General features: G+C 48.3%; 4 protein-coding genes across 10 annotated transcripts; 3 read left to right on the top strand and 1 right to left on the bottom strand.

Moving 5' to 3' along the window:
• Positions 1-208: 208 nt before the first annotated feature.
• Positions 209-7,404, top strand: MMP9 (matrix metallopeptidase 9; the record flags this gene model as incomplete). Its single annotated transcript, XM_080925163.1, has 13 exons — positions 209-349; positions 806-1,038; positions 1,220-1,368; positions 1,622-1,750; positions 1,868-2,041; positions 2,226-2,399; positions 2,762-2,938; positions 3,058-3,213; positions 4,317-4,614; positions 4,727-4,866; positions 5,118-5,268; positions 5,372-5,475; positions 7,292-7,404. 13 exons carry the CDS (start codon positions 209-211, stop codon positions 7,402-7,404), a joined length of 2,139 nt encoding a protein of 712 aa, XP_080781289.1.
• Positions 7,405-11,754: 4,350 nt separating this feature from the next.
• On the top strand, positions 11,755-48,199 carry SLC12A5 (solute carrier family 12 member 5; the record flags this gene model as incomplete). Of its 3 annotated transcripts, none has more annotated exons than XM_080925485.1 (26): positions 11,755-11,875; positions 24,792-24,886; positions 25,197-25,328; positions 25,668-25,814; positions 26,658-26,712; positions 27,212-27,342; positions 29,985-30,226; positions 30,890-31,101; positions 33,017-33,187; positions 33,421-33,519; positions 33,707-33,764; positions 36,858-37,032; positions 37,553-37,671; positions 37,977-38,075; positions 38,994-39,113; positions 39,430-39,534; positions 40,721-40,889; positions 43,020-43,215; positions 44,497-44,666; positions 44,821-44,952; positions 45,692-45,799; positions 46,848-46,970; positions 47,063-47,262; positions 47,582-47,596; positions 47,829-47,962; positions 48,108-48,199. In XM_080925485.1, the coding sequence occupies 26 exons, from the start codon at positions 11,755-11,757 to the stop codon at positions 48,197-48,199; spliced, it is 3,420 nt and encodes a 1,139-aa protein (XP_080781611.1). The 3 variants fall into 3 exon arrangements, with proteins under 3 accessions (XP_080781611.1, XP_080781612.1, XP_080781613.1); XM_080925487.1 differs by lacking the exon at positions 11,755-11,875 and adding an exon at positions 19,362-19,413; XM_080925486.1 differs by lacking the exon at positions 47,582-47,596.
• Positions 48,200-50,914: 2,715 nt separating this feature from the next.
• NCOA5 (nuclear receptor coactivator 5) lies at positions 50,915-83,516 on the bottom strand. Of its 3 annotated transcripts, none has more exons than XM_080925036.1 (8): positions 83,396-83,516; positions 72,918-72,984; positions 63,315-63,641; positions 61,354-61,490; positions 60,054-60,180; positions 54,799-54,998; positions 53,331-53,651; positions 50,915-52,838 (listed from the first exon to the last, which is right to left on the bottom strand). In XM_080925036.1, exons 2-8 carry the CDS (start codon positions 72,953-72,955, stop codon positions 52,249-52,251), a joined length of 1,740 nt encoding a protein of 579 aa, XP_080781162.1. In that variant the 5' UTR covers positions 72,956-72,984; positions 83,396-83,516; the 3' UTR covers positions 50,915-52,248. The 3 variants fall into 3 exon arrangements, with proteins under 3 accessions (XP_080781162.1, XP_080781163.1, XP_080781164.1); XM_080925037.1 differs by lacking the exon at positions 83,396-83,516 and adding an exon at positions 81,224-81,253; XM_080925038.1 differs by having other exon boundaries at positions 52,649-52,838; positions 53,308-53,651.
• Positions 83,517-102,833: 19,317 nt separating this feature from the next.
• CD40 (CD40 molecule) lies at positions 102,834-115,659 on the top strand (the record flags this gene model as incomplete). Of its 3 annotated transcripts, XM_080924955.1 has the most annotated exons (9): positions 102,834-102,884; positions 107,808-107,886; positions 108,186-108,311; positions 108,546-108,692; positions 109,021-109,114; positions 111,788-111,849; positions 114,454-114,540; positions 114,633-114,664; positions 115,468-115,659. In XM_080924955.1, the coding sequence occupies 9 exons, from the start codon at positions 102,834-102,836 to the stop codon at positions 115,657-115,659; spliced, it is 870 nt and encodes a 289-aa protein (XP_080781081.1). The 3 variants fall into 3 exon arrangements, with proteins under 3 accessions (XP_080781081.1, XP_080781082.1, XP_080781083.1); XM_080924956.1 differs by lacking the exon at positions 114,454-114,540; XM_080924957.1 differs by lacking the exons at positions 111,788-111,849; positions 115,468-115,659 and having other exon boundaries at positions 114,633-114,660.
• Between the last annotated feature and the right edge of the window lie 6,237 nt (positions 115,660-121,896).

The following is a 121,896-nucleotide window of genomic DNA, read 5'->3' as shown; positions in this document are numbered from 1 at the left end:
TGTGGGCAGAGCATAAAAGAGTGGGTAGTGTAAGCACTTTCTTTGGGCTGCCCAACACACACACACACACACACACACACACACACACCCCACTCACATCCTGAGTCAGCATACGCCTGGAGGGGAGGGGCGGGGACACTGATTCAGTTTTAGGGCCTCTTTAAAATCTCTGCAAGGGCAGCTTTACCCAGAAGCTGCTGTCCTCACCATGAACCCCTGGAAGCCCCTGCTCCTGGCCCTCCTGGCTCTCAGCTGCAGCTCCGCAGCACCTCACCAGCGCCAGCCGACTTATGTGGTCTTCCCCAGAGACCTGAAAACCTCCAACCTCACGGACACACAGCTGGCCGAGGTAGAGAGATGGTTCAATGGAAAGTTGGGAAGGGCTGGCCGGGAAGATGTCCACTTTCCCGAGGAAGGGGGCCTCAAATATGCTTTCTGGATTTGGGAGCAATGGGCATGTCTGGAGAAATAGAGGTGCCAGGGTTAGGCAGTAGGGGCAAGTAGTCTGGAGGCTCGGAGCAGATTCGGGTTTCCTGCAGAGATAGAACAGGGAAGGCTTCGAGGGCTTGTGACATAGGCGCAGGTTGACAGTGAACAGTTAAACCCTAGGGGTCTGTGGGGTAGGTAGGCATGGCTTATATCATTTGATGTGGGAAGAAGCGATGCTATCCTCAGGATAGGGGAATTCTAGCTGTGCAGTAAGTTCTGGTATCCTGGGCTTAGAGTCCCTAAGCATGTGGTCCAGCGGTCCAGAAGGGAAAGTGCCAGAACGCTGCCATGTCTTTGCCCCTTCCTCTATCCACAGGATTATCTGTACCGCTATGGTTACACTCGGGCAGCCCAGATGATGGGAGGGAAGCAGTCCCTGCGGCCCGCTCTGCTGATGCTTCAGAAGCAGCTGTCCCTGCCCCAGACTGGTGAGCTGGACAGTCAGACACTAAAGGCCATTCGTAGACCACGCTGTGGTGTCCCAGATGTGGGCAATTTCCAAACCTTCCAAAACGACCTCAAGTGGCACCATCATAACATCACATACTGGTGAGATGCTGGGCTATAGAAGAAGCAGGTGCCTGGGTGGGACTCGGAGGCCAATTTGCACCTCCTTTTGGCAACTTCGGAGAGGCGGAGAGGGGGAGAGCCGAGTACTGCTGCCCCGCCCCCTCCCAGTCGTGATCCCTGCGTGCCCCGTCTTTCACCGACGCCATTTTTTCACCTCCAGGATCCAAAACTACTCTGAAGACTTGCCGCGAGACGTGATCGATGACTCCTTTGCGCGCGCCTTCGCGGTGTGGAGTGAGGTGACGCCGCTCACCTTCACCCGCGTGTATGGGCTCGAGGCAGACATTGTCATCCAGTTTGGTGTCGCGGGTGAGAACTCCCGGGCCGGGCAGGTCATGGGAGGGACGACCACGGACAGAATAGAAGGGGCAGCAGATCCGTGCGCTCTTAAGCCGGCTCCACAATTCCTAGTCGCCGCTCCCATAAATGACACTCCCCCTCCCCCGCTCCAGCGAGGTTGGAGCCGCAGCCACCTCCTCTCAAGGCCTGGGGGAGACGCAGTCGCCTTCAGTCTCTTGCCCTAGAAGAGAGCAAAGTGTTGTTGACCGATTTCCTTCTGCAGAGCACGGAGACGGGTATCCCTTCGACGGCAAGGACGGTCTTCTGGCACACGCCTTTCCCCCTGGCTCCGGCATTCAGGGAGATGCCCACTTCGACGACGAAGAGTTGTGGTCGCTGGGCAAAGGCGTCGGTAAGATCCTGAGCTTTCAAGTATCCGCCCCCCACCCTCACCCAGAACCCTGTCCTAACTCCCTCCTCTTACACCGACCCGTGGCCAGCCGTCCTGACGCTAGCCTCTTTTCTACAGTGGTCCCCACTTACTTTGGAAACGCAAATGGTGCCCCGTGTCACTTTCCCTTCACCTTCGAGGGACGCTCCTATTTGGCCTGCACCACGGATGGCCGCAACGACGGCAAGCCTTGGTGCAGCACGACAGCCGACTACGACACAGACCGAAAATTTGGTTTCTGCCCCAGTGAGAGTGAGTCTGCGCTGGGGGGTTGGGGGAGCCGGCCGCCACCTTTAAGGCTCCAGCATCTTCGTTTCCTCTTTGCCATTTAGTGGTGTGGCCAGGCTACTCTCCCTCCCTCTGGGTCCAGTCTCCTCTGTAAATGAGAAGCGTGCTGGGGCCAGGCTTGGAGGTAATACTACCTGGGTCTCCTCAGATCTCTACACTGAGCACGGCAACGGAGACGGCAAACCCTGTGTGTTTCCATTCATCTTTGAGGGCCGCTCCTACTCGGCCTGCACCACTCAAGGTCGCTCGGATGGTTACCGCTGGTGCGCCACCACAGCCAACTATGACCAGGATAAGCTGTACGGCTTCTGTCCTACCCGAGGTACCTCTGCCCCCCCCCCCCCCCCCCCCCGCTAACAGGGTCAGCCTGGCTCTGCCCTCCAGCACGGATCTCCAAAGGTGGCTTTTCCATTCATTCATTTCCTTTCTCTATTTACCATCCACCGTCTGCCTCCACGCCTCCTTTCCTTGACTCCCGATTGGGCAGCCTTTTTTGTTTACCTTTAAGCCTTGGTCTCCTATCCTAGGCTCTGCTCATTAATATTTCCTGGCTTCAGCAGCGCTCTACAGCGCCCCCTAGGCTTCAAAAATAGGCCATCGCATCGAGATTCTCTGGCCCAGCTTAGTTTGGCCCACTCCTGGCACCATATTAGATCCACTCACCAAGATTCTTGTTCTCTTCAGCCGACGTGACCGTAATTGGGGGCAACTCGGCAGGAGAGATGTGCGTCTTCCCTTTCGTCTTCCTGGGCAAGAAGTATTCTACCTGTACCAGCGAGGGCCGCCGTGATGGGCGCCTCTGGTGCGCGACCACATCGAACTTCGACACTGACAAGAAGTGGGGTTTCTGTCCAGACCAAGGTGGGCGGGGTTCTGAGGCTCCTGGAGTGGGGTCTGAATTCTCCTGGCAGTCGTGGTGGAGCAGCCAGGGCTGGGGCCTTGGGCTGATGTTTACATTTCAGGCTCTTTCTATCTTCCAGGGTACAGCCTGTTTCTGGTGGCAGCGCACGAGTTCGGCCACGCGCTGGGCTTAGATCATTCTAAAGTGCCGGAAGCGCTCATGTATCCAATGTATCGCTACCTCGAGGGCTCCCCTCTGCATGAAGATGACATAAAGGGCATCCAGTATCTGTACGGTGAGACTGGGGGGCAGAGATGGAGGAGCAGAGGAGAGGATGTAGAAAGAGGGTCGGGGAGAAATGGAGAAATCTATCTGGGTCAGGGTCTGAGTGAGTGCCCAATAACCACTTGGAGATGGCATTCTAGGCCAGGGTTCGAAAGCCAGTCCAGGGCTGGCTGTGCAGCTTAGTGTTTAGAGTACATGCTGAGTGCTGTAAAGCAGGCATGTCCTGGGTTCGATCCTCAGTAAGAAGGGTCAACCACGTCACCTCATAGATGAGCTTAGGTATGTTGGTTCCCTCCTATATAAAGTGGCGGGTCATAATAGAATGGTTCTCATACGGATTTGATAGGGCTAAATGAAGTAGAATGATACCTGACTTTATTAAGTGATATTTGATTGTTTTGTTTTTGATCATCATTAACCTTAAAAAAAAATGGGGACACTTGCTGGGTAGCATTGCAAGCCTGTGATCCCAGCACTCAGGGGGTTGAGACAAAAGGGTTACCATGAGTTTGAGGCTGGCCTGGGCTACTTAAAGCTCTGACCCAAAAGAACTCCCAATTGATTTGTATTTGTTTGGGTGTTTTGCCTGAATGTATGTGTACCATGTATGTGCAATGCCAGAAGAGGTCAGAAGAGGGCGATAGATCACTTAGAATTGGAGAAGCAAATGAGAGCTGCCATGTGGGTGTTGAGAAATGAATTCAGGTTCTCTGGAAGAGCAGCCAAGTGGTCTTGACCATTGAGCCATGTCTTCAGCCCCCCCCCCCCCCCCCGGGAGCTTTTAAAGGCATAGCAGGCCAAGCATGGCATGGCTGCACTTAGGAAGCAGAGGCAGCTTGCAGCACTGTTTGAAACGGTGGTTACCCAAAAGATTCTCTCCCTGTCTGACTTGGGGAAGGGGGGCAGATTCTGCCTGTTCTGTTCTGAGAACCTAGCCCATATCTTCACAGAGCTCAGTTCTGGATACTTAGGCTTGGTGTATGAGAAGAGGCTTGTTTGTAGCTTCTAGCTAGCTTCAAGGGAAGACTGAAGGCATCGTTGCTGGGCTTGGTAGTAGGTTGGGGCTACAGAAGAATGCTGACTAGTGTGTTTTACCTAGTGTCTTGTTTTTAGGTCCTGGCCCTAAGCCCGGCCCTAAGCCTGACCCAAAGCCTCCAGCCACCACCACAGCGGAACCACAGCCGACAGCTCCTCCTACCATGTGTCCCACTCTACCTCCCATGGCCTATCCCACAGTGGGCCCCACTGTTGGCCCTACAGGCGCCCCCTCACCTGGCCCCACCGATCCCCCTACTGTTGGCTCTTCCGAGGCATCTACAGAGTCTCTGAGTCCAGCAGACAATCCGTGCAATGTGGATACCTTTGATGCTATCGCTGAGATTCAGGGCGCTCTGTATTTCTTCAAGGACGGGTGAGCAGGAGGGGTGTGTGGGTCAGATGGGGCTTGGAGAAGAGCCTGCTTGTGTCTTTCATCAACTTTCTCGGGCCAAGATTCAGGGCCCTGATATTTCCTTCCTTCTCAGTCGGTACTGGAAGTTCCCGAATCACAGAGGAAGCCCATTGCAGGGCCCTTATCTTATTGCCCGCACGTGGTCAGCTCTGCCTGCAAAGCTGGACTCAGCCTTTGAGGATCCGCAGTCCAAGAAGATTTTCTTCTTCTCTGGTTAGTTTGAGCCTCTCTAGCTTATCTATTCCTCGAGTACAGACACCTGGCGTAACCCGTGAAAATGCTACTTCAAAAGTTCGCCAACGCCCGCCTGATGCGATTTGACATTGGGGGGCGGGCGAGTTGAATCTCAATGTCCCTGGATTAGCTCTGATACTAGGCCTCTCTGGCTTCTCCCTCCAGACCTTCGGGAAAGACTGCGCCCCACCTTTGTGTCCACTGACCAATGTGACCCTTCTCTTCCGCAGGCCGCCAAGTGTGGGTGTACACAGGCTCGTCGGTGCTGGGCCCCAGGAGTCTGGATAAGTTGGGTCTAGGTTCAGAGGTTACCCATGTCACCGGGCTTCTCCCGCGTCGTGGCGGGAAGGCTCTGCTGTTCAGCAGGGAGCGTGTCTGGAGGTAAGAGCACTGCGGCCACCAGTAGAGGGAGCCCTAGCGCCACCCGCCCGCAGCCCTGGGGTGGGGAGCGGGAGGGGCTCATCACTAGTCCATCTTCCTGCAGATTCGACTTGAAGTCTCAGAAGGTAGATCCCCAGAGCGTCACTCGCTTGGATAACGAGTTCGCTGGTGTGCCCTGGAACTCACATGACATCTTTCAGTACCAAGGTGAGGACTGCTGATGCTGGCTGGGGAGGGTCCCTTCATGAGAATCCTCCCACACTGGACTCCCTCCTTTAGCAACTGTCCAGTTTCTTAGCAGGAGAGAGCAAGCCCTTGGAGATTGAAGAACATGTTCCAGATAAGAGCCCTGTAGAGAACACCCCAAGTTCACACAGCCTGATCTAAGTCCCGGATTGCTTGCATATCTTTCTCTTTCGGGAACTCCAGCAGAGAACACAGCTCTCCAGAAGGCTCATTCCTGGATTATTAGCCGAGGGCCTATAGTGTGCAGGGCTGCCATTGGTGCCTCTCTCTTGGGGCCTCCATTTCCACATCTGTAAAACAGAGACATTATCTGGAGTTCTGTTAGGCCGACTCTAAGGCTCAAACCTCCCAGATCTATTATTTTTCAGCCATCTCCTTTATACCTTTCTCTTCAGTCATACTAATTATCCAATAGCCTTTAATATAATCTTCAAGAGTGAGTAGGGACTAATAGTGGAGAGCAATGGTTCCGACAGTGATCCCAAACAATACTAAGATAGAAGAACCTCCCGTGGCCCGATCTGTATGTCCAAGTTCTTTTCTAGAAGATTTATTTATTTATTTTATGTATATGAGCACACTGTCACTGTCTTCAGACACCAGAACAGACATCAGATCTCATTACAGATGGTTGTGAGCCACCACGTGGTTGCTGGGATTTGAACTCAGGGCCTCTGGTAGAGCAGCCAGTGCTCTTAACCATTGAGCCATCTCTCCAGCGCAATATGTCAAAGTTCTTATCTCCTCCCCATGCTCTTGACATTCTCTCTACTCCACCTAGAAAGGCTGCTCTTTGAATAGATCGAGGTCCTCCATAGCTTAAGGCCTTCAGGTCAGTTTTTCTCTGTTTGGAAGGCTTCCCACCTGAACTGTCAACAGGCTGCCTCTCTCTCATGCTTCAGATTTCAGGGCCCTCCCTGAACCTCATTTTTAATTTACTTCTTTTTATTTCTTCCTACATCTTAAGATTATGTCTCTGTATATATATATATATATATATATATATATATATATATATATATATATATAGTTTTACTGTATTTCCTCAGGCCTCTCACAGTACTCAGTACATAGTTGGTGCTCAGTAAATATTTGTTGAATGAATGGATGAGTTTGTCCATTGGATGTAGTTGGATAAATTGAGCTTTAAAATAGTAACCATTCGTGAATCTTCCTATTAACTCACAACCTACTGTATGTGGAACACCTACTTTGTGTCAGGTTGGCCAGTTCTTTGGGTGTCAAGGTCTGTGCCCTCCAGCATCTCACGGGCAGGTAGAAGAGATGGAGGTGTCATGTAAAAAGCGCAGAAAGACATAGAAAAGCCAGGAGGTGTGTGTCTTAGTTATGGCTCAATTGCTGTGAAGAGACACGGTGACCATGGCAAACTTAAGAGTTAATGTTTAAGGGAGAAGATTTAATTGGGGCTGGCTTACAATTCAGAGGCTCAGTCTGTTATTTTCATGGTGGGAAACATGGCGGCATACAGGCAGACATGGTGCTGGAGAGGTAGCTGAGAGTTCTACATCAGCAGCAGGCAGAGAGACACACACTGGGCCTGGCTCAAGCATCTGAAACCTCAAAGCCCACCCCCAGTGACACAGGTCCTCCAATAAGGCCACACCCCCCTCCCACCTCCAAAGTGCCATTCCCTATGAGCCTATAGGATTCATTTTCATTCAAAACCACCACAGGGTGCTCTTAAAAATTTTGTTCCTTTTGTCTATGGTAAGGAAGTATAGGATTCAGCTTTCTTGTGTCTTCTTGTTTCCCATAGACAACGCCTATTTCTGCCACGACAAATACTTCTGGCGTGTGAGTTTCTACAATGAGGGGAACCAGGTGGACCACGTGGGCTACGTGACCTATGACCTCCTGCAGTGCCCCTGAACTAGGGCTCCTCTTTTGCTCCAGCGGTGCAGAGCAACCCTCTAGAGACCACCCCTGAGGGGAAGGAACTAGTTTGCCGGATACAAACTGGTAATCTTTTCTAGAGACTAGGAAGGCGCGGAGGTGGGCAGGGCCCCCTCCGCAAGCTGTCATTTCTTGTTGGACTTTTTCTAATAAACATGGATTCCCCCAGTCTTTACCAGTTACTTTAATGAATCAGCTTATCTGCCATCGTATATGCATTTCTGCTGGTCAGAAGACAACTTTGTGGGGCCGGTTCTGACCCTTTATTTTTGTGTGACTTCTGGGGATTGAACTCAGCTGGCTTTTGTGACAAGTACTTCCTCCGCTGAACCACTTTACCGTCTCCAGACCTTTTATTTATTATGTATGTGGCCGTGTTCACATGCATGTATTTAACCTATAGAATGCTTACTGTGCATTGGGCCTTGCGCCAGCCGCTGCATAAATATTAAAGTATTTGGTTACCCCTACTGAAAGGTATTATGTAACTATTTCTCTCTTACATCGGAGGACACCATGGAGCTATCCACTCATCAAACATTTATCAAGAGCATCCCTAGGGAGTCAGACTCTCTACTGGGCATCAGGGACAAGGGAATTTATTGGATGTTGATTCTTCCTTCAAGGGTTGCTCAGGAATTCTCAGTGTCCTGAAAAATCTGCTGAAACCAGACCCCAGACTCCACTCTTGGGAATCCAACTCACTGACAGGGGAAACCCTGTGGTTGCTGGCCACAGCATCGTGTTTAGAGAGCATGTGTGCTAGAGAGGATGAGGGTTCTGTGCATTGTAGTGTAAGTCAGACCATGTCCTCCAGCTGAGATGATCCCTCAGCTAGAACTGATCCAAAAAGGACGACCAAGTGTCTTCCTGAAACAGTGTTTTTTAAATAAATGAATATTTGTTTATTTGTGTGTGTTGTGTTCGTGTGCACGTGTGTGCTGATGCCCCAGGAGGCCAGAAGAGGGCATTGGATCCTTTGGAACTAGAGTGGTAGGCAGTAATGTGTGCTGCCTCATACCAGTGCTGGGAGCCAAATTCTGATCGTCTGGAAGAGCAGCTAGTGCGTTTAAGTTGGAGCTACCCCTCCAGCCAACCATCCCGCCAGACCATCAGCCTGAACACGGACACACCGGATGGGGGTCATAGTGTTCAACACATGAGAACCTAGCAATGGGGATGAGTGCCCAGTGAAGAGAGCCCGACCAGGGTGCATGTGAGGGTGTGCTCTCGGTGAAAGGCTAGAAAGAAGAGGGAGGCTGGTGTGATGTAATCGTGTTCTGCTTGAAGAGTCCAAGCCTGAGCTTGAGAAGTAGCCCAGAGAACCGCCCCCAGGCTTATTTGGGGTGCTCCTCTCCCTGCTGGACTATTTCTAGCTCAGGAATGAGCCATGCCCGTCGAGCACAAGTACTTCTTAACATGCCTTGTTTAAAACCGCTCTGCACCCTGACTCCCCAGAGTTACCACTGTCCTGCTTCTCCACTCCCAGCCCACTCTCAGCAGAACTTCCCCACAAGTGGACCCTGCTCACCTCCACTCCCTTGCTCCAGGCCCCAAACAACTGCTCACCACAGGTTCCGGCCTCACAATGACACCGGTTCACCTGTGACTTCCAGTTGGCACAGTGAACACTCTCTGTCCCCTATCCACACATGGACGGGATAGTTCACCTTGCTTTCTCTCCAGAAATACTTTCCATACCTCCCCTCCTGGATCTTCCCTTCCTCCTGGTAGCCTCTCCTGGTAGCGCACCCTAAGGTTCAGTTCTCAGAGTCCCCTGTGGACGGACACTTGTTCTCCGATCCCAACCAAGCGACCTACACTACATAGCATCTCCATGCAAAAGACTCCAAACTGACATTCCCCAGCTGAACCTCTCCCCTGAGCCCTAGACTCAGGCTCCCCTGACTGCTCTTCTTGACCTAATAGGCTTTCCATCTAAACAGACCCAACCCTTTCCTCCAGCCATCACATGCTGTATGATCATGGACTCACACCTTCACACACAGAGGATGACAACTCTTAGGAGTTCTTTCATGTCACTGTGGCTACTCAGCAAGCATTTTCATCCGCTAAGCCATCTCATTGCCTGCCCTCACTATTTAGATAGTTCTAGAAGGTGTGTTGTACCTTTGTGTCTCTTGAATTCCTTTGTTCAAGGATGTCCCTGTGAGCTTTGTGCATGTTTCGTAAACAGTGGATGGTTTATTCTCAGTACTGTGCCCCATTCCATTTCGAATGCCTGACAACGATCTCTTTTTGTTGCTGATAGACATTTGGGTATATGCTGTCCTGGGATCATTATGATTAATGCTACTGTGACCATTTTTTAGAAAAGTCTTGGTGCAGGAGCAGCTGGAAAGATGGCTCAGAGATTAAAGTACTTGCTGGTCTTGCAGAGGATTACCAGTGCCCAAAATCTGGTGGCTCGCAATTGCCTGTAACTCTTAATTCCAGGGGATCCAACACCCTCTTCTGACTTTTATGGGTACCACACACACACACACACACACACACACACACACACACACACACACACAAGGGTTTGAAAGCAGATGGGCAGCCATTTTTTCTTCTGCCCAAAAACCAGAGTAAAACTGGACCAAAGGGCACCACGTACTTGCCTAGACTTAAGGGATATGACCAAGCATTGAGAGTGACTTTGGCTGTTGTCACCTCATTTCATTGTCATGCTTATCCCAGCTGAGGTCCTGCTGCCTGTGCCTCTGCATGTCTGATGTCTCTACTTCTCTAGACTGGCCACTGTTAATTACCCCTTCGTTACACTCCAGGTATCCACTCCTGACTTCTGCCCACATGTATATGTTCATGTGTGTATGTGTGTGTGTGTACATGCATAAACATGTGTAGATTCAGGCAGAGGCCAGAGGTCATGATGCCTTGGGTATCATCTCCAGGGACTCTCCATCTTGACTTAAGAACATACGACATTTCTTTAGTTGGTTGTGTGTATGTAAATGAGCATCCATGTGCTAACAGCACTGCATGGCAGCTGGTGGACCACTCTTTACTTTATCTATGTGAGTTAGGGATCAAACTCACATTGTCAGACTTGTTGACAAGCGCCTTTCCCTGATGAACCAGCCATCTTGCCACCCTCAGCCCCATCTTGTTTTTGAGACAGGGTCTCTCCTCTCTCTTTCCACCTCTACGCTCTCTCTGAGACCCGGGGCCTAGTTGGGCTGGCTGCCTCTGAGCCCCAGGAATAAGTCATGTCTCTGCATCACCAGCCATAATATCACAGCCTGTGGGCCCCATGCACTTTTCTGAGTAATCTTCCTGTTACTTTAGCTCAGCTGTCAAAGACGTTGATCTTGTTTAACTATAAATTAGACCGCCCTACCCCTCTGCACCACAGCTTCCTGTGCTTTCCTTATTGGATTAGAAACAAATTCAGGGGGCTGGAGAGATGGCTCAGTGGCAAAGAGCACTGACTGCCCTTCCAGAGGTCCTGAGTTCAAATCCCAGCATCCACATAGTGGCTCACAGTCATATGTAATGGGATCCGACACCCTCTCTCGGTGAGTATTAAGACAGCTACAGTGTGTTCATATATAAAATAAATAAATAAAATAAATCTTTAAAATTAAAAAGGACTCAGATTCCTCCTTTAGAAATTATCTTAGGTTTCTATTCCTGTGACAGGAACTCTCTGACTAGAAACAGCCTGGGGAAAGAGACTTTGTTTAATGTCAGCTTACAAGTTGCAATCACAGCCATCTTGAGGGAAGTCAGAGCAAACTCTGGAGGCAAGAACCTGGAGGCAGGCACCTGAAGGCTGGACCTGAAGCAGAGGCCTTGAAGGAACACTACCTGCTGGCTAGCTCCTCCTCGCTTGGTCAACCTGCTCTCATACAGCACCCAGGACCACCCACACAGGGGTGGTGCCACTCACAGTGAGTAGTGCCCTCCCTCATCAGCCAAGAAAATGTCCCACAGGCTTGTCTTACAGACCAATCTGGTGAAGGCATTTTCTCGGTTGAGTTCTTCGATTCTAAACTGACTCTAGTTTGACATCAAACTAGCAAGGATCACCATCAGCTTGTGCTGAGTGAACGAACCAAGATGTTCAGGAGAACCTAGCAGAGGTGAGGAAGTCCTCCGTGAGAAATGACTCACATATGAGTGGGCTCCTCAGGAGCTTCTGGTGAAACTGAGAGTCTGGGGCCATAAGAAGTGGCCAGATTGGGGAGGTTGGGCACAGCGGGCACTAGGACCCGGCGCGGCACGCGGCGGGCGGGGAAGCTCTTGGCGCTCCAGCAGCCAGGCTGCGGCCACTTGTGCGATCCCGCCGCCCCGCGCGCCATGAGCCGCAGGTTCACGGTCACCTCGCTGCCCCCCGCAGCGTCCGCCACCTCCGCTGACCCTGAGTCCCGCCGGCATTCGGTCGCTGACCCCCGCCGGCTCCCGAGGGAAGACGTCAAAGGTAGAGGCCGCGAGGGGGAGGCGGGACAGCTGGGGGCGGGGCGAGAGGGCGGGGCCACTGCAGAGTGGGGCGGGGCCTAGGCTAGACAAGGGGGCTGCAGGGAGCGGACGCGAGTGCTGACCCAAGGACTTGGGGCGCCCCAGCGGGAATAGCGAGGGGGGCGTGACCGGATTCTGGTGGGCGGGACCACAGGGGAGCAAGTAGGGCCAGGAAAAGAGCTGGGGCAGGGGCAAGGGAGGAAGGGGCGAGCTGAAGACTGAGGGCCTGGGTCTGGGTCTGGAGGGGAGTAGGCCCAAGCACTAAGGAGGTGGGGACCTTGAGGAGAGGGAGTGGGGACCAAGGAACGGGGACTATGAGATTGGGGGTGTCCAGAGCTGCGGTGAAGCAGGCCTAGGTCGATTTGGGGAACCAGTCAGAATGAAATGGGCTGGGAGGATCAAAGTAGGGCCAGGGTGGGTGGGTGGGGTCGCTGAAGTAGGAACTACGTTAATGGATCCTTGATGCCCAGAGGATTCTCCAGGCTTCTGCCTCTCTGTAGAGAGTCAGAATGCCTGGGTATCCCCTAAAAGAGACTGCGGACAGGGAAATTAGTTAGAATCATAGGTAGTTAGGTCCAGGAAGGATGTCAAAGAACACAGTCCCAGTCCTTGGGCATTCATGTCCCCCTGAGGAAGAGCTCCTGAAGGGTTGGGAGGAGCTAGCTGAGCTGGAGTTGGGGGTGCTCACTTCAGTGATCTTGTAATGGAAGTCACACACAGCTACACTGGAGAGGGCAAAGGGATCCTTCTGGCTCTCTGAAAAGAAGCGACGTCCTAGTTACAGGAACAATCCCCTCTACAAGGGTCACTTTCAGGGTTTTCCCTCTTCTTAGCTCTGTGCCCTTCTCCTTTGGAAGGAGAGGGAAGAATAGGCTTGGAGCGGCCCCAAGGCCCGGAGGAGAGAGGCTTCCCTGGTCGCTAGGGGTCGCTCATGAGCCGCGGGTGAGCTCGCATTGCCTGGAGCTAACACAAGCCTGTTTTGGGGGGTTTCCTTCAGAAGGTTCCTCAACTGGACAGGTTCCTCAATAACTCCAGGTCTGGACTTCCGCAGGTTCCAGTCAGGTGACCTGACCACCTCACGGATTGTGGACACTCGGGTTTCCTCCCGCTCTCCCTCTTTACTGCGACTCCCCTTGTTTTTCATTAAAAAAAAAATGGCTTATCAAACCTCTCAGAATCAAAATTTTCAACAACACCTTCTCATCACTGTTTTTTCATCAGATCCAATTGTTTCTCATTATTTGTTCACTGGCCTTCAGAGCTGATCCTGAATTCTGTTACATTTCTCTACTGTGGGTCTCCATCCCTCTGGCCTGAGGTTGTAATGTTGCTCACATAGCCAGGGCCACATCCTTCTCTCTGAACTCCCTGCCGCCAGCCCAGTCTAACCATCCCACATTAAGATGCTCATCACTGTCTGATAAAGGCCAAACCCTTTAGTCTGTCATTCAGCTTCTTGGCTTGCATCTGGAATGTCTCATCCTGTTTACCCCCCATCCCCAGCCTGCCCCACTTCCACAAACTAGGAAAACTGGAGTCCATTCTGCAAGTTATAGCTTGTTTCACCTCTTCTGAAATCCTTTTCACGTTCCCTTGCTCCCAGGAAGAGGTAATCATTCCCCTTCAGCCTGTCCACTGGAGCCCATTTCAGTGAATGCTGGTTCAAGCACATTAAAGACAGGGGCCGTGTCTTTTAACCTCTGTGTTCTCAGTTCTGGGCCCAAAGCCTAGCAGTGAGTGACCAGTGCTCATCAGACCAGAGTGTGTGTGGTCTAGTCTCCTCCTCCTCCCCTTTTGCCTCCTCTCCTCCTGTTCCCCAGACCTTGGCCTGGGAATAAGATGTTGAGGACTCATGTCCCAAGGTGATTGCTCAGTTTTTCCATTTTCACCCTCCAAACACCTGCACCATTGAAGTAAAATATAGACCCGGAATTTGACTGTCCAAATTGTATGTGGAAAGTGTATGGGACATCGTGTGCTGGTGGCTGAGGCTGTGTGTGCATGTCTTGATGGGAATATCTCTCAGCAGCCTTCATGTCCTGTCAAGTACTTAGTGAGTGCTTATGTCACACACCCTCCTGCCAGTGTGCATGTGATTTACATGTTGGTGTGTATATTTCCCTGTTTGGATCCATGAGATCATTCAAAAGTTCCCCTTTGTCACGATTTGGGTGACTCTAACTCTCAAACCCTCAGATGACCTCAAGCTCCTCCCTCATGAAGGTCACTGCAGGGAGACTTAGACGAATGCTCCCAGGGGGAGCTTAGCATCTGCTGCTTTTTCCACAGCTGCTTTTGTGTCAGTCTTTAGACATAAGAGTCAGTCAGCCAGTGGCTCAGAGAGATGCTCTCCCCACCTCTGTCTCCAGACCCAAAGGGAGCTGTGACAGCATAAATAAGGCTGGGAGTGGCTATGGGAGACTTTGGCAAACCACATGTGTGTGAGCATCATGTTTTACAGTGGGCCCAGGATATAGAGTTTGCCCCTTGGAGTGTTGCCTGCTGTATGACCTCCAGGGATAAAAAGGGCCCACGAGTGGCAGAGCCTTGAGTGCACCCTGGACTGTAGCCCACATACTTCGGCTGCCTCTTTCGGTCCATGGAAAGGAAGGTTGATGGTGACCTCCTGAGATAGAAGTAGACATGGAACAAATTCTTACATCTCTGAGCCTAGCCCATATCCTTTTACCTATACCCTTTGCCTCAACTTTTCAGGGGGACCCTAGACAATGGAAAGGAATCCTGGGGATAGCCAGGCTCACAGAAATTGGGGTGTGCTTTTATGGAGGTAGAATGGAAACTTTTTGATAGGGGATGAAGCAAAACCATAAAATGGGCTACACATGCTCTGGGTCAGGCGCTATGGTATCATCTCAGACATGCTGCTTTTCCTCCCTGGGCCTCAGTTTACCTGTCTGTAGTAAAAAGTAGAAAGGGTCCTTCCTCCAATAATAGTACTAACACTGAGTTTGTGGCAGTGGTCACACCTATAATCCCAGGAGGCTAAGGCAGTCAGTCCAGCCTTAGTAATAAGGACCCTAGTTCAAAACCAAGCCAACCAAACACTCAAAAAGACAACAACAACAACAAAAATTAGGCGAGAGGTTTGGATGATCTATAATGGTGGGGCCTCCCCAGGACTCAGATCTCACATTTCAGTCTATCTATAAATTGGGAAGAATGATGCTGCTTTGGTGTGTGTGTGTGTGTGTGTGTGTGTGTGTGTGTGTGTATGTGTGTGTGTGTGTGTGTGTGTGTATGTGTGTGTGTGTGTGTGTGTGTGTGTGAGAGAGAGAGAGAGAGAGAGAGAGAGAGAGAGAGAGAGAGAGGTGCTGGATACCTCTGCCCAATTGGTTTCTTCACCTTCAATCAAGACTCAGAACCTTACTGCCCACCTCAGCCCAAGGTGAGCCCTAGGAATCTCCATGACAACAAACTGGTTATGAACAGGGCTGCAGTTGCCATGGTGACAGGTCTCTCTCTCTCTCTCTCTCTCTCTCTCTCTCTCTCTCTCTCTCTCCTTCCTCCCTCCCCCCTCCCTCTCTATTTCACATTCCCCCCTCTCCCCTCCCCTCTTCTCAATGAGCCAGAGCTATCTGCAGGCCCCAGCTTTCCCAGGCAGGGTGAGGGGAGGGCTGAGTTACAGGAGAAGGGGTCCAGATTGGGAAATTGGGAAGATAGGCTGAGTCTGCAGGGGAATAGGGGGCTGTTGGGGTGCTGTTGCCATGGTAACAGGGCTGCAGCCTGTTAATTAAGCCCCCGGTTGCCACGGAGACGGTGGTGGTTGACGTGCTCTGCGGCAAGCCCTATATGTGTGGGGTGTGCTATGCACTGGTCTCAACTCACTACTGGGATCTGGGTCTGGAGGAGAGAGTATGCAGGTAGTAGGAGGAAGAGTGAAGAGAGGCCTCTGGGGGAGCCTTAGCTCTGTGACAGGAAGTGGGTAGGTCATGGGGAATAATAGGAATGGGTAGGGAGGAAGCTGAATGGGGGGAATATTGTGCCTGTGGAAAAAAGATACAGTTGGGTCTTCAGCTTAGTGGTGAGGGCCTGCAAAGAGGTTGGGCGCTGGATTCTAGTCTCCACTTGTAAATTCAGCCTCCCATTCCAGTTTCATTTCTAGACTCCAATTTCATCACAAGTGGTAAGTGGAAAAAAATAATTTATGAAGTCCTTTCTAGCACCCCAGTCCTCCTGCAGAGAGGCAGCTTCACTGAGCTTCTGAGAGACACAAGGTGGGAGGGTGTATGAATTTTAGAGCCTCTGAATTCAAAAATAGGACCCTGCTTGACTGTCCCTTAAGCTGTTTTACCCAGAAGTTTCTCTCTACTGCTCCATCTTCCTAGAGCTTTGGACTTTCCCTTGAATGGGGAGGAAACACTGAGTGGTACTGTCTGGTTCCTGGGCCTCAGCTGAAAGCCACTTCTTATTGGCCAAAGTTGGCTGAGTAGGAGGTGCTTACAATGAGTTTTCTCAAGACCTCACCTCACAGGTGAGGAAGAAGACCCAGCCTCCCTAAGTGGTGTCATTTGGAGAGCTTGGGGTCTTTTTTTGGGACTCTGCCTTTGCTTGGTCTATATGTTCCAGGAAGAATGTCACCCCTGCTTACTTTGCAGTGTTCTGTGTGGCTTGGAACTCATATGTAGACCATGCTAAACTTAAAATTTGTCATGAGAACCCTACCTCCACCTCCTAATAGGTGTGCACCCCTACACACAGCTAGGTAACCCCCAAATACTTTTATGGTGTTGGGGATTGGACTTGGAGTCTTGTAAATAGTAGGCAAGCTCTCTCACGCAGAACTATGGCTTTAATCAAAGACTCACAGAAGACAGGGAGGAATCACTCCTTTATGGATGCAGATGCTCAGGTCCCAAGAGGGGGACTTAGTTTTGTCCAGGAATAAGCAGAATTCTGCAGTAGAGGATAGGCTAGAACCCACATTTTCTACATCCTGGATGGCTCTCCAGGTCAGAGCTCTAGTGAGGACTGGCAGTGAGGTAGTCACTCTGGCCTTCACCTGTTTCCCCTGGGGATCTACATGCCCCATGGATAGGTTTACTCCCTGTGTGACTAGAGATGCATTAGAGCCAGAGATGAAGAAGCATGCCCTAATAGGGACACTCCAAATGGTGATTGCTGGGGGGAAAGTGTTCTCGTCTGCACAGACCTGCTCAAGCAGACATTATACCCTTTTACACTTCTCTACAGAAGAATACAGACTGGTGTGTGTGTGTCAGAGACAGAGCGACAGAGAGAGACAGAGGGAGGGAGGTATGGCTGACTCTGGGACAGCCAAGGGTATCAAATACTTATACCTTTATAAAAATATGTTTGTTACTGTGTATGCGGGTAAATGACTTGCAAGAGTAAGTTTCTCATCTTCAACTGTATGTGAGTCCCAAGCACTGAACTTGGCTTGTGAGGTTTGGTTTGTAAGTGCCTTTATTACTTTCTGCCAAATGTTCCTATCTTGCCTGAATGTTAACTCTTCATGCTAACAGATTATATGTGTGTCCACAAAACCAAAAGGTGTAGGCACCTTGTTGGCACACCCTTCTTTGAGCCCATCGTGGAAGACCCCACAGCGTGGTTGGCAATCTGAAACCATTGACAGATTCCATAGAACCAGCGCGGCTGGCCCTGTCCGAGGTGCTGAAAACGGCTGGAGCAGATAGGCTTTCTGCTCCAACCAAGTGGCCCGGCTCTAGTCCTGCATCTTTCTAACCTGGGCATAAAAAGGGAAAAGCTCAACCCAGACTCAAGCCCTGCTAACTTTTTTTTTTCTTGGAGCAGAGAATCAGAGGCAGCTGGGCACTGTAGATATGATTGTATTCTTATTTCTTTCATTGGAGGCAAGATCAATTTAAAAAGAGGTTCTATTGAGGAGAGACCTAAGTTGGAGTAAATAGAAATAGGTTCTAGACTGAATTCTGCCATTCTTTGTGTGCCTGGGCAGTCATTTCCCCCCTTGGGTGCTTAGTGCTTTTCATTTATGAAATGAAAGCTATGCATTGGGTAAGATGAACAGTTGTTCTGTCTTGCAACTCTCCTGGGATTTTGAGGATCCAAGCTGGGAACCGGGATGACCGTACAGCAATGTCCTCTTCACACTGCTAACATATGTTTAGCTCTCTAAGATGCAAAGGGTCTAAACCTCAAATGTCACTTTCTGAAGTGTCTCCATCATTGGCTCAAATCTGGTCTCTGGGTTGCTAAGGGGTCCCAGGGTAATTGAGCTTCTGGGGCAGGGGGCTGGTTTCAGGAGTGGAGGACAAGAGAGCATGTTTGGTCTGGAAGCCTCAGAAAGCAATCCTGGATTAGAGGATTAGACATTCCCGCCCCAGGAGAAAATCTGGTCCCCAACCGGCAGGTGGCCTCATTCCCCCTTCCCCCACCCTGTTCCTGGCCAGCTTGGGGCCAGCGTACCCTCCCTAGAGGCTGCACCATCTCGGGTGGGAAGAAAGTGCTGCAGGACCTCAGTGCTGCCTGCTCCACACTGCATTTTATCCACAGGTCATTCCATGTCAGAAAGCCCCTGTCTGTGGTATGGATTCCAGGGACTTGTCTTGGGGGTAGGATGCTGAGACTCCAACCAGTCTGAGCACCAAGAGAGAGTTCTCTACAACTCCTCTAGTGGCAGCTGCCGATTTAAAAACAGAATGGGTCTAACAGACCCATTGATCTGAGCCCCCTGGGGCAGCAAAGTGCCTCACTGATGGGGGTCTAGGCCCCATCTTTCTCCTAGGTTCCAAGCTCTAGGACAGCGACCTGGGAAAGGGTCTGGTTCTCCTTCCTCCAGGCCTTACCTCACCAGTTTTGTAGACAGACTCCCTGGGGCCCTTATATTCCACAGCGCCCGCCCCTGCCACGTCAGTCCCCTACATCTTTCCCCCAGGGGTCACCGCGGACCCCTAGTCAGGCAGCCGCTGCGGGGCCGCCTCCCCACGGCCGCGACCTAGTTCCCTGCCGTTATTTTTAGGGCGCGGGATGGCACCTGCCCACGTGCCGGGCCCCGCCTGCGCCGGAGTGGGGGGGCTGCGTCTGCTCTAGGGAAGCGAGGGCCGCGTCCCCCGCAGCACCCCCTCCATACCACCCGCGCAAGCCCCCAGTTTTACCGTGAGGGGGCCACCAGAGCTCTCTGCCCGCCTCTCATCCCCTCTCCTCCCTCCCTCCGGTCCCCCCCCTAAGAAAACCCGCCAGTGGCTCACGCCTCCTGCATACGGGATGAGGTGAGCAGCGCCGCTACTGAGAGGGGGCGCGCGCGGGTGTGAGCGTGTGTCCGTGTGCGAGTGTGTGTGCGCCGGGCGGGCGGGCACTGCAGCTTCTTCCTCCGTGGAGCGGAGAGCGAACGAGAGAGCTCGAGCAAGCGAGCGAGCGGCGAAGGCGGGCAGAGGGGCGCGGGCCAAGCGGCGCAGCCATCCTGAGCCCGGCGCCGCGCAGCCACCATGCTCAACAACCTGACGGACTGCGAGGACGGCGATGGGGGAGCCAACCCGGGTAAGCAATGGTCCGGGGGCGGCGGGGGAGGGGGCAGCGAGGAGGAGAAGGAGGAGGAGGAGAAGAAGGAGGAGGGAAGCTTCGGAGTGGGGGGCCGAACCGGAGCTGCTTCCTGCAGAGAAGAGCCTGGGGCTGACCCGGGCGGCGGATGCCGGAGGCTGCGGGGAGGCAAGCTCCATTGGAATGCGCTAGGCGCTGTCCACGGTTCTGGAATGCGCCGCGCTCCGAGGCAGATTGGGGACCCGGGGTTGGAATGATCCATGGCCTGGGGGCAGACTTGGATTAGCTAAACCCGAGAGGCCGTGGGAAGGGGATGAAATAGCTAGAACAGGGCTGACGTGCTGTTCGACGTGCAGGAGGGAGGCTCCTTCCCCGAGAGGGGACCCGGGCGTCCTGGCGCAGAGCAGGGACCGGCAGCTTCTAGGGGCGCAGTCTGCTGCAGTTCCTCGCTTTGAGTTTTTAGCTAGGTGTGTGTGTATGTGTGTGGGGGGGGGGTGATGGCTCTGGGGTTTAGAGGCATATGATAGCTCTCGTCTGGGCTGCGGTGTCTCCTTAAGGGGACACTTGGTGCAACCAGAACCCCCTCCCCCAAGGTTCCCTGAAGTCCTTATCTCAACCTGAAGCTACCACTTCTGTGAATTTTTCTGGTCTACTTTGCCAATTTCCTCTTCCTCTCGGTTCTCCGTGGGTTCCTATTCAGGACAGGAAGCAAGATCCTATTCTTTGCTCTTTCCCCCTTCTCTTGGTACCCTAGGGCGACAGTGTGGTTTTTAGGGCGGGGCAGGGGGAAGTCTTTCTAGTTAGCTCTCTTAGCTATCCCGGTGACTCCTCAGAAACGGGGTCCTAGTGACTGACTCCCCACCGCTGTGGCGACACTGCGGACTCGCTGCGGTGGGTGCAGAGACTTGCCAGGAACTGAGGGGCTCTGGAGCAAATCCTTGTGATGTTCTGGTTCTCCGTCATCCTTCACTGCCGTTTCACTGCTCCGAGGTCTTGGGGCCAGCCACCCCCTCGAGCTTCCAGGCCCCTCGCCGCCCCCCAGCGGTCTCAGCCATCCATCACGGCTGTCAGCCGCCCCCAGCCCCCACCCTTTAGTGGCGCTGCGTCCCCTGCGCACTAGCGCATCTTCAGTGCCTGCTGTCTGCGCTCAGCGCCTTCAAACGTTCCCCCAGGCATTGCTTGACCCTCTGGACCGAGACTCCCATAGACCTCCCCAGGAGACGATCCAAGATCCCAAAGGCTGAAAGCATGATCTCGCAGACACTAGCAGGTTTGACTCTGAGGTCTTTGATTTTGGATCACAGTCAGGTCCAACTAGAGGCGTGGGAAGGCTGGGGGCACCAGTGTCCCTGATCCTTTGTCCGAGACACCCCCTTCCCATTCTCCCACAGGGCCGAGTCCTATACTGGGGACAGAACTGCTGCTGGCCAGCTCATCCATCTCTCCAGTGACCCTGGGGTCACCTCATCAGACAGAGCTCCCTTGGCTGAAGGGGGAGGGGAGTTGTAAAGTCCAGTTGCGGCAGCTCCAGGCATCTTGAGACAGTGCTCATGAAGCCGAGGGATGGGATGTCACTTCCTCCTGAGATCCCCCTCAACTACCTCCACTCCCCAGAATGGGTTCTGTGGATTTCTCAGCATCTGCTTCCTCCACCGACCTTCACTGTACCTCGGAGCTTCTTTGGGGTCCCCAAAGGCCTAGTAAAGAGGTACATGTGTGCTGGAAGCAGGATTCTGACTAGTGGTTCTTCTTACCAGTCATTAGGCCTCTCTGTTAATTTCTAGATGCCGAGTGTAGCAGGCCCATCTGGAGACTTTCTTTATATAGAGTCCAGTCCTTGGAATTAGAGTGGCCAGAACCTGGGTCAAGTATTCGGTGTCCCAGAGGGGGAAAGTTTACCCTGGATGCTTGATGAAGGTGGTGGAGGCACTGAAGACTTCCTGGGTCTGATCAAAGAAGGACCAAGAGTCCCTAACTCTGAGTCTAGATTTTTAGGACTATATGGAAGGATCTGGGTGTTGACCTCGGGGAAGAGTATGAGGACTCCACTGGGTCAAAGAAGATCCCAAAGATGTTATCCCTGGCACCTAGATTTTCTTTCCCTTGGAGGTCTGATGCCCCCTTTCTCTCCCCAAGTTGCCGTGGGGATTCCCTCCAGGTTCAGCCCCAGGCCCCGAGGGAGGCTTCTAAGCTTGCGCCTGTTTCCTCCGGGCGAGCTCTGGCCTCCGCAGCTTAATTGAAAGCCGATTCAGGCTGAGAGCTCCCAGGGGGCGGGGACGGGGGCGGGGGCGGGGGCGGGGAAAGGCTCAGCTTGGGTCTGGCCAGTCTCTTTCGCGCCTCTAGGCTCTCCCCCATCACCCAGACTCCTGGCTCTAGGGAATTAGGACTAGTTTCCCCTTCGTTGTCCTGTTCCTTTGAGAATGCAGACACTCGCTCCCCATCCCCCTTAACAAGTGAGCCCAGCGTTTCAGGCAGGGGACAAAATCAGTCCTTGGCTGATGGGGACGAGAGCTTGGCGTCTGGCCCGGGCAGCGGATGGAAAGGCGGGACCCAGGACAAGCCTACCAAGCTGCCCCCTCCCCTGCGCTCCCCTCCTGGCCCGGATCGGGCCTTTAGTCTGGCTAAGCGTTGCGCGCCGCGTTACATAAGTGGTTGCGGGCGCGTGGCCGGCTCGGCTCCGCGCAGCGCGGTCGGCCTTCGCTGTCGCCATGGAAACCGGCGCCAGGCCTCCTAGTTACGGGGTCTCCGGCCAGGATGTCCCCCTTCCAGCCCATTGAGCGCCACTTGCTGGGGCTAAGAAGGCAGACTTGAGAGGGGATGCGAAAGACAGAGGGGAGGGGTTTTGCTGATGGTGGTCTGGGATCCAAGAAAGGATGGTTCCAAGAAAGGCACCCAGCCATACAGAGAAGCCCTAAAGTCTTTCAGCTAAAGGAAGGATGTGAGACAAGGAGTCCAAGCTGGATGGGTACCAGATGTGCTAAGAATGTTAGTTGTAATAGGAACAGTAGGTACACCTGTATCACTGCCATGGTGGAATCAGTTGAGTTCCTTACCATTCTGAGTTAGGCCAAGTTAGTATCCCTTTGCCACGGGAGACTGAGAGGCTGGAGACAGAGCCAGAGAGGCTGGTACTGAAGTTTTCCCAGCTCAGACCCTTTCCTGAACACTAGAAATTTTTCTCTTGCACCCCATTAAGTTCTCTAGTCCCCGCTATCCTGTGGTAAGAAAAGAAGGCATATATCTGGTCAACAATTTTTTTAAAAGATTTATTTATTTATTTTCTGTATATGAGCACACTGTAGCAATCTTCAGATATGTCAGAAGAGAGCATAGATCCCATTATAGATGGTTGTGAGCCACCATGTGGTTGCTGGGAATTGAACTCAGGACCTCTGGAAGAACAGTCAGTGCTCTCAACCACTGAGCCATCTCTTCAGCCCCTCTGGTCAACATTTTAAAAGGAGAGGGGGCTCACCTCATTTTTCATTTCTTCTGTTTCTGGTCCCAGACAGATCTTTTCAGATTCTGGAGTCTGAGAGGAAAGCCTTGAAAAATTTTCCTCTAAATACTATTTCCTGAACATCTATTATGGGCTGGCTTCCATAGGGAGGATAGGCCTGTTATTTCTAGCAGCTCACTCCCACCCTGCCACCTTCCTGTGAGAGAAAACAATGGCTGGGGTCTAGTTAGGCAATCGGGCATTTCTGTCCCAATGGGCAAGGTGGAAGTGGGTATTTTATGGACCAGGCATCCCTCCTCCCTCCAATTTTTAGACAGGTCAGGATATATTGGAGATGGTCCCCAGCTGGGTGCCTGAAGGTTCCAGGAGGCAGGGAGGATGCAGAGAGTTGGATGGATAAGGATGACAAGAGATGAGAGCTAGGAGATTCAGAGTCCACGAGGCCTTAGCTTTACTTGGAACTTGGACAATGGTGAATGTCCCTTGTGTCCAGGAAGATGTCTGCTGTTTGACCTTCATCTCTGGTACTGAGGTGGGCTGATGGCTGGAATTACCAAATTATGTCCACTGAAAACACAGATCATTTTGGAGAGAGCTTTCTTTGCATCAACAGTGTTTCTCCTTGGCTTGGCACGTTTTCTTAAACACGTTTGTGTGGCCACCTCTGGCCCTTATAGTGTGATTGCTCCCTCTGGGTGCCCAGGCAGCTTCTGGTGATGGATCACCTTTAGCTAAGTCCAGCCTCTTCCCCACTCCAAACTCCTGTCTTCTACACTTCCATTTCATTAAGCGACAGTATCATCCCAGCCGTTGTTAACCCATGCTAGAAACCCCAGGCATTACCCCAGACTCTTCCCTTACCCTCCCCAAACATCTGGCACACCATGCTTCCGTAATGCTCGAAGCTCCAGTCTTTCCACTGCCCCATGCTGCTGGACCTAGGTCGCTGTCAGCCCTTGCCTGGATTATGGAAAAGCTCCAATTGCTTGCTGTATCTCTCACCTGAAGCCAGAGGCTTGCTGCAAAACACAAGTCAGGTCATGACACTCTTTGGCCTGAAGCTTCAATGACTGCCCATCGTCCTCTGGATGAGGGCCAAGTTCTTCAAGATGGCCTGCCACTTCCTTAAGTCTCACACTGCCTTGACTCATCTTTTCCGAAGCCCCGATACACCCCTTCCTAAAGTCTCTAGCCAGACTGTGCTTTGTTCAGCAGTTTTGACCTGTTCCGTTGGTGCCCACATCTGGGACATCAAACACACTGTTCTGGGTTCTCTCTGCCTGGAACACCTTTCTGCCCCCCAGTCTATCCCTTACTCATCACTCAGTTCTCAGTTGACACGTCACTTCCTTTGGGGAGCCTCCTGTGACCTCTTGGGTTGGGCTGCATGCCCTCCTGCATCCCTGATGTTTGCTTCTTTCACAGACTTTAGCAGCCTGTTTACCATTTCTTCTCCCCTGGCTTTGGCCCTTTGATCCCCCTTCTTCCCGTTTTATTGACACATGGGAGTCTGACAGTGGATGGGATGCCAAGAGGGTATCCTTGGGAGTTGAGGTTGCAAGATTCTCTGCTGTCCTCCCTGGGGTGGGAGGATTCACCCACGTACTAAGACAGGCTCATTTATATCCGAGAAGACAACTCTGGTGACTTTTAGGTGTCAGGGCGGATAGACTAGAACCCTCAGAATAGAACCCTCCCTCAGAAGCAAAGAAGGGCTCACATGTTCACCAGACACTCAGGCCACGCCAGCAGTAAACTGGGTTCTTTATCTATACTGCCAACTAAAATCATGCGAGACGGCAGCACAAGCCCAGTCTCTCCAGTGCATGAGCTGAGGCTCAGAGAGCTAACGCGGTCATGTAAGCAGGGTGCATAAGGCACAGTGACTGGTGTCAGACCCGACTCCTCTCCTTCTCAGGTGACGGCAACCCCAAGGAGAGCAGCCCCTTCATCAACAGCACTGACACAGAGAAGGGGAGAGAGTACGATGGCAGGAACATGGCCCTGTTTGAGGTGGGCTGCTTGGGCTTCGTCACACTGGTTCATCAGTGTTCTGTCTCTCCATCCCTCCCACAGGTCCACTTTCTTCCTCGGCCTCCCTATCCCTCCTTGGCCTCTCCTGGCTTTACCCTCTTGGCTCCCTGTCCCCCTCTTCTGTCTCACTACCTCCTTCTCCTGTGCCCCTGCTCCCTCCTCTTCTGTTCCCATCATCATATCCCAAACTCGGGGGCTTGACCTTTGTCCCAATCTCTTTACATCCAGCTTACTTCAGTTACTACCCTGACCCTCCAGCTTCCTAACACTGACCCGTTCTCCTCCATAGGAGGAGATGGACACCAGCCCCATGGTATCCTCCCTGCTCAGTGGGCTTGCCAACTACACCAACCTGCCTCAGGGAAGTAGAGAGCATGAAGAAGCAGAAAATAATGAGGGTGGAAAAAAGAAGCCGGTGCAGGTGGGGCTTTGGGGGAGAAGGGATGGGAGAGGGAGTGTGGGGGAGGAAAATGCATCTGGATGGAGGGGTGAATGATGGAGAAGCAGGAGAGGGGGTGACTGTACGGGAAGAGGAAGGATGTAAGAGGAGACAAGGCACCCTGAAGGATGCATGAAGGAGGTGAAGGGAGGGGTACTGGAGGTTGGTAGAGAGTAGGGAAAGGGTGTGAGAACCTGGGGGAAGAGTGAAGGGAGGGGAGCTGCAAGAGAGGAGAGGCAGGGAAGGAACAAGGAGAAGGCGTGGGTTAGGTAGTTGGTAATGAGCGGGCAGGGCAGGGACTGATGCTGGCCTCTTTGGCAGGCTCCACGCATGGGCACCTTCATGGGCGTGTACCTCCCGTGCCTGCAGAACATCTTTGGTGTCATCCTCTTTCTGCGGCTCACTTGGGTGGTGGGCATTGCGGGCATCATGGAGTCTTTCTGCATGGTCTTCATGTGCTGCTCCTGTGTGAGTGACCCTCTCCCTCTGCCCGGGGAAGGCAGCTGGGGTTTGGCTGAGGCCTGGGGGTGGGTGGGTGGGTGGGTGGGTGGGAGGTAGGGAAGCATGAGACCTGAGCTTTTTATAGGAGTCACTGAGTTTTGAGAGAAAATTAGGTCTGACTGGTCCTTCCTGAATCTCATAGGCTTCCCTCTGATGACTGTCAATCGGGTTTCACCTGGATCTGCGTGTGTGTGTGTGTATATGCGTGTGATCACACAAGTACTGCCGATCCATTGGTGAAAGTGATACATGCAGAGGAGAAAACAAAATTCAAGTTAACTGCACGAGCTAACATTTTGAAAGTCCCTACTCACAAGAAATGAGATTATGTCTCACAGATAACTTTCCAATTAGATTCTCCTAACCCATACATATTAAAGCAAAAATCCAATATCTGTTGAACACCAAACTTGAGTGAAAGACTCTTGAGTCTTCACACATAACCTTGGGACCACTCTGTGTGTGAAGATGTCAGCGCCGGAGCGATTGTTTTCGTTCTGAGGCTTGAGAAGTGAACTGTGTTTTCTTGGGTCATAAGATACCCAGCGGCCAAACTGTGGTTACCAGGGTTCTCTGACACTAGAGCTCCTCCTATTTGCACTGGGAAATAGGAGGCTTTTTTTTTTTTTTTTTTTTTTTTTTTTTTAAAGAAGGGATTGGCATGAATAGAAATTGGAACAGACCCAGAGAGAAGCTCAGGAGAGGAGAGCCTGTGGGTTTGGCTGGTGGCTGTAGGGTATGTTGGCTTGGCCACCAGCCAGACCACTGCTGCCCCCAGCAGCCACCACTCTGATGGTCTCTTTCCCACAGACGATGCTCACAGCCATTTCCATGAGCGCCATTGCAACCAATGGTGTTGTGCCTGGTATGTGACTGGGCCCTTTGCAGAGTGGGGGAGGGCCAGAGGCCTAATGATTGGCAGGGGATGGGGTGGGGGTGGGGAGAGCAGAGGGCCAGGCTTTGTGGGTCACCGTGACCTAAGACCCAAGACAGTATTGCAGACCAAGAGTGGGGCTATGGTTGTTCGTGGGGTGTAAGGAGTGAGCCACTGGGGTTAGGGAAGGAGGCAGATGCTGGTGTTGGGTAGGGTAATGGCTATTCTCTCCCCCACTCAAGCTGAGACCCTTTTTTCAACCATCCTACTTTCTGAGCCATGACCTCTTTACAGGAGTAATTAGCAACATGGTAATAATTAATGCAGCAAACTCCATGCAGAGTGGTTGGCTGGGTCTACCATAGACTCCTTTCTGGGGCTGCAGCCCAAGGTCTAGAGAAACCTTCTTCTGTCCTCTGTCCCTGATCCCTGATCACTGCAGAGCTGCCCCGGGCCCTCTGACCTCACTGACGCTAGGTTTTCTCTGCAGCTGGTGGCTCCTACTACATGATCTCCAGGTCTCTGGGCCCAGAGTTCGGGGGCGCCGTGGGGCTCTGCTTCTACCTGGGCACTACCTTTGCTGGGGCTATGTACATCCTGGGCACCATCGAGATCCTGCTGGTGAGAGGGGAAGAGGAGGAGGTGTGGGGATCCAGGCTGTCAGCCACTTAAACAGCGTCCCCTGGACACCTGCCCTAGGCCAAGCCACTGCTTAAGGCCAAAGAGAAGTCGGATGTGGTCTGTCTCGAAAGAGTTCCCAGTCTGGTTGGGGAGACAAGATACGATAATTATGTAACACAAACAGCTGTGGTTTATCAGGCACCCACTGAGTTCTCAGCATAGCTCCAAGTGCTTTACAGTCATTATCTCGAATCCTTAGAGGTTTAAGTATTATGATGGCATTTTTACAAATGACAAGTTCCAAAAGGCAGATAAAGCTAGCTCAAGGTCACCCATGCTGGCAAAGGTGGATTTGCAAGCGCTAAAATAACAGCTGCAAATAACGCAGCCCGAAGCATTCTAGGGACTGTGCAAAGCACTCTTCGGATATTAGTTGCAGAGTCCTAATGGATGGTTCTTAGATCGCAAAAGAACCACGAGGGACCCATGTAGAGAGATCTGTTAGGAGTAGTGTCTGCTTGTGGGGGGTGGGGAGGGTTTGTGACTAGGTGTCTGTGTTGTTAGAAGGCCTCCTGTTCTTTCTGTTTGGGTGGCTGTGCATGAGGTTTAAGTAACTTAGTTGGAAGACCTCTTGCCTAGCATGCTTGGAGCCTTGGCTTTGCTTCTCAGCACCATATAAACTCTCTATACTTGGAAGGTGGAGGCAGGAGGATAAGTTTGAGATTGTTGTCAGCTACATAGTGAGTCTAAAGCCTGTCAGGGCTACAAGAGACCCCATCCCAAATGAAAAGAAAAGAGAAGAAGGCATAGAGTTAACATTTTTCAACTCCCTTGCCCTCTGCAAGTCCTAAGTTTTTCAGGCTATTGGGTTTTGTTTGTTTGTTTCTCTCCCCGCCTTCCCATGAACCTTTCATGCATTAGAATACACCCATTTTACAGATGAAGGGGGTAAGGTCAGAGAGTCTCAGGAACTGCATCCCTCTGGCTTTCACGGTCTGTGCTTGTCAATGGTTTCCCATGGTATTGGGAAGCCAGAACTAAAGGAGCAGAGCTTTTGGTGTGGGGGTAGGAGAGAAGAACTCAGAGACAGTGGTGCATAAGTGGGTGTTCTGGCGAGAGCATCATTGTAGACCTCTGTGACATAAGGCATTTCCAAATGCACTATCAGTTTTCCCATTGCCTGTCACTGGAACAATATCAGAGTAAAAGATAAAACTGATCCAGTGGCAATCAGAAGCATTTTAGTATCTGTAGCTCACACGTCTGTCTTTCTGTTTGAAAAATTTCTGCATTTGTAAAATATAACTCCACCTATAAATATTTTCTTAAGAACCCACACACTCCATTTATTTATAAATAAAAAGTAACTTATACAAATATAAGCATTTTAAGTTTATGTAGACATTTTAGAAAATAGGAATATGTAAAGTCACATTTTAAAAGCTTCTTTTCTTTCTTTTTCTTTTTTTTTTTTTCTTTTTTTTTCTTTTTGGAGGCAGGGTTTTTCTGTGTAGCCCTGGCTCTCCTGTAACTCATTCTATAGACCAGGATAGTCTCAAACTCAGAGATCCATCTGCCTCTGCCTCCCGAGTGCTGGAATTAAAAGTGCACCACCACACCCAGCTTTTTGTTGTTGTTTTTTAAATTTATTTATTCTATGTATTTGAGTACACTGTAGCTGTCAGACACACCAGAAGAGAGAGGACATTGGATCCCATTACAGATGGTTGTGAGCTACTATGTGGTTGCTGGGAATTGAACTTAGGACCTTTGGAACAGCAGTCAGTGCTCTTAACTGTTAAGCCATCTCTCCACCCTGCTTTTTGCTTTTTTAAAGATGGGGTCTCTTTATAGTCCAGGCTTGTTTGGTACTGGTGATCCTCCTGCCTCAGCCTCCTGAGTGCTCAGATTACACACATGTCTAGTACCAGTGATATTTGGACATCCTACAAAGACACCCACAATCCTACTCACACAAATGAGTAAATATTTCCACGTGTGTAAATCTACAGAAATGATCATAAGATATGTGCTTTTTTTTTTTTTTTTAACTTGAGCTCATTTACCCAATACACTACAGATAATTTTTAAACTCGTGAGTGAGGTCTTGCTGTGTAGCTTAGGCTGGTTTCAAATTCTCCTGCCTCAGGCTTCCACTATAGGTCTGTAGAGCTGTGCCTGCCATGGACAGGTTTTGAATCAGTCCATTTAAATTCATGCCTTTCCTGGTTTGATACCAGGGATGGAACCCAGGGTCTTAAATGTACTTTCCATCACCGAACCATCCCAAAGTACTGTGCCATCTTTTAAAGCAGCTCTGTGTTTAGCTAGAGTCATAAGGATTTATTTACCTCTCCTCTAGGAATGGACGCCTATTTTTCTACCTTTGCATCACAAATAATAAAAGTAGTAACTGTAATTAATAGTTATAGTACATAATGTCAGTGAAGAACCTTTCCCGGCATCTTTGAGCGGCACTTTCACGGACTGCATCATAGATCTTGTAAGAGAGCCCACTGCATCTTTAGCCAGGGACCTGTTAATGGATGCCATTTCCCACTTTGGAGACCATTTCCCTGGGGTGAGTCTTGGTTGGCTTTTCCTGGGTCGTCTGTCTAACGTCCTTTGCCCCTTTTCTACAGGCTTACCTGTTCCCGGCGATGGCCATCTTCAAAGCAGAAGATGCCAGCGGGGAGGCAGCTGCCATGTTGAACAATATGCGGGTGTATGGCACCTGTGTGCTCACCTGCATGGCCACCGTAGTCTTTGTGGGTGTCAAGTATGTCAATAAGTTCGCCCTGGTCTTCCTGGGTTGCGTCATCCTCTCCATCCTGGCCATCTATGCAGGGGTCATCAAGTCTGCCTTCGACCCACCCAATTTCCCGTGAGTGCTGTCTTTCTGAGTCTGCAGTATTGTGGCCCTCACTGGTCCAGCTCAGGCTGGCATAGGAGAGCCTCTGCCTTCTCTTCACCTCTCAGAACTAGAGTTGGTGGATTGAGAGCAAACATCCCCCAGAAGGGTGAACGTTTTCTGTTGAGGGGAGCTTATTCAGGGTGGGATAACATTTTTGGAGGTGGAAGGAAGTTCTCTTGAGTGTCTCAACTGCTTGCTGGGGGAGGACTTAGGCTTCTAAAGGAGTATGCTCTGTGTGGTAGGGAGCCTTCTGGAAGGGCCAATCTTTTGGAATAGACAGTCTTGGTCTCTAACACATTCGCAAGGCTGGGAAAGAACCCAGAAGAGGCAGAGCCCAGGGTTCAGGTCCCATTTGGTTCCTCCTGTAGTATGGAGTCCCTTTTATCTCCGTAGCCAAGAGGACAGACACCGAGGCTGCTGTCCGCGGTGCTGAACAGCATACTCGCTCTCCATCTGCATGCTAGAATTACTTGGGGACCTGTAGAGAAACTCTGATGGCTATGGCCTAGACAGACTCAGAATCTCTGGATGTGGGACCCTGAAATCTGTATCTTTAAAGCTCTCAGTGGCTCTCCTGTGAAACCAGGGAGAGGTCTTGTTCATCCCAGCCTCCTTTCTCTCTTCTCTCCCTAGGATCTGCCTCCTGGGGAACCGCACGCTGTCTCGCCATGGCTTTGATGTCTGTGCCAAGCTGGCTTGGGAAGGAAATGAGACAGTGACCACACGGCTCTGGGGCCTTTTCTGTTCCTCCCGCCTTCTCAATGCCACCTGTGATGAGTACTTCACCCGAAACAATGTCACAGAGATCCAGGGCATTCCTGGTGCTGCAAGTGGCCTCATCAAAGGTCTGAGGGAAAGGGGCTGGTGTTATCTAGGGAGTGCTGCGGGGATCATAGGTTCAGGTCAGGATCATGGTCAGGATTAGGGGTATCCCTTGGGGTTCAGTTCAATTAAGTCAGCTTTAATTGAACATCTTGTACAGGCTATGTTTTGTCTTAAAAACTATGGAGAGGTAGAGGCAAAAGTGTGGAATTCACTTCACTGTTATTAAGAGAGAAAGCCTGTGTAATAAGTATTCTCTACCCACGAAGTACTCAACACTGTGCTAACACACTGGGCCCATGGTGCACACAAGTCTCAGTGCTTGGCCTTGGGGATTTTAGTGACAGATAGTGTGCTACTAAATAAACTACGATCCATATAGATGTGTATTCAGTGACCAGAGAGCTATGAGGACACAGCATCTGTATTTATCAGGTGACAAAAACAGGGCTTCCCACACTTGCCATAACTCGTCAGTTATGTAGGGGAATAAGGGGATTACAAAGAAAAAACAGCCTGCCTAATGTGTGTGACCACAAGATTCATAGCATGTCCTCTGACCTCAAATCATCCAGTGTGGCAGGCCCCAGAAGCCATGCTGAGGAGTTATATCCTGAAGGCAATGTGGGTGCAGGAGAGGCAGTGGGGTGCAGGAGAGGCAGTGGGGTACAGGAGGAGGTCAGTGTTTTGCGTTTGGAACAGAGATGACTGGACTGAGAGTCAGTAATGGTGAAAGTGGGAATGGGGTAGGGGCTCGGCTAGAGCTGCTCTTCTGCCCTGGAGGCGTTTGATCATGTCTGGACACACATACAAATAAACACACTCTTCTTTTCTTTTGCTTGTGTATATGTATGTGTGTACACGCATGTCACATGTACACCTGGAGGTCATAAGACAACTTGCTGGGATCTGTTCTCTCCTACCATGTGGGTTTTTGTGGTTGAACCCAGATTATCAGGCTTGGCAGCAAGTTGAGCTTTACTCACTGAGCCGTCTTGCTGGTCCCTGGAGATATTTTGGTCATCAAAACTAGGGGCATTGACAGAGCAGTGATGGCTCATGCCTTTAATCTCAGCACTCTTCAGGTAGAGGAAGGCAGATCTCTTTGTGGCCAGCCTGGACTACAGAATGAGTTCCAGGACAGCCAAGGATACATAGGGAAACCCCATCTCAAAAAAACAAAAACCAAAAAAAAAAAAAAAAAAAGCTAACAAAAAAACCAGAGGAGTTGGATAGATGTCTCAGAGATTAAGACAATTTGCTGCCTTCTGGTCTCTACAGGCACCAGGCACACATGCAGAGCGTAGACGTGCACACAGACAAAACACCCATGCCCACAGAAGATGAGACAAACCGAGGGATGCTTCTAATGCTTAGTGTGTGGACCCCAGGCTTCTGCCTAACACCCTATAGTGCTGTCCGATGGTTCTCCAGAGCAGTCACTTATGCTACCCACCACTGGTGCACGGTGGTGGAGCCCGGGGATGGGAAGAAGAGACGTGTTAGTGAGTGGTCACAGACAGAAGTCGGGAAGCTTCGGAGCAGAAAAGGGAACAAACAGACGGAGCTGAGAGTGATACCAGGGTGTTTGAATTGATTAATGCCAGTGCCATTATCAAGATGAGAGATGCAAGAGCCATCTGGGGCTTGAGAGCCGATTAGGTCACCTGGGGACATGTGGAAGATAGTCTTATAGATGATCCTCTGTGTCTGTCCCACTAGATTGGACGCTGTAAGGGCAGAGGCTCAGTCCCATTCAGCTTTGAAATTTGTGTTCACACCCTGGTGCAAAGCAGGAGCTTGGGAAATGGCGGGGTGTCTAAGGCCAGGGGCAGGAGTGAGGGTTGGATGGTCTGATTTTCTGCTCCCCACTCCTCCTGGTCCGAGCTCTGGTCTCCAGCTTCTGGTCGTCTCCCTGAGTACCTCGTCTTCCTACAGAGAACCTGTGGAGTTCCTACCTGACCAAAGGGGTGATTGTCGAGAGGCGTGGGATGCCCTCCGTGGGCCTAGCAGATGGTACCCCCATTGACATGGACCACCCCTATGTCTTCAGTGATATGACCTCCTACTTCACCCTGCTTGTTGGCATCTACTTCCCCTCAGTCACAGGTGAATGGGAGCTTAGAGAGAGAGAGGCCTCTGCCTGGGGGTAGGTGGAAGGGAGAGAGTCAGAGCCAAGACTAGTGGTTCTTAGTTTGATAACCCTGCCACCTAAGCAGGAAATGATCAGTCAGGTGAAGGAACCTCAAAAGAGGTAGCACATGAGTCGGCATGGCAGGGTGAGGCACTGGGCCTTTCCCCAGTGGCCCTGGGTACTATCTGAACTGCTCTCCTGCCTACAGGGATCATGGCTGGCTCAAACCGGTCTGGAGACCTGAGGGATGCCCAGAAGTCTATTCCTACTGGAACTATCCTGGCCATTGCTACCACCTCTGCTGTCTGTATCCTACACTGCTGATCTGTGTCTACCGTGCGTGTGTGCTTGCATGTGTGAGCCATTGCAGGAGTGTGCATGTGTGTGTGCGTGCGTGCGTGCGATATTGCAGGAGGCACTGCAGATCTCTGGTGGTTCAGGATGGGGGTGGGGGCACCACCATGTTAAGGATTCTCCTTCACCTTCTGCCATAGATATCAGCTCGGTCGTTTTGTTCGGAGCCTGCATCGAGGGGGTTGTCCTACGGGACAAGTAAGGAAAGGAACTGGTTGTCCTGAGGGAGGGGGTGGGCTCAGGAGGAACTAGACCTGGGGGGGAAGGCTGGGACCTGAGCAAGGGGCCATGGGCTGGAGACCCCTCATTTTTCTCATTAAATATTTTCTCTTTCTTGCCACTGAAGCTCTAAAAAAGTCCCCTTAGAAAGATGTCACCTTTGGTTTGGGACAATGATACATTTATTTAAGATCTTTTTAAGATTCATCCATTCACCGAATACTCCTGTGCATTGTTTTCTATCTTGAAGGTATTGAGGGAAGCAACGAGTAAAACAGGTTTTGTTTTTGTTTTTGTTTTTGTTTTGTTCTGAAGGAGTCCCATGGGGGTAATGACCACACTTAGAAACATACTTAAATGCATAAAGAGAACCCAGGGCTACAGAGAGCACACAGGGGCGGGGCGGAGCCGCCACAGTGTGACGTGGTCAGACCATTTGCATACATTACTGCTGTCTTAGGGCAGTTTGGATTCTTTGTCTCCCTTCTTCAGAGACCTCCCATGAGATTGCCTGGGGTCCAGCAGTTCCTTCACTTCAGCTCTTTTGTCTAGCATCAGAAGGACTTCTGCAGAGGCTCCTTTGAAAAGGAGCTGGAAGGGTTTTTTGTTTTTTTTTTGTTTTGTTTTGTTTTGTTTTTTGTTGTTGTTGTCTGTTTTTTTTCTTTTAACATTGTAATTTGTTTGTCACTGACCACAGATCAAAAGCATTTGGCTAAAACTCAGCTAGTGTAGATTTTTCTTGGTCATTGTCTCCTAAACAATGCAGCATACATAACATCTGGGCCCAGAGCACTTCCAGTGTGTTCCGGGTTGTAAGTCACCAGATGTGAATCTGAGTTTTCGGAAGAGTGTATGCCTGCCAGGGGATACTGTGCCATCTACTGAAGAAGGAGCACCACGGAGCCTGGCATTTGGGGGGTAAGGGTAGTGGTCCCTGCCCCCTGTGGATACTGCTTCAGTCTTCCCACTTTTTTTTTTTTAATTTTATTTATTGTTGGGCTGTGGTGGCATACACCTTTAATCCCAGCACAGAACCAGGGAGATCTCTGTGAGTTTGAGGCCAGCCTGGTCTACAGAGTGAGTTCTAGGCTAGCCAGGGCCACATAAGAAAACCTGTCTCAAAAACCAATAAATAAATAAATAAATAAATAAATAAATAAATACATGCTTTATTGCTAAGCATGGTGGGGCATGCCTTTAATCCCGGCAGGAAGGCAGACCTCTGTGAGTTCAGTGCTATGTAGAGAGGCCCTGTCTCAACTAACCACACCCCCCAAATTTTATTTCTTTATTTATTATCAGTACATATGTATGTTGGAGGGCTGTGTGCATGTGTGTGCAGACACATGTGTGCCATGTACATATGGGGTGTCAGAAGACAACTTTCAAGAGCCGGTTCTCTCCCTCCACCATAGATTCTAGGGATTAAGCCCAGGTCTGAAAATTCCACATCTGTTATTTTAGAGTAGTTTGACCTCCATGCATCTCATTTAATCATGGACCTGTCATGAGACTGCCAAGGGTCCCGCAGGCCCTTGGTCTGCAGCTCTCCACCTGGTGTTGGAAGTGCCCCAGCAATGTCCCTATGAGCACACCTGGGGAACAGGACCTCTTAGCCACTGAGGCAGCAGTCCCCCTTCTCTCTCCCTTCTCTTCCTTTCCCTTCCCCTACTTACTTTCCTTTCTTTCACCCTTCAAAAAAATATTTGTCTTCATTGTATGTGTATGAGTGTTTACCTGCATGTATGATGTATGTCTGTGCACCACGTACATGCCTGGTGTTCATAGAGACCGAGAGTGAGTTGCTGCATCCTCTGGATCTGGGGTTACAGGAAGTTTGTGAGCCACCATGTGGGTGCTGGGAACTGAACCCAGGTCCTCTTAGCAGCCAGTGCTCCTAACAGATGCTTCATCCATTCTGCCCACCCCCCTTCTCTGGAAGTAGGGTCCTGCTCTGCTACCCAGGCTGCCCTGGGATTCCTGACTCAAAGGTTCTGCATCAGCCTCACAGGTGGCTGGCACTTTGGGTAGTTGCCACCACGTCCCTTCCATTTTGAGACAGTGCCATGAATGCAAAATTCTTTCCCTTGGTTTTGTTGTTTTTTATTCTTTTTCTTCACTCAGGGTTTCCCTGGGTAGCCTTGGCTGTCTTGGAACTCATTCTGTAGACCAGGCTGGCCTCGAACTCAGACCCACCTGCCTCTGCCTCCTGAGTGCTGGGATTAAAGGTGTGCACCACCATGCCTGGCCTTAATTTTCTTCTTCTTCTTTTTTAAACATTACTTTATTGTATAGATGTGCATGTATGTATGTATATGTATGTACATGCTCATGTTTGTGCCGTAGTACATGTGTGGAGGTCAGAAGACAACTTCTGGGAGTCAGTTCTCTAGTTAGTTTTGCCTTCTACCAAACGGGTGGGTCAGGGCATACAGCCAGGGTCCTTCCCTCCTAAGCCATCTTGCAGGCTCCTCCCCCCCTTTTAAAAATATTTTATTTATATGAGTACACTGTAGCTATCTTCAGACACACCAGAAGAGGGCATCAGATCTCATTACAGATGTTGTGAGCCACCATGTGGTTGCTGGGATTTGAACTCAGGACCTCTGGAAGATCAGTCAGCGCTCTAACCACTGAGCAATCTCTTTTGTTCTTAAACCACCAAACACACAATGAAACCAGAGCTTCCATTCCTCAAGTGGAGATGCTGCAGTCCTATAGAGCCCAAGGGACTAGCTCAAGACCATCATGTTAGCAACTGTTTATCAAAATCACCACCACACCATGTTCTGGGCACAGTTTTCACATTCTGTCTCCTGTTCTCTCTGTATTTGCATGAGGTAGGTTCGTGGAGATCCTCAGCTTATGGCAGAGGAGGGTTAGTGATGTGCTCAGGGTTACACAGTCAGGCAGTACTGAGGAGACTTGGCTTTGTCTCTCCTTTGACCCTTGTGAAGCCTAATCCTGTGGTCAGCACCCTGTTGGGCATGCCATCTGTCTGGGGTGACCTACTCTGAAATCCAGATGGCATTGTTCACCCAGTGTCTCTGTGCCCTTCCTGTCTCTTTCCAGGTTTGGGGAAGCTGTGAATGGCAACCTGGTGGTGGGCACCCTGGCCTGGCCTTCTCCCTGGGTCATTGTCATAGGCTCTTTCTTCTCTACCTGTGGGGCTGGACTACAGAGCCTCACAGGCGCCCCACGCCTGCTGCAGGCCATCTCCCGGGATGGCATAGTGCCCTTCCTGCAGGTCAGTGTGACAGAGCCATCCCATACGAAAGATCAGTCATCTGGGCCCCTGTCCAGGATACACTGAACCAGGGCATCACCATTCCTGAGCTCCCTCCTGTGCACTGCCCCAGAGCTACACTGAAAAAGAAGGGACTTTATTTGGACCCGTGATCAGTACCATCTATAAACACTGTCTGCTCCTAGGAGAAAAACAGACAGCTCTTCTCCATCCAAGGGGCCAGTCGGGGATTCAGAGAGAAAATGCTCTTTATCTCCCTTGTGGTCCTTAAGAAAAAAAGTCTATAGAGCATACAGACACAACTCTCCTGCCCCCCAGGAGCCTGGTTCCCTCTGGAGGTCACTTCAGTGTTACTGTATCAAGATGTCATTGAGGGTGGGTGGGGCAGAGAGAGCCTGCTGTTCCCTTGAGTTCCCTAGATGACACAGACCACAGCCATCTCTTCGTAGCCCCTTATTGGTTATAAGAGTCCTGTCTCTACTCCCCCAGTTCCCAAGGCTGATGGCTGTTCTGTTCCTAGGTCTTTGGCCATGGCAAAGCCAATGGGGAGCCAACCTGGGCGCTGCTGCTGACTGCCTGTATCTGTGAGATCGGCATCCTCATCGCCTCCCTGGATGAGGTCGCCCCTATCCTTTCCATGTGCGTACCAGGTCTGGACCCCACCTGTCGGTCTCATGAGGCTCTTCCTGCGTCTCCCCTACCCCCGACCTTAACAACCCCAAGAAGTTCCACTGTGGTCATAGAAGCCTGTCCTCTGCCGAGCAGGTTCACCTTCACACGCATCAGGGTGTGCTGTGAGGTCCAGCCTTTCCACATGACTTGACCCTCTCTCTTGTTTCCCTACCTCTCTCCCCTCAATGTCTGTCCTGTTCTCTCTTCCAGCCTTGGTTTCTCTTTCTGCGCCCCCACGCATCCATTTCACCTGAGGTCTTTTTGCATCACAGGTTTTTCCTGATGTGTTACATGTTTGTGAACTTGGCTTGTGCCGTGCAGACATTGCTGCGGACGCCCAACTGGAGGCCACGTTTTCGATACTACCACTGGTGGGTGCCCCTCCCCCTCTCCCTTCCCACAGAACCATGTCTTACCAATCCTTAGCCCCACTTCGGATCCAAGGTCATTGTCCTCTCCTCTCCAGCTTTTGTATCCAGTTAACTCTAGAAAGGTCATAGAGAGGGTCATCTGGTTACAAGCAGTAATGTGACAGAAAATAGCCTCAGTGACCTGCCTCATAATGCTCAACCTCTTCTTACAATGTGACATGAAGGTTAGAGCCCACCAGACTCAAATTCACAGGCTGACACTCCACTTGCTGGCTCCGGGAGCTTGGGCTGGTGATGGAGCCTCTTGGAGCCAGGTTTCCGGAGGTGGGCACAATATAGTCACACTCCCTCTTAGGTTACTAGGAAGCACATTGGCCCCAAATACAGGGAGGACTCAGTCCTTGAGGGGGCCACAGACCTCCTTGACATGTCACTCTGTGGCTTTCTTTTGTGATGAAAAGGACTCTGCACAAAAAAAAAAAAAAAAAAAAAAATCTGAGTTCATAACAGGTGACTAGCCCATGGATGGGCTGAAGGCTACATGACTTCAGTCTTAGGACCATTCTTGTGGCTGGCCTCCTTCTGGAAGGTCCTGTTTCCAGTGTGTCCATGGACCTCTGTCTCAGACACCACATGAACCCACGTACCTGAGGCTGACTGGCAGGCAGGGTCTAAGGGACAGAGTTGGGGCAGTGAGTGATTTGAGAGTTGGTAGGGGCATGTATCAGTGTTCTGTCTATGGCTACTTATTTAGAAAGCCCCATGCCTGCATGGTGCTCAGGGTGACAACAGGGTTGGAGTTAGGACTGTATGACCATGTCTTACCTAGGTCTTGCCTGCCACCCTACTATTGCAGTCTAAGCCAGTGCCACCATCAGCCCTGGCAGGGCTCAGGGCCAGCCTCTCTTTATTTTCCAGGACTCTCTCCTTCCTGGGCATGAGCCTCTGCCTGGCCCTCATGTTCATTTGCTCCTGGTATTATGCGCTGGTGGCTATGCTTATTGCCGGGCTCATCTATAAGTACATCGAGTACCGGGGGTAGGTGCCGGAAGACGCCAGAAAAGGTTGAGGGTGGGCAGGGTGAGGGATGAGTGGGTGGTGGTCTGGGGTTGAAATACAGGGATGGGGTGATGGTTGTATGGGCTAGATCTGGACATGAGGCCAAGGCTTGGGAACCAGAAGAGAGAATCTAGATTTAGGGGTGATTTCAAAGGGACGATTACGGCTTGACCAAATCAGGAAGCCAGAGTGGTGGGAGAAAGATGGCTGTGCCCTGGGACTGCCAGTTCTGTGAGATGTCTTTCTCTGCTGCTCCTGGTTTTCTGGACTCATGTGATCTCTTCCTGGTCCCCAGGGCAGAGAAGGAGTGGGGGGATGGAATCCGAGGCCTCTCTCTCAGTGCCGCTCGCTATGCTCTCTTGCGCCTGGAGGAAGGACCTCCACATACGAAGAACTGGAGGTAGGCAGTAAGGGGTACCTGAACTAAAGGGTTCAGTGTAGGGATGGCAAAGGAACAGGGACCAGATTTATCCCTGTGACTTTGTTTGGCTGAGTGATACCTCCCCCATCCTGACCCTGACCCCACCTCGCCTGATCCCTCCTTCTACAACACTGTGGTGAACTGAGATCCAGACATTTGTTCTCCAAATCTATTCACTGCAGCCGCCCGACCATGTGTTCGTCTATTTGATCATCCCATTCCTTGTGAAACTCACATTGCATGGCAAACTCCCTTCCTAGCTCTGGGTGTGCTGCCAGCTCCACAGATCTGCGAGGATGCGTGGAGAAGAGAGAGAGAGAGAGAGAGAGAGAGAGAGAGAGAGAGAGAGAGAGAGAGAGAGAGAGAGAGAGGTAGATAGATATCCTTTCTGTGGCATTAATCTCTACTTTGAGGGTAGGGTCTCCCAGGAGTCTCCAGGCCCTAGGGCTTCTAGGATCTTCCCCTTCTGCCTCTCAGGTAACATACTTTCTAAGTGGCTAGTGCACATACCCAGCTCAGCATCTGTCTCCCTGGTTCCATTAAGGGTCAGGCTGAAAATCTGAATTATAGGCATGCTACTAGCCTGGGGTTCCCAGATGCTGCCCTTGGCACTGTCTGTAGGTTCCCAAGTGAACTGACAGCACAGGGCCCAGCCTAGAGTAGGTACTCGGTCAGCACCTTGAAAGTGATACGGAGTTGGAGGGACGTGAAGCTGAAGGCATAGAGGAGTGGTGGGTACATGACTGGATGGATGCAGGGTTAAGCATGTGCACAAAGAGGAGTCTATCTGGGTGAATAGATGGATGTGTGAATGGATGTGTGGGTGGGCAACTGAGTGAATAATGCCTGGTAGGTAAATTCATCTGGGTACTGCAGGATGACTGCAAGATTAAATGGACGAGTGGGTGGCTGAATGGATGGATAGATGAATGGGGTGGATGGAGAGATCGGTGGGTGGGTGGGTGGATGTATGGAGTGGTATGGAAGACGGCTGGAGGGCTTGCTGCTCACGGAAGTGGTTGCTGCTGCCCCGGAAGGTTATGGTTGACGGGGCCCAGGTGCGGGGGCATAGAAGATGCATGGGTAAATGGGTATCTGTCTTGTGGTGGGAGGATGGGTGGTAGAGAGGTGGTAGGTGGGTCATGTGGACCTGCACCCTCTTCAGGCCCCAACTACTGGTGCTGGTGCGTGTAGACCAGGATCAGAACGTGGTGCACCCGCAGCTGCTCTCCTTGACCTCCCAGCTCAAGGCAGGGAAGGGCCTGACCATTGTGGGCTCCGTCCTTGAGGGCACCTTTCTGGACAACCATCCTCAGGCTCAGCGGGCAGAGGAGGTGAGGAGAGGCTGGGTAGGGTGGGGAAGCCAGGGTCTGAAGGGAGCTGGTGTTTGCCCTTACCCCCACCCCCTCCTCTGTTCTTGCCTTCAGTGTGCCTTTGGGATCACAGGGCACTCGGAAGTTTGTCTTCTCCTTAGAAGATAAGCCTGAGGGTCAGAGAGTGAGCTAGTAGTGCCTTACCCCACAGGAGCTGGGGATATGACGCAGTGGATGAAGTACTTATTTGCTATAAAAGGACCCGATCTCAGGTCCCTAGCAACCATAGAAAAGCCAGGCCCTGGGGGAGAGCTTCTGTAACTCTAACACTGAGGGGCACAGGGTGGAGACAAGAGGATCCTGGGAGCTCATTGGTTAGCAAGGTTAGCCAATCGTGAGCTCTATGTTTAATGAGTGACTCAAAAAAGTATGGAGGCCAGTTAAAGGGAGACAGCTAATGTTGACCTCAGGCCTCATGAACATCTGTGCATATGCGCACACACAATTCAGCCTACAAAACCAATGGCTAATAGAGGCAGAAGGGCCCATTTTATGGATAAGGAAACTGAGGCTTAGAGACCAGGTTACCTAAAGTCAGAGACTACTCATCTTGCTGGAGGGGGAAATCTTCTAAGGTGCTTTCAGATTCAAGGATCTGCTGGCCACAGTGGTGCACACACTTAAATTTCAGCCTTTTCGAGGCAGAGGTGGATGGCTCTCTGTGAGTTTGAGGCCAACCTGATCTACACAACAAGTTCCAGGTCAGCCTGGGCTACACAGAGAGACCTGTCTCAAAAATAAATAAATAAATAAATAAAAAGAAACAAAAGTAAAAACAAAAACAAATTCAAAGACCTAGTAGGAGGAACCCAAGGCCCAGAGAGAAACAGCAGCTTTCTGAAGTCACAAGGCTGGCTGGAAGTCTAGCCAGGATTTGCACATGCCTCTGGCTCTGGGTCACCTGCTTTTGTTACATCCACAAAGGAGCATACAGAGCCACTGTGAATGGGGCATGCACTGTAGAAGTGTCTAGAACCCAGTGGGTAGAAGAGGAAGTGGGCTCTACCCAAGATTCAGGCCTGTCTCCTCTCAAGGTTGTAATTGGGAATAGAGAGAGAGAAGGGGCCTAAGGGAGGTGAGGTGGAGTGGGGAGGGGCACCCCTAATGGCTTGTGACAGTTGCTGTTTCTGCCTCACTGAGCCGTTCACACAAATCTATCAAGACTTAGAGCTGGAGGCCCCAACTCGTCAGGACAACTCAACATGGATTGGCCGAGAGCATGCTGGGTACCAGGCACTAGGCTAGGGGTAGGGCAGAGCAAGAGACCAAATGCTAGCCACAGGCCACGGCCGCACCCGGGAGGCTCCAGCCCCATTAGGCACCGTTGAGAGCTGCGCTGGGTTAATGACAACAGCAATAAGACACATTAGGGCTATGATACAGGGCAGTGTCCTGAGCGTCATTCTCCGGATTCCTGAGTAGGTCTGCCCCACCATGGGAGATAGGAGTAGAGGTTAGATGACTCGCCTGAAGCCACAGCCAGAAGGTGGCAGAGATGGAAATTAGCCTCTGTGTGTTTGACACCAGGGCAGTGGTTGAGGGCAGAGCGGTTGAAATCAGCCTCCTGGCTTGTCAAATTCTCACACTGGCAGCCTGTCCTTAGGTGAGACTTTCTTTCTCTGAGCCTCAATTTCCTCATGGATAAGATGGGAGTCACGAGAACCCTTCCCTCCGTGTGGATTAAGTGTGCACCGAGAATGCTTATCGTTATTTTTGCTAAATAATTATGGGTGGCCAAACAGGTTCCTGGCTTAACCGTGGTCTAGGAGGGTGCTGTCTGGGGAGGGTGGCCTCCGAGTGAAGGGAGTCAGGTTTTAATGGATCATGGAGGTGGAGGGTGTGGCGAGCAGAGGGCGAGTCAGAGCAGTCAGGAGGCTGAGCGGCTGAGGAGCAGGAACACGGATGGGGCACCTGGTTGGGTCCTAGAGTTGGATAAGATCAAAGCTGAGGTTCAGGAGGATGGGATAGATGCGGAGAGGGACAGAAGAAGAGAGGGAGGGACGAACAGATGGGAGGGAGTCTGTGAGCCCCAGCCCCAGCCCAGGGTGTCTGAGACTGGACTATCGACACATACTCCCCGCTCCCCCACAGTCTATCAGACGCCTGATGGAGGCGGAGAAGGTGAAGGGCTTCTGCCAGGTAGTGATTTCCTCCAATCTCCGTGATGGTGTGTCCCACCTGATCCAGTCTGGGGGCCTTGGGGGCCTGCAACACAACACCGTTCTGGTGGGCTGGCCTCGCAACTGGCGGCAGAAGGAGGATCATCAGACGTGGAGGAACTTCATCGGTACTGATAGGGTGGGCTCAGGGGTGAAGGGCTGGCTCTGGGATGCTTTGCTTCTGAGGGTTTCCTGCGCATAGTGTATGTGTGGCTCAGCACACACACAGCAGTTCTGCGTCAAGCCCCGGGAGGAGGGCAGGGCCGGACAAGGCAGAGCGAGGGCTGCAGCTTCACAGTCACTGAGGTCAGGGTCCATGTCTTCTTGGCTCTGGTCTGTCCTAGATGTGTCCAGCCAACATGTATAGAACGCGTCTTGTGTACCAAGTAACTTGAGGCTTTCTCTAATGCTCTCGGATCTGTGAGCACTAGGTACTGCCATCTGCATGCTGGTGTGAGACAGAGACAGAGACAGAGACATAGAGACGGAAGAATTTGCCTGGGTCACATAGCTGGGAAGTCTTGTTTGAAACAGCCAGAGGCTCCCCTGTTAACTCTAAACAGTTCTGACTTTTTTAAAAAAAGATTTATTTATTTAGTATATATGAGTACACTGTCGCTGTCTTCAGACACACCAGGAGAGGGCATCGGATCCCATTACAGGTGGTTGCTGAGAATTGAACTCAGGACCTCTGGAAGAGCAGTCAGTGCTCTAACCACTGAACCATCTCTCCAGCCCCATTTCTGACTCTTTTTAAGGATTCAGTGAGGCCACACATGGTGGGTTCTTGATTATCAAAAGAGGCATAGGCTGGGGAGGGGCTCGGTCGGTAAAGTGCTTTACCATGAAAGCATGAAGACCCAAGTTTGAGCCTGGAACCCCAATATTGGGGGTCAGAGACGGGAGACTCCCTGGGATTCAGCTGCCAGCCAGTCTAGCCTGCTCTGTGAGCTCTAAATCAGTCAGGGGAGATAAGAGCCATGTCAGGAACAAACAAACACCCCCAACAAGGTGGACAGCTCTCGAGGAACAGGAAGGGTGCCTGAGATTGACATCTGCCCTCCATATACAACTACATGTGTACCCACACAAATACCCCTCACTCACACACACACACACACACACACACACACACACACACACACAGAGGGGGAGGGGGGAGAGAAGAACAGGGAACATTATTGCCATTTAACCACTTAACAGGTGGGAAAACTGAGCCCAGGATAGAGAGATTGAAGATTTAATAGTTAAATAGCCAGATGAGGCTCAGGTAGTGCTGGTACTCTGATAACGAGTTCAAGGTCAAGGTCAGATGGGGGGTGCTGGGTGCCAGGAGACCTCGTGGCTCTGCCTGAGCATTGGGAGAACTGGTCACTGTTGCCCTCTGGTCTTATTTTGGTCTTTCCAAGAACTGGTCCGGGAAACTACAGCTGGCCACCTCGCCCTGCTGGTCACCAAGAATGTTTCCATGTTCCCCGGGAACCCTGAGCGCTTCTCTGAGGGCAGCATTGACGTGTGGTGGATCGTACATGATGGAGGGATGCTTATGCTGTTGCCCTTCCTGCTGCGTCACCACAAGGTGGGTGTGCCTGGCTGTCTGTGGTGCCGGGAGGGTACGTGTATATGCGGGTGAGGAATCGACGAGTCACGCTGACAGGTGAAGGGTGAGGGGGGATTTTGCTTCGGTTCGTCTCAGCCTCTGGCTGGACCTTTCTGGCCTTTGATCCTTGCAGGTCTGGAGGAAATGCAAAATGCGGATCTTCACTGTGGCCCAGATGGATGATAACAGCATTCAGATGAAGAAAGACCTGACCACATTTCTGTACCACTTACGCATTACGGCAGAGGTGGAGGTGGTGGAGATGGTAGGTCCCTAGGAGCCCCTGAAGTTCTTGAAGTCCCAGCTTGGCCTCTTTCCTTTTGGTTGTGGCACTAATCAGGAGCACTCGGTAGCCATCAGTGGACAGCGGCAAGTCGCCTTCCCCCGTGAACGTGTCTTAGCCTCTTAAGTACTCACCCGAAGGTTCAACCAGCCCTCTCCCACAAGAGTAGCCACCCTGTTGAAGAGTGCTCGTTCTGTGACACATGAGTCGGAACTCTCATGGTCTCCAATGATGTTTTCATCCCCAACTAGAACAGAAAGGTTTGGTGACTGACCACACAACACAGTGAGTGGCAGAGGCAGGATTCAAACCCAGGCGGGCCACTGCACAGTCTGTTCCCCATGGGAACACTGTCCCACTCCTGTCTCTCCACCTCCTCAGCGTATCCATGTTCATGAACCTACACGTGTCCGTTCACTTAGCCCCCCATTCACCCGGGCATGTGTGCATTCATTTCTTGTTCTCTCCTCCTTCATTTGCTCAGGTGATTAATTAACTAATCAACGGACTCATCACTTCACAATTAACACCCTTGGTTCCGGGTGGGGTGCACGGGGAGCCAGCCGCCTGTGCTCCCAGGCCCTGGTTTGGTCCCTTGCCTCCTACAACCTTGGTACAAGGACATGTGATAGGGAAGCTGCAGGCTGGTGGCAGGGAGGGTTCCGGCCTCCCCACCTTGGCCTTCCTTAGTTCCAAGCCGCTGCCTTCTCCTTGCCCGTAGCATGAGAGCGACATCTCAGCATACACCTATGAGAAGACTCTGGTAATGGAGCAACGCTCTCAGATCCTCAAACAAATGCACCTCACCAAGAACGAGAGGGAACGGGAGGTAAGGGCGCCCTGGCCTGGCTCTCAGTGCCACAAGCTACAGGCCTGCACAGGTGTGGGAGGTTCTGGGCTGCTATCCCTGGCCATCGGGAACGGTGTATTCACCTTAGCCCTACCCCTACCCCCTGTCACCTCCCTAATGCTTGGCTCTCCTGCTGTGGGGCTACATGTAGCTGTTGCCTCTTTCCAGCCCCCTCACAGGGACGTTGGCATCGAGACAGACTTTTGCCTCTGTAGGGGACTTCTAGGCCCGAGGGAGAATAGTGGATGCTAAATATGTATGGATGACAAGTTCTCAGGGGGTGTGTGCTGCCAGTGTGGGAGACAAGGGTTCATGTAACAGACTCGCAGAGTGGGTAACAGATGGGTATTTAAAGACTTGGATGTTGGGTAGGAGGCAGGGGCGAGCCTCCTAGGGGGTGAGTGAAGGGCTCTCAGGAGAGGTGGTGCTGAGCACCCCATGGGGTAAGGTCTCTTCAGTTTCAATCACTGTACAGATAAAAAGACCCACCCCAGGGAGTGGAGTCCCTGGAGAAAGTGAGGGATGATACCCAGGGCCGTGGACAGAACTCCTGGAAGCCGCTGCTGGGGAGGGTCCCATAGGCAAAGGCAAAGAGCTGTGGTTTATGAGTCTCTCACTCAGGTGGGGAGAATCTGCTTTTCAGAATGTGGCTGATAGGAGTTCAGGGAAATGAGAGATGGGCCCTTGAAGGATAGGGGTGTCACCCAGGGTGATAGCAGAAGTGATGAGAAATGCTGTGTGCTGGGACCAGCCAGAGTGACGTGGGGACATGGTGCTAGGTTCAAGCTTGCTGTGCCAGGTGTTAGACTGCTGGTTGCCGACGGCAGGAAGGTCTGGGCTCTGGAGACCAGAGGCCAGGTCAGCAATGCAATAGGTGTTTGGTCGTGAGGCACTCCACTATTTTTACAACGCGTGCCACTCAGGAATGTGTGTAACCTGGATAAGCACCAGCTGTAGTAATGGCTCTTGGCAGGGCGTGGGTGGTGACCCCTCAGCAGAGCTGGCACCAACCTATGTCACTCCCTAGATCCAGAGCATCACAGATGAATCTCGGGGCTCCATTCGGAGGAAGAATCCAGCCAACACTCGGCTCCGCCTCAATGTTCCCGAAGAGACAGCTTGTGACAATGAGGAGAAGCCAGAGGAAGAGGTGAGTGGCTGGGATGGTTTGGCTCTGGCTAGTGGCAGCAGAACCTTTGGCCACCAAAAGTGTCACCTGCTGAACCATCATCCCTACCTCAGGTGCAGCTGATCCATGACCAGAGTGCTCCCAGCTGCCCTAGCAGCTCACCGTCTCCAGGGGAGGAGCCTGAGGGGGAGGGGGAGACAGACCCAGAGAAGGTGCATCTTACCTGGACCAAGGATAAGTCAGTTGCAGAGAAGAATAAAGGCCCCAGTCCCGTCTCCTCCGAGGGCATCAAGGACTTCTTCAGCATGAAGCCGTACGGGCCTGGGGCTGCATCTGGGGGTAGGGTGGGCCTAAAGGTGTTTAATATGGCAGAATACATGGGCAGGAGGGTCCCAATCTGGCAGTTTGACGACCAAAGGCAGAACTTGCCTTGGTTTTCCCCAGTTCAAGACTTACAGGACTGGGCTTGATCGTTAAGGGTCAGGACCCACTCCCAAGTGCAGGCGTTGAAAAGGTGAAGGCGGTGGGGGGCAACGCTTATCCTGGGCAGATGGTGGCTGGCTCAGCGGGGTGCTTCTTTTCCTGACCCCTCTTTTTCTTTCTCTCTTTGCTTCTCTTTGTGTTTCCTGAAGGGAGTGGGAAAACTTGTAAGTGCGCCACCATTTCCATCACTTCTCCTAGGTTTCTAGGGTCCCTACTCCACGGAACTCTCAAAGGGTGTCCCTGGTCACTGTCCTGCTTGGAGAGTTCTGGGGTTGGGGGCGGTCCCGAGCTGGCAAGCACCAGGCCCGAGCAGACCGACTCAGGCTGGGAGGGCGACCAGACCTAACTCTTCCTGGCCTGGGCTAACATCCTCACTTCCTCTCCTTTCTTCTGCAGGAACCAGTCCAACGTGCGGCGCATGCACACAGCTGTGCGGCTGAACGAGGTCATTGTGAATAAATCCCGGGATGCCAAGCTGGTTTTGCTCAACATGCCCGGGCCTCCCCGCAACCGCAACGGTGATGAAAACTGTATCCTGGATTTAAGTTAAGGGGAAGGAGAGGGACGGCACCGTACGTGGGTCCTCTAGCCTGGGATGGAAACTCTAGAACAGGATTCTAGGACAGGGACTCGGGCTGAGAGAAGGCGCAGGCTGTCTCCTTGACCAGCTCTCAGACATGGAGTTCCTGGAGGTCCTCACTGAGCAACTGGACCGGGTGATGCTAGTCCGCGGTGGCGGCCGAGAGGTCATCACCATCTACTCCTGAAGGCCAGGACCTGCCACTCCGGCCCGAGCGCGCCCGGCCCGCGGCCCCGGAGCCCTCGCCGCGCCTCCCCGCCGCTGTCACCGTTTACATAAGACCCTGTTGCCCGTGCCCTGGCCCCTTTCCCTCCCGCTGCCTGCAGCCCGGAGGCCTTGCCCGTCGGGGCTGACCCGGAGGGAGGCCCGTGGACCCCTTTTTTGAGCCCGGCCCCGCCCCGCCGGAGCAGACGTTGCAATAATGGTGGCGAGGCGGCGTGGAGAGGAGCGGAACCGTGGTCCCGGGCCGGCAGCCTCGAGCCCGTCCCTCCCCACGCCCCGCCGCGCTCCCCGGGACCCTGGTCGCCGAGCCCGGGCACTGCTCGGCCTCGCTATACATAGTGTACAGGAGACATCGCGTGTATTTTTAATGTCCCCATATTTCTGTAACTAGAAACGCAACGGACTCCGCCACGGCCGCGCTCTCCCCGCTGCGGGCGCCCAGGAAGGTGGAAGCCCGAGGAGCCAGGTTTCCCTGAGCTCGCGGGCTGAGAGCCGAGTGCTTTAAGGCCGGCGCTCTCCTTTCCCTTTCCTGTCCACGGCCTGGGCTTCCCTCTCTTTCCTCCAGTTCTTGGCGAACGCAGGTGAGACGTCGGCCGGCTTCGGTGGATGCGAGCTTCCCAGCGACCAGGAGGAGGAGGGGTTGCCCCTCCACGGGGAGAAACTGAGGCCCGCGCCCACCGCGGAAGCCCTGCCCGGTGCCTTCGTGGAGGAGCAGGCGTCTCTCCTGTTGGCTTGCCGCCTGCTCCCTCTGTCCCGTGGCTCCTCGCCAAAGACTGAATTCGTGGAGCTGGAGGGCACACCCTCCCCAGTTTCCTTCCTGGGACAGGTGAGGGGCCAATGTCAGTCAAGGGGCGGACTCACCAGGAGGTGAGGACCAGCCTCTTGGTGCCCGTTCTGCAACTCCTGCCTGGGAACCCAGCCGCCTAGTTGTTCTGGGGCTGAGCTTTGCTGCCTAGCAGCAGGTCCTTAGCTACTGTCTCTCCAGATACCAGGACCTGGAGTAGGGATGGAGTCATATTGGCTCAGCTGTTTCTGGCGCTTCTCTGCCCCCCAAACCCCAACCCAAGTAGGACACAAGGCCTTTAGCTTTCCTAACTTATCCTTGGCGCTTCCGCTCCATCAGCCCCACCTGTGGGGAGGTGCCCTCAGCCCCTCAGAGAGGCATTTGGCTGGTTCCCTTCCCCAGGGCACGTGACTAAGAGGACAGGCACTGCATGCTCCTTTAAACGCCCTCTGGGACTGGGTACAGTGCCTCCAGCCCCAGGGCCCTGGCCTGCGCACCTAGATAAACATCATTCCCCCAGGGCCAGGGCCACTAGCTGACCTCACCACCTTTTTCCTTGATCCCAAGGCAGAAAGAGCTGCAGCTGGTGTCATCTAGACAGGCTCAGGTGTGGCCAGAGGCAGGGCTGGAGAGCCACTGCCCTGTTGCTTGGCCCAAGACCCCTCTGAGATTGGATGGGGATTGGGTTATTCTTCCAGGCAGTGGCCATCAAGTTGGAAGTGTAGTACCCAGGACCCCTCATCCTTCTAGACTGCCCTCCCTTGCTGTGGTTTTTGCCTTTTGGGGCAAGAGAGGGGCTGGGCAGTATCAACACCAATTAGGGAACCAAAGTTGCACTACCTGGGCCCAGACTCTGGTTGGCAAGAGCAAAGTTTCCGTTGATGAAAACAAACAGCCCACAACAAAACCCCCAGTTTTCTGTGCTCCATGTGCAATATTTGTTATGAACCTTGTGTCGTTCAAGTCACCTTTATAATCACTGTAGCTAGATGTTTCATGTCCATCCAGGTGACTTTTACTGAGTGCAATATTTCAATAGCCTGGTAGTGAGAAGAGTGTTGCTTTTGTTTCAGCCGACCTATGTGCAGGGCAATGCAATGCAGTCCAAAACACTTGTAAATAGGAGAGGTTGCAAGCCAAATCAAGAGTATTTATCGTTATTACTATTATTATTAGGCCTGCCTTTAATTTTAGTGTTTCGGTATTTCGCATCCTGCCTCGGTATATTGATCTTGTGTTCTTTGTGCCAATATGCAAAGGAGAGGGCCCGTTCTTTCCTTTACTGTTGAATGCTCCCATTTAATGCTTTAAGGCTTTTACTGTGTTCATTTTTTAGATACCTGTCTGCACACAATGCAATAAAAATAATTTTATTACACCCCTGACAGCCTGAGGGCCAAGGTTTAGATACTTCAGAAGGAAGTAAAATTCACTGCCAGCACCTGAAGCTTTGGTTTTTTGAGACAGAGTTTCACGGAGCACAGGTTGGGCTGGAACCTGACCAGTTAGATATTAGGTGGGAAACACTCCCTTTCACTCATAGAACTGAACACATCAGCTTTAGGGCCCTGTGCCTGAGCCAGGAGGTGCTTCCTAGGTGTCAAGTCACATGGCACCCTCTAGTAGGCAGAGTCTCTTCTCTGGAGGAGGCTCGGGACAGTCATGATGACTGTATTAAAGGCTCTTCAAGGTCTCCCATGTTCTGACTACAGATTAGTCCAAACTCCTGCATAATGGGTGGGAACAGGCATGAAGGCAAGGAGGAATGAAAACCATCGCCCATCAAGGCTCCTCACAACGGCCTCCTTCCTTGTAACATGTCTTGGACACACCTGCGATCCACTGTCTCTCTAGCAGCAGCACAGAGGATGACAATTCGCTGTAGGGATTACTGTCAACACTTCTCAGTAGGCGGGCAGCACATGGAAGCTTAGGCTGCATACAGATTCTGATCTTGGGGAAAGTGCTCAGCAGAGGTGCTGCAGACACCCCAAGAAAGATTGGCACAGGTCTGGCTTTTTCATTTTAATTAAAAAGTAATTATTTCATTTTATCAACAACACAAGAGTTCCAAAGAGGGGGGAAAACCCACCGTGTAACACAAACAGATCAGAACATAAACTGCTGCCATTTGGGGACTTACTTGGCTTTTGGAACTAGTTTGCTCAGCCTCTGGCAGGGACTCAACTGGAGGAACCATTCTTGCTGCCCAGCCAGGCCTGATTCTCCCCCAGACTTGATCCCTAGGGTTCTAATGAGCAGTCTTTCCCAAAGGAAAAGATTCTTCTTCCTTTGGCTCCATTCAGGGCAGCAGCCAGAACCCTTCTCTAAGTATCACCCTGTCTCAAAAGTTACAAATGTTGTTCTCTATGAGAATATATCCAACTACCACAGTCTAACATCAAATGGTCCCTGTCTTCCACTCATCAGCAAACAGAATAAGAGTTTGGATGAAAATAAAAAGGCTGGGGCTCAGACTAAATCACTGACAACACAGTCCAGCTCCAGAGCCTGCAGCCCCCCAAGTGCTGACTGTATGAGGTACAGCAGAGAGAAAGCTATTGGCTAATGCTATGGAGAGCAATGGGTCCCAGAGTCACAGTTCATGTCAAAGTGCTGAGAGAGCTGCTCAGTTGTCTAGAGACCCTCCAAGAAAATGGAAAACTATGAAACCAAACCAACTTTAAGGGACCACTCTGATGCAGGCACAAGAGTCCTCTCTTCTCTGGCTGCCACGTGGCACTTACAGTCCAGAGAAAACACTCTTGAGTCCTTGGAGTCCCATTCTCTGATGGACAATGACGACACTGCCTGCCAAGGTCACCTGGCTTCACTGTGAGGCAGGAGCCCAGCTCTGGCTGATGTGGAAGTCGGAACTAAGGCTGTGACCACTGACTCCAGAAATGGTGTTCCCAACAGGGCAGCTGGGCTTGGCTTCTTCCTTTTTTCCTCCAAATCTGTCAGGCAGGTGCCAGAGCAATCCCAGACAGAAGCTGAGCCTAAATCCCAGAATCCTTATCTCTACCCAAACAAAAGATCCAGCCCGGAACGCAGTCTAAGTTCTGATTCTGTTAGGTGATAAGCAACAGCCGCAGGAAGGAGTGGTGAGAAAAACAGGATATTTGATGTTGGTCTGGAAAATGTGACAGACACTTCCAAACAACTCTACTTAGGATGAAGTGGAAGGGGCCAGGAAAAGGGGGAACTAGGGACAGTGGACCAGTGTAGCCTCAGTAATGCCTCTGGTAAGATCCCATGGGGGCCTGTGGCCGCCCTACCTGTGCTGCAGTTTGGCTAACCAGGTGAGAAAGGGCAGGGCCACTCTGAATCAGGGTGTCCAGAGCCTTCTGTACACTTGGATTGTCAAAGTTAATACCTGTGGAAGATACAGGCCTCTGGCTAGCCATGTTGCTGGCAGGTGCCAGGCGACTGGGAGGCTGACCAAAGAGCCCTTGGGAAGGAGCCCCAGGCCTAGGGCCCATGTTCCGAGCAGACCCTGCCTGTCCCACAATGTTTGGAGGCTGATTTCCTGAGGCCTGTGGTCTTTGCTGAGGCTGGCTGTTTGCTGCTGTGGAAAAATTCTGGTTCTGGGAGCTTCCTGTAGCCACTGAGGGGGATGAAGAGCTGCTGTTGGCTGAAACCGAACCACTGTTGAAGAGGCTGAGGATTTTGGCCTGAAGCTCTTGCTGGGAGGTGGGGGGTGCGGCTGGAGTGGGTGTAGCAGAAGGGAGCACTTGGCCGCTCTGAAGCGGTTGGGAACTTGGTTGTGTCTTCAGCGAGGAACCCGAGGCCGCCCCGAGTGGCTGGCGGGAAATCGGGCCTGGAAGACAGAAGAGGAAGGCATCTGGTTGAGAGTGCCCCCTATGGGCAGGAGGCCTAGCAGCCACAGGAAGAACAGCAATCATACATCACAACAATCATACAGTACAGACAATAACATCAAATTACAAAGGGGCCATTGCAGGATGTGGACTGTTGCACAGAAAGCAGCCCAATGCCCAACAAAAGTGCTTAAACAAAACAAAATAAAACCTAAATAAATAAACAAGGGGCATCCATTATGGCTCCCAGGATACCAACAATACTAGATTAAGCCCCAACAGCCCAACTCTAGGGAGCAGGGCTCAGCAGTGAATCAAGATCATCATTAACAGCATCATCATCAGCGTGCATGGATTGTGGGAGAAGCCAAAGGATGGCTCATTTCCCTTGCCCACCCCAGAGAACCCCGGGCATGCCACCCTCCCAACAGAGCACAGGATGAGAGAAATGCAGAGTGAGAACTTCACCTCGGCCCTGCCACGTAGCTCACCAGGCAGAGAGTCGGCGCTGCTCCTCAGGAGCCGCTCCTTCCGCTCGCGCAGGTAGTTGATGATCTTGTCCGTCTCCTCAGCAGTGAGGTATCTGTTGTCTGCCAGGAGGTTGATGAGGCTCTGGATAGCTGGAGGGTGCCCTCCACGACCTCCCTCTTCAGGGCCTCCACGATCTCTTTCCTGGAGGATGGCGTCATTAGCCATCTTGGCTGCCTGTCGGGCAATCTCCTCACGTTCCTTTTCTCGACAGTCATTCTTGTAGCGCTCATAATTTCTGGCCACCAGCACCATGGCATCTGCCTGGGGCATGTTGCGATGCTCTATAGGAGGGAATGACACACCAGTCATTTTCTCCTGTGACAGATCCAAGTGCCCACTGCTGCGCTTTGCCAAGCCTTTCTCAGTCTCAAAGCAGAGAAACACTGCAGTGCCAAGAAGTCTTGAACCTAGAGTGAGGTGGGCTGAGGGACAGAGCAGTGCTCTTGAGTGTGGGACACACCTTCCTACAAAGCTATTTCCTCAGAGGATCACAGACCTGTGGTAAAAACCAAAGGAACACGAGGGCCTCCCACAGAGTCAAATAGGCCATGTGGGGAGCAGCCAGGCAGCCTCCACACAGCAGCAGAAGGCTGCAGAGTCTTGTGTGAAGCCTCACTCCCTGCTGTGCTCAGGGCAGAGTCACTACAGCCTTTTAATTCATCAGTTCAAAAGTCATGGATTAAGATTAAGTTGTAACCCTAAATAACCACCTCTTCTCAATGGGGCAACAGTCTTATAGAGTACTGAGGATACTTGGAACCTTACATAAACATCTACACACAAGCTAAAGGCAGTTCCTCAGAAACAAATAATTTACCATACCCTGTGACTATGGGTGGAAGAGCCAGGTCAACAGAGATCACAAGCAGGTAGAAAAGGGGAAGTTAGGCTTAAGAACCACAGACAGGGCACAGATGGCAGAGTCTCAGTGTTTGGGTTCAGTGCACTACAAGTTCCCTCCTCAAGCAGATCAGAGCCTCTCCTGTTCGTATAAGCCCTCTACTTGCTTTTCTAGCACATTGACAGCCTGTCTGTGAGAGTCCCATCCCTGGGAGCTGCATTTCAGGCAGCAGATGCCTAAGTCAGACCTTACTGAGAGCCAGGTATGTGCAGGTCTTTCCAAGAATCCCTTCAGTGATGTCCCACTGGTAGCTTGAGATGGAACAGTACTGACACATGGAAATTGTGACCACTACTAATCAGCCTGCCTCCCCACCATAGCTGGCTGTTGACAGGTTGCCAGCAGGTCTAGAACAGTATCAGAGAACACCAAGAAAAAGATGAAAGTCTTTTCCACAGCAAAGGAAGGGCTGCCACATTGGAACTGAAACATGTCAGTCATTCCTCAAAACCCACTTCTCATGAGCAGGGCACAGAATCTTTGCTGGCGACTACCTCTGGGAATTTGGACTACTTAGGCCTCTGTACCTTGTGGAGTTCCAAACATGATGTTGACTGTGCAGGAACGGTGAATCTGATGCTGCTGGGTGATGACAATGGCAAAGGGAGACCCTCCCCTGCTGACGTCCTCCAGCGCTTGTGAGAGGGATACCTCTGTGTTGAGGAAAATCAGGTCCACAACCATGCCCAGGTCTCGTACCTTCCTCCCCACAGACTCAGCATAATCTCTATGAGAACAAACAGGATCCAGGTGAGCACTCCCTAGCCACAGCTCAATCTGTAAACTTTTGGACCTTAGCCAGCTGTGTCTCCTAAAAACTCAGACTTAAGCCCACATAGTACTATCTTCAGGTTTCTAGGATAATTTTAACTTGTGCTATGAGCACACAAGAAGTTGCCAGTAGGACAGTACTTAACCTGCCTCCTCCACATCTCATTACCTGTTAAAGCTGACTCTGACTGGACACTGTTTCTATTCAGAAGCCTTACAGTGTTGCTCCCAAAGAGCCCGTTTAGACCTTGGAAAGGTCAGCATTTTGTTCCCTAGTAATTTGGAAAGCAAACAAGCCCTGAGGAGAGTGCTTCCTACTGAGTTTAGCTTAACAAGCTGTTACCAGAGGACCATTTAATAGTTACAGTATGAAGTAACTGGACACTAGAAAAAGCATCACTGGCTTCACATCGCTGCCAGAATTATCAGTCTTTCTTAAAAGGAAGAAACTGTAGCTTCATCTTCTCTTGCATGCCATCCAGATGTTTAACACTGCCCAACTCCCACTCACAGAAAAGACATATCAGAAGGCGTGAAGGGGGTACTGAGCATGTATATCAGTGCGTCTTCCATGTGTGATGTGGTCACTCCAAAGGGTACTTGCCACAACAGTGCTGGCACTGTCAGCAGTGCGATCACACTCAACAACAGGGAGTCTGAGCATCCTCTAGGGCCTGCTAGACTGTATCCAGGGAGCTTCCCAATTGAAGTCACAGGATAGAGCGCAGCTCCAGATGCTATATAGCCAGGTCCTCCAGATTCGCCTGTCAGCCTCTGCCTGCTTCCTGCCCTAAGCTCTCAATAATGGAATGGTCAGTTAGATCTCCATGGGGTCTTTTGCTGTCTTCTAGCCCCCAAGGCCGAGTTGTCTATCAGGTGTTAAACATTTAAGATTCTTTCCATATTTGCTATCTGCCCATAAGTGCTACTCATAGCAGCATAATGATGTTATCAAGAGATCTGATATAACCACCTCTGACCTTTTTTCTAACATATCTTTCAAAAATTTGCTAAGTGTTCAATCCTAGTCTTCTCTTCCTGTTTATCTATCTTCTCAAAGTTCCAAGCAGTCTTTGGTAACTGACACATCTTCCCCTCAAAATCCTTCAGCTATGGGACACAGTGCTCATCTATAATCTCAGTCATACAGATCACTTCTGAGCCACTGCTTGATGACGGTGCACAGGGATCCCCTGTGAGAACACAAATATTTCTAGTTTTCTTCACTCTGATCTTTGGAAGAAACAACTGTGTAGTGTCATAAAAAGTGTGAAGGCATCTGACGTGGAGGGTCTTCATCTACTCTGACTTACTGGTTTTCAAAATTGCTCATAAAACGTTTTGTAGTTCTCTTTATTCTCTACCCGTTTATTACATTTAAAAGGTTTCTTTTTATGTGGCCTGCCTGCGTCTGTCCGTCCGTCCGTCTATCTGTGTACCCTGTACCTTCCTGTACCCCAGGAGACCAGAAGAGTGTACTGGATCTTCTAGGACTGTAGTCAGAGAAGGTTGTCAGCCCCCATGTAGTGCTGAGAATTGAACACAGCTCCTCTGGAAGAGCAGTCAGTGAGTAGTCTTAACTGCTGAGCTCTCCTTCCAATTCTGACAGTTTAATGAACAAAACGTTCTAAGCCTCTTTTTGACTAAATTATTTCTGATAGCTTTCCAAACTTTGTTTTGATGCAACATTTCACAGGCAATATTTAAAAGAGGGAGATTCTTGGAATCCACAATGGTGCTACTGTGCTACTGAGGGGCTAACTTGCTGTTATGTGGCCCGTTGTTCTTTCCAATTGCTGGTCAAGTACCTAAGGAGAGGAATACTCTAACATCACCAGGATTTCTGCCCCAAATAGGCTTTGTTGTCAAATTCTTCTCTGGGTTTTTTTTTTTTTTGAAAAAGGGTTTCTCTGTGTAGCCCTGGCTGTTTTGGAACTCACTCGGTTGACCAGGCTGACCCCAAAGTCAGAGATCTGCCTGCCTTTGCCTGGATGGTCAGCATTTACCAGTGTACTTCTCTACCATCCTCTTCTGCCTCTTCAGTGGAACCATCAGTGTGAATTATGGGTCCTATCAGACTGTCTTCCTTCTTCTTTCCTTCCTTGCCCTTCAGTCTCATCACTGCTGATGTTCACACTCCTTTCATCAGGAAGAGCGTAATGAGATAAGCCAAAAACTCAATCTATTTCAATCTATTCACAACTTTATTTGTCTTTCCTCTAAGCACCTAGGTTCAGTCTTTCTGATGCAGTAGAACTTTTGTCCTGTGACCCATAGGTGCCCTGTCAATCCTATATGCCAAGAGTCTACGCTTAGTGGCCATATTGTTCATCAATATGTTTGACTATTGGATAAAAACCAACCCTAGACTGGGCAATTTGAAGGGCCTGCACTAGCCTGCATAAAAACTCTAGTCCTAGACTTGGAATAAAGCCAAGGTCCCTGATGGAGAAATTGAGTAATGTGAAGCTTCTTCCTAGGGTCTAGTTTACCAGGATCTGTTAACCTTTCATATCTGATGTTCAGAGCACCTGATGAATTTGTTTGAATAAAGAGTATTAATGATTAATAACACTGATTGGACAGTTTCTACCTAGAAGGTCAAAGTCTCAACTGCTTTCTCCTTCATCAGTAGGGCTTCCTTAGTTATACTGGCTACACATACTACATAGGCTCTGCACTGTAGCAGTTTTAGGATTCTAAAATGTGTCTGTGTCTCAAGATAGGATCTCACTACTTAGCCCAGGCTCCTCCTAAACTTGAAGTAATTCTCCTACCCCTGCCCTAAAGTGCTGAGACTATGGGCCTCACCACAACTGGCTGATACCTTTCTTCTGACGCTCCAGTTTATCACCAAGTGCTTTCTAGGACCTGCTGTACTCTTCAACCCTTGAGGAGACTGTATTAGAACACAATGTACTTTGATGGGATTTGGATTCTAGCTCTAGCAAAGCTGTTGTGGTGCTTTGAATGCTTGGCTAAAAGTGGTGCTATTTGGAGGTGTGGTCTTGAGGTCTAGTGTTCAAGCTCCACCCAGTGTGGAAGAGAACCTGCTCCTGGCTGCCTCCAGAAGACAGTTTCCTCTTGGCTGCATTCAGATCAAGATGTAGAACTCTTGCCTCCTCTAGCACCAAGTCTACCTGCATGCTGCCATGCTTTCCATCATGATGATAATAGACTAAACCTCTGAAACTGTAAGCCAGCCTCAATTAATGTTGTCCTTTATCAAAGTTGCCTTTGTCATGGTGTCTGTTCACAGCAGTAAAACTCTAAGAAGAGAAGCTACGAGTAAGTCCTTTAACCTTACCAAACTCACTTTTTTTTTTCTCTTAGAGCCAGTTAGTTACACAGGAACGTGACTTAGTTCCTGTCATTTGATTTTGGGTCCAATTTAAATTAAACATCTTGTTCTTCCTCTCACAGAACTATTATCTATGTATTTTTGTCACCTTCCTCACCAGCCCATGAAATCTACAGGCAGAAAAGGCTGAGGTGTTTGCTTATTACTACTGTAGTCCTAGTACCTAGCCATTCTCTCTCATGCACACACGCACAGACTCCTACCCCTAACTACAGTGAAGATTACAAATTGTTTATGTAAAGCATCCACCGGGCAGTATGGGGTAGGTGCTTAGGAAATGATGACTGCTTATTTAGCATCTAGAAAAGGTAAGGCAGCCCAACGCCTGTGCACTCTTGCCTGCTGGCTGGTATCTGAACAGATTTCCTAGCCACTGCACCTTTAAAATAAGCTTCTGTAACTGTAAATGGCTAGAAAATATACAGATTACTCACTACACGAGAAACAACACAGCTCCAGCCAAATGTGAAATCTTAGCAGAGAGGTATTAGAACTCTGACTTGGTTAATGTGGTCACCTAACACTTCTGTAAGGCCAAGCTTCCTGAAGTCCTACAGGATTCATGGTTGCTTGTTGTGGAAGTAGGTGGGGGAGATCTATTGGTTTTCTTGACTAGAAGATACTTCCATTCTTATTCTCAGTTCCCATGGTTCTGCAAGGCTAATCATATCTCTAAATATATGGCATATAAGACAGCCCTAGTAAATCACTGTATTCTGGGCCCCAGTCCAAAGTGACAGTATCAGGCCGAGAGTTAAGAGTAAGCTAGCTTAGTGTCAGGAAAAATCTAAAATGTCCAGTAGAACCCTGGGAGGATGGCTGCAGAGTCAGCATACTAGCTGAGTAAGCATTAGGATTCAAGTTTGGATTGTAGCACCACATAAAGCTGGGTGTGATCTAGCACATCTGTAATTCCAGAGACAGAGACAGGAGAACTGTTGGTGTTTTACGGCTGATAACTTAGCAGAGTAACAGCAGTTCTAGGTTTGGAAAGAGGCCTTTTCTATTTTCTTTTTTTGAGACAGAGTTTCTCTGTAAAGCCCTGTTTTGCAGTCTTGGAGCTCACTCTGTAGCTCAGGCTGCCCTTGAACTTACAGAGATCTTCTTGTCTCTGCCTCCTGAGTGCTGGGATAAAGACATGTGTCATCACTGCCTGACTAAGAAGTCCTTTTTCAACAGAACAAAGCAAGAAGGAGAGCTTATGCCGCCATTTGGCTTTTGTAGACACACACACACACACACACACACACACACACACACAGACAGAGAGAATATGAATATATCAGGGGAAAGAAGCTCTGTCTTTAGTAGGTTTACTAAGCTAAGAATATACATGTCTAAAAGTCAGTGCCACTCTGACTCTTCAAGTAGAAAAACACAGCCAGAAAGAGGGCAGAAGCAAGGAACACAGCAACGAGACACTGACAGGGAGCATGTCTTACTCACAGTTGGACTTTAGAGGAGATCATGTTTGAACTTCCCATTTAAGCAAACTAAAACAAGCACTTTATGTTGGGTTTTCTGTCACTGAGGAAAAAGCTCTAGCTCATGCTAAGGTGATAACAGAGAAAGCCAGCAAGGTCAGTGCATGGAGCTGCTGAGCACTGAACCCTATTCCATACCAAGGAGAAACAAGCACTGGCTTCTTACTTAGTCTGTTTGTTGACCACAATAACAGAGCAATCCACAGGCCTCTCAGCATCAAAACGCCGCTGGATCTCTTCAAAATACCGACGATAAAGTTCCTCTCTACGTCGTTCCTCACGTTTCAAACGCTCTGCAAGACACCAGCAGGGAAAACTTAAATAAAGACTATCCTTCCATAATGCAGTAAGATATTCTGAATCAATCTTAATCATGTCTACTATTTTCTCTTTTTTAAAAAAGATATATTTTTTAGACTTATTATGTATACAGTGTTCTGCCTTCGTGTATGCCTGATCTCATTATAGATGGTTATGAACCACCATGTGGTTGCTAGGAATTGAACTCAGGACCTCTGGAGGAGCAGTTAGTGCTCTTAATCTCTGAGCCATCCCTACAGCCCAACTATTTTCTACTCTCTTAAATCCATCAAGATAAAACCTTGGGTGACAAGCCACAGCCACTATAATGCTTTATATAATCCTACTACTAAACCGACCAAGAAAGGAAGCTAGCTATTTATGTTTTTAAAAGGTGGATCAGCCAGTGTGGTGACTCATGCCTGTATAATTCCAGCACTTAGAAGACTGAGGCTGGAGGACTGCTGAGTTCCAGTCTGCCTAGGTTCCACAGTGACCTCAGATTAGCGAGGGCTACTCATGTTTAAAAAAAAAAAAAAAAAATTGGACAAGATGATACATGCCAGGGAGATGGAGCCAGGTCTTGGTTAAAGCAACAGTAAACCAGCCGCTGTCTATCTTTCTGTGTACCTTACCTGATACTGGACACTGCCATTCTTTTCAGTTCTGTAATGGTTCTAAAAAAAAAATTTGTCTGGACTTTTTTGAAACAAACAAACCAAAGTGCGAATTTTATAATACCCAGTATTAGTCAAATGGGCAAGAGTAGATGAGATTCCTCCCATTTCTAACTGGCCAGTACAAAACAGTCTGAAAATCTCTGCAGAGTTGAGAAACTTAGGGAGAAGCTGTTAGGTAAGAATGATAAAGACACAGAAACCCCTACTTCGTGTGTGTGGTCAGTTACCTGCAAAATAAGGAAAAATGCAGGGAAGTCTCAGCACCTTTACTTGCAACCTTCTGCTCATTTCTCGATATTACAATTTCCTATTTCCTGTAGTATGATTAAACTACATGACAATGCCAATTTGCATTGAAAAACAACATTAACATCTGTGGACTGCCTGGCTGGGTCACTGAACTCTTTATAGAGGTGCTGGTGTCCACAAATCTTTGGTGATCACCCCCCCCCCCCCCGTAATGGGAACACACTGCTGTGACTTCACCTTTTGCACGAGACTGACTCTCTGGGCCAGGAGGGCCTCGTCCATCAAAGCTGTCTCTGTACCGGTCAAAGTAAGAGTCATCCTTTCTCCGGCAATAGTCATCCACCCTCAGATACCGGTCATAAGAGCCTTCTCTCCTGAAATTTTAAGGATAATTTCTCAAGTTACAACTGTCCTATCCTGCAAAAATCAGACCCAGAGAATGCTTCAAAACTCAAGTCCCTCCAGGGCAGTCACAGAAATCGACACACAGGTTTATATGCAGGATGTGTTTCATCTCTGGGACTGTGACTAAGTTAACTCACCTCACAAAATGACAAGGACTTCAGATGAAAAGAGGTGGTATACAGATAGCACTTGAGCAAATAGAAAATGGTTGTTGGAGAAACCATTTTATACCTTTTCCATCTCTCTTCCCTATGCTTTTAAAAAACTGCTGTAAAATATGTATTGATAATTTGTCATTAATATTATTTTTTAGGCAGGGTCTCATGTGGCCTTGAACTTGCTCTATGGTTAAGGCTGCCTTTGAACCCCCAGACTCCTGCCTCATTTCCCTGTGCTGTGACCGCAAGTGTGTGTCACCATCACCTGCACTATAAGCCCAATGCCATGTAGCTGTCATCACCACCCATTTCCAGTTGTTAGATAACCTCAAACAGAAGTCTACATCATTTGCCTGCTTTCCCCAGCCCCTGACAATCTGTATTTCTTGACTTTATGGATCTGTCTATTCCAAGAATTTCAAATAAGTGGAATCATGCGGTGGCTAGTTTTTTTGTGTCTGGCTTATTTTATATAGCACAGTATTTCCAGTATTCACCCCTGTCTTAACATCTATCAGCATTTCATAAACTTATGACTGAATAGCCTTCCATCATTTGCTGATGGGTATTTGGCTTGTTTTTGCCTGTGGTTTATATGGCTAGTGCTGCTATGCACACTCATACATACACTTTATTTGAATCCTCCTCAACTCTTTAACACTGTGTATGTGGTGTCTGTACTGAGTGTACAGAGACCAAAAGTTGGTGTTGTATGCCTTCCTTGATCACTCTTGTTATTCTTTGAAAAAATGTCTCTCACTGAACAAACCTGGAGCTCATCTATTTGTCAAAGATGGTTGGCCAAGAACTTCAGGGATCCACTTGTCTCTACCACCTTAGTGCTGAGGCTACAGATGCACACAGCATGCTTGGCTTGTTTGTGGGTACTGGAAATTAGCATTTTGGTCCTCAAGTTTGTACAGTAGATACCTGACTGGAAGAACCATCTCCTTTGCCTTCCGTTCTTGAACTTTTGAAGAACTCCTGAACCATTTCCCACAGTGATTTGAACTGGTCTTCTTGCCTCATCTCCCTGTGCTAGGATTGCAGATGTGCCATGAAACCAGCTAACCATCCAAGTATATACCACTGTACATAGCCTGTTAGTAATTGTTTTCTGTCTTTCCTGAAAGTCACTAGACATATCCTAGCAGGCCTGAAACGAATTCTCATGTGGTTTTCATCTGCACCTGCCCGAAGATTCATGATATGGGACATCTTTCATGAATTTGCTGACTACCTGCATATCTTTGGTTCTTGCATGGCCAATCTAATTTATGCTCCACTTCTGCTTTCATTTGTACAGAGGAGTCTTTCACAACAGTTATATCCAGATACCTTTTTGGTTTGTTGAGACAGGATTTTTCTCTGTAGCCCTGGTTGTTTTTGAACTCAGAGATGTGCCTGCCTCTGCCTCCCAAGTACTGGGATTAAAGGTGTGTCCTACCATAGCCCTGCTCCAGATGCTTTTAATAAGCACAATACACCAGTTATTCATCAGCAAACTTACTAAGCACTACTTGATAGGCACAGGAAATATAAGGTTACTTATGTAGAGTTCTCAGTAAGTGCATCCAAATACACCTAAGATTGGCCTCTAACAAAACAGCGGACAGGCTCTCTCTCTGGACATACCTGTACAAAGGGTCTCTGGAGTCTCTTATATCTCTGTATCTGTCATACACGGGATCTCGATGATCTCGAAAATCTCTAGAGTCTCTTAGATCACGAAAGTCCCGAAAATCTCTCAGGTCCCGGGCTTCACGTACACTTCTGCTGTCTCTGTGATCCCGAATGTCCCTGCTGTCTCTGCGGTCCCGCAACTCTCGAGGGTCTCGAATGTCTCTGCTATCCCGGGCATCCCGGCCATTTCTGCCATCCCTGGGTTCTCTCCTTGGACTTCCTCGAATTGGAGAGCGATCACGCCTTGTATCTCGACTATCTCCAAAGCTATAGGGATCCCTGTAGGAGTTAGTAAAAGCACACTAAGACAAAGAAATTTCGGGAGGCTAACCCTTCAGCTCTGTATAAAAGAACGCCACCTCCCTCTAAGTATTTTTCTCTAAAGTACAGCACTCAAACTACATATTTTAGGACAATCACCTATCTTGTTAGACCTAAAAGGTTCTAGAACCTCAAAGGGTTTCAGTATCAAAGGACGTATGCATGAACAAAAGCTATGATCTGAGTAGTTTAGTTATCAGGCTTTGGGCATAACTCAGCTTCTTAAACAAGCCGAGTTATATCCTCAGTTACAACAGGTTTTCAAAGGGAAAGCACTTTCCTCAAAAGTCTATTTTATTCCATTACCAGTGTATGAAAAAGGCTTTATGGGTCAGAACTACTGGGACTCTGTAAGGGCCAAGGCTCATAAAGGAAAAGCCAATCATTTAGCTCTTTATGGGAGAAAGTGCCACCCTCCGAGTCTTTCCTCTCCAGTACTTCAGCAGGGAAAGTGGGACCCCATCTGTTACCCTGCTCAGACACAATCTCATACAAAGGAATCAAAGAAAGAACTTTTAAAGTATAGAAAAACCACTTAAATCATCTAGCAGGATGTTCAAATCAAGGGGAGAAAAACAAACAAAATCTAGTTCATAAAGTTAACAATTCTGAAATAACCAGCTTGAGTATTGCTACTGGTAGCAGTTTCTTCCACTCTAATCTAAGGGTTTACATGGAATCCTGCCAGTTGCTTTCTGTACAAGGTTTTGAGTTTTATATTAAATATTCAAAGTCAACAATGTGCTTGCATAGCTCTAACTCAATATCTTTCATGAGATATTTCACTCACTAGAAACTGATTTCAGACACACTTAAAATGACAACCGTCCCAGTCTAACTGAGGCAACCACCTGCAGTTTTCACTTATTCCAGTTGCCAGTGGTTAAGTTCTTAAGTTAGCTTTGACTCATCTTCCCCATCCCTGCTAAGTCTCCTGGATCTTTCCTGTGTAGTTCCTGCGAATACATCACTTCAATGTAAGCTCATTTCTGTGTTGACATCAAATCAATTTTGATTTCAATTCATTCAATACACACCTAATGCCCATCTCTACCCATCATCTCTTGGCTATCCAGGAGCCGGAGGCAGCCTAACAAATGGGGCCTGTAAATTCTAGGCATTTTTTCCTCACCCCTTTTGCTCCCAAGTAACAACAGGGTGTTTGTACACCCATTGTAGCCTGTTTTAGCTTCTGAATAAATGACACAGAGACCTATTTATTAACAAGCTGTAGGCACTATGCTGGGCAGATACTCATCTATTCTAATTTCTATGGCAGCTGTCTTCCTAGTCACATGGTCTTTTACCTAAAATCTGAGGTAAATACCTTGCTCTGGCTTGCTCTATTCCATGTGTCCTCCTGGCAAATCCTCCTGGTCCTTCTCTCCTCTCTTTTCAGACCCCTGACTGGGATCATAAGTCCCATTCTATTCTCAGCTGTCTAGCTCTAGGCTGAACCAGCTCTTTATTAACCCATCAGAGGTAAAGGAAAAAAAAGTTTTACATATCACCAAGACAAGAGATGATCCAATATTCAAGAAGACAATGCCAAAGTCTGAACTGTGCAACCAGATCTCTGGGCAGAAACCAGCATCTGAACACACAGTGAACAAAATCATCACCCAACAGGATCCTTTATCACTATTTCCTCCTTATTTCTTGGTTTAACCTAAGTAACTTTTATGGCTTATTCACAAACATACTTGTCTCCATACTTTTGCTCATGTGCTTTCTCTCTTTCTTCTATGATCCAAGTGTACTCAACCTTCACAGGAAAGCCCACATCATTTTGGAGATACTTCCTCAAGTCTTCCAAGTAAGTGCTTTCTCCCTAAAACCCTCCATGTCTGTCCCTCACCTTCATCTGGCACTTATCTTTGTACAATGTCTTATGTCTGAGCCACTTTCAGGATTACCTTCTCCATAAAACCTACCCTAAACTTTAGATCTTCCCTAACAAACAGGCCCCTTCCCTAGCTTTCCACCTCAGTAAATGACACAGCTGACAGTCACTCAAGCCAGAAAGCTGGACACCATCATTCACACTCCCAACTATGTTCATATGACATTAGTTTTCTTTTGGAAAACTGGTGTTTTCTGCCCAGTTTACCTTCACTAGTACCACTCAATACTAACTGTAGACCTTGCCTCCAAACTAGAGCAAGAACTTTCTAGGATGTCCTTTCTGCTCTTATCTAGTCTTTGTCTAGAAAGGTGGCTCTTGAGGGAACATTTTTGTAGTAAAAGCTTTAAAAATACTTTCCCACAGTATTTAAATTCAATTAAAACAAAACAAAAACAAACAAACAAAAAAAAAAAACTCGACCACAGCCAAGAAGGGCCCAAATGAGTTTTGACCTCCTTATATTCTCTAGGCCTGCTGCTCTTTTTCCCTACTTCACCACTCTTGTCATATGAGCCTTTCACCTACAACCAGAATCTTTCCCGATCCTTTTGTGTAGCAGGAGTGGACCCATATTCCTTTTTAAGGTTTCAGTATAAAAATAGCCCCTATTCCCTGATTCTCTTTAGATTTTTTTCAGATATTTGAGACAGGGTCCCAGCCTAGGTTCATGATCCTCATGAATGCTGGGATTACAGATGTATGCCAACATACCTGACTGATTTTATTAGTTTAAAAGTTTTGCCAAGTATGGCAGCACGCATCTGAAACTCTAGCACTCAGAAGGCTAAGGTGCAAAAATTGTTATGACTTTGTGGCTCCTAGTACATACAACTGTATGTACAGAGCAGCTACACAGTGAAGGCTACGAAGTGAGACCATGCCTCATAAGGGCAAAAATTACTTTCTGCTTCTAAATTTCAAGGTTTCAATGTTTGGGCCAGTACTACGGTTAATCTCAAAAGTATCATGCATGTTAAAAGTGGGTGCTCTACCAATGAGCTGCACCAACTACTCCATACTTTGTTGGGAGGGGTGTGTTCCTACACATACTATTACTTCACTTAGCAAACTGTCCTGAGGCAACAGCCAAACAGTGCACATTTTCATTGAAACTGAACTACATGCACAATAGTGTTAAGACTGTATCAATGAATGGCTATCTGGATGTAAATATGCTTTATGTAGTTTTACCAACAAAAAATTTTCACAGCAAAATGTTCTGAGAGCACAGCCTCTCCTTAGGCAGTGAATGGTGGTATTTGTTTACATAGATTCCTTATCAACAGAAAGTTGTCTTGAATGCTGTGTCTCTAGGATTCAGTAGTTTAGGAAATGTTGAAAAATTCAGCTACTTTACTGAACTCTAAACCTTTAGAGAGCATTTATCAGTGTGACTGGCCTGGGAGAAAGCCTCATTTTCCCTTCAACCTCATAGCTACAACAAAAGCAATTTAAATGCAATTTTGCTTCTAAACATCCTTTTTTTTTTCTTTTTTGAGATGAGGGACTTGTTAGTTAGTTAGGCTAGTCTCAAATTCTAGGTTCAAGAGAGAACTTTGTGCCTCAGCTATGGCTACTCTGGCTCTCTACTTTAAGGTTCATCAGGTACTCTTTAATCTGTGGGCATAACTATACAGTAGCCAGATGTTTGAGTGCCAACCATTCTTACCAGAAGCATGCGCAGACTAAGACTGCCCAAGTTCCCCTACTGTATCACAGAGTCCTCCTGCTACATGGAACATCTGCTGCAGTATGAAATATGGGCAAACAGTCAGGGTACAATAGAAAGTGACAAACACCAAGTATTTTTTAGATTATTAATGGCTGGCAGATAGACCTGCCTTGGGAAGTGATTAGAAGTAGTCATTAGAAATGGAACAAATTTCAATCAATCAGGGCTGATGTATCATGAGCCTGATCAGCCACAAACCACACAAGGCCTTAGGCTAGGAGACTGTGAATAAGCATGTCACAGCATGTCAGCTGCAGCTTTATGACAATTATAAATGTCCCATCTGGTGCTTGTCATCGCTGTTTTTATTTTTTGATGCTCCTACATGCTAAGCAAGAACTGCCACCCATCTACATCTCCAGCCCAGCAGTTCTTGTTCTTCCTATTCCATCAAGGCGTCTTACCTGGTAGAGTATGCCTTTGCAGGTTGACCATAACAACCCTGTTTTCACAGCCTAGCTCCAGACTGTATGGCACAACCCTCTTATCCATTCCTAAAGGAGGCCCATGGGCAGCAAAACTAATAATTCTCTTCTGGATCAAAGTACAGAAAGGGCAACATTCACAAAGGAGAATGGATGGAAGCAAAGGCATGTGGTGGTAAAGATAGTAATTACCAAAAACAAAAAGGCAAAACATTTTCCTTCCTCCAAATGAACAATATGGTAGACTGCTGTTCTCCTGGAGACAAAAACAAAACAAAACAAAAAAACCCTTTTAGAGTCACTGTAGGACCCAAACAACAAAGTTCTCAAAGCAACTGCACTCCTGTTTCTCATCCCACTATCTTTTTCAAAACAAAACCACAGTTAATAAAAGGATAGTGCTGTGCCCAGCATCCAAATGTAGAAGAGGACAAGCCTCCTAGAAGAGCTTGACCTCATATGATAAGTAGGTTACAAGCAAGTTTCTGGAACACAAGAAGTTCACAGGATCACTGCAGGGTACCCAGATGTATTTTACAAAGGAAAGCCAAATCAGTATAGAGTCACGTACCACACCATTAGACACCAAGAAGGAACAGAACACAACAGTTTAACACTAGCACCGAAGGCCAGAGGGAAGCACATGGTCAGCAGACAATTTTGCTCCACATTCTTGATCTATTCACAGCGAGGGAAAAGGAGAGGCTAATTCTCTCTCTCTCTCTCTCTTTTTTCTTTAAAGAGAATCAAACCACCAGGGGACATTTTAGAGGTAAGGTGGGGTGGTTGAGGGGAAAACCATGGATTAGTAGGCAGTGACACGCTTCTGGTTGACAGGCTTCCTCTGCTGAGGACTAAAGGAGCTTGGAGGGCACTGGGCATTTGAAAGCAAGACAGATGGCTTAAGAGCCTGAGACGGACTTGTGCCGTTTTTCAGCAATCTTGAAATGTTAGATCCAGGACAGTGTTCCTTGGCTTTGACTGTACAGAAGGTTCAGCGGAAAAGCCCTATCTTCCTTCTTTTGTGTCACTCACTCCGTCTTTCCCGTGTCCACTGCAGTATTGTCCTTGAGAAGGTCAACCTTCATTTGACCCTGAGAAAAATTCTTCATCAGCTCTTCAAATTCCCATCACAGATTTTGTCCACGAACACCACTCTCTAAATGGCTAGATGTGGTGTGAGATAAAGGGCTTGGAGAACTCTACCAACGCAGGTAGGAGATGGTACAATGACGGACACTTCACAGATAAGAGGTCTAGAAGTGCTCGAGCTCCTCTGCTGTAGACATGGCACTTCTTGAGAGCTAATGACTTTCTTTGGGTGTAAGACAAGAGGTAAATCATAGCCCAGCATCTTCCATTGTGAGGCCTCTGAAAACTGGGGAAATCTCATACCACAGGAACAAGCAGTTATTGAAGGAATAAAAGCCACATGGATAGGGCGAAAGCATCCCAGGTTACACAGGACTTCTATCCAGAGCCAGTTTATTTCTGATAAGCTAATCTCCAAGTGGCTTTCACCAGAGAGGTACTGTGTTCAACATCCTTCGAAGTTATAAGGAGGAAAATCCTCTGAAGATCTTCTGGTGTGGTCAAAGTAATTCTCTGTTTTCTTTAGGTCAAAGGTTTAGGAAACAGTACTTGGAAGCTAAATTGGCACAAGAGTGTGCTCTAAGATTTGGTTTTCAAAGTAGACTGAAAATGGTAACTTCAAAAATCTGGGACATGAGAATTCTCAGTCACTGGAAGTAGACCAATGCCCGCTTACCAGCTATGAACAACCTGACTGAGTAAGCAGTGTACTAAATTGGTCTAAGGAAGCAGCCCAAGGTTGTACACTAAGGATCCTGAGTACGAATCCCTTATGCAGATATCATGATGGGCCAGGCAGTATCAGAATCATTCATACCTTGATAGCTAGTCATTACGGAGGCACATTACTGAACAGAGAGCAAACCCAGCAGAACTGTAGTCTTCTGAAGAAGTAATAATCCTGTGAAAACTCCCCAAGATAGGTGTTTTGACACTCAGGGCTAAAGTCCAGCAAAACAAGTGTTATGAAGTCTTGCCAGCACATCTAAAAACATTTTTTATTTAAAAGTAGACAATATAACAACATAAAGGTGGCTGAAAAGAAATGTCTAGTCATCGGTGTCAAGCCTTACTCCCAGAACAGTGCAACCCTGTGCTGGGAAACACAGAAAGATAAGGCCTCCCAGTGAAAGCAATTCAATTGCTGACTGAAATTACTCCAAGGTTTTGACTGAATGCATGTGCCCCAGGAACTGATAGTCCAGAAATCACTGCCCTTTCAGATTAATCTGCCCTGCATTCCAGTGCTGTTCTTCTGTTATGTCCAGAAAATTAGGCACAGGTAGGGTACTAACCACAACAGCACTGCTTTATTTCAGTATGTTTACCTTGTCTTGATCCATTTGTTTTGGTTTTTAAAGGTAAAAATTTGGGCTTCTTTATTCAGGCTTTAGGTGGTGCTCAGAACAAATTTTACCAAATATGAGCATCCTGTTTTCTCCTGAAACAAGCAAGCATAAACATATAGAACTTGATCATGATAAATAACATGCCAAGGAACCCAGTTATACATCACAAGAAAAACTGTTAACTTACTGCTGAAGCAATCTCAGTTTGAAGCTTAGTTCTGAGGTATATCAAGGTGACGGCATGTTTGTTTATCTGGTAGGGAGATTATTTGAAGGGCTCTCTCTAATGCTGTTCATGTTTGTTTGCTTGTGGGAAACTACTGTTAAAAAGGAAAAAAATATTATTCCTTCCTGCCGTGGTTTCAATAAGAATGGCCCCACAGGCACGTATACTTGAATGCTTAGTCACTAAGGGGTTATGACATATTTCAAAGGACTGTAAGGATTAGAAGATGTGGCCTTGCTGGAGGAAGCGTGTCACTGGGGATGGGCTTTGATGTTTCAAAAGCCCATGCCATGCCCAGAGTCTCTCAGCCTGTGGACTAGGATGTAGCTTCAGTGTTATGTGTACTGCCATGCTCCTTGCCATGATAACAAATTAGAACGTCCCCGCCCCCCCAATTAAACGCTTTCTTTCATAAGAGTTGCCCTGGCCATGGTGTCTCTTCATAGCAATAGAAAAGAGAATAAGATACTTCCCTTCTACATGACATTAATGGAGCCACATTTTAGGCTGGGATGAAGGTAACCACTTTAATTTAGTGTCCATGCAATGGTTATATTGGATTCCAAAATAGTGAGCTGATTCTTCCAAAAGCTATAATGTAGAATATTAATGATCAACTAGAAATGTGAGAAGCATCTGGCTAAATATCATTATTAGGATGATATAAAATGCCCTTTCAATTCATAACAAAAACAAACATGGCTATTCTATAAAGTGTGCGTGTGTGTGTGTGTGTGTGTGTGTGTGTGCGCGCGCGCGCATACATGTGTATGTTCTTTTCACTTCCAGTCTGTAAAAACATAGCTAATAATCATCCAGAGATCACAAGCATTACAGGGGGAGAATTTTTCTAGTACAATGTCTTTATAGTTATAAATCCATACTCTTTTTAATCATATCTGAGACAAATACACACTAGAATTTTTTGGAAACTGGACACATCTCCTCTTTCAAGTCATTAGCAATTACAACTGTGATCAGAAACCTCACAATTCCGACCATTATAGGCAAATACTTGACTACCCCATTGTATGTTATTGAGAAAGTGAGTTAGAACAGAGATGGGAATGCCTTAAGTCTGTATCAGTTAGGTGCAGCCTGATGGAAGCAGACATTACATGGAAACTTTTTAAGTTTTAAGAATTTGTGTCCTTCAGGCTACTGACAGACACCTTTAAGTCAACCAAAATAGTATTTACCTGCAAGCCACAATCATTTTTCTTTACTTTTTTATTTTGAGACAAGCTCTAGTATATCCTAGGCTAGTCTTGGACCCACAAATATCTGATAATAATGACCTTGAACTTCTTTTTGCCTCTAATTCTCAGATGCTCAGATTATGGGATGTATCACCACACAGTTTATGTGGAACAGAGGATTGAACAAATTCTTAAAACTTACATAGTCAGATACATTCCCAGCTCTCAGGGCCAGTAAAGATGTACAGTAAGGTTTGTTTGGACAACTAAGCTTAGTTCATGTGGGCTATGTAGTTTCGTTTTAAAATGTCATTTCTGCTCCCTCCCTCTGGAGGGGTGCCACGGCGCACAGATGTGGAAGTTATCGGATAACTATGGGAGTCAGTTCTCTCCTTCCACTGTGTTGATCCTAGGTATCCCACTCAAGCTACAGGGTTGGTGCCAAGTTCCTATTCCCTATGAGCCATTCCTTATTGTGGTTGTAGCTTCTGTGAAAATCTGACATTTTACCTAGGAGCACAGGCAAAATTCAGAGTGCAAAAGGGAGCTTTTGAGCTGCATCAGATACAAACTACATCCCATCAGTTGCACCCCACATGTGCACTGCTATGGAACCACAAAGTGTGCATACAATCTCAGCGGGACACTAGCAAAATTCTCCTTTGTATCTTGAGAGTACACATCAAAGCTATGACTTTCTTGTCTATATTGGAAGGAAAACCATATTAGGAAAATGCCTTCTGCGTTCAGGGAAGCTCAGAAAAAGGAAGACTTTTGAGAAGTGAAGTGTTTTGCCCTTTTTATTTCCCTTTAAACATTTAACCCAAACATGCGAGCACACGAGGTCTGCAGCACAGGCACAGCAGCAATCTCTCAAGCAGCTCTTTCCGAAAACCTGGGTTAACATCTGGACCGGCAGCAATTTGCAATGAAGATTCAAATCTCTGCTGCCTGCTGCAGAGCAACATGGCAGGTACACACCAACTTGACCCTGGGGCCCTCCTCCTGCTCTGAAGAATCCCAGTGACACGTGAGCTGGGGAAAGACAGAGGTTTATCCTCTTCCAATTGCCTGCAACTCATGCTGCAAGCTGAACTTGCTGGTTTTGTCACCGAAAACACAAAGCTTCCTCTGTATCTCCTGATGTATGATTTAAAAAGTAGCAAGGCCCTTCAGACAAGGTTCTTGTTTGCTTGAGCTTTTCTGATTTGTTGGGGGGAGAAAAGACCCTTGATGTGTGAAGTTGGGCTTAACTCCCCAGAGCCCAGCTCTCCCAAGGTAACTCACTGCTTCAGGGTACTTTACCTTCGTGTGGGGCTGGGTCTTGATGGAGCCGTATTCATATTTCTTCTTTCCGCTGCCTTATTAATATCTGAAAAGAATAATCAACCCATCTGTTCAATGCTATGGAACAAAAACAAGATCATCAGCACATTTTAAATGAAAGCAACAACCAAAAGGAAAAAAGAAAAGAAAAAAAAAGAAAAGAAAAGAAAAAAGAAAGAAAGAAAGAGAGAAAGAACCAAAACCTACAATGGTAACCAGATGGTACAAGGAAATCCATTTAGAGACATACTGGTACTTGGGCAGTTTTATTATTAAGTTAAGACAGTACAGTGCCATGACTTACAGATAAAGATGACCCTTTATTTTTTACCTAAAACATAATTTAAATCTGATAATATCAATATCTCAATACCCTGCCAAACCCCAAACCTAACATTTCCCTGTCCAAGGGAGGCAGAGGTGGTTGTCAATTGTATTTTTTTTTCCTGGAAGGAAAGATAAGTGCAATTTGGGAGGAAAAAAAAGCAAGGTGGTAAATAACTTATCTAGTTTATAAAGAAGCTAGTACTAATGGCCTTAAACATCACTATTCAATAAAGCAAAACCTTTTAAAACATACTTTGGGTTACTTTCCACTGAATGGAAATCTTCCAGAATGAGATATGGGAAAGAAACTAATTTTTAAAATCAAAGAATATGATCTGTTCACATCTATAAGCTAAGGTCGGCATGAGCATTTTGCATATGGGCTGTTAGAAACTGTTCCTAACTTTCATGGAGATAGGACTTGTATGTGCTACAGACTGAGTAAGATTGATGGCGGCACCACCATCTCTAAGAGCTTAGAGAAAGGCCAATGACCATGCGCAGTTAAAGCCTGCTTTTTTCAAAACAAAACAGACTCACTCTTCAAAGCCTGGAGTGAGTAATGAAACACCATATTCTAACAGATAATTGAGTACTTAAAGAAACATACCAATCTATGTCTCAACACCTGATCTTCTCAGAAAACAAATGATGGGTTAGAATCTGCAAACTCCTGCAGACGACACACACTGCTTCCTGCTGCAGTACGGCTTCATTCCTTCCATTTGTCCATTCAGGCAGTTAACAGTCACAGTTAATGACTCAAAATGCTATTAAACACTCACTTAATAGAATGTTTTAAAATAGTAATTATATATTTTTAAAAATCCCAGCCGTTTCTTATCATGTGCAAGTCTACAGCTCTATGAAAAGCTGACAATGGTCTGGAATCAAGCTTCACTTACTCTGTCACCTGTCATTTTAAAATTCTCATTCAAGTGAAGAAAATCTGTAATTCCACTTTAAATAAGTCTCTATATTATAAGAAAACTGAAGAGAATATGAATCTACATAGGCAGACAAACTTAATTCTGCCCAAATCATTCCTTACCTTCAGGATATATTTCTTTCTTTTTAATTTTTTTGGTTTTTCCAGACAGGACACTCGGGACTAGACTGCCCTGGAACTCAGATCTACCTGTCTCTGCTTCCCAAAAGCTGGGATTAAAGTAATGTGCTACCACATCCACCTCTAGATATATTTTCTATGTAAGATTTAATTAGTAATAGCTGGCTAGAATTTGATAGTGCAGACGGAACTTTTGTAATTTACAGTTCTTTAAGTTCACAAATATCCAAATCATACGTTATATGACAGGTATCATAGTGAATAACATTTTTTATAAAAAGTGTGTAGGCATGTGTGAGGAATAGACAACTTTTGGGACCAGTTCTTTACGCAGGTTCAAGGATTGTGCTCAGGTTGTCAGGCTTGGCAAGCAAATATCTTTACCCACTGAGCATCTTTCCAATTCTTACATTTTTGATGTATAATTGTGAAGAACAAGTTCGTCTCTGCAAGTGCTTCCTGACCTAGCTTGCTCACTGCACACTTTAAGTACAGGACAGCTAGGATTTCGAGTAACTATAATAAATACTGTTAACTAGTTACATAGTTTTCATACTATCACTCGGATACACCTGGTATGTGCATATAAATGGTGCTGTTTGTTTGTAGCACAAGCTCTGAACTCAAGATCTTCCTGCCTGATAACCTGGAGTGCTGGGATCTTTTTAGGTGCCATGTTGCACCCTGTGGTACTACATTGACTGGTAAGTTTCTGTCAAATTTATGCTTTCCGTCTGCATATGCCAGGATATTACATTGTATCCAGTCTGTGAGTGCTGCCTATATAGGAATTAGGAGATCAAAGTGGTTAAATATTATGAAAATTTGAGGCAACAATGGTTCCAGATAGGGAGATATTTTATGTTCAACTTGTCAAAAAACAATTTTGCAATTGAAATGTTATTTAAAGAACACTAAGTATATAATGTTATATGTGCTTGTTATAGATATATGTTATAGATATGCATCTATTCACGTTGCATACTACAAAGCAATGACATATGTGGATGTTGTGGCTTATGCTTCCTCTACAAAAGAGACAACAAAAAAAGAAAATTCTTAAACTCTTGAAATTTTTTTCCCTTTCTTTCTTCCTTGAGACAGACTAGCCCCAAACTGAAGACAATCCTCCTGTCTCAGTCTTCCAAGTAATGGGATTAAAGGTGTGAACTACCATGCCCAGTTTTGTCTATTCTGGGGTGTTAGCTAGCCTAGGTGTCTGTCTGTCACCGAGGTGGATCCTTAACATAAATTACTTCTTTATGTTAGAGGCCAACACCCCTTTCATGTGGCATGCCAAATGTTTGGCCTTTCACCTTCATTTTAGAATGACTTAATCTTTCAGCTTGGCTGACATATAGAGACAATGAAATGGAATTTTCTGGCTAAGAATCTCATCCAGGCCTGCCCATGTAGGCTTGAGAGGTTTTCAGACCTTGGTGAAAATATCATCACAAACATTGTTATTAAGTCCTCCACAATCCTACCACACACAGAACTTTTGGAGACCTAAACTCCTGTTGTTGGAGGCAGAGGTTTAGGGAGTTCCTCCTTGGAAATGCATATGCAGTTAGCAGTAGAGGAGCTTTTGTATTAATCACATTATTTTCTTCCTGACTCATTAGAGAGGTAGGTAAATAACACTGAGAAATAGAAATGACATTAATCTAAAGGAGAAGAAAAAGGACAGCAAGAGTCAGCACTCTTTGGGGACATGAAATGGAGAATTATTATTGGATAGAAGTTAATCAGCAGCGGAGCAGCTGCAACTTGGGAGTTTCCTGAACAACAGGTGGAATATCTCTTTTGACTAGAAAAGGGAAAGATATGATTTATCTATTCCTATGACGTGTTGTTGTCTTGGTCAAACACCTTTATAAAACCCAAAGTTAGTCTTTCAATCTTCTCCACTTCTGCTTGGATGCTACTTTGTACAGTTTAATATTTTTTATCAGCAAAATGAGTGCCAATCGGTATCACCATAGTCAGAGGAGATATATATAACCTTGACTGGGACATCTGTGATTTACAAGCAGTCTTCTGAAAGCTTCAAGTTAAAAGCACTTCTCATTAAGATTTTTAAGTCAAAAAACCAACAACAACTGAAGGGATTTACAGTGAAAGGAAAAAAACTGGGTAAATAATCAAGAAAACATGTTACACAGAAGTAGTAGAACCATTTTAAACTATGAAATATCATAGTGAAGAATTCTCAAAGAGTGTATAGTTTCCAATTTACAGTTTTACTTCAAACTAATATGCCACGCAAGGCGGTACAGGGGCCCTTAAATATGCATACTAACATTCATAGTACCACTGTTTTGACAACACACACGCACACATACACACACTGACAGCAAACCATTATAAAACCAAATACCCTACGTTCTACCCTGACATCCCTAGGCACATGAACATTCATGCTCATGTGTGTACTATTTATACACACATCACAAAAGGCAAATCTGAAACTCAGATCCAAGTCACCAACACAAAATGCTTAAGTATCAGCCTAAGCTGCCCCAACAGGGACATGTTTTTCATTTAGAACATATTTACTTGGACTGATCATAGCCCTGGGGAACCTGTAAAGGGGCCAGTACACTGGACACCCAATGTTTGAATGCCTCACAGATACTCAATGAATTATGAAATACTACTTCTATCAATTTCTACTCTTCAGACAAACATTATTTTTGTTTTGGCCTCTAGTTCCAACTCTCCTGCCTCAGCCTCCTAAATACTGAGATCAAAGGACTCAACCCCCCCCCCCCCGAAAAAAAAAACCCAAAACAAAACCAACCAAAAAAACTGTAAAACATTAATCTCCTGTTCTTTTAATTGTGAGATTGTGTGTATGTGTGTGTATTTGAGAAACAGAAAGACAGAGAAAGAAAGATAGAGACAAAGAGTGCACATGAGCATCCTTGGGCACACTGAGGATTGAACCCATAACCTTGTGCAGGGTAGGCAATACTCTTAATACTGAACTCTTGTCATCGCCCCCACCCCTTTGAGCTTAACTTTTAAATTTATTCTATTTTCTGGAGCTCAATTGAAAAACAAAAAACAACCCACAGGAAAGTGCAGCTCTTACTCAAAGAAGCTTCTTTTTGTAGCAGGTGAGCATTACAGAGAGCCACAAATTTGTCAAAATGCACAGAATATGGGACTGGGGGATACCCAACCCCAATTGATACATTTAAAACATAATCCCTATAACTAAAGCTCAGGGAACATCTTGGAAGAGGAGATGACACATTCTGTGAGACAGTGTCCTGCAGACATGTTAGCAAAGAAGCACTCGTGAAAATTCAACAATACTACTGCTTAAACAATATTTGCATAATGACAACACAAGTTCACATGCTAATATAGATGGGGGAATTTCACAAGGCCTAGATGAAGAGCTATAGATAACAAATGGCTGCTTAGAGAAACATGACACTTTTTTTCAGAGAGAAGCCCCAATAGGTTATCCAATTCCAAGTGGTCTGCCCTATACACAGGTACACAGGAGCAACACTAAACAGACTCAGTAGTTACATACATCCTGTAATGGTTTATATATGCTTGGCCTAGGAAGTGGCACATTAGGAGGAGTGGTTGTGTTGGAGTAGATGTGTCACTGTGGGCGTGAGCTTTAATATCCTTGTCCTAGCTGCCTAGAAGCCAGTCTTCCCTGCCTTCAAAACAAAATGTGGAAAACTCTCAGCTCCTCCTACACCATGCCTACCTTGATAATGAACCTCTGAACCTGCCCCAATTAAATGCTGACTTTGTAAGAGTTGCCTTGGTCATGGTTGTATGTTCACAGCAGTAAAACCCTAAGACACAGACACAGACACACACACACACACACACACACACACACACACACACACACACACACACACAGAGTATAGACTAGCCAAGTTATCATTCATTACTTTAAATATTTACTTATTCCTAATTGCATTTTTTTCTCCTTGTTCATCATCTCTCCAATCTACAGCCTGCAGTAACCATCATTTTCTCCTGTGAGGTAGCTTTTGATTCCACACAAATATGGTCAGCAAGCTCTTGTTTATCTGTGCCTAGCAATTCCCCTTTCTTCTGGCCCAGATCTGAGCAGTAGTCCTACTTAAAAAATTAAATCAAATCCCTTGATTTCTCTGTGTCTGTGTTTGCTGTGCAGCATTCTTTAGAGACCACTGACTTAACAGTAAAAGAAAAGAGGTAGAGAAAATTTCAAAAGATTATGATTTTTACTTTTAATAGAATATAAAATAATCTAATGGTCAAGATATCAGCCACTGAGCTTCTTTTTAGCCAGGCTTCTAGAACCTTAATAGCCATCAGTCTGTTGGTTTAGTTCAGTATTCACAAAGAAAATTGACAACCATTCTTCAATTTCTTAACATTTTTTAAAAACTACAGAAAAAAAAAATCCATCAGCTTAGTTTTTATTTCAGTGTTTCTGGTTGAACAAAGGGCCTTGAGCCCTCTAGGCAAGAGCTCCAGCACCAGCTTCCCCCAAGTCACTCTTCCTAAGTGGACACGCGAGCAGGTGCGAATTCATTCAGTCAGACGGAAAATTCTCACAACTTTTTCATCTTATAAAATGGAAACTCTATGTCCATGAAGGAAGACCTTCCCATTCCTTCTCTCGTATATGTATGTTCCCATAGTTTTACGTATATATATTCATTCCCTATATCATATTGCTTTCTTTAATGATGATGTGTCAGTACCTCCTGGAAAGTTCATTAAAAATTAGATTCCTAGGCTGTCTTAAGTTTTCAGAATCTGAATGCCAGGACCAGTGTTCTATAGTTTAACTAATTCTCATGAGACTGTCAACACATATTTTGGAAGTACTCGTCTATCATCTATATATTCCTCTAGCTTACACAATACAATAATACATGGTTAGGTTTCCCATTTATAAGTCTCCTGAACCCTGTTCAAATAGAAATGATAAACACCAGCCGTCACAGCCAGGATGACTAACTGATAGTGACAGCTGCTGGCTCATGCTTGTACTTGTCTTCAAAAATTCTTAATTATACAAATGGTTTCAGCAGCAGTGGCACACATCCTTAATTGCAGAACTAAGGGGGCAGAAGCAGGAGAATCTTGGTGAGTTCAAGGCCAGCCTGCTGTACAAGGTGAATTCCAGAATAGCCAGGGCTACACGGAGAAATCCTGTTTGGAAAGTCAAAACAAAATGATATCCACTTAATAACTGTTTAAACTAGATTCTTCTTGGCTTTTTGGCTAAATTGTAGTGTAGTCTAAACTAGAAAGAATATGGACATTTAGAATGCCTGTGGACCTTTTGATTCCTCACATCAGAAGAATGCCTTTCCTAGCAAGGAATGTCTACCAAGATCACAGTGTCTATTTGGTAACTTCAGATTTACTCCACTATAATTTAATGATGTGGATGTGAAAATCCGTATGTGGCCATTTTTATTCTTTCCCAAAAGTTGCATTTAGATAGTAGAACAAAATGTACCAAAGAGGACCCCAGGAACAAAACAATACTCATAGCTCTGGCTTGCAGAATTAAAAGTTCGCACTTCATTACCAGAGAACTGGATAACATGCTTCAAAAACAACAAACTCAGTTTGTTGTTGGAATTTCCAACCCCAATAAACTGATATAAAAACACACAATTCAATTCCCAATAAACCGATAAAAAAACACACAATTCAATTATTATATGCTACAAGCCTAGATTGGGCAGATCTAACACTATCCTAACTATTCCTGAGCTATAAGGCCCCTTGCTACTTGCAATTTCTCCCGGTCAACTCGTTCTCTCTCCCTCCCTCCCCCTCCCTCTTCTAACTACCCAATCACAGTCTTTATTGACCAGTTCAAATCGGGTGAAGGTTCCCGTGAAATCACCTGAGTACTTGATGGACTAATCTCAGAGGCAACCCCTCTGGGAAGCAGAATTAACATCAGAATACAAACAGCATCTGGAGAACACACAACACAGTATATTAAAGGAAAGCCACTGGCTGCACTCTCTCTAGGATGGGGACCAGTGAGCTCATAGCTGTGTAGTTACTAACTTTAGCCTCTGGAAACCAGCGCTGATGGTCCTATTTCTTCTGGACATCACTGTGTGGTTACTTTTTAGTTTTCAGGAATTGTGTGTTTCCATGTTTTAGCTATTGTCACAACATTTTCTTTCTGACAGTTGATGTTTGTAGGTTATTTCTAGTTGAACAGGGTTTAGGGAGAGTTCTAAATAAAGGGCCTAACTGTATGTTATACTGTGTAAGCTAGAAGAATAATGGGCTATTGGAACCTTGGTACTGCTTTAGACAGTAGCCTTACCCTTACCTTTCATTAAAAGGTCTATCAATGAGAGTAAGAGAAGATTATCTCCCATTGGGCACTGCTCTCTTAGCTATCTGACAGTTTAACTCTGTTTATGCAGAATAGTCTAGCCAATGGTATATGCTGTTCTTTTTATATATAGAACAAATCTTTTAGCACACACAAAAAACATGTCAGTGATCTTTAAAAGTATTAACCTCAAAGACACATGGTAATCATTCGTAAAACACAGGAAGCAATGCAGCAAAAGAATTCTTTGGGGGGGACATTTGACTGGAAGAGTCCATGGGAAGACAGAGGGAAAGTTATGAGATTGCTGTCGTCTCTGGGACATATTTGCATGATGTTAGCATACAGAGAAGGCTCAGAACTCTTGTACTATGGATAACACACAACACACTACCTACTTTTTCCTTTGAAATCTTTTATCTTTAACAATAATATCTTGAACATGTCTTAGTATATGATGTTGGGCAAGAAATTTTAAAATTTACTGAGCTCTCATTTCTACACAAAGCTTCATAACACATGTAATAACAGTAGTGCACCCACCTTACAAAGCAACTTGCAGGAACAAAAGAGTGTTTACCATGTGTACTTTTAGCTGTGGATTTCCCTCTGCAACGAAGCACCAAAGGTGAGTTTACAAACAGACGTTTTTTCATGTGGGGAGTCAAAACTTGAAGAAAACCGAAGGGCACATTCCAAAAGTTTCCTTTTTGTAAAAGCTTTTCCATTCTTAAACACACAGGTGAATTAAGTTCTCACAGTGCAGCAAGCTTATAAAGGCACTGCCATCTGCAGGCCACACGGATTGCCTGTGATTGTTATTTACAATAAGGTTTCAGAGCAAACCATTGTTTATTTTTAGCATGGAGCACTGGTAGATGAGGCTCCACTTGCTGACTTTCTGAAATGGGACTCCCCGAATAAAATACAATTCACCTTATTTCTTTGTATAGGATTTTGGCTTAGAAGTTTGGGACAAGGAATGATCTTATGTTTAGTTCTACTCTGTTTTCATACTGAGATCAGTCCCCCAAAATACAGACTTCTTGTCATATAGCCCTTGGTAGAGGGGTATCTGGAATGGCCCAACTTGGCTTTTCTGAGTTTCCTTTTAGAAAATAAAGTAAACCCACTTTCACACTTTATAAAAAGTGAATTTATAATCAGATAGCGAATAGTACATGGAACAGCTGATATCTAGAAAAAGACCTTCCATTTAGTCTTGAAATGTGGTCGTTTTGCTAGCATATTATTCAAGGGAGGGCTGTCTCCTACGTTTAGGTAGAGACTAACGCATGTCTGGGGGCTCAAAAAGTACATGAAAGCTGAAAGATCAGCTAAATGGAAGAGGCAAACCAAAAGGAAGGAAGGCATGCAAGCTAACCATTAGTCAAGAGGTCTCCAATCCCCACAAGGCAAAAGTAGGGCCTTGTTCCAAAATGTTGATACAAAGTTGCTTTTCACACAGACGGACACAGACAAGAATAAGCACACTGTTGTCAAAAGCCCCATTAAGGTTTGCAGAAACATTCTTTTATGAAACTTTCAAGGTGGCTACCATACCACAATACTGTAAGAAAGGGAGGAGACACACCCAGGGCATCTGAGGGATGGTTCTTGCAGCTCCTGGACTAGCGCTTCTAAAGGGCAACCTTTTACAATGAGAAAGCTCAGAATATTAATCATTGCGCCGAAGATCCCGGGACATTTCAATGGAATCTGAAATGCCGCAGGGGGGGAAATTCCATATATAGTGAAAGACATAACAATTAACCCCGTACTCCTATAGCAGCGGTTTCCAAAGCCTGGAGCGCATAACTTCAGGAGGAACAAGGACACAGTGTTTATTTTAATAGACAGGTATTTATTTTTTTTAATGAGCGTTAGAGAAATAACTGGCTTTCCATTATACCGTTTAGGGTCCAAATTTCCGCCTTAAACAAATGCATTTAAGGGGGAGGGAGGGTCAGAGTCAGTTTAAAGAAAAACATTTAACATTTGGTATCTAGCACAGATGTAGGCGGACTGTAAAGGTGCAGCGCGAGGGACGAAAGCTGTGGAGACGTGGTCCTAAGCAAAGCCCCTGACCCGCTACCGGGGTGCGAGAAGGGCCCATGACAGGACCCTGGGAAGCTAGTAGGTTCGGGCGCTGTGTCAGTGCGAACCTCCGGCACGATTTCTCTCGCCCGGTTCTCGGGGCCCAGGGTCCGCGGTCGTATAAAGGGCCAGATGTCACACAAGTTGACATCTCCAAGAATGCGCCCCGGGCGACAGCGCTCCCTTGGCTGCTTGGCGTCAGGACACCGCCGCCGAGACCAGTATCCTGAACCCCGGTTCGAATCCCTCTTGTGCCACTGACTCACAGGGCTCCCACTACCCCTGCCGCCAAACCCCCAGGCGAGCGAATTCACAGAGCGCGGGGCGTGCTCGATTCTACAAAGAAGCCTCAGCAGCTACGACCGAGACGGGCTACGGTGCCCACCTCAGCGCACAGTCGCTCGCCTACTGGGCCCGCCAGACTCGGGTCAGGGCCGGACCGGAGCCGGAGGCAGCCGCGCCCCGCCTCAGGGCATGCGCAGCCTCGCGCGCACCCGGAGAGCAGGCCGCGGCCGCGCGTCGAACGGGCCCTCCCGCCTCAGTGTCCTCCCTACCCCCCCAACCGCCTGCCCATCAGTACAACGCTTCGGCGGACGGCCACGGCTTCCCGGCACTCACCGCTACCAGCGCGGCCGCCTCCCCGTCGCCTCAGGCCAGCCGCTGCCGCCTCGGCCTCAGCCCACCTGCCCGCCGCAGGACAAAGGCGCCACCAACCGACTAGCGCGGGCACGAGGCAATGGCGGCCGGGGCGGAGTGTGGAAGTGGGGGCAGAGGGCGCGCACGCAGCGGCGGCCGCGGTAGTGTCGTAAAGAGCGTGCGGATTTACGGCAGAGATGAGTTGAGGCTTCCATCTCCTTGGCGACGGGGGCGAGGTGGTTCTAGGGAGGCAGTTGAGAACGCCAGCGGTTGCCTAGTAACGGGGTCTCTGTTGAGGACCAGCTCCATGCTTGTGCCTCGCAAAGGACTTCAGTCTGGCCTTTCTCTTTTCCAGAGCCCTTTTTCTCACTCATAACCGTGCAACTAGAGCATTTAAGTCCCCTCGTACTTTCAGCCCTGTAAACTTAAAGCCCTGAACGGCCAAGCAGCTGTAGATGGAAAATACACAAACCTGATCATAAGGAACAAAGAGAGCAGAGAGGTGAAGAAAAAACTGTATTTAAATTTGCATATAAATAGGTTGTGTATCCTGTGAGTAGCCTAAGTTGTCTTAAAGGTTCCTAGAGATATAGTTGCAGGGTTTTCTTGAGGTATTTCTTTGAGGAATATTCACGGTAAAAAGTTGCCTACAACGTGACTGTCAACCATGAAGCATATAAAAATGTTGTGGTCCCCCTACCCCCATTTAATCTAGAATTTGTCACAGGGACTGGAATTAGCTCACACAGGTGTAAATGCTCTCTATGAATCAGTTATGGCTACATAAATAGCCTCACATTCAGGGAACTCCTCAAATGCCATGAGGCCTTGTCTTCCTCCTCCTGACTAATACAGGTCAACTAAAATGGTGACTGGAGTTTGAACACTGTGAGAAGCCCAGTTTCTTTGAACATCGGATCCTATATTCAACCTGTTCATTGACTCACTGTTTCTTGTACATTTGCTACAAAGACCTCAAAAGTTGGCTTTGGAGGGGAAGGTGCATGCTGTCTAGTCTGATGATCTGAGTTCAATGTGTGTGCACGCACCGGCACTCTCGAGCGCACACACACACACACATTAAAAAACAAAAGCCATCTGGCATGTCACTATGCATCTTAAATAACAATGCTCAGGAGACAGAAGCAGGGAGACCACTATTCATTCAAAGCCAGCCTATACATAAGGAATTGCAAGCCAGCAAAGGAGACCCTGCCTCAAAACTTTTCTTTTTAGTCCTAAAATCATTCTTTAAAAGGCTCTGTGACTTGATTATATACCTACGTGCCAGGCACCATCTTAGCAAATAGAGATCCTTCTGTGTTCTCTTGGAGAGGAGAGGCTGGCAGGAAGAACGCAGGTTAAAAAGAAATCGCAATCGAGTGTATATCTGCATTCTGAGGTACCCACTCTTAGGCTGCAGCTGGAACTTTACACACAGGAGAAACAGCTATAAAAACTATTATAAGAATGTATGTGATTAGAGATCAAGAGAGAAAAATCTGTCAAATAGTCCACAGATACTTATCCTTTCTTCTCTAAAATAGGTCTAAGGTATGGGCTGCAGAAATGGCCCAGCGGTTAAGAGCATTTGGTGTTCTTGCAGAGGACCTAGGCTGTGTTCCCAGCACCTAAATGTTACCTCATGACTGCCTTTAACTCCAGTTCCAAAATATCCTTTGCTGGCTTCTTGCCTATGCAAACAGCAGGCATGAATGTGGTGCGCACATACATAACATTTAGGCAATATACTCATACACATAAAAATAAATATTTACAATACATCCTAAATTACAAAAATTTAAAAAGATTCATGTCAATTAGTTTATTATTGTCTTCACTATAGTTTCTATCGCTGTGAGGAGGCAGCATGACCACAGCTACTCTTCTGAGGAACATTATCATTGTGGTAGGAAGCATACAGCACACAGGCAGACATGGTGCGGAAGAGGAAGCTGGGAGTTCTACAAGTGGATCGGGTAGGCAAGCAGGAGGAAGAGACACACATCCTAAGAGTGCCACTTCAGATGAGCAAAGGGGGCCATTTTCTTTCAAACCGCCACAGCTGTTAAGTAAAAGTATGAGTGTGGGGCAGTTGGCAGAATGCTTGCTCACCACAGAGGAAGTGTGGAAGTGTGGAAGTGTGTCCCCAGCACTGCATAAACTGGTGTGGTCTTGCAAGCCCATATTCCCAGCTCCCAATAGGTGAAAAGAGATCAGAAGTTCACGGTCATCCTCCTCTACACAGAGAGCTGGAGGCCAGCCCAGGAGACACAAGCTAAAGGCGAATTTAGATTTGACTGATTTTAGAGATGGTGTCTGGTCACACCCCGGCATCAGTGTGTCTTTGTACTACTGTGGTAGTCAGACCATTGATGGTGAAAGATGCCCATGTCCTCATTCCTGGGACCTGTGAATCTGTGTCTACACAGTAATAAGGATCATGCCATTGGTTTTGCAGGAACTATCCCTGGGTTGTCTGGGTAGGCTCCTATACTTGCACAGGTTTTTATAAAGGGAGGTAGGAATCTCAGAGCCCCCGAAGGAGACACACTACAGAAGCAGAGGAGAGACAGGGAGAGGGCAGAAAAGAGAGATAGAAGGAGATGGGGAGGAGACAAGGAGAAGGAAGTGTGATAGCGTAGATGTGGAATGTACCTCATGAGTCGTGTGTATGAAGACTTGACCTCCAGATAGTGGTGCTGTGTGGAGAAGTTATGGCAACTTTTGGGAGTAAGGGGCTAGCTGGAGGCGAGGAACGATCCCTGGAACCTTCAAGTTCTGATGCACCAAAATTTGAGAAGCAGAAACCTCACACTCCTAGTGTCATGCATGCATTCTCTGCCATGATTGGCTGGGAATCCCTATACCTGTGAGCACAATAAATTCTTCCCCCAGCAGGTGCTTATCTTGGGCATTTGCTGGGGGTAGGAGGAGAAGGAGAGGTACTCAGCTTCTAGAAGGTACAAGAGACAGAGATAGATGTTCCCACAAACCCTATTGGAAGAAACACAGCTTTTCTGACTTTTTTTTTAACTTTAAACTTTGTTTGTAGAAAACATGATTTTTCTGTAAGTCTTAACATGACTTCCTTCTTGCCCTTTAATAATTAAACTTTTAATTCAAATGGATTTTGACAAGCCATAGGTCAGCATAGTTAGATTCCCTCTTTCCTTAAGCTAGTTAACACCAAATAATGCTGCAAGTAATTTTTGTGTGTTCATTTTTCTTTTGTTGGGGAGTTTGAGAAAGGGTTTCTTTGTGCAGCCTTGGCTGTCCTGGAACTAGCTCTGTAGGCCAGGTTGACCTTGAACTCATAGAGCTCTGCCTGCTTCCGGCTCCAGGGAGCTGTGATTAAAGATGTACACTACCACTGCCCAGTTTCAGAACACTCGATTGGCCTTGAAGTCACCCTGGAGCTGAGGATAGTTTTAAATTCCTGATCCTTCTACCTCCTAGGTGTCAGGACTATGGATGTGCCCCACCAGGCCTTGCTCACCCCAAACCATTTTTGCTTGTCTTCTTTACCATATCTGTTCTATAAAGAGGATTAAGTTCAGGGCTGTCTGCTGTTGCAGTAATGTCTCCTCTTTTGCTGTTACACCCGATGGAATGTGTTTAGTCTGTCTGCAGAGCTGTGTGAAGTGTGCTTGTGAAACACTCCAAAAGAATTGCCTTTAAGGAGAGTATATGCTACGGAAATGACCAAGTTAGTCCTCTCAGTGCCCTGCCATCAGAAGTTCTCAAAAGATCCAGCTCCTTGGTTGTCTCTGTGCTGGGACGCGTAAAGAGACCACAATCAGACAGAGAGGCAAAGGATAACAGTGGCAAGACCGGGCAGTAAGCCAGCGGTTCCTTCTTTCTGTGAGATTCTGATTCAGGGACCCTGAGGTAGAATCTGAGAATACCTTCCTGTGTGTGTGTACCTGTGTGTGCATGTATGTACAAGGCCGTGCTTTTGTGTGTGGGGAGTATGTGTTGTGTATGCATATATGTGCATGTGTGGACAATCCCATGCTCGGGGGGTATGTGTGGTGTATGCACGTATGTACATTGCTTGTATGTAATAAGCCCATGCTTGTGTGTGTGGCCAGAGGTCAACGTTGAGTATCTTCTTCTATCATTGTCTACCTTGGGTTGTTTTGGTTTGGTTTGGTTTTGATACAGGTATCTCTATGAAGTTGGAACTCATCAGTTAGCTAGGCCGGCTGATCGTGGAGTCCCAGGGACTCTCTTGTCTGTCTCCATGTGCTTGGAATCATGGGTGTGTATTGCCATGTCTAGGGTTCTGTGTGAAGGTTGGAGATTTGAACTCAATTCTCATGCTCATCAGTAAAGACTTTAAACACTAAGCCTCCTTGTCCCCACTCCCTTTTATTTTGAGACAGGGTCTCCCTACATACTCTAAGCCTCGAGCCAATGATCCTGCCTCAGCCTCCCAAGTGGTAGAATTACAGGTGCGAACTGTCATTCTCCACAAGTATCTGTATTTTAATTTAAAAAGCTCTCCCATGTTGGCAAGTTCCTGGGCTGGGTAATTAAAATTGCAAAGACAACACACCAAAGAGCCATTCAGCACATGTCACCATCCCTCGGGGTCCTTTGTAGATAACCCAAGCTCATTATGTTAAATGTCCCTTCTGAAGCTTCCAACTAGATAACAGGCTGGCTCAGTTCAGCTGGAATCTGAAGATGAATGTTCCAGGTTTAACCCCGTGGAAAAGGCACCATTTCCTTCTCATTCGTGGTTTCTGGGAATCGGGAAGGGCTGGCCCAGCAGTTCTAGCTCAGAGACAGAGGCTACCGGAGCAACTGTGGGTTGGCCAGCTCTCTTTCCTCACATAGCCCCTGGGTCCATGTCTGTTCTCCACACGCTTAGGCTTCATGGCACCCTAGGGTGCTCTTACTATTTACCTAGCTTGCTTGGAGCTGAGGGCTCCAAGAGAGCTGCTGAAAGAACCGGAACCAGAGCCAGGCAGGAGCTACACTGAGTTCTGTGACAGAGCTTGACAAATCACACACACCTGGCCAGCTTCAAGTAAGGAAGGTAGAAACATTGCCTCCGAATAGGAGGGAAGAGAAGACCCCACTCTGAGAAGAGCCCATGGAATGGGGGAAGAGCTGTGGCTATCTTTGAAAACCCCATCTGCACAGTGGAATCATTCCCCAACCCCACAGCTACTGCCCTTGAGCCTTTCCCTCGCATCTCTCTCGGATCTCTCCATATCTCTGTGCATCTTGTGCATCACCTAGTCTATGCCTTTTGCATTCCTGGTTTGGTCCACTCCATATATATATATATATGTGTGTGTGTGTGTGTGTGTGTGTGTGTATGTGTGTGTGTGTGTGTGCATATGTCTATGTATATATACTCAATATATATTTTACATAAACAAAATTTATATATAATTTTATTTATTATATTTTGAGACAGGGTCTCATTATGTGCCTCTGGCTGGCCTGGAACTTGCTATATAGATTCAGGTGGCCTTGAACGTAGAGACCTGTGTGTCTCTGCTGGCATTAAAAGTGTGCACCGCCACACCAACTGGGATAATTTTGCAAGAGGAATATGTCCTCATTGATCTAGGATGAACATAGTCTCCTTGACACCAGTCCCCTTTCTCCCTTCATGATTACTAAGGCCACTGTTCTCCAAGCTTTTAATTTGCAACCACAGTGGTCTTGTCAGGACTAATACATGCCACGTTCTTTGTACCTCAAGGTCTTTATATCTCTCACTTTATTCTCCCAGCCCATTGCTTCTTCTTTCTCCATCTTTCCTTCCTCCCTAAAGGCTTCAGGTCTCACACTCTGTATAGCAAGGCAGTGTGACCGGGTAGCTAGGAGAACAGACGGTGACTTAGTACCTGGGTTCAGTCCTTAGTCCTGTTTTCTACTCTCGGCCTTGGGTACAATCCCCTAACCTCTTTATATTTAAAATAGGCAAAACACTTAGCAGTGTGTCCAACGCATAATATCCAGGGGGTACTTGGCAGCCTGTTACTTCGAGTTGCCACCTAATCTGTGACTTGGGGCCCACTGCTGAGGGCAGAGAGGTGCTAAATATAAAGCAAGTACCTTTGGCCTGAGGTTCATGAAGTTGAATGTCTTCACTGACCGGAAGAAAACCTTTCTCTTGATTTTGAATCACCGCTTCATTTCCAACAGAGCTCAGACATATCTATTTCACTGTGCAACTAGAGATTGAAGCTACTAGGGCTTTTGACATGCTTGGCAAGTGCTCTGCTATGAGCTGCCTCCTCAGCTCTCTTTTGACTTCTGACTCTGAGACAGAGTCTCACTAAATTGCCCACGCTGTCTTTGAACTCACTCTGCAGCTGACTTTGAATTTTTTGACTCCCCTGCCTCAGCCTCTTGAGTGAGTAGCAGGGATAACAGCCTGTGTGGCTAGACCACAGACGTCTTTCTTACATGACTGTTCACACTTGTCCTTTGATGGAGGTCCTGTCGCTAGATCTGTTATTTAATTAATGAGCAAGCACAGAGCACTAGACCATATGCTTATTAATATAATTTGATGATTGTCTGTCTATAGGATTGCTTTTCTTCACGGCACTATTATGGTGTGCCGTTTGAACCCACTTGGAGAAATCAGAGACTCAGAGTCAATTAAAATTCAGATGAAATGAATTCTATTCTTACCGCTACCAGAAGGACAGCAGCCTTAGAGCCACGGCCGCATGGAAGAGGGTTCAGGTGGAGTTTGATCGGACATCAGAAAGGCATGTGTTACAACTATCCGTGGAATCCACCGCTGGGCAGGAAAACCCATTTGACTTCCCCAGTTGTTTCTTTCTTTCCTGCTATATAGTAATAAAGGACCAGTTCAATTTCTTTCCCACTGCAATAAGCCGGTTTTACAGAAGCACCTCAGGGCCCCGCCATTCCATTCTCACCTCACCTGCGAGCCATCAGGATCCCCTCAGCATTCCAGAGCCAAAGGTCAATGGCTGTAAGAGATAAATGCCCGGCTCCGTACTGAGTCTCTTCAGTCAGTCCTTCAGTCAGCCCAGGAACCTGTGTGAATTATCACACAGGCCTGAGCTCTAGTGACTGGGAAAAAGCAGTTCATTTCTGGGCAGGGAAAGACAGGAAAGGGCTGGCTGTCATATCCCCACAGTGTCTTATTCCTTGGGAAATATATGACGTCTCCAGACAGCCAGAGGAGGGCACAGCACACAAACGCTCAGAGACAAAGCTAGTCACCGTCGGTGACGTCTCGGGTTATGTGAAAGACTGAGGGTGCTCTTTGAGACAGGAACTTTGCCGAGCGCTTTATACATACCCTTACTCTTTAAATGCCTAAAACAGAGATTGCTAACCCACTTTCTGGATGAGAACGTTGAGTCTCAGAGGAGCAGATGATCACACAAGGGCATAAGATAGTCTACTTGTGGTGGGATCTTTGCTCTTAATATGTCCCATATAAACAGCGGTTCTTCCTTCCATTTTACAGATGGGTAAACTGAGACTCAAAAGATATGAATTCATTCTGTTCCCTCTCACGGGCATCGTTAAGAGTTACAGTCAAGATTCAAACCCATGTCATCGAGACTTCAAAGCCCTCTTTGGCATTTTTTTTATGAGAGCACCATGGAAATGCAGTCTGGGGAAGTGGATGGTTGGCCGTGTGTATGGCTCCAGCAAGTGAGGCTGTACCATCCCTCAGGATCAGATGGTTTGGAAAGAAATAACGACTTTTCTTGTTCCTGTTGTGGAGTCACAGGCCAGCTCTGGGAACAAGCTAGGAACACGGTAGCGCTAGATTTGAAATACACACTAGCGTAAGAAGAACTCCATTAGCCCCCATTGTTTAGACAGAAGAGTCAAAAGTAGGAAGCAGGAGATAAAAGAGCTCACGAGCAAGGAGTTCTCTGTTGGGCTCCCGCTGAAACAGAAAGAAGCAGCTAGATTTCGCAACCATTAGTGATGAACCACACAAGATGAAAGTCGTCTCGTGACCTGTGTGTGTAATGAGATGAAGATGAAGTAATGTGATGTTTTATAACGATAGAGGATCTGAGGAGCTGGGAATTATCTCAGCATGAATACTATGAGGAAGCCGAACAATGGGACCGTCTGGAAGCAATTCTCTATTCAGCCGTATTTATAGCGGCTTTCAGCTTCTCCTTCAGTTCAGAGGTCACCGGGGCGCTTGTCTCACCTTGCCGAGTGTATGAAAATACAGCGCGCTTGTCACAGTCCCGACTGCTTCCTTCCATGGAACCTGTCACATACAAAGGAGAGCAAGGCAGAGCAGAGAATAAATAGCTCTGGTTGAAAGAGAAGAGAGGGAGCAGGGGGAAGAAAAGAGCTAAGAGGCTGGCCTACCACTGCCCAACTAGCCTGAAGCTGTTATATAAGGTGGTACCTGCTGGCTATCTGTGGCTGCTTACCCTGGCTGGGATGCCCCCGTAGGTAAAGCACATGCCTGAAATGCGCAGGACCCTTACTTCAACCCCCAAAACACACATGTAAAAGCTGGCTGTGGTAGCACACAGACTGCCCTGGGGAGGCAGAGACAGGCCAGTCTCTGGGGCTGGCTGGCCAATCGGCTTAGCCTATTTGGTGAGCTCTAGGCCAGTGAGAGACTGTCCCAATGAAGGTAGATTGGTTCCTGAGGGTGACATCAAAAGCTGTCCTCTGTCCTCTATAGGGAGATTCGAGCACACACACACACAAACACACCAAACACACACACTCACATGTTCTCGTACAAAGACATCCATTTGCTCAATTGTAGTGTCTACATTCAAGTGTTCACCAGGCACCCATAGCTACCATATTGGGTGGCACAGATATGGAATGTGTCTGTCATTGCAGATGGGCCAAACCACTAATATACCTAGGAATATTCAAACCTCGAGACTACAGAAACCCTAAGGCTTCAAAATCCCTGGACCCTAGAGAGCTTGATAGAGTCTTCTGACATGAATATAAGAATGCTGCCTGCCCAGGGACCATGGGGGAGCAATCCGAACCCTCTGAAATGGATACTTACTATCAATGGTTTATACCATTTGTGTTAGCTATTGCAAGTATGCGATCCAGCCTGTCCCATAACCGTGCAGGCTTACTCTCACTTCACAGAGGAGAAGCTGAAGTTAGGGCGGGGCGACAGAGTAGCGCTGTGCTCTTGGACTCACAGTCTGAAAGGTCAGAGGTCACAGTGATGACTGTAGCTCCACTGTCACCTGCTGCTTGTTTCCTCACCGCTCGTTGAAGAATCTTAGCAGCTGCCTCTCCAAATGGCAAGTGAGCCAGAGCCCCGAGCTCTCCCGGGGATGTAGGAGGTGGTCGTGTAACGGTCTCTTCTGGATCGGAGCATTCCATCCTGCAGGGAAGCTCCTTAAGAACTCAAAATAGCTGGGTGTGGCACCACATGCCTTTAATCCCAGCACTTGGGAGGCAGAGGCAGGCAGGGCTCTGTGAATCTGAGGCCAGCCTGGTCTACAAAGGGTGTCCAGGACAGGCAGGGCTTGTTACAAAGAGAAACCCTGTGGAAACAAGAACAAAACCAAAAACAACCAAAAAGCCGTCAGGAAGTCCCTGAAACTGACCAGAGTCACTAGGTTCTTCCCTACCAAAATAACCAATATAGGCCAAGTCCTTCTCAAAGTGAAGCTGAACTGCTAAGAAAAAGACTCTCTAGAGGGGGAAAGCTATAAAGAAGACGCAGACCAAAATGGCCGCCTGGAAAAAGCAGAGACCAGCTGAGCTGCCTGGAAGAGGTTTAGACCAACTGAGGCACCTGGAAAGGAAACTCCAACCCGTTGAGCTGCTTGCAGGCTCTATAGCGTGCTCCAGGTTCCCAGCTTTGTGAGCTTATCACCAGTGCTGGCATGGGCTTTATTGACACAGGAGTTATTTCTGCTCCTGTGAGTAACCCCTCCCCATATTCCTGTAAATAATCCCAATAAAACTGACGGTTCACCAAGTTGGACTTCAGTGTATCTGCAATTTGGTTTGTTGTTGGGTGCATTAGACATGTGGGTTGTGTCTTCCTGAGAAAAGTTTTGTCACTCGGTAGAGATGACAGCCAGAAAGCACCGATGGAGCCCTAGGCAAGTGGAAGTACTTCCGGGCCTTGAACTCACAGACAGCCACCTGCCTCTGCTTCTGGAAGGTTGAGACTAAAGATGTGTACAGCTACACCTGGCAGCCGGAAACTTTTTAAATGTCCAATTTCCCATTTTTCCCCTTGCAAAGCATTTTGAGAAATACTTGTTTGCATTTTGTATACACAGCAGGTTCTTCCTAGAAATCTGTTCTACAGATAACAGAATACAAGTGCCCAAGCATGCATAATCAAGTGGCCTGTGCTGCGCCGTGCCCGCTGGAGGGTTGGCAGCCTGGGTTCTAGCCCATAACAGAGCAGCTGAACCAGCGGTGACAAGTTCACTACCCAGAGCACTACAGAACTATTTCAACAGGAGCTGCAGATCTGTGTCTCCTGACTTGGAACAGTTTCTGTGGTGTGTTATTTAGTGGGAAATGGCTTCGGAAAATGATAGGTTCCTTTTCTTAGGAAATGAACTAGCACGTTCTTTACGGTGTGGAATGATACCTAATGAGATGTCATGAGGCGGGGGAGAGTAACGGTAGATTAAGGAAGAGAGCTGTGGGCTAGAGAAGGCTTCAGGAACACAGGCCGTTCCCTCTTGTAGAAGACCCGAGTTTGGTTCCCAGGAGGTCAGTGTGCTTGTAGCCACCTGTCACTCCAGCCACAGGGCATGCAGGGCCCTCTTCTGGTCCTCACGTGCACTACACTCATGACTGCATAACATATACAGACCCATGAGTAAAAAATACAATGGTACTGCACAGCACACCTTTAATCCCAGCACTCGGGAGGCAGAGGCAGGTGGGTCTCCGAGTTTAGGGTCCGCCTGGTTTACAGAGCAAGCCAGGGCTACACAGAGAAAACCATGATGATAATGATGGTGGTGGTGGTGATGATGGTGGTGATGACGATGATGATATAAAGCTTAAAGGTTGAGGGCACTGACTTCTTTTACAGAGGACCTGGGTTCAATTCTCAGCACCCACATGGCGCTCACAACTGTCTGTAACATCAGTTTCAGAAGATCTGACGCCTTCCCACAGATATACATGCAGGCAAAACACCAATGCACATAAAATAAACATAAACAAATTATATAATAATACTATAAAAACAAATCTTATAAAAGGAAAAGTAGCATGGGAATAATGTTCACAGCATACTACTGTAGGAAAATATAAAGCAGGGACTGTATGCATCCCCTGAGCTCTAAAGATCCCAGCAGGCTGGGACTAACATGTGACTATAAATGTACAAATGAAAGCATTGATTTAATTTCAGGACAAGACAATGCATTTTTTTTGGTTTGCAATATTTCATATCCACATGAAGTACCTGTTTAGCTTAATATCTTTGGTGAGGTTCTTCAGGGACACTAGAGAATCCGAGATACATGACTCCGAGCCAGAGGAGGAAGAGGTAGCTCGGTGGGGAAAGTGTTCAACGTGCAACTCTGGACACTCCGAAGCCACATAAAAACCTTGACGTGGGGTGTGTGTCTAGAACCGCAGAACGGCGTGTTCTTCAGTACAAACATTACTGTATAAAAAGACTCAGATCTGGGCTGGAGGGATGGCTCAGTGGTTAAGAGCACCGGCTGCTCCCCAGCACTGCAGCCATAGGCACACACTACGTCATTTTTGTTGTGGTTCGTTTTGTCTCTTTGATTGTTTTGATACAGAGCCCAGCTACGTGTCCCTGGCTGGCCTGGAACTCACAGAGATCCACTTGTTTCTGCTTCCCCAGTCATAGGGTTAGTCGGGAATCTGAACTCATGTTCTCCTGCAGGGAGTAAGTATGTCACCGGCTGATCCATCTTTCCAGCCAAATGTCAGGCTTTTATATCCTGGACTCCTTGTGACCTCCTGTGACGCACTCGTTTCTGTTGCTTCACTGAGGGAAGGGATTCAATATGGGTGTGAAGAGCAGGAGGTGACGGCATAGGACTCTCTTGGGGACTGACCAGAGCAGGAATGACTGAAAGGACTTCTTTACAGTCTGACTCCTGGGCTTCTAGCTGAGTCTGGTTTTCCAGCCTCTTGCTCAGCCCCTTTCCAAAAACATTATCTTCTATCTATGTTGATGAGTTTTGTCTTTTACATGAAGACAGTGTGGGGAGCGGGAGGGGGCTGGGTAGTAGAAGGAACTCCCTTTTAGATGAGGGTCTCAAAATAGGCCTCCCTAGGAGACACACCATCTGTCTTAGACCCAGCTAGGGAAGAGGAGGCTGATGGGTAGAGTCAGGATACAGATAAAGCTCTAAGCTAGGGACAAAGAAAGCATGACACCTGGAGGTCCTTAGTGAGTGGGCATCAGAGGAGGAGGCTCCCAGAAGCCAGGGTGCAGAAGACCTGGAGATCACAGCAGGAAATCTGAGTCACATCTTCTACCACCAAATCCATCCATCGTGGCAGACACCACAGTCCGAGAAAGCTGAGGTCCATGTCGGGGGAGGGGGTCAGAACCAGCCAGGCCAACAAGTCATTTTAACCAGATCCTGATGACATTTGGTCAGAGCACCCTTCTGCTTTGTTGATGCTCGGGTTTTCCAGATTTCTCATTGTGTTCTTTCTTTGGTGCCTTAGTTCCTCCTGACAAATCCCAGTTCAGCACTGGTGAGTTATAGGGAAATGTGTGGGAATTCCAGCCAGAGAGCTCAGTTATCTAGTGGGGATGGCCGCCCATGTGGGTAGGTGCTGATGGATTCCTTTAGTCTCAACAGCCTTTGCTCAATGCTCATAAAGTACTTTGCATTTACTCAGCAAGTACCTAATCAGCACTCTTTTCTGGCACTGGCCTGTGGTCCAGAGAAAAACAAATGGTTATGCTGGCTAGGTTTTTGTTTTGTTTTGTTTTTAAGATTTATTTACCTATTTTATGTATAGGAGTACACTGTAGCTGTCTTCAGACACCAGATAAGGGCTTCAGATCCCATTACAGATGGTTGTGAGCCACCATGTGGTTGCTGGGAATTGAACTCAGGACTCCAGGAAGAGCAGTCAGTGCTCTTAACCGCTGAGCCATCTCTCCAGCTGTTGTTGTTGTTTTAAATGTCAACTGGACACAAGCTAAAGTCATCTGAAAGGAGGGAACTTTGATTAGGAAAATGCTTCCTTAGGTGGAGCTGTAGACAAGCATGTAGGCCATTTGATTGATGGGAGAAGGACCCAGCCCACTGTGGGTGGTGCCATCCCTGCAATGGTGGTCTTGGGTTCTACAAGAAAGCAGGCAGACAGAGCAAGCCAGTGAGCAGCCCCCCATGACAGCCTCTGCATCAGCTCCCACCTCCTGATTCTTGCCCTGTTCCAGTTCCTGTCCTGGCTTCCTTCGACGATGGACAAGTGCTGTGGAGGTGTGAACCGAATAAATCTTTTCCTCTCTAACGTGCTTTTCTGGTCATGAAGTTTCATCAGAGCAATAGAAACCCTAACTAAGGTAATGACTAAGACACTGATCCCCTTCTCTCTAGCAATCAAGTCAGATGGGAGGAATAGCATGACAAAGGTTATGGAGTTCTGTGAGGAATCAGCAGGAAAATCTACCAGGTTCTTCGTTGTGGGGAGCTAGATCTCCCAACAGGTTTTACTAACACAGGCAGAGCTGACTCCACACCCACTAGCCACAACCATACCCACTTTAATTAATAATCCTGGGGAGGGCGAGGCCTTTGGTTTTATTGAGTACAGCAGGGTACACAGTAGAAGGGAAAGGAACGGTTAGGGGCTGTGGAGATTGGGGGTGACTGTAGGAAGTGGTGTGGGATGCTGTCTCCCCTGAGGTCTTCCTGGCAGTGGACAGTGCCAATCTGAGCAGAGAGAATTGGACAGAGCAGACATGTCGGAGCAGCTGCCCTGGAAGCAAATGCTCCTGGGAGCCACAGTAGCCTAGCCCCAGGGCTTTTCTGAGCTTTCATCTAAGCAGCCTGACTTGTGGGTGAAGAGGGTCCCACTGCAGTCTCCAGGTGGCAGAAGAGAGGAATGTTAGAATCTAAGCCGGATGGCCCGTCAGAGAACCATCCGGAAGGAAAACCATGAAAGTCATTCATGGCCCCCTCGGGAAACCAACACTTGGCCACCTCTGTCAAGGAGGGTCAACCAGCAGGGAGAGAGCGCTTTGCAGAGGCGTGACACCCCATCAGGGATATCTGGCTTCTCCTGCCTCTTCCTTCTCATGAGCTAAGGCTCATCTCCCAACCAGTCCTTTCTGCTTGCCTGCTTTGTATTTCTAGCTGACAAGATTCTTTCTGGCTCAAGTCAATCCTTGGCTGAGCGAGGAAGATGAAATGAGATTTAAATTGAGTTTGAGAATAAAGCATCAGAGGATAGAGGTTTAACAACACAGAGAGATCCAAAAGTAATGCAATCTGCCCAAAATGTCATTAAGGGACAGAAAAAGGAAACAGCTGAGCATGGCTGGAGGGAGAGATTAGGGTGAACGCTTCATTATTGTGCCCCCGCAGAGTCGAGCTGCCTCAACACACTGGGTCCACAAATAAACAGAATAATTGAAGTACATTGGGGTTGGGGCTGACTCGAAGAGAGAGCTTAGGGAGGTGAGTGTGTTCGCCCTAGTAGGCTGTGGTGGGGAGGAGTTCCCAGAGGAGGTGCACTGAACCCCAGCACTGAAAAATGAGGTGACAGGAGGTAAGGGGATGGCATTGTCAGGTGGAGGTGACAGCATGTGACATCTGGGAATGAGCTGGGATGTGAAGTGGAAGGCTGGTTAGAGATGCCCACTTGGGAGCCCAGGGCTGTGATGGTTCCAGGGAGTCACTGCAAACTGTGAAGACCAGGCTGGCCTCAAACTCACAGAAATTCACCTGCTTCTGCTTCTTGAGTGCTGGGATCAAAGGCATGGACCATTATAGCTAATGTTCTTTTTATTTTTCTTAAATAAAACTTTATTGTAATGAGCTTGCAAATAAAAAAAAATCATCATGTAGTAAGAATAGTTGGAATAGCCATTCTGAAGCTGTGGACCTTCAAATTGGATTTTATACTTTTACTGTCATACACACACACACACACACACACACACACACACACACACGCACGCACGCAAGATTTCTCTGTGTAGCCTTGGTTGTCCTGGAACTCAAAACTGAACCAGGCTGGCTTCAAAGTCAGAAATATGCCTGTCTCTACCTCCCAAGTGCTGGGATTAAAGGCATGTGCCACCATCTCCTGCCCTATTGATTTTTATGAACTTATCTACCACAAAACACCCTTGATAAATATATGACAGAATTAAAACCTGAGAAACAATTAGCTGTATATCATTTTTCATCAAACATACTCACAATACACACATATATACGTACATACACACATACATATGCACATACACACAGACACACACGCAAATGTACATGTAAGTAGAGTACAATATGTAGGAAAAGGAACAGGAAACAGTACACATTAAGTGATGTGGAGAGACAAGATGCACGCTAAAGTAGATCTGGGCCTTTGGATACCAGATGCTGTGGACTCTGACCTCCAGGCCTGCTCCTCAGCCAGGCACCTGCCCCCCTGATTCTCACAGAGGACCTGAGAATCCAGGATCACTGCTCTTACCAGCCTCCCTTGCCCTGCCTCTCTTGCTGGACCCTTCCCTCGCCACGAAGCTGACAATTACCCACCCCCCCCCAAAAAAAAGCATGTCACTACTCGCTTTCTCTGCGTTTTCCTCTCAGCCCCCTTCTCTTCCCTGGGCCTCGCCACGAGCAGAGCGTCTCCTAGGGATGTGTGTGAACTGAGATATCTTCCCTTTATCTTGTCTGGCCTGCACCCCATGGGGCAACCGAAGGCTACTATTTATTCTTTCCCACATTAATTTAAGATGCTTTAATTGCTGCTATGATATGTTTTATGTAATATAATTAATGTTTTAATTCTGTTGAACTGGCTTTCCCCAGGCAGTTTTGTGAAGGGCCCAATTTAAAAATCAAATAAATAAGGAATAAGCAAAAGCTGGTGTTATCTAGAAACACTTCCTCCACACTCCACATCCCTTACCCCTGCTTCTAGGAATGGAAAACCAGACGTCCCTAGGGGATACAAAAAAGGGGACAAAGACAGCTTCAGTTTCTTTTCATCCTGGATGTCTTTGTGTGGCTTTAATGGAGACTCCTGGGTCCTCATCCTGGATGTCTTTGGGTGGCTTTAATGGAGACCCCTGGGTCCTGATTTGAGTGTTTTTGGCCTTTTTGCATGCGGCCATCATCCTTTCTACCTAGGAGGGCACGGTAGCTTGAGGTCAGTACTGAGACCACCAGGGTTATGTCTGTCTTGTCATCTTCTTTGTGACGGGGTGAGGATCGACAGCTTATTCACATAGTCATTGTAAGGCTCTGAGTTAGGGCAGTGGCAGAGATGGCAGGACAGGGGGACCCCGGAGCAAGAAGCAGGCAGTATAGTGGAACTTGAACCCCCAGGCATGCTCCTCAGTCAATCTTCTGGCCCCATGCACCTCACAAAGGCACCTTCTTCTGAGATCTTAAGTAGGGAGTGAAGATAAAAAAGCTAATATTGTGTCTTCATAGCAAAGGCTCTGGGATGGTTGGGTTGAGAATGGAACCCTTAGGCTCCTGTGTTTGGACATTTGTTTCAATTAGTGGAACTGTTCTGGAAGATTAGAAGGTGTGGCCTTCTTGGAGGAGATGTGTTACTAGGAGTGGGCTTTGAGGTTTCAAAGGGTCATGCTAGGACCAGTCTCCCTCCACCCCCTCCTGCAGCCTGTGGCTCAGGATGTAAAGTTCTCAGTTACTGCTCCAGCGGCCCCAATTAAATGCTTTCTTTGCAAGAGTTACTTTGGTCATGGTGTCTTCATAGAAAATGAACAGTATGTAAGACAGGCCTCAAGCCTGGGTTAATGTAGCATGCCTCCCTTCCCCGGCTTCCTTTTTCTTTGCAGCCTGGTTTCTCAGCTTGGATGTTCAGTTTGGAGAATCCCAAGCGTCATCTGGCTTAAGTTCCTGGGAAGGGACTAAGATGGGGATTGCCACTCAAGTGAACTCAGAGCTTGGACAAGAACTCAAGCCATTCTAACTACAGAGCAGATCTGAACCCTGGTTCAAAAATGGTGGTTGACATGTCTATAAAAAGGAAAAGATGATGTCCCGGGTTTCGGCACCAATATTAGTTAAAAGATGAAGAGAGTACAGGGGATATGGCCCATGGAGGTGCAGTGAGGCCTGGTAGTAAGGGGGATGCCTCTGGGGGACCCATGTTGGGAATCCCTTCCCCCAAGGGACCAGCCACACAATGGTATAGTACAGAATAGTTTATTCAGGTATGGTGGGAGTTAAGAGGGTGGTAGAGACAGAGGGGGGGAAGGAGGAGAAGGAGGAGGTGGAGGAGAAGGAGGAGGAGGGGGAGGAGGAGGAGGAGAAGAAAAAGAAGAAGAAGAGAGAGAAGTAGAGAAGAGGCCGGCCATGAGCATGTGGAGAGAGAGAGGGAGGAAATGGAATAGGAGAGGAGGGGCAAGGGCAAGAGAAAGAGGAGGGGGCAAGCAGCCCCTTTTACAGTGCCAGGTAACTGGGACGGAACATACCTGGTTATTGCCAGGTAATTGTGGGGTGGGGTTTATAGAATCCCAACATTCCCCTGCTTTGGTTTAATTAAAAAAGAAAAATTAGAGGTGATGGTGGAGCAGGAATAAGGTCGTTGTGATTTCTGACTACTTCATGCTTGTTTTGAAGCAACATTTCTAGAGAATCTAGAAAAGTGGGAGTGGGGATGTTTGTCCAGTCTTAGAGTTGCCTGTTTCCTTGTTGTCCAGGGTCTGTGGACCCATCTGAGAATAGGTCAGAAGGAACGCTTCCAAAGAAGCGTCTGTGTCTGAGAGAGAAGGCTGAAGCCTCCGAGGTTGCTTCTCTGGAGCTGTTCTAGATGTAATGAGCGCCTGGACTTGCTGGAACATATGCATACACACACACACACACACACACACACACACACACACACACACATTATAGGTAGAGATTAGGTACATTTGGAAGAAAGAAAACGTTTTTACAGGAGCGATCCTAATGCAGCCGTTCCTCCCCTTTTCTTATCATAAAAAGAAGGAAAAGGGGAGAGGGAGGCCGAAGATGAAAGGGGAATGGAGCACCGATTCTCTTATTAGTTTGGGGTGTGTGTGGGGGGGGGGTAAAGACAGTACTTAGGAAGCCTAACAACCTAAGTTTGATCTAGGATCCCATATGGTGGAGGGAGACAACTAACTCCCCTAAGATGTTCTTTGACCCTCCCCCATACACTCCAAGAGGGGAGAGGGGATGAGGAGGAGGAAGAGATGAGGAGGGGAAGGGGAAGGAGGAGGAAGAGATGAGAAGAAAGGGTAAGGAGAAGAGAAGGAGGAGAAGGAGGAGAAGGAGGAGAAGGAGGAGAAGGAGGAGAAGGAGGAGAAGGAGGAGAAGGAGGAGAAGGAGGAGAAGGAGGAGAAGGAGGAGAAGGAGGAGAAGGAGGAGAAGGAGGAGAAGGAGGATAAATAGAAATGATGAATAGTGGGTAGTCCTGGGGAGACACCCAGGGAAAAGTTTCTGCCATACAACCATGAAGACCAGAGTTCAGATCCTTGTCCCCTCCCCCCAAAGTTAATGGAAAATAGGGAGTGCCCCTAGTCTTCTAACATTTCTCAAGGGGCCTTTGATTCCATACGAAAGGCGTGTTCATAAAAGCCTGTGCCCGGACTCGGGATTGAGCTGGGACAGATAGAGGTCGGTGGAGGCCCATGAGTGGCACGCATGAATGAGAGCTAGGATGCTGCCCTTCTCAAGAAAGAGAAACTGAGTAGGGAACTCATTTCCCTGAATCGCCTCCCGGCCCTTCAGCTGTGGTCTTTCCTGTTTTCTGAGTTTGCGGTGATGCTGGGGACTTCCTTAGACCTCTCTGGAGATGCTTTCAGTTCTGCAGAGATTCCCGGGGGGGGGGGGGGTGCTGGGGGGTGGGGAACCAAGAGTGATCCTGTGGCGCTCCTCAGTCCCTATAGGAATCCTTCTCTTCTCTGCTGCCTTGCAATCTGGAGAGTCCTTAGCCCCCGCTATAGGTGGCTTTTGAGATCCTGGCGGGAGGGGATGTAGAAAAAAGAGCTCCTTTTGGGACCATGCCTTCTTCCTCCACCTTGGTGCCCATCCCTTAGACTCCCGTGGGTTAATCAGACTCCAGGGAAGGTCCTGGGGAAATCCCTGCTCAGTGACTAGCCAAAGGCCCACCGCTACTGGTTCCCGGAGACCCCACCCCCTTCCTGGGCGGGACTCCTAGCAAGGACTTTGGAGTGACTTGTGGCCTTTTCGGGACCCCTGTGATCTGGCTGCTCTGATCTCACCCTGCAATGGTGCCTTTGCCTCGGCTGTGCTCGCTCTGGGGCTGCTTGTTGACAGCGGTGAGTGGCTTCTGTTCTAACCTCCAAGGGGCTTTGAGAGTGAGAGATGGAAAGAGACGGCAAGACTTCGAAGATGATAAATCTTCCTAGTTGATTTGGGAAAGGCGGGAAGCGGTGAATAGGGTGGGCAAGATATCTCGGATCTTGACTAAAACAAACAAACAAACAAACAAACAAACAAACAAAAACCGAGGTGAGCTGCCCCTCTTTCCTTCCAGAAGGTTCTGTTCTGCATAACCCACAGAGGGAGCTTAGGGAGGGCATTCCTACACAGCGGTGCCTGGACAGCTTTATCTGATCCGAGCCTGGGTTCGGGAGCTGGCCACAGAGACTGGAAAGGGTTAGCAGTCAGGAACGCCTGGCTAGAGGAAGGGGCGGGTCTGGCCCGGTTCCTGTCACTTTGCTATTGTGGACAGATGTGTACCACCAGTGGCCATCCTCTCCTTGCCAGCTGGGGCCACTTTTGTCTAGGGAATCTCGTGGGAACAAGGCCCCAGGTACTTTTTTGGTAAGATGTAATTTACTTACTACCACACCTGAATCATGGCCAAGCCAACCTAGAGAAACCCCCAAGTTTGTGCCTCTGCCTCTTGAACTTAAGATGGTACAGGAGACACCCGGAGGATGAGGAAGGAGAGGATGAGGAGGGAGAGGAGGAGGAGGGAGGAAGAGAAGAAGAAATAGTTTTAGAACCCGAGAAAGTTTGAAGAGAACAAACGAGGTTTCTCCAGGCACGAGAAGAGCTCATACCCAGTCAAGCACATCTCCGGGACTTTCAGAAGCCAGCACCCGCTTCACTTTTGGGTTAAATGTATTTCTGCAGTTCCTCATTCTGGAGTCTGGGAATCCCCTGACTACCTGAGTCTCATCCCCTCTCCTCTGGCGAGGCCCTTTCAAGCACGGTAGATTCTTTTGGGTTGGAGACAGGGACTTAGGTATTTCAGGGACTTTGAACTGTCTTGTGCAGGAAGGTGTCATGTTTCAGAACTGACTTTCTGCAGCTGGGACAGTCAGTGCCCAAGCACACAACCGTCAATCCTCCAATGTCACCTACCCCGGGTTGACCTCAAAGTGGTGATCTAGTTGAGGAGGATTTTTAATTTTTTTTTCTTTTTGTTCATGCATGGTTTGTATGTTTGCATGCATTTGTGTGGGGACACATGTGCGCTTGCCTGTGGTGGCCTGAAGTTCATATCACGAGTCATTCTTGGACACTCTCCCACCTTACACATCAAGACAGGGTCTCAATCAAACGCAGAGCTCCCCATATGACAAGTCTCACTAGTCAGCTTGCTTTGGGCATCCCCTACTTCTGCCTTCCGAAGCTGGGGTTATGGGGTAGCCACTACAAGGGTCTGGTGTTAGCACGTGTTTCTGGAGATCTGAATTCTGGCCCACACATTTATATGGCAAGCACCTTAAGAGCTCAGCCACCTCTCCTGTCCTTGAATCTCTGATCCTCCCTAGTGCTGGGACTACAGGTATGCACCACCATGCCTAGTTTTATGTGGCGTTTAACCTAGGCCTTCGTGTACGCTAGGCAGTCACTGCACCAACTGAGCTATATCCCCAACCAAAAAGTGCAGATTCTGACATGTGACTTGCCAAGGATCACGGTGGAGGTCAGTCACAGGAGAGGAACAGATGTGAGAGAGCTGCTTTACTAGCTTTTATTTTTACCCTAAGCCAGTGATTCTCAACCTGTGAGTTGCGACCTGGTGAGGGGTGAGGTCCAAACGACCCTTTTACAGAGGTGTCTAAGACCATCAGAAAACACTGATATTTACACTATAATTCAGAACAGTAACAAAATAACAAGTACGAAGTATCAACAAAAATGATTTCATGGTTGGGGGTCACCACCACATGAGGAGCTGTAAAGGGCCACAGTGTCAGCGTAGTGGAGAATCACTGCTTTAAGCAATATCTTTTAGGGAGATAGGACACAGGAAAAGGATGGAGTGTGAGAGAAGTGGATGAGGGCCCTTGGGAGGGATGGGGGAAGAAACAGGTGTGATGAAGGCTCGTCTGGACCACCCGAGAGCAAAGTCTGCCCTTGTAAGCCCCAATCTGGGCTTCAGGGAAGGATGCTCTTTACTGAGGCCTTCCTGCACCTGGGGCTGTGAACGAGACTGCATTTGGTTTCTCCCGATGTCTCGCTTACACAGATGACCAAAATGAGGCTCAGAAAGGGGAGGAGTTTTACCCAAAGTCTCTGATATGGATAGGAAACTGGCTGCCTGACTTCTGAGCCTGCCGCTCACATGGGAAGGGGTCTCCAAGCTGTGGCCCTGAGACCTTTTATGGAGGAAAGACCAATGCTTTGGGGGTTGGAAACGGCGGCTGACAAGCCCTCAGAGGGAAGATATCTTTTTCAAAGATGCTATTGAGGATGTCCGATGTTCTAGAAGGAGGATGGGAAGTCTCGGGGAGTGCCACTTGGGGATGGTGCCGTTGGGGGCAGGTGCTCTCAGACACATTTTATTAAGTGATTTGCTCAGATACCCAGGTTGAGGGAGAGCTCAATTTCCTGGATTCTGGACAGCCAGACAGTTACCAGGTTACAGGCCACCCAGGCAAACACCCATGTGTGCTGATTAAAGCTGCCATTTTTTCTGAGCCCTACCTTGGTAGGCTGGCAGGCCACGCACCTGTGTCCGTCCTCTCACAAGCTCACAGTCCAACCTTCAGGGCAGGATCTATAATCCCATTTTAAAGGTGAGAACACAAGGCTAGAGGGGATGAAAGTGCACACTGGCTGCTACGTTCAGTTCTTAGTAGCCACATTAACTGGTACATAAATACTACAAAAATAAAAATAAATCTCTTAAAAAATTATTTTGTGTGTGTGTGTGTGTGTGTGTATGCACTGTCACTGTATTCAGACACACCAGAAGAAGGCATCAGATCCCATTACAGATTGTTGTGAGCCACCATGTAGTTGCTGGGAATTGAACTCAGGACCTCTGGAAGAACAGTTAGTGCTCTTAACCACTGAGCCATCTCTGTTTGTATTTTTCTTTCTTTTTTTTTTTTAAGATTTATTTATTTATTTAATATAAGTACACTGTAGCTGTCTTCAGACACACCAGAAGAGGGCATCAGATCCCATTACAGATGGTTGTGAGCCACCATGTAGTTGCTGGGATTTGAACTCATGACCTCTGCAAGAGCAGTCGGTGCTCTTCACCAATGAGCCATCTCTCCAGCCCTGTTTGTATTTTTCAAGACAAGGTTTCTCTTGGTAGCCCCGGCTGTCCTAGAACTTGCTCTGTAGACCAGGCTGGCCTCAAACTTAGAGATCTGCCTGCCTCTGCCTCTGCCTCCTGAGCTCTGAGATTAAAGGTGTGTGCCACCACTGCCCAGCAGACTATTTCTGGAAGTGTTACAGCTCCGTTCTAGAAAAAAGTTTTCTCCCTCTTAGGAGAAATCCTGAGGGGCTTCCCTGTGGAGGTGTTATAGCTCTGAAGGAAAATGCATCTTGGCAGCCAAAGGCCAAAGACTATCACAAAGTCACATTGCACAACAAACTTCATACAAGAGATTTATTGGGGGAGAAACAAGAGAGTGGTTGCCTCTTCTCAGGGGAGAAATAGCTGAGAACTTAGTAGCAGGCAGGCTTATGTAGGCTTTCCTGGGGGAGGAGTTCTCCAGGGTGGGTATTGGTGAGATTTCATGCTCAGGGATTGGTAGAGTTTCATACTTTTTTTTTTTTCTTTAAGCTAGGAAGTGTACTCAGACCTTTCCTCCTACAGTTTCCTTGTTCTTGTTCTTTTAAAAAAATTGTTTTGTTTTTATTTCATGTGAATTGGTGTTTTGCCTGCATGTTTGTCTGTGTGAGGGTGTCAGATCCCCCTGGATCTGGAGCTGCCATGTGGATGCTGGGAATTGAACCTGGGTCCTCTAAAAGAGAGACCAGTGCTCTTAACCATTGAGCCATCCCTCCAGCTCCTACCAGTCCTTTCCTTATTCATTTAAAAATTACATTTATGTATTCACTTATGTTTTATGTATGTATGTATGTATGTATTTATTTGTGTGTGTGTACATGTGTATGCACGCATGCACACTCACACACACACACACACACACACACACACACACACAGGTTAGCTGCTAACTTGCGAGAGTTGGTTCTCTCCTGCTATTATGTGGTTTCTGGGGATTGAACTCCGGAGCAAGTCTCTGGAGCTGGATCATAGCTAATGCCTTTTTTTATTTTGAGACAGGTTTTCTCTGTGTAGCTTTGGCTGTCCGGGAACTCCCTCTGTAGCCAAGGCGTAAAAGTAAGATCAAGAGCAGACAGAGTGAAGAACAGCAAGTAAAGTTGAGGCTTAGAAACCCTGTGATGAATCTGCTGAGTGTATTTTTAGGGTTTCTTTTAATTTATAGGAAGTGATACCGGCTGTTCTCTTGAGGCAAGAGTAGATTTACAGTTAAAAGAAGTGTGTTTAAATTAGCGAGAAAAAGCAGCTCATAGCATGGGTGGTGCCCGGATGTTGTAGAAACAAATGTTGAGAGTTGAATCCCGTCCCTGTGGGATCCTGTTCAGCATTGGCCTCTGTAGAGTGATTCTCAGCCTTCTGGTGGTGGGAAGCTGGAGACAGAAACCGGGAGAGGGACTGAGGCCAGCTTGAGCCAGCAGCCTTGGGACTCTGGAGGAAGAAATGAAGCTCTTCCCTTCCTGCTGGGTCTTTGAGAGCACGGAAGAGTCAAGTGCATCCGTTCGGATTAGAGGGTTCTGCGTTCTTGCTTTGTGAGATGGCAGACTCCATTTGACAGCAGATTAAAACACCAAGTAGATCTCATACAGTGGGGCTCTCCTTTCTGCTTTGGATTTCCACATCTGTTGCAGCCTGTGTCTTGGCCAACTTTCAGCATGTCTGACAAAGATCCCTTCCCGCTGCCCACTTCTGTTTTTAGGTCCATCTAGGACAGTGTCTTATGTGCAGTGACAAACAGTACCTCTACAATGACCAGTGCTGTGATTTGTGCCAGCCAGGTGAGATGCTAGCACTCCTGCCCCCTACAGAGACCTTTTCCCTCTTGCTTTGCTGGAGGATGCAGATCCCATATATGGACTGTGAACTCAAGTCAAAAATGACCCATGTCCCCTCCCCCATTCCTTGATGCCAGAGTGCCCCTAGTTGTCCTGTTTCTTCCATACTCCTTACTCATTGAGGGTCTGAGATGTCCATTTTCAAGCTCCACCCCCCTGCCCCTCTGCCTTGGCTCACCAGGTTGTGACACAGTCTGAGTCCCAGGATTGGCCCAACCTCCTCATATCCTCTTGTTTTTCAGGATATAGACTGACGAGCCACTGCACAGCTCTCGAGAAGACCCATTGCCACCCATGTGACTCAGGCGAATTCTTAGCCCACTGGAACAGGGAGATCCGCTGTCACCAGCATAGACACTGTGAACTCAGTGCGTGGGGCTGCCTGGGAAGGGGTACTTGAGGACCAGGTTGATATTCTTAATGCTGACATCCCTCTGATGTTAGTGCCTAGGGTCTGTCCTGGTGAGTTGGAGTCAGGGTTCAAGGAGTTAGTTGACATCTGTACTAGGGAGAGGAAGAAAAGCAGCAGACGGTATGAGGGGTGAGGTCCTTGCTGTGTGGCCCAGTGGGTTTTCCCATTCTTCCTTCTCATCTCCACTCAGATCAAGGGCTTCGGGTTAAGAAGGAGGGTACCACAGTTTCAGACACCGTTTGTACCTGTGAGGAAGGTCATCACTGCACCAGCAAGGATTGTGAGACATGCGCTCAGCACACACCCTGTGGCCCTGGCTTTGGAGTTGTGCAGAAGGGTAAGTGTCCTGCCTGGGGAAACGGCTCTGTGGGTGAGAGAGAAGAGCTGGCTGTGGGCAGTGGGCCTGTGGCCTTTGGAAGCTGAGGGCAAAGAAATTCCCACCGGGGCTGGCAGTTTTCCTCCAGTTAACAGGACAAACGCTTTCGGATCCCGACCTTAGCTCCGAGCAGCTTCCTGCTGGGTTGCGGCCTTCAGGGGCTGCCCTGTGCCAGGGCAAGGGGCTGAGGGCAGGTGCTTTTTCCTGCCCTGTTTGTCTGCTGGCTCCCTTGGGACTCAGACACTGTGACCCAGGTGTTTGCTGATGCGTCCTCCCACAATCCTCCCAGCCACGGAGACCACTGACACCGTCTGTCAACCCTGCTCAGTCGGCTTCTTCTCCAACGAGTCATCCCTTGTTGAAAAGTGTCGTCCTTGGACAAGGTATAAGGTTTACCTCCTTCTAGCCTGCTTTTGCTTAGTTAATAGAGCCTGTTGATCTCCATTATCTTCTAGAAGTCTCTCTTTTTAAGGCATCGTGACACCCCTTTCTCTCCTTTTTAGTTCACTCTCTTGGTGTGTGTGTGTATGCATGTGTGTGTCCATGTGTTTGAGTGTGTAAGCATGTGTATATATGCATGCGTGTGTGTGTGTGTGCATACATGTGTGTGTGTGTGTGCATGTGTGCATGTGTCAGCTATCAACTTGGTGTGTTGCTCCTCAGGTATGGTCCACCATTTTTTTTAAAAAAGAGAGTCCCAGCACTGGGCTTACAACTACTTGCCACCAAGCCTGGTTTTTGTTTGTTTTTTGTTGTGGGTTCTAGGGCTGGATCTCAGGTTCACAGTACCAGCCTGAGTGAGTTATCAGTGTCCCCAGCCCTTCTGGACTCTTATTTGTGTTTGCCAGGCTTTGTCTGTGTCTCTAACCACTTTTTCCCACCTCTCCTTGGTTGTCTTCTCTACACCTGTGGCTCCATCTGCCCCTGGATCTGTTGTTTGGTCCCCAGATAGTCAAACCCCATTGCTGATTCTAACGGTTCAGCAGCACCTCAAACTCTGTACATGCAGAATGGGCCCCTAGCCAAGCCCTGAGCCCTAAGTGACAGGCAGGTTCTGGCTCCAGGAGGTCACACGGTGAGCTGCCCGCCCGTGCCTTCACCTCCAGTCAGGCCTGTCACATCTGGCATGAATGCCTTGGGGACCCACCTCCTTCTGCTCCAGAGCGGTCAGGTCAGTTTGTGCCTCCTCACTGTGGTGTGCTGACGGCTCTGTCTCCTCGTAGGCTCCCTGCCCTTGGTGTCTCCCCCGGCTGCTTCTGCACCATGTTGCCATTGTGAGCTTCCATAGCTCCTTTCGGATCACAACGCTTCGTGATTTAAAACACACCGTGGTTCTCTACCGCCTTTGGGAGAAAGCCCAGATTTGCTGGAATGGGCTAGGCCTTCCAGTACATTTTCTGTCTCTTTCCTCGCACCTTGCGTCCTGAACTCACACCCCTGGGCACACTGTTTACTCTTGCTTCAACGTCTCCTGTTCAGGAGAAAACTTAAATACATGCTCCATTCCTTTTTTTTTTTTTTCTTTTTCTTTTTTTTTAACGTTTCACATTTAATTTTTTTTTAAATGGGCAAACCTCAGGCTGTTTCCTTATTACTCCTTCAGAGAGAGAGACAGAGAGACAGAGACACAGAGAGAGAGACAAAAACAAAGACAGAGACAAACAGAAGAGACAGGGGGAGGAGGAGAGGGAGAGACAGAGGGATAGAGACAGAGGGATAGAGAGAGAGAGAGGAACAGCCCCTCTGCCCAGCCACACACACACACACACACACACACACACACACACACACACACATCCAAACACACACACACACACCCACACATACACACCCACACCCACACCCCCCCACACCCACACACACACCCACACACACACACCCACACACACCCACACACACACCCACACACACACACCCACACACACACACCCACACACACACATACACACACACTCACACACACACTGGTCTCTCCTGTGTTTGGAATAGTGCCTGCTTTTGGCTCACACTCACTGCCCTCACTGGTGGGTTTTGCCTGGAGTCAAATGTACAGCTGCCACACTGCCCCACTTGGCTGGTGAATGCTGCTGTTTCCCCTTTTATACCCCTTTGGGGCCCTTCTGATCTTCCCTGGGGATCCCCAACTCTGCCTCAGTATGTGTGAGACCCTCGGCTTCTTATCGGGAACTGGGATACCCTACTCTCAGGAGGTTTCAGTAGATCTGTAAACCACTGAGTTCCTTTCTCACACACGCCTAGAGCACATGCTTTCTCGGAAACCTTTCTTCCACCATATTCGGTTTTCCCTTTGCCACCTTACATCTCCACTCCTGTCCTGCCTCTGGCTGCCTACTCTGCTGCGACATCTCCTCCAGGAGCTGCCTGGGAGCAGGTCCTCTTACCAGTTAGGTCGTCTGGCTAAGTGCCCAGAGCTGCCCACCACCTGTCACCACGTGACTTCCCTCCTGTCATACTGTTCCTTCTTAGCTGGGTCCAAGTTTCTCATCCTTCAATGCCTTGTGATCTCCCTTTCATGGAGAAGTCTTCCTAGAAGGCCCTAAAACCAGAGCTTCTTAGTGGGGAGCAGTTTTGCTCTCTGTGGGGCATTGGGCACATCTGGTCGTCCTTCAGATGCTGTACTTGGTGAGGGGGCTGTTTTTGGCATTTAGGTAGTGGAGGCAAAGGTGCTGTTAAAGTCTATGAAATGTGGGACATTTCCCAGAACAAAATACCTGCAGGTGCCAAGGTTGAGAAGCCCCACTTACGACCAAACTCATCGCCTTCCATTCCTGCCTTCTTACCATCTACACTCTTAGCTACCCCCATTTCAATATGGCTGTAACCTTTCCTTTCTATGGGCTTCTGTTCTTCCCTTTCTCCTAATGACTGGCTTGGGATGCTGCGCTCTAAGTCTACTGCTCAGTGAACAAGGACTTGCCGCTTGCTGGGTGATTTTTTCTGGGCTTGGAAGTCTTATGGTGGGGCCCCTCCCATCTTCCCTTCTCTGCATGTGTGTGTGCATGCACATACATGTGTAAACATGTGTCTTTGTGCAGATGTGAGGAAAAGAGACTGATAGTCCTAAGGGAAGGAACAAGTCAGACTGATACCGTCTGTGGTAAGTCCAGGGGAGAATGGGTCCTTGCCAAGTGTTTGGGAAGCAAGGAACTGGGGAGAGACTGAGGCACACAGGAACACTGACTGGGGTAGGAGTGAGAGCAAGAGGCAGTTTGGGGTATAGTACCTTAGTTCCTGGCTTGGGAGCTGAATGAGTCATATCCCTTGTCTAAGCCTCAGTTTCTTCAACTGTGAAATGGGTTGACAGCAGCTCCTTCCTCCCTTACTTGGGTAGTGTAAGTGCCTGGCATTGGATTTTGCAGTGTGGAAACTGCTGCCCCTTGCTTGAGGTTTAGGTATACTAGGACAGCATACCTGTTAACCTCAGCTTGGATGCTAGGATGGGAAGTTCCCCCAGCCCCCATGAGTCACAAACCCAGATAACAACAAAGACCAGGATATCACTGAATGAGAAAAAACAGAGAAGGATAAGAGAGCTGGTGAGGGCTGGAGAGATGGCTCAGTGGTTAAGAGCACTAACTGCTCTTCCAGTGGTCCTGAGTTCAAATCCCAGCAACCACATGGTGGCTCACAACCATCTGTGATGGGATCTGGTGCTCTTTTCTGATGTGTCTGAAGGCAGCTACAGTGTATGCCTAAAATAAATAAATCTTTGAGAGAGAGAGAGAGAGAGAGAGAGAGAGAGAGAGAGAGAGAGAGAGAGAGCTGGTGAACAGGCCTGTCAGTGCAGCCTCAGCGCAGCCACTTGGAAAGCTGAGGCAAGAACATTGCAGGTTCAAGGCCAGCCTGGGCAGCTTAGGAAGACACTGTTTCAACATAGAAAGTCTCATTATAAAAAGAGGGCTGTGAAATGGCTCACTAGGTTAGCCTCTTGCCCGATGGCCCAGCTTCCATCCCCAGAGTCCACGTAAAGGTGGGAGGAGAGAACCAGCTCCTAAAAGTTGACCTCTGACCTCTGCATGTACAGCACAGCCCACGCATGCGCACACATCTTGTACACGCACACACACAATAATAACAAATACATGTTCGAATCTGTTTCTAGGGCTGGAGAGTGGCACTTGCTGCTCTTACAGGGTTCCTGGGTTCAGTTCCCAGCACACACATCAGTGTACAACTGTCCAGGACTCCAGCTCCAGGGGATCTGATATTTTGATTGGCACTAGGCACTCCCATGTATATAGCTAGGCACTTTCAGACATACACAGATGAAAACAGGTACAAATGAAAAAAACCAAAAAAGTAAGACGAGAGCTAGGGCTGAGGCTCAGTGGTGAGCAGTTGTCCAGCATGTGTGAGGTCCTGGGTTAGAACCCCATGCTTGTCCAGCGTGTGAAGTCCAGGTCCCCCCTCCCCACCTCCACCACAAAGTAAAGAGAAAATAAAAGTGTAGTCTCTTTGCTTTTTCTCAAAATGGCCTTTTTTTTTCTCGGAAAGGCGTGACTGGGATGGAGTGTGAAAAGTACTTGGGTTCATGTGTGACATTTAAGAAGACATCAAGAAGGGACAGTAAACAAGAGAAAACAACATTTTGAGATGATGCTAGAAAAAAATAGAAACACATTTAAAAACAAAGGAAAAAAAAACAAAAACCCTGTGATGGATAACACAGACAATGTTTAAGTTAAGCAGAAGCTGACCTTGCCAGATGCATGACCTGCCTACTTTCTCCATCCCAACCTTGGCCCTGGTTCCAATACAAAGCCAGGTAGCCACCTGTATGGGCCTGTGTTTGCCTCCTGATCTATGAGCTGGGTGTGGTGGTACAAACGTCAGAACCCCAAGTTCAAGGCCAGCCTGACCACTTAGACCTTGTCTCAAAGAGGACTCACCTTTAGGACTGTGTGTGTTTGCCCCCCTTGCCTCTGAGACCACCTGCCCTTTGGTCTTTTCATTTGTCACTTAGAATAGAGTGAAGACACAAGGGACACTTTATTTCTCTCTGCCACACTTTTGTAGCAGATATGATAATCCCACTGCTGAAGCTGCACAGCATAGGGAGCGGGAGGGGAAACAGGCAGGCAGGCTGCCCCTTCACCACACAGCTCACAAAAGCCAGATGGGAAGTTGGCTCACTGGGGGCTTATGGTCCCAACTGTAATTTCCCAGGGCTAGAGAGACAGCTCGCAGGGTAGGAATGTTTACCGTACAAGCATGAGCTAGGCATGGCCATACCACATGTGACTGTGACCTTGATACTATGTGTGTAGGGGTGGGGGATGGCACTAGATAGAGAATTGTAATTTGTTGCCTCATAGACTAGGTCCAGGCGCACTGAGAGACTGTCTCAGCAGAAGGCGGAATATAATGGAGCAGGACACCTGCATCCTTCTCTGGCCTCTGAATGTGTGCACAGGTGCACACACCTGAACATACACCGGGTCCACATACACCATACGTCCTCCCCCAAAAGATGGACTCTCTCAATTTACAAACATTGGCAAATACCATAAGGCATTTAAAAAGTTCCCTAGTGGCCATATTACCCACAATGCTTCTGCCTGAAAGCTCTGATATCAGAGGTCTGAATTCTGGGAGGATATAGCTGCTTTGGGCTGCACCCGCCAGTGGGAGCACCCGCCAGTGGGAGCACCTGCCAGTGGGAGCACCTGCCAGTGGGGTCCACTCAAGTCTGTCTCTCCAGATTTCCTGCCCCGGATACGAGCCCTGCTGGTCATTCCTGTCCTGTTGGCCATCTTCATCACCATCTTGGCAGTCTTTCTCTATATCAGTGAGTGCTCAGGAGGGGAAAGTAAGGGAGGACTCAGCCCCGCAGAACCTGACTCCACCTTCTAATGTCCTACCCCTTCTTCTTCTCACTAGGAAAGGTGGTCAAGAAACCAAAGGATAATGAGGTAAGCCATCCCTGAGGGAGAGAAGCTGGAAAGAGTGACTGGGGGGCAGGTAGAGAGGCTCGTGGTGTAGGCAGACAGACTACTACTCGCTGAGCAAAGAGCTTGTAGCGGATCCCTGAATGTGGATCCATTGAAGAAGGTTTCTTACCCCAGTGCGGGCGGGGACAGTGGACGCACAGATTTCTGGAGCTTGCTAGCCAGCGATGGGCTACTCCAAGTTCCAAGAGAAACCCTGACTCGGAAATAAAGGTTGGGAGTGCAAGAAGACACAGGATGTTGACCTCTGGCCTCCAATAGTACATACATGGGTGTGTGGATTCTACCCCATGCACAGATGCCCAGTACCCCTCCCACCACGAATGAACAAACAGGTTCAGGGTCTGTTCCTGAAACATGTAGGGTGACAGTGACTGTCATCCCCACCCAGCCCCGCTTCCGGTCTTCATCCCTTCCTCCTACCCAATCACTTCCCCTTAGGGCGGAGCCGGCCCAGTAATCCTGATTGCGCTGTTCTTCAGCTTTGAATGCAGGGGAATTCCCGCCTTCAGAGGCCAGTAGGTGGAACCAGAGGGGCAGCTCCTCCTTCTGCTGCTGGGCAGTGGCTCTGGAAATTTCCTGCCAAATTTCATGTGTCCAGCAGGGGGCAGGAGGCATCTAAGAAATCAGCTTTGATACCCGCCCCCCCCTCCCCAGACATTTTCCCACCCCAGTGAAAGGGATTTGGAGGAGGGATTCTTCTCAGAGGCAGGATGGCTCTGTGGCTAGAGGTGACCGACCTTGGATCTCATACCTTGGCTCCCCAGACCTTACGCCCTGTGGCTGGAAAGCAAGATCCTGTGGAGATAGAAGATGATCCTGGTCACAACACGGCTGCTCCAGTGCAGGAGACGTTGCATGGGTGTCAGCCTGTTGCACAGGAAGATGGGAAAGAGAGTCGAATCTCAGTGCAGGAGCGGCAGGTGACAGGCAGCATGGCCTTGAGGCCCCTGGTCTGAGCTCCGGAACTGCTTTGGAGGCGATGGTTCTGGAGCAAGGGCCTGGCTCTGACAACGGCTTACATTTGAATTTTTTGAGAGGAGCCAAGACAGAGCCCAGTGCAGTTTAACTTTTGTGCCTGTCCCTGTTCGTGTCATCCCTCAACTTGCTTTCTAAAGACGGAGAAAAAGCTTGGGTGTCAGGGGTCTGCAGTGATATCTACAGAGTGCAGCAGTGCAGGCCCAGAGATGGGCTTTCACTGTAAGGAGTCATGGACACAGGAGTCCAGGACTTGTGGCTTGTGCTACTAGAAGGCACCGGATTGCCCCTCAGCATGGGACTGGCTAAATAAATCTACATGTAATTATACAATGGCGGCTCAGAAACACTAGCGGGTGGGGCAGAAAACAGGAAGTGGAATGATGGGTAGAGAAATAGATTTTAAAAAAGCACAGTCCAGGGCTGGAGAGATGGTTCAGCAGATAAGAGCACGGACTGTTCTTCCAGAGGTCCTGAGTTCAGATCCCAGCAACCACTAGGTGACTCACAACCATCTCTGTAAGGGATCCGATGCCCTCTTCTGGTGTGTCTGAAGACAGCAGCAGTGTGCTCATGTAAATGAAGTAAATAAATAAATCTTTAAAAAATAAAAATAAAAACACATCTCAAGGCAAGTAAGATGGCTTTTGTGGGTAAAGGAGCTTGCCGCCCAAACCTAATTATCTTTTTTTTTTTTTTTTTTTTTTTTTTTGATCCCTGGGACTACATGGTAAAAGGAGAGAACCAAATCCAGAGGATTGTCATTCGACCTCCATGTGTGCTCTGTGGTGCATAGGCCCATGTGTGTGCATGTGTGTATGTGCACATATCCTAAGATGGATGTGGTAGTATATTGTAGAAATAATTTAGTCACGACCCAGGGTTTCTATCCGGCCTTTACCATTTACTTCCCAGATGAAACACACATGCAACCTTTACATTCACAATGAGCCTTAGAGCACAGGAGCTAGGCAGCGCCTACCCTCCATGCTATTAGAATCTACGTTCCTATCGGTAACTGCTAGTTATCACTTACTACTTACTGTGTTTCATCTGGGCTGCTCTTGACTCCAATTGGCCAGCCCTCAGGGCCACCATGTTCTCCTAAATTTATCTAATCCATGGCCACTTCTCTCTCCTCCATTCCCCCTTTTTCTCCTTGGTTCTCTTCCAACTCCAGCCTGGAAAACCTAAACCCCACCTATGTCTCTTCTGCCCAGCTATTGGCTTCTGGCATCTTTATTTACCAATCAGAAATAACTTGGTGGGTAGGGTCACTTGGTGGGGGGATGTCTACAGTAACTCCAGGTCTTGGGAGCTCACACTTAGCATTACAATACACAGCAAGATCAAACCTCAACAGTGATGCATGCCTGCAACCCTAGCACTCAGGAGGAGGAGAAGGACGGGGGAGTTCAAGGCTAGCCTTGGGTATATAGTGAATTGAAAGTCAGCCTGGGCTACATGATCCTGTCTCAAAGACAAACATTAAAGAGTGACAACTTCTCCCAACAACCCGAACCAAACACACAAAGCACACACCCTTCGAACAATTTTTACATACGATATGACTGTGTAAGCAGGCTGCATGTTATGTTTGAATACGGTGTATATATACACACAGAAGGGAAGCTATGATACTGTGTGTGGGTAAAACAAAGATTTCAGATGAAGCATTGAAAACCCAGCCACAACAGTAGTCTAGAGAGACGGGTCAGGGGTTAGGAGCAGCAGCTCCTGCAAAGGCTCTTGGTTTGGTTTCCAGCGCTCACACAGTGGCTCACAGCCATCCAGTTTCAGGGGATCTGACACCCTCTTCTGACATCTATGGGCACTGTACACACGTGATTCACATATACTACACAGGCAGAACACTTGTATACATATTACAAGCTATTTTTTTTTAAAGAATAATGTGGTCTGAGGTGGGCAGGTGGGAGTCTTGTGTTTCCTTTAATGCTTCATTATTTTTCCAAGAGAACAGTAGGTTCATATAATGCTCACACAATTTTACTGAATATTTTCTGTATTTGCATTTCAGGTGTTATCCCCTTTTCCCCAATCCCATACTCCTTCCCCCTCCCATTGCCTCCATGAAGGTGCTCCCTCTCCCACCTCAGCGCATTGGCATTCCCCTACACTGGGAAAAATGAGCCTTTACTGGACTAAGGGCCTCTCCTCCCATTGATGCCAGACAATGCTGTCCTCTGCTGCATGTGCACCTGGGGCCATGGGTCTCTCCATGTGTGCTCATTGGTTGGTGTTTTAGTCTCTGAGAGCTGTGGTGGGTTTGGTTAGTTGATAATTTTGTTCTTCCCATGGGGTTGCAGACCCTTTCAACTCCTTCAGTCCTTTCTCTAGCTCCTCCACTGGGGTCCCTGTGTTCAGTCCGATGGTTAGCTGCAATGCTTACACAATTTAAAAAAAAACCATCAAACTTGAACAAAGGAGACTAAGAGCAGACATGCTTGGCGATGATGGCATATCGAATTTGCTGGTAGGCTGGAAAAATTAGGATCTTTTCTGAGCTTAAGTGAGGTGTCCTCAGACTGCTGTGTCTCCAGGGAGTCTTGCCTGTGTGCTCACTTGTAAGGTTTCAGGTACAGGTACGTAGAAGCAGCCTTCCAGGGCAGGCAGGGTCTGTTTTGCAGGGGTGCAAACGGACACAGAGAGGTGGAGTGTCTTACCATTGGTGACACAATACTGCTCAGTGGCCTATGAGTTCTTGGTTCCAAGCTGCTCTGAGAGCTGTCTCTCAGCTTCCCACCTAGCCATCGTGGGGAACAGCTTTCAGGGGGATCCTGGGTACCCCGCTGCCTTCTGACCTCCCCAATGCTTCCCAGTCAGATGGTGCCCTCTTCTGCCCCATGACAACATCTCAGGATAAAAATAGACCATCCTGTTCTCTTTTCCTGCTGTGCCAACTGACAGGGAGCCTAGCCAGGAGGAGCAGCAGATGGAGTGGGAGCAGAGGGGAGGGAAGGAAGGCTGGGGGACAAGGCAGGGAAGGAAGAGCCGTGCCAAGGAAGTTCCTTAAGGAGAATTCCTGTACAGACTCCTGCTGAGGTTTAACCCACGAGTCTCAGACTGTTTGGACCCCACTGCTTGGAGGGTGGGCATGGTAGTGGCTCGTCCTGATGGAGGTCAGGGATGCTGGCAGGGTGGGGTGCAGCTCAAAGCCGAGAGAAGGACACCTGGCTTTGGCAGTCTTCCCAGAAGAGCTTGCAGGGCCATTTGGTGGCACCAGGTGGACGCTTCAGTTTAGAAAGCAGAGGGAAATATGAGAGAGGGGAAGGGGAACTTTGGGGTCTAATATTCATCCCCTGCCTAGAGCCCAAATATTGGTGGCATTAACTTCCATGACAGGGTGTGTGTGTGGTTTGGTGAATGTGTGTGTGTGTGTGTGTGTGTGCGTGTTGAATAGAGGCAAAAGAATTCACCCCCCCACCTGTTATTCGAGTGATCTTGGGCCAGTTCCTGCCACCCCTTTGCCTCTGTTAGAGGACAGCTGTCAAATCCTCAGGGCAGGTGCTGTTGGTGACAGTTGCTTCCAGACTTTCCTCCAGGTTACAGGTTCTTGGATTTGCAGGAACAAAGTGACCAACTGTGAGGGTTGCCGAGAGGCAGATTGCTGGGCCATACCTCCCATGTTTCTGGCTCAGATCTGGGACCAAGACCAAGAACTTGCATTTCCAGCAAGTTCCCCAGGTGGTCCTGATGCTGCGGGATCAGAGAACACACTTGGAGAACAGCTGCCCTTGGTGTTCACATTGCTCAATAGGCAGTGGATTTCCTGTTGGCTTTGGGATCGATGTCTGGGGCTTTCCCAGTTCTGAATACTTTTGTGGCTGTAGGCCAGGCTGGGGACAGCTAGAAGAGTTAGTTCCCAGGAGCACACATTGTCACTCCAGCTAATTAAGATAGTGTCTGATGCTGGCTGGGCTGGCCTGAAAGTCATCACATAGCTGAAGATGACCTGTGTCACCACACGCAGTTCAGTGCTGTTCAAGGGACTAAACCTGAGGCTTTATGCAGGTCAGGCAAGCACTATGTCAGCGGTATCCTATCCCTGAGGGGTGACCACACCCCGTTTCTCTAGAGTGACGTCACCCCACATGCCCACAGCCCGGGCATTGTCCTGCTGCTTTCTGTCTGCCACTTTCTCAGTTCAACGTGTTCCCTGGCTCAACTTCCTGACACACTGTCAGCCTCCACTCATGTCTCTGGTCAGCTTCAGCAAGCTTCTTCCGAAAGTCTGCAGAGTCAAGCAGAAGAAAGTAACGTTTGCATCTTTTAGCATCCCTACCAGAGGGAAGAGGTGGGCAGGCTCTGCTTTTAACCTAGCTTGGCCACGGCTGTCTGTGGTGCCCAGAGTTCCCTACAGTATGGACATCTGTCACATAGCCCTGATGAGTGACTGTTTTTCTAAGGGTCCTGGGAAGCCTGAATATTATAGGAAGGACCAGTGGGGGTGGGGGTGGGAGTGGGGCGACTTCTCTAGTGGAAGATGGAGGGCTGGCTGTGAGGCTGTCAGTAGCCAGCAGGTGGCAGCAAGGTAACATCCTAAAGTCCTTGGTGGCTGCTTGGTGATGCTGGCTCTGCTTTGGGCTGGCTCTGCACAGGGCCCACACTTTGGGCTGAGGCCTGTGCTCCTGCCTTACTCCCTCTTCAGCTCTGAATAGAACTGATAGGCAGTCTCAGTCTGACCACTCATTGTGAGGTGTGGGCTCTTACTGTACCCATTTCACAGATGGGAGTCTGTGCTGGGCAACCAAATAGGAGAAGAGGTGGGACTGGAGACTAGAAAGGATGAGGCCCATTCCCTGGGGCAGAGTCTATTGGCTCTTAAAAGTGCTTTTCAGGAGGACTGAGAGAGTTTGTGTGTTGTTTCCCAACATGCAAATGCAGCTAATTTCATAATTTAAATCCTGTTAATTGCCCAAGACATCATGCTATAGAGGGTTTAGAATGGAAAGACAGGGAATCTCAATGTATACAACCCTCTGCTCAGCACACACACACACACACACACACACACACACACATGCGCGCGCGCACACACACACACACACACAAACACAGTCGTGTGTCTATGTGTATACATATGAAGTCCTAATAGGAACATGAGCAGGTCAGGTAGAACGTTCTAAGCACATTGTCTTTGTCACCTGCCATTGAGGAGGTTGGATGGAGGAGCCCTGGGGGCTTAGGCTGTACTTGGTGCACAGTGACCTGGGCCCAAGGCACTGAAACCCAAGACTTGGACACTGCTTTTGGGCAGCCTAACTAGGTACAATGTACCCTGAGGTGGACATTCTTCAGATGTGCTCACGCAGATACCCTCTTGCAGACCCATGCCTTGCAATAGGTTCCTTGGGCAGCAGAAGTTATTAAAGGCTGTGTGCCCTGGAGGACTGCTCTCCCCTGGAGTCAGCCGGGCATAGAAAATTACAAACCCACCCGCAGGGTTGGGGAGATGCAGTTTTAATTTTAAAAAAAGGGGGTAGGGAATCATGCTGCAGTTTGGGGTGGGGAGGTCCTTTCTGAAGGAGGCTTTTCTGAAACTAGTAGTGTTGTAAAACAGAGATTCAAGATGTTGCCCCAGGGGCAGTGGGCTGGGGACCCTGCTTCCTTCCCATGCCTCCTCTCCTGCCTCTTCTCTCTGGTTGCATGTCCTGCGGGGCCTTGGCACTCAGATAGTCCTTGCCTCCCTCCCACTTCCTTCAGGGACCGTCTGGCCCTCTGCTCCATCCTTCCCACTTCCTGCCCACCTCCTTCATCTCCAGCACCTCCACCTCGTCCAGGTTCTCTTTCGAACAAGTGTTATTGTTTTGGCTGATTATAAAAGTTCGTACTTCTGCGTCACACCCCCATCCAGGCAACAAACAGAGCCAGGAAAACAAGGCCACCTGTGCGCCTCCCACCATCCTGCCAATCATAAGGTGTGGTCCTTTCAGAATGGCTTTCTGTACCACAAATAGTTTCTAAACTTGAGATATTATTATATGCCCTGTTTTGTAAGCAGCTTTCTTTGCTTAGTGGGATACACCAGATGTCTCGCCATGCCAATAAATTTATAGAGCTACAACACAGTTTTAATCGCTCCATATTCCATTTGTGTGGCAGGCTTCTGACTCATTAGTTAGGGAACCCCAGTATTGATGGACTAGAGGTGCACTCTCTTCCTTTGGAGCCTCCTGGGCTCACTCTCCTCCCTC

This window comes from Micromys minutus (genome assembly GCF_963924665.1).
Source record: "Micromys minutus genome assembly, chromosome: 11".
NCBI lineage: Eukaryota > Metazoa > Chordata > Mammalia > Rodentia > Muridae > Micromys > Micromys minutus.
The sequence above is the reverse complement of the archived record's forward strand: the minus strand, read 5'-3'. Positions and strand labels throughout refer to the sequence as shown.

Bases quoted from the DNA above. Each gene is read 5' to 3' on its own strand.
- NCOA5 (XM_080925036.1), bottom strand. From the start codon at position 72,955: ATGAATACGGCTCCATCAAGACCCAGCCCCACACGAAG. The intron at 63,642-72,917 runs GTAAAGTACCCT...TAACTCCTACAG, and splicing joins AGACCCAGCCCCACACGAAG to GGATCCCTATAGCTTTGGAG. The intron at 53,652-54,798 runs GTACAGAGGCCT...TCCCTCCTATAG, and splicing joins CATGTTTGGAACTCCACAAG to AGCATCGCAACATGCCCCAG.